Source organism: Quercus lobata, chromosome 8 (assembly GCF_001633185.2).
Source record: "Quercus lobata isolate SW786 chromosome 8, ValleyOak3.0 Primary Assembly, whole genome shotgun sequence".
Lineage (NCBI taxonomy): Eukaryota > Viridiplantae > Streptophyta > Magnoliopsida > Fagales > Fagaceae > Quercus > Quercus lobata.
Window position 1 is genome coordinate 8,864,987 of NC_044911.1, and position 144,179 is coordinate 9,009,165.

The following is a 144,179-nucleotide window of genomic DNA, read 5'->3' on the forward strand; positions in this document are numbered from 1 at the left end:
AATTTTCATTTGTCTTTTTTTGGACAAGTGAAAAACTTTTAATTACACAACCCAATCTCAGTTTAGAAAATCACCAAACTTGTCTTTAGCACTAGAAAAGTTAGTGCTTAGCAGTGGAAGAAAGTAAAATTACTTGAAGAAACTTTGCTTATGTTACATGTGTTGAAGTGTACCCGATATCTAATGGATTGATTGCATTTTAAGAAGTCAAAAAATAAAAAAAATAAAAAAGTCTTTTATTTGAAAGTTGTTGCCTCCCTAAATAAAAGTAGTCAATTGCAATACAAACTCAACTTTAACCAAAGCATTTCAAATCTATTACGCTGTTACAATTATCTAAGACAAAAATAAACACTTGGTCGAACTTTTTATTTCCTACAACATCAATCAAATTTGTTAAATTGAGATTAGGTCACTACAATCATTGTTTCTCAAAAAAAAAAAAAAAAAAAAAAAAAAAAAAAAAAAAATCAAATTTGTTAGTGCAGGTGAAAAATCTAATTTGTTAGTGCAGGTGAAAAATCTAACGTAGTAGACTATTACCAGTTTGTAGCTAGCAGCCTAGCAGGGAGTTGTGTTTCACTTGGATGTGTCTGAAACCCTGTTCCCATGCAAATCGCAAGCCAATACGGATGGAAAAAGTTCAACAATTAGTCTAGCTGTGACACCAATGTTTATGGTATGGAGAAACCAATAATTCAATCACCATGAGAATTTCTTAAAACTCCACCTGCACCCTCGTTCTCTGATGGGCAAGTGTAAATAATGCTATAGACATGATAAGTTCGTACTGATTTTCTGTACGTAGCGGGATGTCTCTTTCATTCGGCCATTTAGACAATTGTCTAAAGCCTCACATCACATGGAAGAAGATCCCATATTAATGGGTTTAGTATCTGCTGACTTCTTCTCACGAAGCTATTACTTGGGCCATGTTAAGACCAGTTTTGAGGCACTTGTTGTGTGCGAAATTTTCTTCTTTTGTTTTGGGCTTTACAGACCTAGATATGGACTAGTAGCCGCTAGTCACTTCTTTTGGCAGGTGTCCAGTTCTGCTAGTCATTCAAAATTTTGGTCACTTTTGGGCTTTCTGCCTGTCTTCAATTTCCCAACAAGTGACCTGACACTGACCAAAATGACAATAACCTGAAAAAGATCGCCAAACTCACTCCACTTCAATTCTTTCAGTCTGGCACTACCAGTTAAATTATTCCTCAAGATTTCTGCTGAGCCGGAAGTACTTATCTCCTGAACCAAGAAATAACACAGTACTGCTTGTACAGTTGAGGAACAATGTACGTATCTCCATCCCGCAGTGTTCAAAATGGACTGATAGGTATTTTGTTAACAATCCAATGTCCAATCTCATTTGCATTACAGAAAATTCAAGGTTGCAACTCAGATATGCCCAATGTGAGTTAGTGCTCAGGCAACAGTTTCAATCCAGCATAAGACATTTTTGGAGATACTCAAACAAAGCCAGAAGCCAGTCTAAGTAATATGTCGCATCTTGACAATGTAAAAAATGCATCCCACAGTTGTATAGCTTGATATTTTCAAAATTCCATACATGCGCGGTTACAAAAGTAATAGAGATCTTTTCAAATGTACTTGAATAACGAAGGTAGAAGTAGAAAGCAAGAGTTAGACAGTGAAACAACATACATCAAAGTAAACTATGATAAATAATTAAAGACAGTTCTTGTAATGAGATCTGCTTCATTTTAGCTGGGCTGCTGCAGGAAGTAGAACCCCTCCATCCTTTATTGTTATAGTTAGAAACTACAAATGCATCCTTTGCAGTGCCTGTGACTAGACCTCTAATCTCAAATTCAATGGCAGAATTACACAGCACAGGATTGGCCACACAAGTAGCATTTAAAACAGCAATTTTGTACACTGGGATGTATATTTGAAGTGATTCCAAGACTCAAGCTTTATAATACCTTCTCTAATTTTATTGGAAATAGTATCTTCAACTGCAGATGCTATTTTCCCTTCAAAGCATCCACTTCCCGGAGTAAAAGTAAAAGAATCAGGTGCATAAGTAGTTAATATTTTTCAAATACTAAGATGCATTAGACTATGGAATGCAGACTCAGACAAATAGAATAGTTGAGATTAATATGCCATAAAAAAATAAAATTTGATGTGTATTATCATATAACTGATCTGTTTTGAAGTTAGTATGATTCAATTGAGAAAGGATCTTAACATGTCCTTAAAACTTAAAGTAAGCTCCCTTCACAGAAACTGCAATTACCCCCACTTCCATAACTTCACCCTTCACAGAAATAGCTCTGCTTAATGAGAAAGTGAAGTTCAAGTTAAAAGTTACGGAACACTTTTTGCTAAGAATAATGTATTTTTGCAAGTTTCATTTCATGTCAACCACTAAACAGATTTGTTTTAATGATTCACATTTACATATCATGTTATTTCCTTTTATCTTTGAAATCATCTCCTCATTCACATTTAAGAATTTTATTTCACCTTTACATATCTTGTTATCTGATTGTTATAGATGCTTGTTTAAGATTAACTTCTGTTATATGACTTAACTTTAATTTGTTCTAAATCAAGCTATTTATTTTGTGACAGTAAGACTTCCATGAACAGACAAGATAGCATAATAAGATTAATTGCAGATTATTGATCATCTCACCCTTTCATCACCTATATTTTTGGTAACTTGCACAACCACCACCATATTTCCAAATTTGGAGACAAAACACTCAAATTACAGCATATACTCTGAGAGTAACAGGTAGAAATATAAGGGGTATGTTGAAGACATTGCTTGGTTGAACTTTTTGCAGATTTTTTCATTAAATTTTAAGATACATTTGGCATGGAATTTGTATAAGATATTGTGGCTGCCTGCTGTTGCTAACAAGAACTATGGGTATCTGTCTCACATTGTAGAGCAACATATGTTACAAATGGAGACTGTTAAATCTTTTATCTTATGGGGCGAGTCTATTTTAACTTGCCAAAGACTAGCATTCATGTGCACAATATTCACATCTTGTTTCAAGTAATTCTCTAAGCATTTATTACATGATAATTTCACATAAGTAATACATTTGTTTCAAAATGAAAATACAACATGCCCATGCATCATGTGTCATCACTTATTTGTACAAATGGGAAACAAAAATTTCAACTATAGGCGAAATTGATTACATGGAGAGAGTAGTTGGACATGGGGGAACTGGTACTTCAGTAATACCTTCTAACATCAAGACGACACTCTTCATAGAGGGGCGAAGAGCTGGTTCTTCTTGAATGCACCACAGTCCCACCTTCACCATTTTCTCCAAGCTCATCATATCTACCTCTTCACCAATCACAAGCTTGTATACATCTCTAGCAGCAAAGCACTTATAGGCCCAAGAAGAAAGGACAATCTCCTCTGCAGTGGATGCGTTAACATCTATGTTCTTTCTGCAACATACAATTTCCAAGAGCACAATCCCGTAACTGTAAACATCTGCCTTCACTGATATAGGGATGTTCTTATGCCATTCTGGTGCCACATACCCTCTTGTTCCTCTGACCCCAGTGAAGGTCCTTGTCTGATCTGGCATTAAGAACTTGGCCAGCCCAAAGTCAGAGATTTTAGCATTCTAACAATCATCCATCAAATTTGGCGGAGCCACACACAAGGGTGGGGGGGCCAAGGCCCCCCCAAGTTTTAAAAAATTATTTTATAGTATTTATATTATTTACATTTAAAAAAATGTAACATGTAAAAATTGAAATTGGTCCCCCTAAATTTTGAGTCATTTCAATGTTGCTCTTAAAAGAAAGAGAAATTATATTAAAATCATATAATTTAAGAGGTTTAACAAATTGAACTATGTAAAAAATGATAAATTTTTGTATACGTCTAATAGAAGAAATACATGACTTTTGTATGCTCATTAAAATTTAGAAGATGATAAATTCTCTTAGTAAATTAATTTTTATATATGTGTGTAGAGGTTTGTCTTGATTAACAAATATATTAACATCACAACTTGGTCTCCCCAAACCAAAATTTCTGGCTCCGCCCCTGCATCAAAATGTTTTGAGGCTTTATATCACAATGAATGATAGGGGCCTCACACTCTTCATGTAGATAGAGAACTCCTCTTGAAACATCCATTGCAATTCTCAACCTCTCATTCCAATCTGGACGCCACATAGCCCCGAACAGAAGGTCAGCAAGGGAGCCATTGCTCATATATTCATAAACTAGAAGCCTTTTAGACTCCTCAGCGCAGAAACCCAGCAACCGAACCAAGTTCCTGTGATGGGTTCTTCCAATTGCTCGCATCTCCGCGTGAAACTCTCTTTCACCTTCTTCAACTAATTTCTCTAGTCTCTTCACTGCAACTAGTTTTTTACCTTTGTTTAGAGCACCTTTGTAAACTGCTCCAAAAGAACCTTTACCCAACTCTTCCTTAAAACCATTTGTTGCTCTTTTGAGCTCAGCATACGTGAACAATCTTAAGGTTACCTCCTCAGGCAGGCCCAAAATTCCATTCCTTAACACCCTTTTGTAAGTTAAAACTCTAATTTTGAGAATGAAACGGCCAAAGGTTGCAAGAGATAAACATGACAATATAGTAAAACCCAAAGTTAGAAGAACAATTTGTAACTTCGCTATTTTGCTTGTGATTATGACCGTGTTGGAAACAACGGGTGGCAGTGGTTTAATTGGGTTGAGACCCACCTTCAAGAACGCCGGGTACCCGGCATTTATATCTCTACTAACATATTTCAGTGGAAACTGTTGTTTCTGGCAAAGATTATTCTTGAATAGTGCCGCCCCACAATTGCAGTCTTCCAAACATGAGCTGCTGCATTCTTCCATTGTCATTTTTGCAGAAAAATACGGGGTGTTTCCCCACACCATGTTATCCATAGTACTCATGTTATAAGAAACTGCATTTTCTTTCCCACCTCTACACCCCACTTCTGAAAAGTGTCTCTCACAGCCAAGAGTCCTTCGATTGGGGTCTACAAAATCGTGCCCTGGAAGGCAATCACAGTTGCCTTGGTCGTCATATAGTGTACAAAAGCTGTTGAAGCCACAGAAACCCTTTACGTCACATGGACTATTTAATGCTGACCACAAACGAGATACTCTGTAGTTTCTTCTCTCATCGTAGGTGTGAGAATACAATCGAAAAATTCCATCAGCATCAAGTGTTGCACTGTATATGGTATTGTTGTTGTTGTCGAGGTTGATGCTGCTAGTGCTGGACGAATCTGGATCAGGATAAATGGTACGGACGGTTTCTGAATTGGACTCGTTGACGATGATCAAACTGCCGGAAGAATTAAGATAAAGGTGAAAATTGACTCCATTTCTATAATAAGTGTTAGTACTCCAATACGCATCTGGCTCGGCTTCTTCACTGTTTGCTGGGTATGAAACAAGGTTTCCATCAAACTGCATCACGAGATGAAACCGTCCAGTTAATTGGTCACTCTCACTCGAACTGGAGAGCAGTTGACCTCCAGTGAACAGAGCCTGATCTCCTAAAATGGTATCAGTAGGATAATCAAAACTCTGCCAGATGTAGTTGGAATCCTTGTCATAGAGCACAAAATTTCCAGAATCAAGCATGGCGGCATGAGAAACTGAGTTTGTTGCACTACTAGCAATAAGGTGTTTCTGTCCTTCCTCTGTTATTAACAGAAGCTTACCATCCTTGGTAAATTCCAGCTTTGCCTTTGAAGTGACTGGTGGATTGTCACGATTTGCTGTCCACACAACTGTTTTGTTGTTCATACCAACCAACCAAATTCCAACAGAAAAGCCATTGCCTTGCTGATAGAATCCAAATGCAAATAGGTTAGTAGGCGAAAGCCATGAAGTAGGGTGAGTTGTGGGGAAATTGAAGAGCCTATGGTTATTGGGTTAGATTGCTTTGCTTGAGCTCTTTCAACTGCAAAGGTTATGGATAGGACTAAGAGAACGAAGGATATGGAAGCCATGGGAGGCGATGAAAGAAAAAATATACTTGTATTCGGTTCTCTAACTGTTAGGTAAGTAAGAGAGACAAAAGGAAGCTAGCTTCTTAATGCTTCACAATCGTGAAATAGATTTTCAAACATAATTTTCTTCATTAATTGTCTATGGACACTGTTAAAATAGAAAGTAGAAAATAGAGCACGAAATCAAAAGGATTAACATATATACATTAATTAATTCATAGTAATCTTGGCTAAGTGGGATTTTTTTTTTCTGAGTAAAGGCTAAGTGGTTCTTAAACTCTCGTGATATCCATGAGAACTTGGGTTAGAAAATCTTGGTTTGCATCTTGGGGCTACCCCCGAGGGATTCATCCTGTAATTACATGGTGTGTGTGAGATAGAGGGATTGCATACTCCTGAGGGCAATGACAGAGCAAAGATTTAACTTCAGGGGGACAAAATTTATATACACTATGAACATTCATTAGGACATGTATATGTATATTACTTAATAATAAAAAAAAAAAAAAAAAAACAATACGCATATACTTTAGTGATATTTTAATGTAATAAGACCAACATAATTTAAAATAAAAGAATAGAATAATACTATTACTTCTTAAAAAATAGAGTATATTATTAGAACAGTATATCATAGCCTACCTGTTAACCGATATTAATACCCTAAGAGACTAAGACACGTTGCACTAAACGAAAAAAAGAAGAACGAAGACATGTAATGCTAGGAGAATATAGCTCAGTTTTCAAAGAATTTAATACCAGTAGTCACAAGAGTGTTGGTCTCATTCCAGGAGTCAGATTAAGTTCTCTTCATGTACTCTATACATTTAGGACTGAAGAAAACAAAAAAATGAAACCATCACCAGGCAAAATTAGGATATAAGTACTTTTTTTTTTGGCAGGCTAGAGGGGGCAAGTGCCCCCCTCAACCCCCCCGGCTTTGCCCCTACCCGAGGGAATAGTCAGATACTTGAAGGGGGTGTTTGGTTTGGTTCGCTATGATGTGTCATTAATGTAATGCATATTATGATGATATGACATTAAGATTTTTTGTTTATTTTATTTTTTCTAACATTACCATAATCTAAAATTACAAAATATATCGCATTACCTTAATCTCATTACCTACCTAAACAATTTAATGTTGTATTATTGTAATAAGATTACATTAATGTAAAATTACAATAATGTAATATTATGGTGTAATGTAAAATCATGATGAATCAAACGCCCCCAAAGAGGTTTGGATACATTTGTTTATCAAAAACAAAAAACAAATAGTTTATTTGATTTAGTGAGATAACCCTAAAATCAAGCTAATGTATGGTTTTGTGCAAAATCACGGTTTACATATTATATTTATGTTAATATTATAATAGATTCTAATGTCCCTTCTCAAAATTATGGCTTACATTTTTGAAGATGACCACAAGATTGTTGTTGATGGGACTGACGACATTAACAACAGACGAGCTCAATAAGACAGACGAAACCATTCTCTGAGAGGAGCCTAAATAGGTGCCCACGTCATTGACGAGGGTAGCAGGATCATTCAATGCCGCCAATAATGCCCTGGATGGTTACAAAACTAGCTGTACAGATCGTTGGGAGCATATTAAAGCCCCATTACTAAGTAGGAGACGTTACCAAGGAAGGCATTAACATCACAATATCAACCACAACGGCTAGAATCCAAGGCAACATATATAAAGCCCTCACATTGCCAACACAAGGTACATAGACACTCTGAGAGACACTTACTGTTATTCTGCTATTCTGTTTTATTTTACAAAGCACTTCCCTGTTCTGACTTTGGCATCAGAGGCATTGTGGCAGGCACCACATCGGTGACCACCTTGAAGGAGCTGTCTTTTCATTTACGTAATCATTTAGACAAGAGCTTGAATCCATCTAGACACATTCAACTTAACTGACGAAGTCATGCTTCATCAGTTTGGCGCCGTCTGTGGTGAACGACATTTTCATACTTAAGGTCGAAAGCGTAGTTTCCAATCAACTTCCACATTCAGATGGAATCCAACCAATATTCTGCAGCTCTGGCTCAGCAAGTTCAGGTTCTCGCGGCCATTGTCGAGGAGCTCACTAGACAACTCAAGAGATGAAACTATGGCTTTAGCAGGAGGAAAACCGGTTTGGAGCCAATCAAGAGGACGAAGGAGATAGCCTTAGAAGAAGTGACCGTTGAGGGCTGACTACCCTGGATGAACCCCACTCAGACCTTTTCCAGGAAATGAGAAAAGAGATGGATGAGCTGAGGAAGGCCATTAAAGGGCAAGCAGATCGGAGTTTGGATAGGATGGTTAGGACAACAGATTCACCGTTCACCACAGTAGTCTTGGAGTGCCCTGTGCCGTCTAAATTTCGATTACCTTAACTTGAGTCGTTTGACAGGCTTAAGGACCCTCTAGACCACATCAACACTTTCAAGACAACTCTAGGCCTCCAACAGCCTCCTGATGAGATACTGTGCCGTTGCTTCCCCACAACTCTAAAGGGAGCTGCAAGGGAGTGGTTCACGAAATTACCAAAATCGTCTGTCAGCAGTTTTGAGCAATTAAGCAATGCTTTTTTGCACCAGTTCGTCGGAGGACAACGCTCGAAGAGACCAGCTGATCATTTACTCACTATCAGACAAGAGGAAAAAGAAACCCTGAGGTCGTACGTGAAATGATTTACCCGGGAGACTCTGGAGGTAAAGAAGCTAACAACATGGTGCAACTGACGACCTTTAAAGCAAGGTTGAAGTCTAGAGATTTTGTGGTTTCACTTGCAAAGAATCCGCCTAAGACAATGGTGGAGATGTTTCTGAAGGCACAGAAGTATATGAACGCTGAGGATGCTTTAGCTGCCATAAAGGATGTAGAAAAGTCGGGAGATAAGGGAAGAAAGGAGGATGATCGTAGAGGACAAAAAAGGGAGCATCCAGACCGACGGATCAATGACGGAGGTAAAAAGAAAGACGAGAAAACTCCCAAAACGGTAAAATTCACTCCTCTAGTTATGCCTATTGATAAAATTTTGGCATAGATTAAGGATGAACACTACCTCAAGTGACCAAGGCCGTTGCATTCATCCCTCAACGTCCGTGACAAAAACAAGTATTTCCAGTTCCACAAAGATCATGGCTATTACACAGAGGATTGCCGGACCTAAAAGAACAGATAAAGGAGTTGATACGTAAAGGAAAATTTGAAAAGTATGTGAAGAATGGGGAGCCCAGCAAGTTCAAAGACGGCAATAAAATCCAACATGAGTCCTCGTCCAGGGATGAGGATCACCCGTTCCAGCCCCCACAGAATGTGATTAGGGAAATAATGACGATCGCAATGGGGGCATTCACAGGAGGGTCATTCAAATCTCTCAAGAAAGCATGCCAGAGGCAGGTGAACAACATCCATATGATACCCCCGTTCAAGTAGAGACAAACGAACCAAGATATGTCTTTCAACGAGGAAAACGCAAGGGGGTGAAGCAGCCTCATAATGACCCCTTGGTCATAACACTCACGATTGAAGGATTCAATACCAAGAGGATCCTCGTGGACAATGGCAGCTCCGTAGACATCATCTACATACCCACTTTTCAGCATCTGAAGCTAGATCCTAGAAAACTGCGCCCATTTGACTCCCTCCTCTTCAGCTTCAATGGAGATAGGGTATACCCCAACGACATAGTGACTTGATGGTGAAAGTGGGGACCTACTCGAAGCAGTTGACCCATCAGTTAGACTTCTTGGTGGTGGACTGCCCCTCATCATACAATGTAATCATTGGAAGGCCCATACTCAACAAATGGAAATCAGCCACGTCCACCTATTGCCTGAAGGTGAAGTTTCCAACAGAGAACGGTGTAGGTGAGGTAAGAGGAGATCAAGTCCTAGCTAGAGAATGCTACCAGGCCGTATTGGTTGTGAAGGAGAATCATACGTGGATGATCGAGGAAAAGGAAGAAGATAAAGTAGGAGCCCTGGAGGAAGTGGAGATGGTAGACGGAAAGACAACAAAAACAACAAGGATAAGGATGACATTGAGTCCCAAGATGAGGTTAATGCTAGTTCAGTTCCTTAAGGAAAACCTTGATGTCTTTGCCTGGAGCCACGAGGACATGCCTGGCATATTGCTGAAAGTTATCGAGCACAAGTTAAACGTGAATCCCAAAAGAAGCCCATCCAGTAGAAACGACGGGTCTTTGCCCCAAAACGGAACTAGGCCATTGCAAACAAGGTTAGCAAATTACTGACAGTAGGCTTCATACGCGAAGTGTATTATCTAGAATGGCTTGCGAATGTCGTCTTAGTGAAGAAGGCAAACGGGAAATGGAGAATGTGCATGAACTTCACGGACTTGAAGAAAGCTTGCCCAAAGGACAGTTTTCCCTTACCAAGGATAGACCAGCTAGTAGACTCTACAGCCGAGCATAAACTACTGACGTTCATGGACGCTTTCTCAAGGTATAACCAAATAAAGATGGCTGAAGAAGACTAGAAGAAAACTACTTTCATCACAAGTCAAGGGCTTTATTGCTATAAAGTAATGCCATTTAAATTAAAAAATGTAGGGGCAACCTACCAGAGGCTAGTGAATAAAATGTTTAGCGAACAAATTAGAAGGAACATGGAAGTATATGTGGATGACATGTTCATCAAGAGCAAGGAAGAACTGACACATCTAGATGATCTGAAGGAGATGTTTGCCATGCTTAGACAATACCAAATGAAGTTGAACCCCAATAAGTGTGCTTTTGGTGTAGCCTCGAGAAAGTTTTTGGGATTTATGGTGTCCTAGAGAGGAATAGAAGCAAACCCAAAAAAGGTGCAAGCCATCCTTGACATGACATCACCCAAGATCGTCAAAGAAGTCTAGAAGCTCACAAGGAGGATTGCAGCACTTAATAGGTTCGTCTCTAAAGCGACGGACAAATGTCTGCCCTTCTTTAAAATGTTGAAACAGGCTTTCGCCTGGATTGACGAATACGAGGCAATGTTTCAGGAACTCAAACGTTATTTTAGCAATCCACTCCTCCTGAGTTCATCCAAGCAAGGAGAAGACTTATATCTGTATCTGGCAATATCAGCTACGATCGTGAGTGCAGCCCTAGACCGAGAAGAAGATAAGAAGCAGCTTTCAGTTTACTACGTTAGTCAGGCTTTCCAAGGGGCTGAGGATAAGTACCCAAGGATTGAAAAGATCGCATTAGCATTAGTAGTAGCCTCGCACAAATTGCAACCGTACTTTTAGGCGAACCTCATCCTAGTAATGACAAATCAACCCATCAAAAAGTCCATGAACAAACCCGAGGTAGTAGGGAGAATGGTCCAATAGGCAATTGAACTCAGCCAGTTCGATATCGAGTACCACCCAAGAATAGCCATCAAGGTACAAGCTCTAGTGGACTTCATTGTCAAGTTCACCCCCTAGAAGATGACAACCCCACCAATGAGATAGAACGGTGGACGATCCAAACTAATGGTTTCGTTAGCTCAAAAGAGAGGGGGAGTAGGGATCATCATAGTCACCCCCGACGGAGAAATGCTCAGGTATGAAGTTTAATTAAAGTTCCCAGCCACCAATAATGAGGACGAATATGAAGGAATATTGACGGGGTTGAGACTCGGGAAGGCACTCGGGGCTAAGAACCTGCTCATCTAAAGCGATTCGAAATTAGTAATAGGGCAGATCAAAGAAGAGTATGTAGCAAAGGAGGAAAGGATGTAGAAATACCTTAAGCTGACAAAACATCTAGCCTAGGAGTTTGATAAATTGGAATTCGTGCAAATCCTAAGAGGCCAGAACATGGCAGCAGACAAGATCGCAAAAATGGCCTCGTTAGAGGAAGGGTCAACGAGCATGGAGTTAGACATGGAGGTCCAAAAGCACCCCAACATCGAAGAAGTCCTAACATTTGCAATCCAGAGCACAAACAGCTGGATGACACCAATCGTATCTTTCCTCCAAGACAAGCGCCTCCCTCAAGACACCGAGGAGGCCAAGAAGATCAAGAAGAGGGCAGCTAGATTTACGATCCTAAATGACACCTTATACAAGAGAGGCTTCTCCATGCCTTACTTGAAGTGTGTCAACGAAGAGGAAACCAAATACATCTTGGAAGAAATCCACGAAGGAGTTTGCGAGGACCACACTAGCCCTAGATCCCTGATAAGCAAGGTCATTAATATCACAATATCAACCACAACGACTAGAATCCAAGGCAACATATATAAAGCCCTCACATTGCCAACATAAGGTGCATAGACACTCTGAGAGACACTTACTGTTATTCTGCTATTATGTTTTATTTTACAAAGCACTTCCCTGTTCTGACTTTGGCATTAGAGACGTTGTGGCAAGCACCACACTGGTGACCACCTTGAAGGAGCTGTATTTTCATTTACGTAATCATCTAGACGAGAGTTTGGATCCATCTGGACACATTCAAATCAACTGACGAAGTCACACTTCATCAATTATCATTGCACTTCGCAATGGAAATATGCTCAACGTTTCTTTTGGTCACTTCGTAAAAGATATATATATATATATTTTTTTTTTTGCTTGCTTTCTTTGGAGCTACTATTTCTCTCATACATTTAGGCAAGACAATGCAGTTGCACTTCCTTTAGATAGGAGAACAAAGTTTTCTTTTCCTTAATTTTTAAATCTGGATAGAGGTTGATCCCTTGACATTAATAGTACTAGTAAATTGCTCATGCGATGCACAGATAATATTGTAATGTTTATTTAAATTTTTTTGGAGAATGTTGTATATATATTATAATATATTTGTTAAAAAAACATTGTTGGTAATGAGTTCATTCTAAGAAGTAACAATTATAAATTGCACATACATATTCATTATAATTATTTGTTCAAGTAATGAGCAATAAAAAAAAAAAAAAAAACTATTTTGGAGTAATATTTTATAATAAAAGTTGATAAAACATGTTAATTCATTCCATATTATTGATCTTTATTATGTAATGTAATAAAGAGCTTCATTGCGAAATCTTGTTTGTTTGTGTTTGTGTTTGTGGGTGTGTGTGTGTGTGTGTGCTTTTTTTTTTTTTTTTTTTTTTTTTTTGCGATATGGCGATGCTTGTAAAGCTTATCAAGTGGTATGTTATCACTATTTATTTCTTCATCTTTAACGTTTGAAGTTTGGCCCATCCCTATTTGTTCATATTTTGAGCTTTCATCATTTTTTTTCTTTTGTTGCATCATTTGTGTTGATCACTAGTAAATTGGCACTGGAAGATTCTTAATTGGATCTTACAAAATTTGGACTTGTGGATTTGTTGTCGCTAAGATTTTGTGTAGGTATCTATATATATATATATATATTAAATTTCAGCATGTTATTTACATCAATCTAAATGTGAAGTGATTTTTTTTTTTTTTTTGGTTGTAAATGTTAATATATATATATATATATATATTTGTTACTTGAGGAATAGTGTAGCAAAATAATTAATATAGCATATTGGATTGTGTATATTTTTTTCCATACATTTTTGTGATTTGAAGGTGCATAAAAAATCTTAGCAACTATGTAATTTTCAAATCATCCTTTAAATTGAAGTAGGAAAAAGTATTTTCTTCCTTCAGATCATGTGAGATTCCTTCTCCAATACCAATCTGCATATGAGAAATTTAATATATATTATGATCAATAGTTTTACAAAATAATTTAATCATTTAAATAAGTTGTACCTTAAGTTTTTTTTTTAAAAATATTTTTTTAGCAAGATATCTTGTAGATTTATTCAAGATTTTCTTAGCATCTTGATCAAATATCACAAAAATTGTTTTATTAGTTGCATCAAAAACTTCAATTTGAATCTTGTATTTGAAGTAGATTGCAATTGTTTATATAGTAGTTATAGTGAGATGAATATGTTATAAATATTTGAAAAGTATGTAGTTAATGTGAGTGTCTCTAATCTTGGGATGGGGAGATTTATTTTTGTTTCACATTTTGCACAACAAAATGATCCTAATTGTGATTTGACATTCCTTTTACAAAGCACCGCATGAAATGTAATACCAACCCATCATTGTATCAATGTTGCTTACTATTGCAATACAGTAGTAGTTCACATCTTGCAATGAACTTTGAAATTGACATGTATCATTTTTTTAATGTAAATGATGAGTATGATGTATTATTATTTTTTTCATGTAAATAGTGAGTATAATTTGAAATGATTTAAAAATTTGTTTCGTAGGATCCCATTCAGTGCATTTGATCTTTGTTATTGTCTTCATATTGTTTAAAGATAAATCCTCCTATAAAAATTATTTTGCATGCATTTTTGATATTTCTTGTATAGAATCATGTTTTTGACCATTCCTATCATTGAATTTTTTTTAAAGAAAATATTATGTAAATGGTATTTTGTGAGATAGTATATGCTATTTATTAGACTTGTTTTGTTATTAATAAATTTAGAAATATGCACTTGTCAATTATTTTAGAAACCTCAGGAATCTCAAGAATTATATATACTTTTATTGCACTAGTTGATGATAAAGAAAATTTGCATGCATAAATCTCAAGATTTATATAGATTTTTATTGCATTGGTTGATGAAAAAGAAAATTTGCATGCATAAATTGCATAGAAAATTAATAATAATAATAATAAAAAAGCATATTGAATTGAAATTGAGAAAAAGGAAAATATATTTTCATGAGAATGAGATTTTCCAGAAGTACCATTTACCCGTGGGGGAGGAGGAAGAGAGTTTGTAAGTGGGTAAGAGTTTTAACTTTGATCTACATGTGGGAAGGGTCAGACTTGGGTTATAATATGTAAGGTAATACCTGGGCTTAAGCTTTTCATAAGGTTTGGTCTATTTTTAAAAGGTGGTCCATTTTGTAAAGATTAACATTCTGTCTAATAGTCATGAGCAGCCCATATTTTAAATAACGGTACAAAAAAAGTTACTATGATCTATTGGGTAACCGTTAAAAAAACTTAATCAAAAGAGGTCAAAAATGCTAAATGCAAAATTAGAGTGTCACATGGCAGGTGCTCATGCACCCTCGCATGAAGTCAGGTGCTCATGCACCCTCGCATGAAGTCTATTCTCTTTTTTATATATATATATATATATAGATTTTTTTTTTTCTGATTTATTTGCTATGAAATAAAGGCCATATGGAGCCATATCTTAATAAATAAATAAATAAAGAAAAAAGACAAGTCAAGGTGAAATTTTGAAGACTATTTTGAGTTTTTTTTTTTTTTTTTTTCCTCAGATAAGATAGATAGAAAACATATGAGAAGGGAAAGGAGGGAGTGAGAAGACAAGACTTACAACACTAGGACTTACAAAAAGGTCTAACATTTGTAAGTACAAGTGAGGTTTATAAACCGAAAACTCACTCACTAACTGACTGATATGGTACTTTAGACCACTTATCTATTTTTTTTAGATAATATAGATAGAAGACATAGAGAATGAGGAAGGAGGAAGTGGGAAGACAAGACTATTTTGAGTTTGGTACATAAATTTGTGAATAAAATCGTGGCCATAAATGATTGTATTAGATATATAGGCTATTATAAAGTATGCGTTACAATAAATTTAATAAAAATGACACAGTATTGTATAGAAATATTACTGTAAATACTTCCACTATGATTCTATCTGATTTTATAGAAAATTTTCTGTATAGACTTTTGAGGGGGGTTTGCCAAAATGATCTTGTTTTAGTAATTTTTAGGTCTTTTACTCCTCATGCAAAAGTACAGGACAGGAATAGGCCTCTTTTATTTATTTTTATCTAATTTATTTATAAAAACAGCTAGCTATTCTATTCTCGATTTCATGGAATTGTTTTTGTTTTGACTTTTTTAGAAACCAGCTTATGCTATTGACGATTTCATGTATTTCTAATTTTTTTAAATGAATTTTAATATTTGAATTGTAGGGTCACGTTTTTCAGGCCAGGCCCAAAATGACTGGGACCTTAGACCTGTGAGCCCAGTACAATGAATTTTGTAGAGAATGGGCTAAAGAGCTAGGTTTTAGCGTATGTACAACTGTCATCATGATGCTCTTTACAATCAGATTGAGGCGGACCGGATTCGTCAGAGAGGATTGGTCCTCGCCATGGTCTGGGGAGCCTTTTTTGATGGCTCTGGTGTGTTAGGGGGTCTCCGCCCTGTCCCCTTTGTCTCTCTTTACTCCCTTTTTATAGTAGTTTTCTTTTTCCTGTATGGGGTCCCTAGGGTAGGTACTTGTCCCATCCGCCCCTCCCTCCAGTTGTTAGGAGTGGTTGTAAGGACAGAGAAGTATGACCGTGTTAGGTACAAGGCATTGAGTGCAATAATGGCAGCCTTTCCTTTTAACCACTATCGTTGTCCTTTTCTGCTTTAGTACTTTTCCCGCTTCGTGGGATAATAGGGAATGCCACTACTGGTGGCAGGTTACCTCCTCCATCCTCGGCTACACTATGCCAAGGAGGGCTCTCCTCATGGCCGAGGAAGGGCTTTTTACCCCGAGCTGGGCCTTTGGCCTAATATAGACATCGACGTAGGCCTACTGGTCTTTTACCCCCCCACAATAGCCTCTCAAAATCCTGCTCCCTGGCTTCTTGGTGGAGAGGAGGGTTTTGGAGATATCGGGCTTCTATCTTGGCTTGCCATGTCAGGCCCTCCACTAAAGGCCCGAGCCTCCTCATTTGCCTAAGGCGTGTTTCTGGCTATAAGACATTCTTTTAATCTACCCAAGCCACGTCCCTGTCGGTTCGGTATACGGGGCGTGCTTTAATAAGGGTCCCTTTACGAGGTGACATAAATTCAACGGTTGAAAATCACTTTGGAAGTTGAGCAAGATTTATTTCTCCTGTAATTCCTTTTTAGAGATTTTGGTGAACTGAGTGTCCTCAGGTTTGCCTCCTATATAAAAAGCACGGTGGGGGATCATTCCCTTTATTTGCAGACCCTTTGAGCTTTTCAGATTCCTAACTCTCCAATTGTTCCCGAAATCCCCATAACTAGTGTGACTGAGCCTTAGGAGGTGAAATGGTAAAGGCTGGGGTGAGGGTGAAGGAGCCACACCCTCTTCAGAAGCCTTGGATATCTTCGAGATTCAGAATGGCCCGATTAGGGCAGGGGAGACAAAGGCTCAAGACATTTCTTCTCCTTGATAAGGCAAGAAAGGAGCCTCTTCTACCTTTAGCCAAAATCCGAAGCAGGTGGAGGTTACATTAGATTTTTGGTGCAACAGCATTGGGACTTCCATCCGGTGCTGTCCGTGCTTGCTCGATTGTTGCTAGCATGATACTTGCTCGATTGCTGCTAGAGCAGGTATGGGGATTTGGCATCCCCCCTTCTTCCTCTCTTCCGTCACTGGTGCCATCTAGGCTTGCCTAGTCGCTGCTAGAGCAATGTTATGGACCAGACGCCTCTACCTCTTCTTCTCTTCCATCAATGGCGCCATCTAGGCTTGCTTAGTTGCTACTAGAGTAAGGTTGTGGACCAGGCGCCTCTGCTTCTTCCTCTCTTCCATCACTGGTGCCATCCAGGCTTGCTTAGTCGCTGCTAGAGCAAAATTGAAGGATCTATCATTCTCGTGTACCCCTTTTTTTTTTTATGGTTAGCTTATGACATAGGCTTGTCTAAGCCCTTTTATGTATGTTGTACTATCTCTTTATCTAATAAAAGATGATTTTATTGTATTTTATGTATCTTTTCTTTTCTGCAACAATTAGTTTGTGAATGAATATGTTGGTGTCTTTTCTTTCGAATTGCACTTAGAACCGATGCTCTTGTCAGTAAGGAACTGTTACTTTGAACTTATCAAAACCCACGAGCACAACAATGCGGACTTTAAATCGGTTAACTATATAAGACTAACCGGGATAATAGCTGCACATTCTGTATTGCGAATGGGGAGACTGCCCGAGGACGCGTAATCTAAAATAGACCGTCCGAGGGGATCATCGGGTACTAGGGTTCTTTTCCGATGATATTCGTAGCTTTAACTTGTTTATGGTGTTTGGTCCAAGGATTGGGCTATGACTGTACCTGGTCTAAACACTCAGAAAGGCACCATTGATTGTTAGTTCCCATAAGGCTGGGGTCCCGAGGACTATACAAGACCTTCGTTCCACCCAGGGCTTAGGCCTTTCCTGAAGTTGCTAGTTTCCCGTAGGTTTGAGTGTGAGGACCATGCAAGACCTTGGTTCTGTCTAGCACTTGGGCCTTTGGAGTGTCTAGTTTCCCTATAGGTTTGAGTCTGAGGACCATGCAAGACCTTGGTTCTGTCTAGCATTTGGGCCTTTGGAGTGCCTAGTTTCCCCATAGGTTTGAGTTCGAGGACCATGCAAGAACTTGGTTCTATCTAGCACTTGGGCCTTTGGAGTGTCTAATTTCCCCATAGGTTTGAGTCTGAGGACCATGTAAAACCTTGGTTCTGTCTAGCACTTGGGCCTTTGGAGTGCCTAGTTTCCCCATAGGTTTGAGTCCGAGGACCATGCAAGACCTTGGTTCTGTCTAGCACCTGGGCTTTTGGAGTGCTAGTTTCCCTATAGGTTTGAGTCCGAGGACCATGCAAGACCTTGGTTCTATCTAGCACCTGGGCCTTTGGAGTGTCTAGTTTCCCTATAGGTTTGAGTCTGAAGACCATGCAAGACCTTGGTTCTGTCTAATTTCCCTATAGGTTTGAGTTCGAGGACCATGCAAGACCTTGGTTCTGTCTAGCACTTGGGCCTTTGGAGTGCCTAGTTTCCCCATAGATTTGAGTCCGAGGACCATGCAAAAGTTTGGTTCTGTCTAGTACTTGAGCCTTGGAGTGCCTAGTTTCCCCATAGGTTTGAGTCTAAGGACCATATAAGACCTTAGTTCTGTCTAGCACCTGGATCTTTGGAGTGACTAATTTCCCCATAGGTTTGAGTTCGAGGACCATGCAAGAGCTTGGTTCTGTCTAGCACTTGGGCCTTTGAAATGTCTAGTTTCCCTATAGGTTTGAGTCCGAGGACCATGCAAGACCTTGGTTCTATCTAGCACCTAGGCCTTTGGAGTGTCTAGTTTTCCTATAGGTTTGAGTATGAAGACCATGCAAGACCTTGGTTCTGTCTAACACCTAGGCCTTTGGAATGTCTAGTTTCCCCATAAGTTTGAGTATGAGGACCATGCAAGTCCTTGGTTCTGTCTAGCACTTGGGCCTTTGGAGTGTCTAGTTTCCCCATAGGTTTGAGTCCGAGGACCATGCAAGACCTTGGTTTTCTTTAACACTTAGGCCTTTGGAGTGTCTAGTTTCCCCGTAGGTTTGAGTCCGAAGACCATGCAAGACCTTGGTTTGAGTCCAAGGACCATGCAAGACCTTAGTTCTGTCTAGCACTTGGGCCTTTGGAGTGTCTAGTTTCCTCATAGGGTTGAGTCTGAGGACCATGCAAGACCTTGGTTTTGTCTAGTACTTTATGAGATTCCAGTTTAGCCCTCAGCTCCCCTGTCCGTAGGGGATTCAACGGACAGGAATATTAGGGGTCTCAAGAGTTAGCCCCTTGACAGGTGCATGGGGGTGCATATCTAATGTCCAAAGCCCCTTGAACTGCGCTGTCTAGCGATCCCCTCTCGTAATGAACATTTCGAAGCGTGGCCCAAAACGAAGGCTGAACTATGATAATGGCGGCATGTTCTTGGAAATGATGGGGGGGGGGCTTTTGCACAGCTCTTACCACTGCCAAAATGGTCCTCCCGAGGGACTCTTGTTGATAGGAGCTTGACCGTGACTAACTGTCATATTTGCCAATGCACAAACCCTTCCTATAGACGGCGTCAATGGTAGGGTCACGTTTTTCAGGCCATGTCCAAAATGATTGGGACCTTAGACCTGTGAGCCCAGTACAATGAATTTTGTAGAGAACGGGCCAAAGAGCTAGGTTTTAGCGTATGTATAATGGTCATCATGGTGCTCTTTATGATCAGATTGAGGCGGACCGGATTCGTCAGAGAGGATTTGTCCTCACCATGGTCTGGGAGCCATTTTTGATGGCTCTGGTGTGTTAAGGGGTCTCCGCCCCGCCCTCTCTGTCTTCCTTTACTCCCTTTTTATAGTGGTTTTCTTTTTCCTATATGGGGTCTCTAAGGTAGGTACTTGTCCCATCTGCCCCTCCCTCCAGTTGTTGGGAGTGGTTGTAAGAACAAAGAAATATGGCCGTTTCAGGTACAAGGCACTGAGTGCAATAGTGGCAGCCTTTCCTTTTAACCACTTTCGTTGTCTTTTTCTGTTTTAGTACTTTTCCCGCTTCATGGGATGATAGGGAATGCCACTATCGGTGGCAGGTTACCTCCTCCATCCTCAGCTACACTTCGCCAAGGAGGGCTCTCCTTGTGGCCAAGGAAAGGCTTTTTCCCTCGTGCTGGGCCTTTGTCCCAATATAGACATTGACGTGGACCTACTGATCTTTTACCCCCCACATGAATCATGTTCTTGTTTTATTCTATTTTATTGAATCAACTGTTGCCAATATCATGTTTATTTTTTGGGTGGTTTATTTTTAAGAATAGTCTATATTTGAATTGTAATATTTGATTTTTTTCTTTTTTTTTTTTTTTTTTTTTTTTTTTTTTTTTTTTTTTTTTTTACATTGAAATCGACTCTTGCATAGAGTCTATTTTTACAAATATTTATTGAAGAATGCTACATCGATAATATTTTCACAACAAGTGGGTTTTTGTTAGCTTAACTATTAAAGTTTATGATGATTGAATAAGAGATTTGGGGTTCATTCCCTACTTACACCAAAAATTGATTGGTGTCTTGATCTAATGTTAAAGAGCTATTATCAGGAGCGAACGCCACAGGTTGAAACTCTCTAAAGAAAAAAGAAATTTTACAACAAGCCTTTGGTGACAATATGTTAGTGATTCTTATTTGATCTCATCACATAAATAAAATTTTCATTTATTTTCATTGACCACTAACTATTTGTTACATATAATAAAGAAAATAAGAAAATATTTTTTTAATTTAATTAAAATTAAATAATAAAATAGATAATTAAAATAAAGTAAGTTGTTGGTTATATAATGAATGCATGCTGTGTAAGTTAAGTTTATATATATATATATATATATATAAATAAAAATACTAAGTAACTAATATAAACGGAGACACCAAAAAATATAAAGGGAGTTTGCATAATAATATATTAAGTTCTAGAGCTTATGTTTTATACCTAAATTACTAAACATTAAAAAAAAAAAAAAAGTAGAGAGACTTACATGAAAAAAAGAAGAAAAAAAAAAAGTAGAGATACTTACATGAGATTGATTTTTTTTAAGTGTGGGAGGAGGCACCGAATTTCACTCTATCAAATATGTGAGTATAATGAAATAGAAAAGAAGAAAAAGAAATGATAGAGTTAAATAACTTTGGAGAGGAAAAGAAAAATTTATAGGCATCATTAAAAAGTATCATTTAGTTGGAAATATTTATATATATATATATATATATATTTTTTTTTTTTCCAACTGGTTTTACTATTAAGAGATAGTAGAGTTTCAAGTTAAACTCTAATATAAAATCTCATCAAATTATTTCCCTATCATCTAATCTCAAGTTGTAGATATACTTGAAGATAAATATGAAAATAAAAAACTGTTGATAACCTTATTTTTAGATAAGGATAGGTATAATTGATACAGATTTTTGCATAAGCAAACAGTGTGATAGATGAGACCAAATTGATATCTACGTGTAGAATTATATATATATATATATATATACATTTTTTTTTAATTTGCTATTTTCTTTTTTAGTGTAGTTATATATATATATATATATATATATTTTTTTTAAAATCATATAAACGTGTACTATGTTATTGGTTTTCTTTAAAATTATGATTTTTATCGACTTAGAAATTATAGGAGAAGAAAAATCATATTTATCTTTTAGAAAAATCTAAAATTTTTTTTGCAATTTGGTGAAGTTACTTGGCGCAACTACGACTTTTAAGCCCAACTTTTATTATATAGTATATAATAAAATTCTGATTAGTGATTTAATTTTTTTTTTAGAAGAATTTAAATTATGTTTTTTTTATATATAATTGGCTATGTTATTGTTTGACTATATGATGGTTATGTATAAAAAATTAATTGACCAAGTTCACAAAATGTGATACTTTTTTTTTTTTTTGATAAAACATAATGTGGTACCTTGGTTAGGAAATAGGGAAACCAACATTAATGTGTGAAAAAATAAAAATGTTAGCTCTATATATTGTCCAAACGACCTTTTAATCCATTCCTTCTCAATTAGTTTGGAAAAATTGGGGGTAGTCAACTTTTTATTTCCAAAAATTTGGAGCCACATGGTGCGCTACGTAGGTAAGCCTTTTTTTTTTTTTTTTTTGGAATAGGAAACTTTCATTCAATTATAATAATGAAGCATCATGAAACAAGGCCGCCAAGGCAGGTGGAGAAGAATCCTCAATCCAAACTAAATCCTCATCTAAATTTCTAGCAAATTGGGCAAAAACATGTGCCACTGTATTCCCTCCCCTCCTAATCTGATTAGTCCAAGCCCAATATAACCCATGTATCAAATGGTGAATATCATCCACCACACAACCAAGAATGGAATTGTTAGGCAGAGATGAAGAAATGGCTTGAATGACATTAGCATGATCACCCTCAATTATCAAACTTGAAAACCTAGCATCCACGGCAAACTCCAAGGATCTTCTGCAAGCCATCAACTCAACTTCTTCACTGTTTTCTACACCTGGTCTGATAGCAGACATTGCAACCATAACCTCTCCCTTATCATTTCAAATAATAGTCCCTATACCTGTTCTGTTTAGCCCCAAAAACACAGCAGCATCAAAGTTTAGCTTGTATACATCCAGCGGTGGAGGTTGCCACTGGTCAGAATTAATTTGTTCAGTCTGAAGACCCTGAACCACTGTCAACTGCACTTGGGCTTGTTGAAATTCCAGAACAAAGTCCTCTGCTCGCTTGTTAAGGCATTTAGGATCCTTTAATTGACCTCCATGCACAACACAGTTTCGCTGGTTCCAAATAATCCACGCTTGCACCCAGAACAACTCCAACTCTTCAACTGTTAATATGTCCACTAGAAACTCCATTAGTTGAAGTGTATCATGAAAAATAGAGGGTCCCTTCTGCAATTTTGAAATGCTACCAGCCCATACGTCTTGCACTGCAGCACATTCCCACAATGCGTGAGTTGTTGTCTCCACCTCTCTGTTACAAAGTTGACATTTATCTTCAGTTATGATCCTCCGGTGTGACAGATTGTAGGATGTTGGTAAAATATCATGGCAAGCTCTCCATCCAAATATTTTGACTTTATTTGGAATTTTAAGCTTCCACAATACTGGCCAAATTATTTTCCTAGTACAGCCACTTGAAGTATCGGCCCTATCTCCATGAAGTTGAATTTGTCTAGCAAGCTTATATGCGGACTTAATAGAAAATTTACCGCTCCTGTTGTGCAGCCAAAGAATTGAATTTGGAACAAATCTTTGACTGAGGGGGATTCTACAAATAGCTTTGGCATCTACTCTATGAAACATTCCCATAATAATGTCTCTTCTCCATTTATGTAACTCTGGATCAATCAAATCTAATATTGCTAAATCTTCAACCAGCTCATGTCTTGGGTACATAATTTTATTTGTGGGATGGTTAGGAAGCCACCTATCCCCTACAACACTTATGGAAGACCCATTACCAACCCTCCAACAAGAACCCAATCTAAGAATAGGCAAGGTAGCCAATATACTTCTCCCCACATAGGAATAACCAAGTGATTCTTTGGCCTCTAGAAAAGAAGACCGAGGGAAATATCTTGCATTGAAACACATGTATAGCAAAGAGTCATTCCCTTGGATCAATCTCCAACCTTGTTTAGCCAACATGGCTAAATTAAAATCTCTCGAATCTCGAAAACCCATACCATCCTCCTTCTTTGAAATTGACAACTTATCCCACCTCTTCCAATAGATTTTCCTTTCATCACCTACTTGACCCCACCAAAATCTAGCACACATGCTATTCAGTTCATCACATAGTTTCATAGGAAGCTGGAACACATTCATTGTGTAAGTGGGGATAGATTAAGCCACCGCCTTTATCAAAATTTCCTTTCCGGCTCTTGATAACAACATATCTTTCCAACCTTACAGCTTCTTCCAAATTTGGTCTTTTAAATAAGAAAAAGTATGATACTTAGCTCCTCCAATCAATGATGGCAGCCCTAGATAAGATTCAAATCTCTCCACCTCCTTTACCCCTAGCATCTGTAGCAATTGTTGCCTTTGACTGCCTGTGGTATTACTGCTGAAATAAACTGAAGATTTCTCCAAATTCACACACTGCCCTGAAGCCTGTGTTTGAAGAATTTCCATTACAGCTTGCCCTTCATTCTATATAGCTTGACAAAACAATAGAGAATCATCAGCAAATAGTAAGTTGGTAATTCTGGGTGCCCTTCTACATATGGAAACCCCGTTAATCCTCCCTTCAATTTCTACTTTTGCCAACAGAGCTGTAAAGACTTCTGCACATAAGAGAAACATATATGGTGATAATGGATCACCTTGTCGTATTTCTCTTGATGGATGTATCATACCATAAGGTTTACCATTTACCAGAATAGAGAAAGTTGGAGTAGTGACACAATTCATCACCCTTTTTATCCACAATGCTGGGAAACCCATCTTTTCCATAATCCCCTTAAGAAATTGCCACTCCACACGATCATAGGCTTTGCTAACATCCAATTTCAATGCCAAATACCCTTTCTTCCCGTTCTTCCTAGCATGCATTGTATGTAGTGTTTCATATGCCACCAAGACATTATCTGTAATCAATCTCTCTCGTACAAAGGCACTCTGGGTGGGTGAGACTAGATATGGAAGCACCTGTTTCAATCTGTTTGCTAAAATTTTTGACATAATCTTCTAAATCACATTACATAAACTTATAGGTCTAAAATCAGACATTTTTTTTCAGGATTTTTCACTTTCGAAATAAGAACTATGTTTGTGTGATTTATCTTAGGTAGCATGTGACCATTATTTAAAAAATCCAAAACAGCCATAACAACATCATCATCCACTATGTGCTAGAATTTTTGAAAGAAAAGGGCATTTATACCATCAGGTCCAAGAGCTTTTCTGAAATAAGGCCACTCTCACTTCTTCTGTAGTAAACTCCCCAGACAAAGCCTCCTGCATTTCTTCAGTCACCATCTGTGGAACAACATCCAGGCACTCCTCCATCAGGTCACATGCTCTTGCTTGAAATAGGTTTTCAAAATAATCAGAGGCAACTGCCACCACCTCCTCTAATTCTTCCACCCATTTCCCTTGGCTATTTTTGATACCTCAAATATGATTTTTTCTCCTCCTTTATGAAGCTTTGGAGTGAAAGAACTTAGTATTTTTATCACCATGCTGCAACCATGAAATTCTAAACCTTTGGGCCCAATAAATTTCCTGTTTTTGGAGAAGCTCATCCATCTTTTAGTTCAACTCTAGATATTCATCCTTGCTATCAGAGGTCATCTTCTCTTCATTTAATTTGTCCAGCCTCTTCTGAATCTGTTTGATCGCCTCTTCATCTGGAGTTGTTCTTGCCGAGCCCCACTTCATTAATTTTGAACCACAAACTTGTATCTTCTTCAAGGTTGAAGCCAATCCTTGCTCAATAACCAGCTCACTATCCCAAGCCTTCTTTACTGTAGCCTCACAGTCCTCCATGAATAGCCAAGACTCCTCAAATTTAAATCCTTTCTCCCTTCTTTGTGGAACAAAAGATTGAACCTGCAAAAGAATTGGTAAATGATCTAAAGCATGAGTTGAAAGGTGCAGAACTTTGCTCATTTGAAATTTCCCAATCTAGTCCTTATTGGCCACGACACTATCTAATCTGATTTTAGTATTTGCCTCACTCGGTCTCCTATTATTCCATGTAAAAGGATATCCTTTATAGCCTAAATCCTAAAGCTGACAAGACTCCAAAGTAGCCCTAAATGCATTAACTTGTGAATGTTGTGGTGGTCTTTTACTTTTCTTATCAGAGGCATGTAAAAAGGTGTTAAAATCCCCTACAACCAGCCAAGGTCCTTCCACAAATGTCTTCAAATATTCCAACAATCTCCAAGACTTTTCCTTTTGTTGAGCCTCCGGCCATCCATAGAAACAAGTCAAAAACAATTTAAAGCCATCTTCCTCTGTAACTACAGCCAAAACATGGTTCACAGTGTAGTTAATGACCTCTAATGTGATAGAATTTTTCCACAAAAGTGCCAACCCTCCTCCCGAATTAGGATGCTTCACAATAACTTTATTTTGATACAACAAATTACCATATAAACTTTCAAAACCATCTTTATCCAATTTAGTCTCCATCAGAAAACAGACTGTGGGAGCTTCTTCCCTCACAATCTTGCGAAGGCTACGACCTGTCCAAGGGTTCCCAAGCCCTTAACAATTCCAGCTTAACAACCTCATTGCTTTCGGCAAGGGTGGCTATCCACCCCTGCTGATAAATCTTCTGAAACTCCATCCTCATTGACTACCTTCCCTTTCTTATGTTCATTCTCATCAACTTGCTTACCAATATCATCTCTCATGTCTCTCTTCCCAAGTGTTGGGAGTGTGATTGCACGGGCTAATCCACCAAGCCCAAACTCCATTCTATTAAACTGGGTCCATGTAGATTTGGGCTTAAAATTAGACAGCCTAGCTCCATCCATAGATTGCTGATTATTGTGTGGCACGTGTTCAAGAAACTCCTCTGACCTGGACATTACTTGCACCTCATTCCTATTAGTACTTATAACTTCCTTCTCAGTCCACGTATTCAAATCAACCATGCCATTTAATAATAGCTGAATATCCAGTTTTGAAATTATTGCCCCAGAATTATGCTTCTCCACATCAGCTCGGTTTGCACCCAACATGGCATCAGCTTGCATGGAATCCGTAATTGGTCCTAAATTCTCAGCTTCAACTTCATCAACTACCTTAGGGTTTTTGTTACCTACTTCAACCATCGTCTACATAGAAACAACCATTGGAACTTGTACGTTACCACTACCTGCACCCTTCTCCGTAAAGGATTTAGGATTGGAATAATGATGAACTATGTCTCTGCTATCTCCAGTGACGGCATCATGACTGACCTGCCAAGACCATTCCTTTCACGATCCAACTCCACTTTGACCTCTTCCCTTTCATACTTCCTGCGAGGAGGTGATCAAGTCCAACCCCCCATGGCTTTAAGCTAGTCCCCATATTGACAAATAACCTCCCCGTCGTTTTTGGTTGCTGCAAAATAAGGAGCACAATGCTTTAAGTCATGGCCGAGTAAACCACAAAAATGACAAAACAGAGGGAGGCGCTCATATTTGAACATGACCCAGTGACTCTTGCCATCAAAACCAGCCAAGAAAGCCCCTCACCGAATCAGCTTTGCTACTGGAATAGCAACCTTGACTCTCATAAAGTAACTTTGTCCCTTAAACTTCTGTTTTTTCTCAACCTCAACCACTGAACCTAGTCTACTTCCCACTATTTCTGCAATTTTAGGCGACACCAAGTCAAAGGGGGTGCCCTAGATTTGCACCCAAAGGGCAACCGAATCAAACCTAACATTATCCGCCGTCATCCTTGCTTTCCAATGAGTCAATAGCAAAATCCGATTATCAAAAGACCACGGCCCTCCCTTAAGCACCCGATCCATCTCAGACTCAGTTTGAAACTTGAGTTGAAAAAGATTTGTTCCCACTTTTATCATCTGAACACCTTCCTCCAAATCCCATGCCCTTTTCAGCGTAGTTATGGTTGCCTTCCTATTGAACGGTCGACAAGTAAGATAACTTCCCAATCAGACAAAGTGCACAACTCTCCATCCTTTCTTTACTCCCTTCCTCCGGAGTCTTGATGACCTCTTCCTCCTCCAAAGTCAACTTCATCTTTTCCAATATACTCGTAACATCGTCTGCCATGGTAGCCGGATTAAGAAAATAAAAAGCAAACCCTTAAGAAACCCTAAGGGAGAAATATCTTGTAGAAACAAGAGAGAGAGCTCCTACGAACGAGGAGGATTGTTGGCTAGCAAAACCTAAGAATTATTTTAACTTGTAGGTAAGCTTTTCAAAAGGCCATCAAATATATTTAGTTGACTTGTTCCTCAAACTTTATTAACATTCATTTGAATTTTTGTGTTCCCAGTTCTCACATGCTATGGAAAAAATGGAAAAAAGGGGGTGAGAAGTGAAATCGGTTCCCACTAAGACCGATTGGAAATAGCGTAGACTATTTCTTTGTCAGCTTAGCAACAATTTTTCTTATTTTCCTTTGCATCAGGATTCAGGTTTAAGAATCAAGAAGTTATTAGAGATTATTTTGCCAAACCCTCCTAGATTGAAGTTTTTCTCTAGAATAAAACATCCACACATGACAGGTAATTTATTTTGTCACAATTTTATTTTATTTTGTTTTATATAGGAAAAATTCTGCTACACATACGCTACTACACACACAAAATGAGTTCAAAACATGACTTAAAGTCAAATATTTCTAAATTGAAAATCATGACTCATTTTTTATATGTGTGTAAGAGTGTGTGTATTAGGGAGTGTGTAACAAACACTAATATTTTATATATAGGATCTATATTATCACTTGACAATTCTTTTTGCTAAAGAGAGCAGGGCTGTAAATAAGTTGAGCTTTTACGAGTAATACATGTTTGAGCTTGGCTTGATAATAAATGTTTAGTGTTCAAGCTTGAGTCAAGCCTAAAACCAATGTTCAAGCTTGAACTCGTTAGAAAGCCAAAAAGCTTGAACTTGGCTTGGCTCGGCGCAGATCGGCTTGATTCGTTAGTCAAGTCAAACTCGAGTTCGATATCAAGCTCAAAATTCGAGCTCAAAATCAAGTTCAATATCCACTATCCAACACAATACATGGTCAAATGCTTAAATTTTCAAAAATCAACTAAACAAAAACAACATTTTGTTCAAATTACAAAGCTAAGCTACTATAAAAACAAATGTAACCAGCATGATGTTTATAAGTTATATAGAAATTTCAAGAAAGTTAAACAAAAAATGAGGTTAGATAGATTTTCTCAAACAAATCATCCAACCTACAAATCATGACAAACTAGCATGAGGCGTCGATCCAAAGGAAATCTCCACAAACCATCACAACAAATCAATCAACTCTGATATGTGATCTCCAAGACATCTCTCGTGGCCACCGTGTGCTCCACCGCCTCGTACTAACCAGGTTGAAGCTCCACCACCTCCACGCTCCAAATTGAAGCACCTTGCACCACCACCATACTGCCACACCTCTAATTTGATTGGTTCTTAAGAGAGAGAGGTAGCTAAATAGAGACAGAGAGTGAGATGGGGACAAGGAGAAGAAATAGAGATAGAGAGGGAGGGGCTCTGTTTTGAATGGGAAAGGACCACACGTGGCTCACTTGGATTAAAAAATTTGTAATGAAAGTGGTGCTTAGTTAGTTTAGAGTGAAGGGAAAATTTAATGTAAAGGGTAGTGGTTTCATGTGGGATATGTATATGTGTAATGTATTTATTTATCACTAGTAAGTTACCCATGCGATGCACAGATGATGTTGTAATATTTTATGTAAGATGGTTTTAAAAAATGTTGTACATTTATTATAGCATACTTGTTATAGAACTTTATTAGTAATGAGTTCATCATAAAAAACAACAATTATAAATTACACACATATCCATTATAATTATTCAATTTAAAAAAAAAAAAAAAAACTTTTGAGGAATATTGTAGAATAAAAGTTGATATAAAATTCGTTTTTCTCTTTCTCCTTAATTCTAAAACAAAATACACATTCCAAACACTCACAATCAATCACATTATTTACAAAAAACATAAATCTACAACGTTCAACCTTAATATCAAAATCATAATTGTCGTTATCACCCAATATAAAAAGCAAGCACCCCTTCCTTGGAAGTAGCCAGCTCATACGAATTAGGATTAGATGAGACAATAATAATAGAGCCAGGTACGTGTCGTCGAAAGATTGAAGGTAAATAACATTATTTTTGGTCTGTTTGTATTTGACATTGGATTGCCTGAAGGGCTATGGATAGGTATATATAAAAGGGTAGAAGTGCAAGAGGTAAAAATTGTGAATTAAAGTGCAAAGAGTTTTGTGTGTATGCATAAGGGATGAAAAGTCTTGAAACGTTGAACCAAAGGATACAAAGAATATTTATATTTTAATTAGAAAATTCTCGAAATATTGAACCAAATGAAACAAAAACTCAATATTTAATTTGTTCTTATCTCTAATGTGATATTTGACGATATTTTAATTTTCTTTGCCATAGAATGCCTCACTTGGCAGAATCTTATACTTTTTCACATGAGGTTTCTACTTTTATATATATATATATATATATATATTGATTATTAAACACATATCAAGATTGTTATTAAGTCTATATATGATCTTAAGCTTTGCTTGATTTATATCGAGTCCTATTGCTCACGAGCTTGGTCATGAACAATTTATTTTTCCCTTAGGCTTGGCTCTTTTATCAAACAAGCTTAAAACTATGGCTTAAGTTTGACTTGTTTATAAATAAATGAATATAAATGAGATTTTTATCGAACCAAACTTGAATGGCTTGATTCATTTATAGCTCTAAAAGATACATACAAAAGCACATAAGATAAAAAAAAGATCACTAAACCAATTAGGAGGCCCGATCCTTACTATTAGCCAAGACAATGTTGATTGATACGCCTCATCTAAGTTTTTCTTTTTTTGGGTGAGAAAGACACATCATTTAAGGTTGATAAGTTAACTTCACTATTCTGTTCATCTAAAAAAAAAAAAATTTACTAGTTTGTTCAAAACAATATAATTATAGACACATAAAAATAAGAGTATTATTACGTACTCATAAATTTTCATTCATTTTTTAACAGTTGATATAGTAAGTTGTGATTGAAATAATATAATATAATATACCTCCGGTAACCAATCACAACATATTACACAGCAATTGTGATTTGTGAAAATTTTATGTCTAACTTAGAGAAAAACAGAGGGACAAAAACAAATTCGAGTATGCATACATACCCAAATGTATGTATACATATACATATACTAATACCCACGATTACCACCTCTAGGATACATCAACTAGATTACACATATCAATGAACAACAATGGAATGAACTGGCGATGGAGGAACTGGAATTTCTATTGTTCCCTCCAACATCAAGATTACATTCTTAATGGAAGGGCGCAAAGCTGGATCTTCTTGAACACACCACAAGCCCACCTTCACCATTCTTTCCAATGTCATGGTGTCTACATTTTCATCTCTCACAAGCTTGGCCAACTCTCCTGCAGCAAAGCAGTTATATACCCAGTTCGAAAGAATTATCTCATCTGCGGCCGAAACATTTACTTCAATGCTTCTTCTACAACAGACAATCTCCAAAAGCACAATTCCAAAGCTGTATATATCGGTTTGTAAAGATATTAAGGGATTCCTTTCCCATTCAGGTGCTAGGTATGCACTTGTCCCTTCCGCACCCATTGTGGCTTTTGATTGATTTGACATAAGTAGTTTTGCAAAACCAAAATCGGAAATCTTTGCTATCCAATTATCATCCATGAGTATGTTTTGAGGCTTTATGTTGCAATGGATAATACGGACTTCGCTCTCTTCATGCAGATAGAGAAGACCTCTGGCCACATCTAGTGCAATTCTTATTCTTTCTTTCCAAACTGGGGGCCTCTGAGAATTGAAGATCAGATCTGCAAGTGAGCCATTGTTCATGTACTCATAAACTAAAAGCTTCCTGGGTCCCTCAATACAAAAACCAAGGACTCGAACCAAGTTTTTATGATGAGTTCGTGCAATTGCAGTAATTTCAGCCCGAAATTCCCGTTCCCCTTCTTCCACAGCATTCTCAAGTCTCTTTACAGAAATAATTTTGTCACCCTTAGATATAGTCCCTCTATAAACTGCTCCAAATGAACCCCTACCTAACTCTTCCTTGAAGCTATCTGTAGCAATCTCAAGCTCGTTGTAAGAAAATGGCTGCAAAGTAAACTCCTCAGCTAATCCCAAGTTCACGTTTTCTGACAGTTTTCTGTACCTGTCAAATTTGTGCCTGTACACCAAGATGGTAGAGGTTGCCAAAACAAAGCACAAGCATAAAACTAAACCCAAAATTATAGAAAGTATCAAAATCAGACTTCTCTTGCTTTCAATTAAGACTTTATGGACTTGACGGGGACAGTCTAAAATTTCTGTATTTCCATTACTTACCCTGAAGAAAGCCATAGTTGATTTGTTTGCATTTTTTATTCTACCATATCTAAGCGGAAGCTTATATTTGCTGCATTTAGCACCCGCATACAATACTGCTCCACAATTGCAATCTTCCAGGCAAGACTTGCCACAACCTTCTTCTTCCATTGGTATAACTGAATAAGGATGATCGCTCCACCACACATTCTGTAAAGAAGTGATATTGCATAGCATTGATGGATCTTCACTGCGTATGCAATCATCTTCATTGCAGCTCTGGTGGCAGCCCAGGAACTTGTTGCTGGTGTTGATGAAATCAAATCCAGGATAGCAGTTACAGTTAGCTTTGCTACCCATGCCTGAGCGGTAACTGTTAAGTCCACAGAAACCGCTGACTTCACATTGATTATGCAGAGCCGACCACTTCATTAACATACTTGAGCTATTATCGCTCTTAAAGTGGTGTAAATACAATCTAAAAATCCCATCTGCATCAAGTGTTGCGCGGTAGATTGTAATTCCATTCTTGTCAGGATATGAGCTATTTGCCAAAATTCGCCCTCCAAACCTCCCGGAAAGGAATAGAACGCCTAACCGAGTTAGAGTGAGCTGGCCATAGTAATCTTCATTATTAGCACCTGAAGACCAATATGCATCATTCGAGTCATCTGAGCTGTATACGGGGTAGGCTACGAGGTTTCCGTCACTCTGCATATTAAGGGAATAGCTTCCACTCGAGTGGTCTGATATAGACACACTCGAAACCAAGTTATAGCCACTAGAGATATTCTGACCCCCTGTTATGGTGTCAGTTGGAAAATCAAAGCTATCCCAGATAATTACATTGGAATGATTGTAGAGCACAAAATTACCAGAATCAAGCATAGCAGCTGAAGTTGCAGGTCGGTCTTCCTGATCCACATCAATAATCGAAAGTTCTCTGCCTTGCTCTGTTATAAGCAGCAGTTTACCATCAATAGTTAAGTTCAGTGTAGCATTGGAGGAGACAGGTGGGTCATCTCGATTTGCGGTCCAGATGATTGTCTTCTCAGTTTGATTAACCAGCCATATACCGATAGCAAAGCCATCATTTTGTGCAGCGGCGACTTCAGGAATATTTTTTAGGGTATTCCTGGGTGGGCTTCCTCTGTTACAATTTTTTTTCTTTAGATTTTCTATTACAATTTTTTCTTTTTTAGATTTAGTTCAATTTTTTTTTTTAGCTTTTTCATTTTGCTTGAAAGCAATGTTATGAATACTGTTTTGGACACTGTTTCGATTTGTTTAGTGGAACGAAATATTTTGATACTGATCTATTTCGACGTACCATTTCAGGGTATTTCAGGGTTTCTAAAAAAATTAAAAAATATATATATATTTATATTTATACTTTCTTATACAACATAAAATTATTGAACCAAATAAGTAAACCTCAAATAAAACAAATCGTTTAGTTTTTATTTTTTGACACTCAGATCATTTAGTTATTACATAACAATTACTGTTTTATAATATTAAAACATAAATATGTAATTAAATAATAAAAAACAACAACCAAAAATAGTATAATAAGAAGAGGAAGAAAAGGAAGAAGAAGAAGTAGGGGCAACCTTTGCGATGGCTGAATTTCTTTTTTAGGCATTTGACGTAGGTAATGACATGCTGTGCTGACGAGTTTGTCCATTTAGGGATTTTTCTTTTTTTCTTCTAAAAACTGGTACCGGCCGAAATGTAACAAATAATCCACCAAAATTTAATTTTGAAAAATGATATGTCCATGGTATTTTCACAATATTTTTACAACAAATCCTAAGTAGTAGATTGTTACTGGTTATTATTGTTGTCATAAAAAAGTAATCTTAGTGCTAGGTTCAAATTTGAACTAATAATAACTAACTACCTGTGATTTGTTATGAAAATATTGTAAAAATGTTGTGGACATAGCATCTTTCTTTAATTTTATTGGCATAAAAAAATTTTAAGAGTGTTCCTAATTTTTTTTTAGGGTGTTCCTATTTTTTTTTTCAAGGGTAGATAAATAGAAAATATTTAATTATTACATATAATTTTTTTTTTTTCGGGTCAGGGTGGTCCTGGGACCACCCTGACCTCTATGTGGCGCCGCCACAGATCTTGTGGGTAGAAACCAAATGCAAAAAGACCAGAAGGTGAGAGCCAAGAAGTACGGTTTGCATTGGGAGAAAGTGAAGAACCTAAAAGTATTATATTGGAACTGGACTGGTTTCGTTGAGCGTTTGCATGAACAGGAAGTAGGAAAACCAACAGTAAGGGCAGAACTGGTATGGAAGCCATGAGAGTCTGAGACAGAAGAGTGAGATTAGAGGGTTGAGACTTGAGACTTGAGACTTGAGAGATTACATTAAAGAGAATACCGTCCAAATAGGCTAATAATAATGATAATATAAAAAAATATTGGCGTTTCCTTGAATTAAATGGGTTTAGATATTGAATAGCTGAAGCGAATGGAAAGTAAAATCAATGGTCGTTAAGGTTGTCTATATTAACCGTACTATTTTTAATGTAATTGTTTTATATAAACAATTCTCTCTGTGGGAGTTTGTTTATTGTTAAGGTTGTGACTTTAGAACAACAATTGGTGGTGTGAAAGTTCATGACATGGCAGAACTTGGGATGTTATAATACTCGTAAATTTTAATTTTGAGTACGAATTTAGTAAGAATGGAGTGTAAAACATGATTGTCACAATAGTCTTTTACTTAATACATCATACTACATCTAATAACACTGTATCAACATTTTATTTAAAACCTAAAATACGGTGTTTATTTAGATATTATCATATGTAATCAAATGTATTTATATTTTAGTAATACTAGTGGTTGTAGTACTTCTTAAGTTTCCAAGGCAAAGTGGCAAACCCTAACATTTTAAATTTCCCTTCCTTAACTATTGAATTATAAAAAATAAAATAAAAAGGTGTTTGTCAGGTAAGATGGGAATCTCAGCAATATCAAGTAACAAAAAAAAAGAAGGAAAAATAGATTTTTATTTTTTATTTTTAAACTATCTAGCCAAACAGCCATTTTTTCCAAGTATTTATCAAGATATTTCTGTTTTGGAACTCGATATTGCTAATATCGAGTTTTACCTAGAACTCGACATTAATAATGCTGTGTTCTATGAATATTTTTAAGTAGAACTTGCGATATTAGCAATGTCAAGTTTTATGAAATATTTTCAAAAAAATAAATAAAAATTAAGTGGCAAAATATACAAAGAACTTGATATTGCTGATGTCGAGTTCTACCTAGAACTCGATATCAACAATATCGAATTTTAAAGGCATTGCACAGATATTTTGTTAAATACTTTGAAAAGATAGATGTTTTGCTACATACCTTAAAAATAAAGGATATATAACAATTTTCCCCCCGTAAAAAGCTGATTGTTGAACATAAAATTAATAAATATCTGAGATTTTAAATTTGGATACGTGAATTTCTAATGTTTGTCATTGAAATTTCTTCTTCTTTTTTTTTTTTTTTTTTTTTTTTTTTTTTTTTGGTTTAATCATGTTTGTGTGCCTTTTAATTGAAGACACCGATAGCAACCATCGTCCTATTAAAAAACTGAAGGGCTCTATCTATTCAACTGGAAGCTTTTATTCGGACAAAATTGCCTTATGTCCTCTTCACCCATATTACATAGCCCTATGCTCTCATTTCCAAATTAATTAGGAAAATGCCTCTCTTTTAAAACTCAACTTTCTCAAAATCGAGTTAAGTCCTATAGTGACATTTTTAAGGACCTATAGTGACGTTTTTAATGACCTATAAACTCGATTTCATGGAGATCGAGTTACAAAATGTCACTATAGGTCCTTAAAAATGTCACTATAGGGCTCCATTTTTTTTTTAACTTGATTTTGAGAAAATCGAGTTACAAAAGAGGGGCATTTCTCTATATATTTAGTTTGGAAATGGAGGCATAAGGCTATATATATAATTTGGGTGAAAAGGGCATAAGGCCATTTTGTCCGCTTTTATCCTCTAGTTTTTTTTGCTTTTCGCTTCATATTTTGTCAAATGAAAAACAACTATTTTTCTAAAAAACAAGTTAATATCTTTTTATTACCACACCTTTAGCAAATAAGCTATTGAAAACCCACTCACTGCTAACACTCTCTCCCTAGTCACATGTATATATATCATATCCATGGCCAAAATGGGCTTTTACCCATTTCTCACAAATTTTCTAGCAAAATGCCCTCTTTTTGAAATTATTAAGGGAAATGTCCCTGTTTTGAAACTCGATTTTCTAAAAATTGAGTTTTGAATGTAAAACTCGATTTTTGAACAATCGAATTATAGAAAATTTGGACTTAGAATTTTATTTTATTTTATTTTATTTTTTTATTTAAAACTCAAGTTACACAAATTTTTTTCACGGAACTCGAGTTCTTTGTTTGGAACTCGAGTTGCCTGAAACTTGATTGTCCAAAAATCAAGTTTTAAATTGAAACTCGATTTTTAGAAAATCGAGTTTCAAAATAGAAGTATTTTCCTAAATAGTTTCAGACAATGAGGCATTTTGTTAGAAAGTTTTGGTGAAAGGGGCAAATGTCCATTTTGGCCCATATCCGTAGTCATATAAAGATTGTTAAGAATATGAATTAAATTACATATGTTAACAGTTTCAAGTCTAATAAAAATTTCCATATTTTGGAACTCATTGTAAATTATAGTTCTTGATATTTGTGTAAATCCTTAAGAATTTTGTCAGTTTTTCAATTGAATGAAGATACAAATTCTAAGCCAACGAAATTTTATCCTATGTACAATATTATATATGTGTGTAATTGGGATTATGGTTTCTTTTGAGTTATCAAGCTCCCCTCTTTTTCCCCTTTTAGTTACAAATGATGAAGTATAGCAAGTTTTGGAGCTTCTTTTGAGATTGCGTGTACGTATGAGAAAATTTTAGGAAGTTTAGAGTAAGATCGGACTTTTACGTGTGTATGAGAGGAATTTTTGGAGTATGATCAGACTTCTAATAATTAGTAATTTTTGTTGTTTGCGCACATGAGGTTTGGATTTTTGTTGGGTTGGGGGGCGTGATAGTAAGTATAAGCGTGGTGGTTGAATCCAAAAATTTTCAATGGTCCAATGCATAGAGTTCCTACCCCGTTGTATCAATATTTGGATATTTTCTCCTTTTTTGATTGAGAAAACAGAAGATGCTTTCCGCATGAAGAAAAGCCAAAATCAGTGATCGTTTTCTCAAACCTGTATTTCTCTTTCCCGTTAATGATGAAAATTGATTGACGGAGACACATTCAAGTCGACGCTTGTCGTTGAATCCATTTTTTCAATGGTCATGTGCATAGAGTTGCAATTTTTCAAAGTAAAATGAGAAAAACTATCTTGTTTTTATTTTCCCGTGTATCATTATCTATGGACTCAACGTCATTGTCGACAATCATCCATTAATTATGCTAGGAATTTTCATGGATCTTTAATTTTTTTTTTTTGGGCTGGGAAAATGGGAAATGCTTTCAAGGTGAAGAACACGCAAAATCAATGATCAATTGATTCATTGCCAATTGTTAAAGCTATATATGATATGCTTATATACGTTCCTGGATATTTTTTTTCGTTTTATTTATTTATTTATTTACTGAGAAAATGGATGATGTCCTCGTGAAGAGCAGACAAAATCAATGGACATTGTTTCAAAGTTCAAACACCTATTTCTCATTCCCGTTAACAATGAAATTGTTTAACAGAGACACATCCATATAGAGGCCTTGTCATTGAATGCATTTTTTCAATGGTCATGTTTATAGGGTTGCAATTTTTCAAATACAAAGGAAAAAAGCTTCCTCAGTTCCTCATTTCCTTTTCCGATTTATCATCATCTATGAACTCAATATCCTCTATTTATTATGCTTGGAATTTTATGTTCATGGATCTTTAATTTTTTTTTTTTTTTTCTTGACTGAGGAAATGGAAAGAACTCAATGTCATCTATTTATTATGCTTGGAATTTTACTTTCATTAATCTTTAATCAATGATCATTGGCCAGCTAAACGTATTTTAGGATTAAAGAGGACAACTTTAGGTGAGGCCTTTCCCTATATTAACTTTTTTTTTTTTTTCCTTTTCAGATTGTACGTTCTTTAGTTCTTTTTCCTTTTATGTCTCAACAAACTTTTCTAATTGATCAAAATATCTCTCATATATGTTAACATTAAACCTGATAAGAAAACTTTACATACCTTTTGTTTTGAAAGCCCTCCAAGAACCAAAATCAATGCAAGAGACACTACAACAAAGTGGTGTTGGAAGAATAACCCAAAAAAACTATTTAAAATATAATATAAGAATGGAAAGCCAAGTTAAAATTGTAACCAATAATCCCTAAAAGAGAATTACTTATAATATAATATAAGGTTAGAAAAAATATTTATAATATAATATAAGGTTATAGATTCCTAATCAAATTTGGTTAAGGTTATGGATTCCTAATCAAATTTAGTTATATCATTTTTTTTAAAGGATGAATATGATGGTAGAGTCCATTTGATATAAAATTTAAATCCTATTGAAATTAAAGAAAATGATATATATATATATATATATATATATTTCTTGAGTCTCATTTGATATAATTATAGAGTTTAAAATCCTATTGAAATTATAATTTCTAATCAACGTTAATATAAAAAAAATGAAAAAAAAAATAAGAGAAAGAAAACGTAATTGATAGATATAAGGAAATATGATAGAATTTTTTTTTTTAAATGTCATCAACATAGAAATTGTCAAACTAATGGAGATATATTCCATTTTTTAAGATTATATAGTTTGTTAAGTTATCTTAAAATTTCCTGATTAGGTGATAATTTAGATCTCCTTTAAATATAATGGTTGTATGGCACCAAACAACTAAATTTGATTTAAAAAAAAAAAAAGAAATTTAATAAATTTTCTACAATTTGATGCTATAAAATCGAAAGAATTAAATCAAATTAAAAAATGTTGTTGTGAAAAATTGTGGAGAGATCAACCAAAAGTTAGAAAATTCAGTTTATATATATATATAGTGGTGCTTTTTCTTACTGTCGGAGTATTTTTCGCTTTGTTTGTTTATTACCTAGCAAAGCATAATTCCGTCGTGCATGGAAGCTAAACCAAGGGAGTGCATGAAATCCTGCACATTCATCACTCAAATGCACTATGGGAGGATATTTGGAGTTTAAAAAAATAAATGGAAAATATTGCAGCAAATTAAGGCTTAACTATGATTATCTTTAACAAGTGAAAACTGTTGTGGCTACTATGGAAATTCATACCTTCGTTAGGGAGCAAGCAGCTAAGATATTCAATTCCAATAATCAAGCAATGATGATACTCAGCCAAAAGTAGATAAATAAATAAATAAATAAAGAAAATAATAAGAATACAACAATGATGATTTACTAACTCCTATGCAATGGCAAAGCTAAGATTTGAGTCGAGGAGGGGCAAAATTTATATATTATACATGTATAAATATTTGAGACCAATTTGAAAAATTAAATACTATTCATCTGAATATTATGTGATATTTTAATGTAGTTATGTAAACAACTTCACAGAAAGAAAAAACATATTTATTAAAGGGGCCGTACTATACAGGAAAATTTTGTTGTTTTTGATTCTCCCCCCTCCGTTGATATGTATATATTGTTTAACTCAGATAAAAATGGGTTGTCTCATTATAGGCATGTTGCCAATACACTGGCCTCTGTAGGCAGGTTGTAATGTTTTGTTGCTTGTTATTAATATAATATCTACCCTATTAACCAAAAAAAAAAAAAAAAAGCATATTTATTATATTATATTTCAAAAAGGATAGGCTTTAACCCAGTGGCGGCTCTAGAAATGTTTTTTAGGGGGGTCATTTAGAAAGTTAAATTAAACAAAATTTAATAAAAAGAAAACTTAAATATATTTAGTTATCGACCAAAAAAAATAGTTGCAAATACTTAAAATGTTACAATATCCTTTTATGAGTTTTTATATTTTGAAATCATTATATGATAATTTATTATCAATTGTTATTATATATTGTTAATGTGGGTAGATATGGTCATTTTATTTTATTGAGTTTGTATAACATTTTTATTTTTATGTAATTGTCACTATCTATTTGTATTGTTTTTATAAAAATATTTTAAACTAAATGGCAAAACTCATCCCACTTGCACAATATGAATTATTGATTCACACAACCACACACATCCATACGTCAATAATACACTAAGGGTCTACTTAACTAATTAAATGCTTGAATCTTTCTCATGAATCTCATTTCATCTCTTTTCTCTATTTGACTATCTCGATATCTCTGATTTTAAGAGTAAAGAGTGAGTGTCTCTTAGTTGTGTGTATGTGTCTGATATGTGCATTATTATTATTATTATTTTGTTATAAAGTAATTTGTGTGAATTGTGATGTGCGTGAATATGTGCATGTATAGTGTAATATTTAATATAACTTAATATAATTTAATAATCAGGAAAGACAGAGGGTTTGATACATGTATGTGTTTTGTTATCATTTTATAATAGTTTTTTACTATAAAGTTAGTGATTTGAGGAAAAAATGAGTAAAATTAATATGTGATCAGAGTGTGCAAGATTTAAGCCACGGTGTGCAAAAATATTTTTAATGATAGATTAAACAGGTAAAAAAATATTTAATATATATATATATGTAAATATTTTTTTAATAAAAAGTCAAGGGGTTCATTTGAGCCCCCTGAAATACATCTAGTGTTGCCCATGCTTTAACCCAAGCGCTTGCCCAAGAGCTAGTATAACCTAACTAACCCCTATTTTTCAACCCAAAAAAAAAAAAAAAAAAAACGTTAATTAATAAACTTGAAGGTCATGAGTCACAACAACTTATGCCGCTTTTTTGATATTCTTAGTGTGTGTTTGGCTACCAATTAAAAAACCAGCTTATTTTACTATTTAGTTTGTTTTTGCTACTATTTATGAGCCCCACTGCACTTTTTGCTACTATTCATGAGTCTCATTGTACCATTTTAGCTAACTTTTACCTTTATCTATAGTACTTTCAGTAAAATGTTTTCGATTTCAATAAATAAATGGATTCCAAACAGACCCTTAGAGTTACTTTTTCTAAGGGTTAAAAGATTTTTTATATTTTCTTGAGATAGAAGGTTAATTAAAAATTAAAAAACTTGAAGGTCACCGTCATGGGACTCACAACAGCACAAATATAATATTGACAAAATTTTTTTTTTTTTGAGTAAATAGTAATACTTATTAAAACACATACGAAAATAATAATACTAGTGTTTTAAATCGGATTTATAATGACTAGAGTACAACTATAAAAGGGCCTAACTTTTGTAGTTGTAGACTGGGGTTATAAACAACAGACACTAGACACACACAACCAATGTGGGATAAATATCATTTTTTTAATAAACAGTATTACTTATTAGAACTCAAACGAAAATAGTAATACTAGTGTTTTAAATCGGGTTTATAATACATTACATAACCAAAGTACAATTACAAAAGGGTCTAACCTTTATAGTTGTAGACTAGGGTTATAAACAATGGATACTGTAGGGGTAAAGTCCCAAGATCATACAATGGGCCTTGGGCCCCATATAAAATTCGACCACGTTCGAGGAGAAGGTGTAGGTACCGAAAGGGCTCCCGGCCCGATTCTTATGGGCCCAAAATTGTTTAAAAGGAAGTCCAAGGAGAAATGTCTCCTTAAACGTACCAAATGTATCTCAAACATGCACTTTGCTAGTTATAAGGATTCACTCCAATGAGTATTAATAGCAGGGATGAGTCTTACAAGCCCATAAGAGGGAAGAAAGTGTAGAATGCCAAGGAAGAGGCTACAACTACCACATTAAATGCATGGTAGCTACTTTTTGACCGCATTAATGTGGAGAGGACTTGCGAAAAATGTTACCTTGGCTACTACAACTTACAGAAAGATGGAGGAGATGTCTGATAGGACGAGCACTCAAGTGAAGGTCCAGATGATCAACAAGTGTAAGGTCCTGATGACTTCAAGGGGGCTATATAAGAGAGGGGAGTCCCCATGAAGAAGGGGATGGAAAAAAGAGAGACTTAAAACAAAAGAATAGGGTGAGAACCATAGCCTTTGAGCAGGGACAGAGATACATCCCCCACATCTCCTCGGACCGTATATTTAATGGACATGAAGGAGATTTTTCTTATTTTTAATTGTTGTATGGCCCAATGTTAACTAGTATGCACTTCGTTAGGACCTAGTTCTGTAATCCACTCTCTATAAATTCATTGTTTCGGGCGCCTTGGGCCAGAACCCCATACCTGTTGGGCCTGGACCCTGAAATGTGACCCCATAATTGGCGCCATCTGTGGGAAGAACTTATGCCTTAGTAAGTGAGACCGTTAGAGATGGAAGGATCAGGTTCGTGCCAAATGGGACACGCAGACTCCAAGCAGCAGGACAACTTTTTGAGCCTCGAACAAGAGAGAGATCAAGACAAACGACGAGGGGGTAGTGTAAATACCTCCCACACGAGCAGAAGTTGCTCAAAAGGAAAAGGTCATGCATCCCAAAAGCAAAACGATCATAGGGCTCTACAACAAGAAATCGATGACTTGAAGAAGAAGTTATGTCGAGCGTAGCGAAGGCGTCCTTCCCCTAGTCCGGACACTAGCGATAAGGAGGACAATGAGTACAGGCGGAGATCGAGAACCCCACCAAGTGAAACCTTCTCCTATGAGGAAGAGCAATCTCATAAACGCGGCCCAAAAGCCCATCTCTCCAGGGCCTAGCAAACAACGGCATGGGTAAGGCCCTGGACTGCATCTCCTAGTCACCCTTCACACGTAGGATAGAGGGGGCTGAGCTTCCTCAGCGGTTCCACCAACCCGTTTTTGCTATATATAATGGTTGGACAAACCCAGTAGAGCACGTAAGCCAGTTTAAGCAGAGGATGGCCATCCATTCCAAGGATAATGTGTTGATGTGCAAAGTGTTTCCGTCCAATTTGGGACCTATGGCGATGAGATGGTTCGATGGCCTCAAGCCAAACTCCATAAAATCTTTTAAGCAGTTAACACAGGCTTTCTGTTCTCGCTTCATAACTAGCAGCAGGGTCCCTCGGCCCCTAGACTCCCTCCTGTCCTTGTCCATGCAAGAAAGAGAGACCCTGAAGGCCTACTCAGACAGATATTGGGAAATGTATAATGAGATAGAGAGAAATTATGATGACGTCGCCATTAGCACATTCAAGAGGGGCCTGCCAACAGAGCATGGTTTACGAAAGTCCCTTACTAGGAAACCGGTCACTAGCATGCGCTAACTCCTGGACAGAATTGACAAGTACAAGAGAGTTGAAAGAGACCAACAAATGGGAAAGGGCAAAGCGAAGGTTGTCCCTCAGGAGAGGATGGACTTCAGGCTGGACCGCTTTAACAACAGTAATCAGTCGAGAAGGGATTACTCAAAGCAATCTGGATCCATAGGGGCACAGGCAGTCCATGTTGTGTTCCGAGAACCATTACATAAGATCCTAGAGAAAGTGAAGAATGAACCGTTCTTTCAATGGCCAAGCGGGATGGCAGGCGACCCCATTAAACGTAACCAGAATCTGCATTGCGAGTATCACCAAGAGCCGGGCCACACCACCGATGATTGCAGGAATCTGAAAAACCACTTGGACTGGCTGGTCTGAGAGGGAAAGTTGAGACACCTCTTGCATTATCCTGTTGGATGGCAGGAGTATTCGAACGTCAAAACAAGGCAAAGCACATTAAGACCACCCATTAGCATGATAAATGTCATTCTTGCCGTACTAGGAAGAACCGGTTCCCATCCTTTCAGAGTGATGTCGGTGGGCTGACTCCCCATTGAAGCTGACGACTGGGAGTCCAAAAGGGCTAGAGGGATAGCCACGCCCCTAATCAGATTCTCGGATGAGGAAAAACTGGGAATCCTCTAGCCCCACTACGATGCTCTAGTCATCATGCTCAAGATTGGGGGATATGACGTGAAGAAGGTGCTAGTCGATCAGGGCAGCACCGTAGAAGTGATGTACCCCAACTTGTACAAGGGGCTGAAGCTGAACCCAGAGGACTTGACAGCATACGACTCCCCTTTAGTGAGTTTCGAGGGGAAAACCGTCACTTCGAAAGGCCTGATTAGGCTACCTATAGAAATAGGCTCGGACGTAGTGAAGGTGGATTTCATAGTGGTAGACGCTTACTCCCCCTACATTGCCATTGTAGCCAAACCGTGGTTTCATGTCCTAGGGGCTGTGTCATTAACCTTACATCAAAACGTAAAATATCCATCGGAGGGTTGAGTGAAAGAAGTAATAGGGGACCAAACCATGGCCCGGTAATGCATGGTGTCCGCCATCTCGGGACGACTGAGTACTGAGCCCTCCACCTCAGCCGAGAATGGCTTATAGCAATTAACAACCCCAGCCCTAGCCTCGTGTAATAAGGGACCTGCCAAGGGTGCGAGTTGTGAGGATTTGGAGAAAGTTCTTGTGGGCTCCAACCTAGAAAGATTTTTTCAGGTCGGCTCAGAACTGCTGCCCCAAGAGAAGGAAACATTGATTGACTTTCTCAAACGAAATGTGGACGTGTTTGCATGGGACACTTACAAGGCTTCGGTGGTCCATCCAGATTTCATTTGCTACCACCTTAATGTTAGCTCGGCTGTAACACCTAAGAAGCAACCTCCTCGGAGATCGTCGAGAGAGCATGCAGATGCGGTGAGAGAGGAGGTTATGAAATTAAAGAAAGCAAGGGCTATCAAGGAGGTATTTTACCCCGAGTGGCTGGCCAACACAGTCGTGGTGAAGAAGAAGAGTGGGAAATGGTGGGTCTGCGTGGACTTCACAGATCTGAATAAGGCATACCCAAAGGATCCTTTCCCTATGCCTCGAATAGACCAATCAGTGGATTCGACTGTGGGACACCCTCGAATGAGTTTTTTGGATGCCTTCCAAGGCTATCATCAGATACCCCTGACTGTCGAGGACCAAGAAAAAATGGCTTTTGTCACCCCCATTGGAAATTACCACTATAAGGTAAATGCCCTTTGGCTTGAAGAATGCCGGGTCAACCTACCAGAAGATGATGATCAGGATGTTTGAACTACAAATGGGTAGGAGCGTCGAAGTCTATATAGACGACATCGTAGTGAAGAGCAAGTTAGTGTAAAACCACGTCAGAGACCTTAATGATGCCTTTGGAATTCTGAGAAAGTACAGGCTGTGCCTGAACGCGTTCAAGTGTTCATTCGGAGTGGGATTAGGGAAATTCTTAGGTTACATGGTGACCTATAGAGGTATTGAAATTAGCCCCGACCAAATTAAAGATATCCATAGCTTGTAGCCTTCTCGGAACCCCAAAGAGGTCCAAAAACTCACCGGCATGATTGCCGCCTTAAACCGTTTTATCTCCTGCTCGGCGGACAGGTGCAAGCCTTTCTTCCTCTTATTAAACAAGTGGAAAGGCTTCGAATGGACTGAAGAATGTACCTTAGCTTTTTAGCAGCTTAAGGAATACCTGTCTCGGCCACCAATCATGTCCAGTCCTGAAGCCGACAAGGTGCTATTTGCCTATATTATGGTAGCCCTTCACGTAGTGAGTCTAGTGCTAATTTAGGAGGACAATGGCACAGAACGGCCCGTCTACTACGTAAGCAAATCGTTACACGAGGCAGAGATCCATTACCTCCCCCTTGAAAAGGCTATCTTGGCAATCGTACAAGCCACACAAAAGCTCCCCCACTACTTCTAGGCACATACCGTTGTTGTACTAATCCAACTCCTGCTCAGATCAATACTCCGGAGTGCCGACTACACGGGCAGAATAGCAAAGTGGGGGACCATTTTGGACACCTTTGACATTAGGTACATGCCTCACACCGCTGTAAAGGGTTAGGTTCTCGCAAATCTGGTAGTTGAGTTTGCCGAACCCACATCAGAAGGAGGTGGAGGGCCATTAAACCCAGACGAAAAACTGATCAGTATAGTCTCTCAACAAAAGCCCACTTGTTGGAAAGCATACGTCAACGGCACGGCCAACCAAAGGGGCTCAGTAGTGGGGCTCGTCCTGGTTTCCCCCGAGGGGATTACCATCGAAAAATCGTTAAGGCTGGGCTTCTCTGCCACGAATAATGAAGCAGAATATGAGACATTGTTGGAGGAATGTCAATGATCCAGAAACTGGGTAGGAAATCCATAAACATGTTCTCGGACTCAAGACTTGTTGTGGGACAAGTAAATGGAGAATTGGAGGCGAGGGATGAAAGAATACAAGAGTACCTAGTCCAAGTCAAGCGCTTGCAGGCGCATTTCAATCATTTCAGCCTAATGCACGTATCCAGGAGCGAGAACACCCATGCTGACTCCCTTGCAATGCTCGCCACCTCCTCGGGTCAACCATTCCCTCGGGTCATACTCGTAAAAGATCTATACAGGCCAACGATGGCGAGAATCGACTTGGTACGGGTCCATAGCGTCAAGGCAGGGCCTAGCTGGATGGATCCTCTAGTACTATTTTTAAAGAACAACACCTTACCAAAAGACAAGAACAAGGCAAACAAGATTAGAAGAAAAGCTTCTCGATTCTGGCTATTCGAGGACTCCAAACTGTATAAGCGCTCATTCTCAGTACCATACTTGCTATGCGTGCACCCAGATGCCACTGAGCTTATCCTACAGGAATTGCACGAAGGAATTTGTGGGAGCGATACGGGGGGTAGGTCCTTGTCCCATAGGGCCATAACACAAGGTTATTGGTGGCCAAGCATACAAAAAGAGGCGCAGGAATATGTGAAGAAGTGCAATCAATGCCAAAGGTTCGCCACGAATATACATCAACCAGGCAGAACCCTTAATCCGCGGTCCAGCTCTTGGCCATTCACGCAATGGGGCCTAGACATCCTAGGACCATTTCCTAAAGCAGTGGGGAACAGAAGATTTCGAACAAAAGATTTCTTCTTGTCGGCACGGATTATTTCAGAAAATGGGTTGAAATTGAGTCACAGGCAAACATTAGAGACGTTGATGCTAAGAAATTTTTTTGGAAAAATATCATCACCAGGTTTGGAGTCCCTCACACCCTAATCTCGGACAACGGTCTTCAATTTGATAGTAAAGCTTTCAGAAGGTATTGCAGTGAGTTGGAAATTGCCAATAGGTATTCCACACTGGCTTATCCATAGGGGAATAGGCAGGCTAAAACCATCAATAAATTCATAGTAAATGAGTTGAAAAAGAGGTTAGATGACGCGAAAAGGAGGTGGGTAGAAGAACTGCCCCATATCTTGTGGACGTATCGCACCACGCCACGCAGGTCCACAGGGGAAACCCCATTTTCAATGACCTATGGAGCTGAGGTAATTATTCCTCTAGAGAAAAATTTCCCAACACTGAAGGCCAGCACATTCTACCCCAATGCTAACAACAGACTGCTGGAAAAAAGTTTAGACCTCATTGAGGAAAGAAGGGAGAGAGCAATGATCCAACTCGCCTACCATCAGCAGAAGCTTAAGCAAGGTTACGATGCCAAGGTGAAGCTAAGGCCTCTGGCACTCAGGGATCTGGTATTAAGGAAGGTCATTGGCACGAAAAGAAATCTCGCGTGGGGAAAACTCGAACCGAATTGGGAAGGCCCATATCATATCACCTCGGTGGCCGTCATAGGGGCCTACTTTTTAGAAGATTTGGACGAACATGTAGTGTCACGCCCTTGGAATGTAAATAACCTGAAAAGGTACTATTATTAATGAAAGTTTGTAATTCTTGGCGCCACACTATTGTGCAATTTTATCTAAGCGTTAAACAGAACCTAAGTCTTGCCTGACTCCTCGGATCACAAACTTAGGGGAAATTAACTATTGTGCAATTTTATCTAAGCGTTAAACAGAACCCAAGTCCTGCCTGGCTCTTCGGACCACAGGTTTGGGGAAAATTAACCATTATGCAATTTTATCCAAGTGTTAAAAAGAACCCAAGTCCTGCCTGGCTCCTCGGACCACAAGCTTAGGGGAAATTAACCATTGTGCAATTTTATCCAAGTGTTAAACAGAACTTGAGTCCTGCCTAACTCCTCGGACTATAGGCTTGGGGGAAACTAACCATTGTACAATTTTATCCAAGTGTTAAACAGAGCCTGAGTCCTGCCTGGCTCCTCAGACCACAGACTTAGGGGAAATTAACTACTATGCAGTCCTATCTAAGCGTTAAACAGAACCCAAGTCCTGCCTAGTTCCTTGGACCACAGGTTTGGGGGAAATTAATCATTGTGCAATTTTATCCAAGTGTTAAACAGAACTCAAGTCTTGCCTGGTCCTCGAACACAAGCTTGGGGGAAATTAACCATTGTGCAATTTTATCCAAGTGTTAAACAGAACCCGAGTCTTGCCTGGCTCCGCGGACCACAGGTTTGGTTGAAATTAACTACTATGCGGTCCTATCTAAGTGTTAAACAGAACCTGAGTCCTGCCTGGTTCCTTGGACCACAGGTTTGGGGGAAATTAACCACAGTGCAGTTTTGTCTAAGTGTTAAACAGAACCCAAGTCCCGCGTGACTCCTTGGAACAAAAGTTTGGGGGAAATTAACCACAGTGCAGTTTCATCTAAGTGTTAAATAAAATCCAAGTCCTACCTGGTTCCTCGCACCACAGGCTTGGGGGAATTAACCATGATATAGGTCTATCTAGGTGTTAAACAGAACCCAAATCCTGTGTGACCCCTCGGACCACAGGCTTAGGGGAAATTAAACTTGATGCGGTTTTATCTAAACGTTAACTATCATTTTTTCATCCTTTCATTCATGCTTAGTCATATTGCTTAAATTTCGAGTAACGTTTGGCTCTCAACAATTAGTAGCATAATCGTAATTTATTCATAACAAAGGCAGAAAAGGAAGCAGTGAAACAAGATTCAAAGAAGAAATCATATCATTCATTAGGCTCCAAAATGTGTTCTCTTACAAACATTGGCAAAATAAGGAGATAAAAGATAAAAGAAGACAACTACAAGAAAAGTCCTACACTAATGTCCTAGGCTTTATCTTGGGCAGAACTCTTTGTAGGGACCTCTGCCTCAGGGAGATCGTCTCCTGCCTTGGGCTCAGGTACGGCCTCCTTGGCTTGCACGACAACGTCCCTTATAGTGAGGGTGTCCTCAAGTGACTTGTCCTTTGCAAGTGGCTGCACCTCCTCGGCTTCAGGTATGAGGGAATCCGAAGTAGTGACCCTAGCAGAGAGAGGCTCCTCAGGAGGAACCAAGCCCGGAATCTCGCGAATATCTTCAGGAAATAAGATATTCTCAATCTTCCTAAGGTCGGAGTCCGCGGGAACTTCCACCCGGTCCAAGGCCACCCCCCAGGACATAGTAATGTAGTCCCTACAAATCGTAGCCACCTCCTCGGTTAGTCTAGCCTCGGTATCCACCACTTCGCATTCGTAGGAGGCTGCCACCGCAGCCTCAGCCGCCTCCCTGGCTAAGCGAGCTACCTCTTTTGTCTTTGATAGCTTTGCCTTGAGGTCTAAGACCATCTGCTTCTCGGTCGCGAGGTTTATTTCGGACTAATGAAGCTGTTGGCGCATATCCTCAACCTGTTTAGTGGTAGTCTTAAGTCCGACCTTAGCACTGTCACAGGCTTTCAACGCCTCCTTTATTTCCTTATTCAGGCAATCCTATTCCAGCCTGAGGACTCCGGTAGCCTTCTCCGCGGCAAGGCGGGACTGAACCTCAGTGTTCAGATCTTCATGAGATTTCTTGGCCCACTCCTCAGCTACAAAGATTTGTTGAGTAACCTGCGTGGGAGTAATGAAAGATTGATTAAAAGAAAATAACAAATAGACAGGTGCGGAATAAAGAAATTGAACAAGGAAAAGTCTTCGTTTACCATGGCCATATCTCTCTTCAGCGACATGAAGAGATCCGGTTGTCAAGTAGCCTAGAGCCTCTCCATGTCACGAGGCAGGAGAAGGGGCTGCTGCAAGGCCTCAGCAAGGTAAGACGCCTATCCTCCTTGGGACTCCCACAAAGTCTCGTCCCACAAGATAGGGGCGCTGTCCAGCTCTAGGCGTGGGGACCAAGTCCGCTGCTCCCTTCTTTTAGCTGCCTCGTCTCGGCTATCAACAAACCTTGTCCTTTTTTTCGTGGGCTCTTTACCCTTCTTCTGTTGCTTAGCCTTTTCAAGGCTGACCTCGCCCTCTTCCAACTCTTCCACTGGTCTCTTCTGCCTCAAATTAGGAAGAAATTATAGCACTGGGTTAGTTGAAGGGGGAAGAAGAGGAGGAAGCTTGGCTATAGCCTGCTCCTTGGGGGCATCCCTGAAAGACTGCCCCTTGTTTCTATTGGACAAGAGGCCCTTGAAACCAAACCTTGGCTTCAAATCCATGTCCACTTCTTCAATCTCTTGGCTAGTATCAACCTGAGCAATTACCAAGCCAAGAGTGGGAGCCGCCGAGGAACGGTCTATGTCCAAGCCGGAGTCTAAAAGCTCTACAGGCCTAGTTGATACCTTTCCCTCCTCGGCGAAGCAGAATTTGTCAATTTAAGCCTTAAGAGATGAGTGCAAGGAATCAGTTCCTTCTCCTGGGACAACTACCTCTGGAAGAAAGCGCTGAACAGGCAATTGGATGGGAGGTAGGTCTCTCCGAGCAAGAAAGCCTGGTTTAGAAACATCGATGCGAGCTAATTGGGGACTTCCAGCCCTGATGGCTTGACCGGTGTCCACGAAAGCACATGAAAGGGGCTCGTAGTCCAAGATAAGAGGAACGGCACGCAGTTGCCCGTCCTCACACATAAAGATTTCGGACCTTAGGAGGAAGTTGAGGGCTTGGACGTTGACCAAACTTATCCACGGAGTTGTTTGTTCTTTGTCTACAAAAACCCAACGGAAGGATTATATTAGTCCAAAGAGGCAAATAATCAAAACTAAAATCGATATAAGGGAGAGAAAAACTCGAAACTAAGATCCTTTCCAAGGGATCTGACACTGCAGTGCCCCACTTGGTGTTCCCGCCCTAACTGGGTAGTGAAGACCGTCGTGCCATGCTCCGGAAACGATCAAAAGGTTGTCCTTCAAGCCTTTGTTGGACTTGGGAAAGCAGGATATCAGCCTCACCTCGTCGGACCTGGATTTTAGGTAATATGACTCGTTGAGGCAATGACATTCATATAGGTGAACAACATCGTGCCATGAGAGGCCGAGGTTCATCTGTTCGTTCAGAGTGTCTATGCACCCCAGGATTCGAAACATGTTCGCGGCGCATTGGTGGGGGGTCAGCCTATGACCACGCAAATAATCCCTAGTTATTCTCCCCATTAGGATCGTCATTCCTCCTTCTATGAAAGCTATCATTGGAATGACGACCTACCCCATCTTTCTCTTGGTTAAGATTTAGTTCGAGGAGAAATATTCTAGACCTACTCCCGACGGGATATGGTATTTGGCCTTGAAACCTTCCATACTGGCTGGAGAGTCTACCAATTTCTCAAACTTACCCATCCCACTAACCTTAGGTAACACGAAGAAGGTTTACTTAAGGAAGGAAGTCGAGAAAGGCAACGGAGGGAAAAGGCTAAGTAATACGGGAAATGAGCACTTACGAGAGCGAAAATCCTAAACCTTTCGAGCTTGTGAAGAACTCGTCGGGAATCTTCAAGGGAGTGTCTGTGGAGTTTTGAATGCTTTGCAAAAGGAAGTACTGGAGTGCTCTGGGGCGCTTGAGTGTTTTTTCAAAAAATGGAAATAATTCCCCTTGGAAATCTTATATAGTGGGGAGAAACAGAACAGGCTTACTCCCGCCCAAAGAATTGGGGAAATATCAACCGTTGATCAGGCGCCCCATCGTTGGATTCGAGGAACATAAAGCTGCCTAGCGCAATAATTAGTGCCTTGTGGGTTACGAAACACAGATAACAGTAATAAGGCATGTAAGGCTGTACCTCTACACGCGTAAAACAAGGATTTACAACAAGTAAGCCCATAAGTGTCAAAATCCCGCCTTTTCTCCTCGGATAAGAGGGAAAGAAGGTAAAGTCCCAAGATCATACAATGGGCCTTGAATCCCATATAAAATTCAACCACGTCCGAGGAGAAGGTGTGGGTACTAAAAGGGCTCTCGGCCTAATTCTTATGGGCCCAAAATTGTTTAAAAGGTGGTTCGAGGAGGAATGTCTCCTCAAACGTACCAAATGTGGCTCAAACATGCACTCTGCCAGCTATAAGGATTCACTCCAATGAGTATTAGTAGCAGGGATGAGTCCCACTAGCCCGTAAAAGGGAAGAAAGTGAAGGATGCCAAGGGAAAGGCCACAGCTGCCACATTAAATGCATGACAGCTACTTTTCTGGCTGCATTAATGTGGAGAGGACTTGCGAATAGTGTTATCTTGGCTATTACAACTCATAGAAAGATGGGGGAGATGTCCATGGGACGGGCACTCAAGTGAAGGTCCAGATGATCAACAAGTGTAAGGTCCTGATAACTTCAAAGGGGCTATATAAGAGAGGGGAGTCCCCATGAAGAAGGGGACAGAAAAAAGAGAGACTTAGAACAGAAGAACAGGGTGAGAACCATAGCCTTTGAGTAGGGATAGAGATACCTCGGATCGTATATCTAATGGACATGAAAGAGATTTTTCTCATTTTCAATTGTTGTATGGCCCAATGTTAACTAGTATGCACTTCGTTCGGGCCTAGTTCTGTAACCCACTATCTATACATTCATTGTTTTGGGCTCCTTGGGCCAGAACCCCATACCTGTTGGGTCTGGACCTCGAATTGTGACCCCACAGACACTAAACACATACAACCAATGTGAGATAAACATTCCTTTTTTTTTTTTTTGACAAATTTAATTAATAAACTTGAAGGTCATAAGTCACGACAATTTGTGTTGCTTTTTTGATATTCTTAGAGTTACTTTTTCTACTTTTTTTTTTTTTTTTTTTAATATAGAAGGGTTAATTAAAATTAAAAAACTTGAAGGTCACCCTCACAAGATTTTTTTACTTTTCTTATGTTTTTACTTTTACTTTTTTTACTTTTATTCATTTTTTATATTTAATGGTTGAGATTTAAAGTTGCAAAAAGTAACTTTAAATCACAGCCATTCATACTAATTGCATTAGGTACAATACCCTATGTATTGCACCTAATCTCAATCCCGTTTTGTGTAGTATCCATAATGAACCATTTACTTTTTAGAAAAAGGAAAAAGTTAACGGATGTAATAAGGACATTGATTTATGAAATATTTTTAAAAACTTTTTATGTGGGGAAAAAAAAAAACTATTGATTATTTTGACATCTTTTTATATTTTCTATAAAAGTAGTATTAAAATTTTCCTTAAATAATTTATTAACAAATGCCCTAAAGACACCTATTAACAAAACCCTTAAAATAACAATTATTATCATAAAAATTTGAGTCCTTTTATAATTAGGGTGTGGCGTTTTTTTTATGAAGGGGTGAGAGTGGGTGCCTTTGTCCTGAGTCCTAACCTAAGTGGCCTAGGGCCTACCCTTGGGCAGCCTTGGGATATACAATAAGATCGAATTTGAATCCAGTTCAATAGTTAGGCTTATTATACATGAAATTACTTCATAATGTGTGAGAGAGAAATTAAAAGTGTGAAAAAGTGAAAGATTAAGAAATGAAGTATTGAAGTTTAGCAAAAAAAGAAATGAAGTATTGAAATCAAAAGTAAACTTTTTAAAGTTTTAAACCTTATCCCTCTGCACTGCGCAATAGCCCAAATTTCATTCCCATAAGATTCATCATCTTGTCAACTATAGAAGTGTGCTTAAAGAATTCATCATCCCACAAGGTTCATCATCTTGACTAGTATTTGAATTTCCAAAAAGATAATATATGAAAGAAGTGTGCTTAAAGAATTCATCATCCCATAAGGTTCATCATCTTGACTAGTATTTGAATTTCCAAAAAGATAATATATGAAAGTTAATTGATAAACCCACTTCTGGGTGGAAATGTGCCTAGTGCTTACTACTAACAATATTCCACAAGGCATCTTTACCTTTAGCTTTAAGTCATTTAAAAAAAAAAAAAAATTTATGGAAACCTTTAACTCATCTAATTAACACATATAGAAGGTGTAACTTCAAGAAGATGAGAGACATCATTTTAGCTACACAAAACCACAGGAAGTGTGCTTAGTGCTTATTGCTACTAACAATATTCCACAAGGTTTTAATGCTAGCAATAAGATTGGACTGAGTCATGTATAGCAAAACCAATAAGTTCATAACAATCACCCTCTTGATGTGAGACTCAATATATATCCACATGTTATCTTGAACTCTATGTCTCTACTAACGATATTACACAAGGTTTCAATGCCAACAACAAGATTGGACTAAGTCATGTATAGCAAAACCAATAAGTTCATAACAATTGCCCTCTTGATGTGAGACTCAGCATTCACCAATTATCTTGACCTCTATGTCTTTAAACTTTGAGAGACGTAACTCAAGAATATGAAAGATATCGTACTAGCCACGCAAAACCATAGGAATTGAACTTTAGAGTCTAAATCAGCCCTATTCTTTTCTTTTCTATAGGCATCTTCGAGAATCCAAAATGAGTAATACTGAAGTTGATAGAGTAACAAAACAAAGACTTTAAATGCACCGATGAAAAATTATCATTATCATTATATTAATTAATTAAAGTGGGATATATAGTGTGTGTCTGTGTATAGAAAAAACCAATAAGTTTATAACAATCACACTCTTGATGTGAGACTCAACATCCACCTATTACCTTAACCCTCTAAGTCTTCAAACTCTGAAAGATGTAACTCGAAGATGAGAGAGAAAAAAATTCTAGCCATACAATAAAGCATGAACTGAATCCTATAGTCCATGGGAGACTTATACTCAAGAGCATGGCTAGGAATATTTTCTTGAAGGCCAAGGTAAAACTATCATATTTGATTTTGCAATTCAGAAAAACACTCAAAGTATGTACATGTCTTGTGCATTAGTTTAAAAAAATTAATATTAAATTCAAAGTAAGTCTTAACTATATATATAGCACAAGATTGTTGTTAGAATTTTTTTTTTTTTTTTTTTTTTATCAAAGTAATTCTTTTTAGCACTCAAAATACTAACGAGTTAATTGACCAATTGTGCATCTTATGTGTTTTTTTTCCATGAGTATCTCCTATTCTTTTGAAAAATCATAAGTCCATAACATTCATAGAAATCAAATAATATAAGTATATAACAAAACCACATCTGAGAAAAAAATGCTAGACTACATTTACAATAAATAATATTCATAGAAATTAAATAAACAATATTACTATAAAGTAGATATTGTAATAGTTTTGGGAAAGTGCAAAATTTAAGTACAGTACTTTAAGTGTAATACATTAGGTTATTCAATTAAATTCAAACACATGTTTAACACAAGTAATAAAACAAACTACGTTATTATTTTTAAAGAAAATTAAATTCAATACAAATTTATTCTCAAAGAAAAAATTAGGAAATTTAATGTACTACACCTTAGTTTTATCATTTCAAAAAAAAAAAAAAAAAAAGAATGATTAAAACAAAAAAGCTATGGCTAAAATGTGGTACAGTGGGGTAAAACTGTAAGAGTTGGTAAAGAATATAGGATATGGTCTCAAAAAAAAAAAAAATATATATATATATATATATATATATATATGAGTAGAAAAGGCAAAAGGAGTAAATTTTTATGACAGTAAAGTTGAAATCTGGGATAGGGGAATTTAATGACTGACATGCTGGAGGAGAGGCCAAGTTTTTTATCTTGAGGGGAGGAGGAGGAAGGCGAAGGGAAGTGGGAGCTCTATGAACTCAAAATGAATGAGGCCTAGTTTTGTCTACCATTAGAGAGGTTTTACATATTGGGTAAATTACGTATTTGATCCCTATCCTTTACACCATATTTCAATTTGATACCTAATCTTTTAATTGTATTAATTCGGTTCCTAACCTTTCAGTGCTATGTCAATTTATTCCTTGTCGTTATTTTTTGGATGGAAATCGTCAACGTGGCTAACAGCCAAAATAAAAAATTAGTTTCCGATGATATGACAATAAACTAATTTTTTGTTTTGGCCATTTGCAATGTCATCAATTCCCATCCAAAAGATAACATCATGGACTAAATTGGCACGACACTGAAAGGTTAGAAGCCAAATTGACGCAATTGAAAGATTAGAGATCAAATTGAAATATGGTATAAAGGATAGGGACCAAATACGTAGTTTACCCTTAAATATATTTTAAAGCTTAGTGCTTACTACTAACAATATTCCACAAGGCATCTTTACCTTTAGCTTTAAGTCATCTTTTTTTTTTTTTGATGGAAACCTTTAAGTCATTTTAATTAACACATATAGAAGGTGTAACTTCAAGAAGATGAGAGACATCATTCTAGCTACGCAAAACCACAGGAAGTGTGCCAGCGATAAGATTAGACTGAGTCATGTATAGCAAAACCAAAAAGTTCATAACAATCGCCCTCTTGGTGTGAGACTCAATACTCACCTGCTATCTTGACCTCTATGTCTCTACTAATGATATTTCACAAGGTTTCAATGCCAACAACAAGATTGGACTAAGTCATGTATAGCAAAACCAATAAGTTCATAACAATTGCCCTCTTGATGTGAGACTCAACATTCACCAACTATCTTGACCTCTATGTCTTTAAAGTTTGAGAGACGTAACTCAAGAATATGAAAGATATCGTACTAGCCACGCAAAACCACAGGAATTGAACTTTAGAGTCTAAATCAGCCCTATTCTTTTCTTTTCTATAGGCATCTTCGAGAATCCAAAATGAGTAATACTGAAGTTGACAGAGTAACAAAACAAAGGCTTTAAATGCACCGATGAAAAATTATCATTATCATTATATTAATTAATTAAAGTGGGATACATATATAGTGTGTGTGTGTGTATAGAAAAAACCAATAAGTTTATAACAATTGCACTCTTGATGTGAGACTCAACATCCACCTATTACCTTGACCCTCTAAGTCTTTAAACTCTGAAAGATGTAACTCGAAGATGAGAGAGAGAAAAATTCTAGCCATACAATAAAGCATGAACTGAATCCTATAGTCCATGGGAGACTTATGCTCAAGAGCGTGACTAGGAATTTTTTCTTGGAGGCCAAGGTAAAACTATCATATTTGATTTTGCAATTTAGAAAAACACTCAAAGTATGGCATACCTACATACATGTCTTGTGCATTAGTTTAAAAAAATTAATATTAAATTCAAAGTAAGTCTTAACAATATATATAGCACAAGATTGTTGTTAGATTTTTTTTTTTTTTTTAATCAAAGTAATTCTTTTTAGCACTCAAAATACTAAGAAGTTAATTGACCAATTATGCATCTTATGTGTTTTTTTTCCTTGAGTTTCTCCTATTCTTTTGGAAAATCATAAGCCCATAACATTCATAGAAATCAAATAATATAAGTATATAACAAAACCACATCTGAGAAAAAAATGCTAGACTACATTTACAATAAATAATATTCATAGAAATTAAATAAACAATATCACTATAAAGCAGATATTGTAATAGTTTTGAGAAGGTGCAAAATTTAAGTACAGTACTTTAAGTGTAATACATTAGGTTATTCAATTAAATTCAAACACATGTTTAACACAAGTAATAAAACAAACTAGGTTATTATTTTTAAAGAAAATTAAATTCAATACAAATTTATTCTCAAAGAAAAAATTAGGAAATTTAATGTACTACACCTTAGTTTTATCATTTCAAAAAAAAAAAAAAATTGAATGATTAAAACGAAAAAGTTATGGCTAAAATGTGGTACAGTGGGGTAAAACTGTAAGAGTTGGTAAAGAATATAGGATATGGTCTCAAAAAAAAAAAAAAAAAAAAAATATATATATATATATATATATATATGAGTAGAAAAGGCAAAAGGAGTAAATTTTTATGGCAATAAAGTTGAAATCTGGCGTGGGGGAATTTTATGACTGACATGCTGGAGGAGAGGCCAAGTTTTTTATCTTGAGGGGAGGAGGAGGAAGGCGAAGGGAAGTGGGGGCTCTGTGAACTCAAAATGAATGAGGCCTAGTTTTGTCTACCATTAGAGAGGTTTTACATATTGGGTAAATTACGTATTTGATCTCTATCCTTTAAACCATATTTCAATTTGATACCTAATCTTTTAATTGTATCAATTTGGTTCCTAACCTTTCAGTGCTATGTCAATTTATTCCTTGTCGTTATTTTTTGGATGGAAATCGTCAACGTGGCTAACAGCCAAAATAAAATTTTAGTTTTCGATGATATGGCAATAAACTAATTTTTTGTTTTGGCCATTTGCAATGTCATCAATTCCCTTCCAAAAGATAACATCATGGACTAAATTGGCATGACACTGAATGGTTAACAACCAAATTAACGCAATTGAAAGATTAGAGATCAAATTGAAATATGGTATAAAGGATAGGGACCAAATACGTAGTTTACCCTTAAATATATTTTAAAGCTTAGTGCTTACTACTAACAATATTCCACAAGGCATCTTTACCTTTAGCTTTAAGTCATCTTTTTTTTTTTTTGATGGAAACCTTTAAGTCATTTTAATTAACACATATAGAAGGTGTAACTTCAAGAGGATGAGAGACATCATTCTAGCTACGCAAAACCACAGGAAGTGTGCTTAGTGCTTACTACTACTAACAATATTCCACAAGGTTTCAATGCCAGCGATAAGATTAGACTGAGTCATGTATAGTAAAACCAAAAAGTTCATAACAATCGCCCTCTTGGTGTGAGACTCAATACTCACCTGCTATCTTGACCTCTATGTCTCTGCTAATGATATTTCACAAGGTTTCAATGCCAACAACAAGATTGGACTAAGTCATGTATAGCAAAACCAATAAGTTCATAACAATTGCCCTCTTGATGTGAGACTCAACATTCACCAACTATCTTGACCTCTATGTCTTTAAAGTTTGAGAGACGTAACTCAAGAATATGAAAAATATCGTACTAGCCATGCAAAACCACAGGAATTGAACTTTAGAGTCTAAATCAGCCCTATTCTTTTCTTTTCTATAGGCATCTTTGAGAATCAAAAATGAGTAATACTGAAGTTGATAGAGTAACAAAACAAAGACTTTAAATGCACCGATGAAAAATTATTGTTATCATTATATTAATTAATTAAAGTGGGATACATATATAGTGTGTGTGTGTATAGAAAAAACCAATAAGTTTATAACAATTGCACTCTTGATGTGAGACTCAACATCCACCTATTACCTTGACCCTCTAAGTCTTTAAACTCTGAAAGATGTAACTCGAAGATGAGAGAGAAAAAAATTCTAGCCATACAATAAAGCATGAACTAAATCCTATAGTCCATGGGAGACTTATGCTCAAGAGCATGGCTAGGAATTTTTTCTTGGAGGCTGAGGTAATACTATCATATTTGATTTTGCAATTCAGAAAAACACTCAAAGTATGTACATGTCTTGTGCATTAGTTTAAAAAAATTAATATTAAATTCAAAGTAAGTCTTAACTATATATATAGCACAAGATTGTTGCTAGAATTTTTTTTTTTTTTTTTTTTTTTTTTATCAAAGTAATTCTTTTTATCACTCAAAATACTAAGAAGTTAATTGACCAATTATGCATCTTATGTGCTTTTTTTCCTTGAGTTTCTCCTATTCTTTTGAAAAATCATAAGTCCATAACATTCATAGAAATCAAATAATATAATTATATAACAAAACCACATCTGAGAAAAAAAAAATGCTAGACTACATTTACAATAAATAATATTCGTAGAAATTAAATAAACAATATCACTATAAAGCAGATATTGTAATAGTTTTGGGAAAGTGCAAAACTTAAGTACAGTACTTTAAGTGTAATACATTAGGTTATTTAATTAAATTCAAACACATGTTTAACACAAGTAATAAAACAAACAATGTTATTATTTTTAAAGAAAATTAAATTCAATACAAATTTATTCTCGAAGAGAAAATTAGGAAATTTAATGTACTACACCTTAGTTTTATAATTTCAAAAAAAAAAAAAAAAAAAAAATGAATGATTAAAACAAAAAAGTTATGGCTAAAATGTTGTATAGTGGGGTAAAACTGTAAGAGTTGGTAAAAGAATATAGGATATGGTCTCAAAAAAAAAAAAATATATATATATATATATATATATCTATATATGAGTAGAAAAGGCAAAAGGAGTAAATTTTTTTGACAGTAAAGTTGACATCTAGGGTGGAGGAATTTTATGACTGACATGCTGGAGGGGAGGCCAAGTTTTTTATCTTGAGGGGAGGAGGAGGAAGGCAAAGGGAAGTGGGAGCTCTATGAACTCAAAATGAATGAAGCCTAGTTTTGTCTACAATTAGAGAGGTTTTACATATTGGGTAAATTACATATTTGATTCCTATCCTTTACACCATATTTCAATTTGATACCTAATCTTTTAATTGTATCAATTTGGTTCCTAACCTTTCGGTGCTATGTCAATTTATTCCTTGTCGTTATTTTTTGGATGGAAATCGTGAACGTGGCTAACAGCCAAAATAAAAAATTAGTTTCCGATGATATGACAATAAACTAATTTTTTGTTTTGGCCATTTGCAATGCCATCAATTCCCATCCAAAAGATAACATCATGAACTAAATTGGCACGACACTAAAAGGTTAGGAACCAAATTGACACAATTGAAAGATTAGAGATTAAATTGAAATATGATATAAAGGATAGGGACCAAATACGTAGTTTACCCTTAAATATATTTTAAAGCTTAGTGCTTACTACTAACAATATTCCACAAGGCATCTTTACCTTTAGCTTTAAGTCATCATTTTTTTTTTTTTTTTTTTGATGGAAACCTGTAAGTCATTTTAATTAACACATATAGAAGGTGTAACTTCAAGAAGATGAGAGACATCATTCTAGCTACGCAAAACCACTGGAAGTGTGCTTAGTGCTTACTACTACTAACAATATTCCACAAGGTTTCAATGCTAGCAATAAGATTAGACTGAGTCATGTATAGCAAAACCAATAAGTTCATAACAATCGCCCTCTTGATGTGAGACTCAATACTCACCTGCTATCTTGACCTCTATGTCTCTACTAATGATATTCCACAAGGTTTCAATGTCAACAACAAGATTGGACTAAGTCATGTATAGCAAAACCAATAAGTTCATAACAATCGCCCTCTTGATGTGAGATTCAATATCCACCTATTATCTTGACCTCTGTGTCTCTACTAACGATATTCCACAAGGTTTCAATGCCAACAACAAGATTGGACTAAGTCATTTATAGCAAAACCAATAAGTTCATAAGAATCGCCCTCTTGAATTGAGACTCAACATTCTCCAGTTATCTTGACCTCTATGTCTTTAAACTTCGAGAGACATAACTCAAAGATGAGAGAAAAAAATTCTAGCCCTGCAAAAAAAGCTTGAATTGAATCCTAGAGTCCATAGGAGACTTATGCTTGTATGCTTGAAGCCAAGATTTCATTTTAGGGAGGAAAAACCAAATATTACCTAATAAATAATTTTAATAATTAATGATTATATATTTTAATTATCATTCTTTCTATTTGGCGAAAATCAATTTCCTTTTTATTTTTTAATTTAATTCAAAAATATCAAATCGGCATTTTTTTTATATATACTTTTCGGAGCATTTAATTAATGGGGTGAACAAAATAACTAAATCGAAAAAGATAAAAATTAAAAGACTGAATTAAACATAGCAAAAGTTACAAGATTGAATTTAATTTTAGACAAAGTTACTATATGTTTTCTCATTATTTTTTTCCAAAAAAAAAAAAAAAAACTTTTATTTAAAGAAGAAAAATAAATACATAATTTTGATAGTACCCTTTTTTTATGGGAGATTGCACCTTTGTATTAGAACCTTATTTCATTTCTCCTGTGTGTATTTGCTTATTTCTCAAAAAAAAAAAAAAAAATTGATTCACCGTCATACCACAAATTTGATTATATTTAGAAATAACTTTAACAAAGTGTGAATAAAAAAAAGTAACAATAAGTATAATCTTGAAACAAAATGTTATTAATCCACAAACTTACAAATCAAATACAAGTGATTTAATGATATGAAATGTTTGAAAATAAAATGTTATTTCATATAAGTGATTAGTCAAATGGAAAAAATAATTACCATTACAATCATAAAAATATAGTCCACACAACACCAAAAGATCAAACGATAAACTTATTATAAAATCCAGCCTTGGTCCAGGAGGCTTGTACTTGTAGTGTACTCCAGAGCCCATGTATAGATTATAGATGGACCCACATCGAGTAACCCGACCATGCTTCATTGAGTTCCATCAGTGGAGGCATCCCCTAGGAATAGAAAACTAGACTTCGGATATAGTTGGACTATTACTATCGGGGTATTTAAGATGAAGCCCAAATGGACAAGCATGCCATTACCCATATTACCATTCAAAGGGGCCAATGATGTCCCCTCGTTTCCACTCGTCTTGCAAGATGTTGTGGTTGGCAGTAGGGATGACCATATCGATTGGGTAATGGATATCCTACCCTACCCCATTCAAATGTTTTGGGTAATATCCGGTTCTTCATGGGTAGTATCTAAATGGGTAGGGTATGGATATTACACGAACAGTTCGGGTAAGGTATGGATATCATCCATACCCGACCCGTGTAAAAAAAAAAAAAAAAAAGTCTCTCACTTTGACTAACACAGTCACAGACTCTCTCTCTCTCACCTGAGCCTCCATCCTCACCATCACTCTCTGTTTCTCTCACCCGAGCCTCCATGGCCCAGTACCTTGAACTCATCACTCCGATCACCAGCACCACCACTATGGTGGTCTTCTCTATCTTTAAACCCCCTTGCACACCCAGCCTTTGAAGTCGAATTCTACATCAAAGACAACGACGCGTTCAGCGATGATTTAATCGGTGTCGCCACTGTCTCTGCTTAACGGATCCTCTTCGACGAAACCATTAGTAAATGGCTACTGATGCTCAACTCACTCGGCAAGCCTCTAAAACTGGACACATCGCTCCTACTCGAAATGAGGTTCATGAAATGCGAGGAAAATTAGATATACTGGTGTGGCATCACGACCGATCCTAACCATTTCGGAGTCCGAAACTCCTCCTTCTCTGTTCGAAAAGGCAGGTCGGTCAAGCTTTACCAAGACGCACACATGTCGGAGTCACTGTTGCCGGAGTCGCTTCTGGTTAGTTTTTAAGTTTTTTTTTTTTTTTTTGAAAAATGTAGAGTTTTTAAGTTAAAATGTTTTTAGATTTTAAAAAGAAACAATTAAAGGGGTTTCGGGTAGGGTATGGATATCCATGGATAATAAATTCGGGTAAGAATTAGGTATGGATAATAATGGATATTGGTATTTGGGTATCCATGGGCAAACATTTCGGGTAAGGTATGGATATACCCGATCCATACCCTACCCATGGCCATCCCTAGTTGGCACTATCACTATAAGGTGTGTCCTTATACCTATGATGAGTTTGGATATGTTAATGGATCAATTTGCTCCATTTTTATGATGAAACAATGGCCCTTTGCCTGTGGAGGACACATCCACACTCAGTGTATCAGAGAACTAGCCTATAGGTTGATCCAAATGCATGTGTTTGTTCATTGTTTATTCTTTCTTTTTTGGTAAATAAACAAATATAAAAGAAAACATAAAATAAATTGACATAAATGGCCTGTTTGGAAGGTTCAAAAATGAGGGAGAGTAGAGTAAAGGGAGGGAGAGTAATTCAATTACCTTGTTTGGAAGTTTTTTAAGGAAGGAGGAGGAAGAGTTTGGAGGGGTTTCAACCTCCTCTAACCCCTCATTTTTAATTCCCTCAAATTGGAGAGATTTGGAGGGAGAGTAGAGTAGATAAATTGTTGATTAGATAAATTTCTCAATTTACCCTTTCTAAATTAATAATAGACTAATGTTGTAAGTTTATTTTCAAATAGAGATAAATTTGTCTATTTTAATCATTTTCTCTCCTCTCCATCCTAATTTTTAAAACATCCAAACAAGGGGAAGGACTAATTACTCCCTTCTCCCTTACTAATTTTAAAAACATCCAAACAAGGTGGAGGGGAATCATTCCTCTCCACTCTCCTCCCTTCTACTCCCCTTTACTCTCCTCCCTCTCTAAACTTCCAAACAGGCCAAAGGAGACCATAAGGCCTAATGTGCCCAATGACAGTGAGTGGTACAATGATGATTAAAACCTTGTGGTTAAGCTACAAAGGGAACATGGGCTTTGTATAGTATCCATAATTAACTATATGAGCATTTGATATGAGCCTTAGAAATTTTAATAACCGATAATAAAGAGTCATAAAGAGATGAGTGATGAGGTGAGCGACTTTTGTAATTGGATTTTAACCCTACAAAAGAAAACAAAAAAAAGAAAGAATAGACAAAGTGAGTCCAAATGAGGGAAGGGAATCATTAAGTGAGATGTGAGACTTTGTAAATTTACTTACCTTAAAAGATGAAGAGAATTGATTGAGGGTACATTCGGTACACTGAATGAGGATTAAAACATAAATGAAAACCTTTATTACTGAAAGTAAAATGTATTATACTAGAATAACTAAACATATTCATAAGCTTGGTAGTGAGTTGTAATATATATATATATATATATATATATATATACAAAGCGTATGAGTAATGTCAAGCATAAAAATTTCTTGGCCAAATGACTAGAAAGTCAATTCACAGCTTTTGATGTTTTTAATGTAGACATTCATAATTTAAATTTTGAATTTTATTTTAAATGTTCGTAAAAAAATCATAATTTGTATATTGTTAATTTTAGAATCAAGGGTTGACATATCTACTATAGTGCTCCCGCCCTCAACTTTTTAACTTGTTATGATAAATTAATACTTTTTTAATGAGCGAATTTTGGCCCAAAGGAAAGCCGAAGTAAGAAATTTGGACAAATAATCTTTGTCCTATGAGGCAAGATTTTCAAATTGATGATGCTTTCTTTTAAAGTTGGTTAGATATAGCATCCCAGCAACTCGAATCCAAATCCTTTCCAAACCCTAAGCACTTAGTGTCAAGGGAGGTACCAACCCGCCTACAATTGACGATGTTGTTAAGGAGACAATCACTCAAAATTTGAATTTTGATATTGCTAAGGAGACAATCACTCAAACTCATCTATATATATATATATAACCGAAACTTTTGACTTTTGGTTGACCTCTCTACAATTTTTCACATCAGCATTTTTTATTTATATTTTTTAATTTGATTTAATTCTTTCAATTTTACAGCACCAAATTACAGAAAATTTATTAAATTTCTTTTAAAAAAAATTTAATTTAATTGTTTGGTACCATACACCCACTATACTTAAAGGAGACCTAAATAATCACCTAATCAAGGAATTTTTAACTAACAAACTATATAATAACTGCATTAATATAAATCTATCCAAAAAATGGAATATATCTCCATTTAACGGAATAATTGATTTTTTTTTTTCTAGAGCTGACCAATTCTATGCATCTTACCTAGCTGGAACCGAACTCTTAACAGACGCGGCCAAGGTTTATGAAAATAATAATATGATTTGAGATTTGTACTTCGTTGTTTTTGTATGTGAGTTATGTTTGCTTTAAATTGATATTGCACAGATCTTTGATCTGATATGGTTTTATTTATTTATTGGTGTTTATATTTGAGTTTGTGAATTTTTGGTAGTTATATAAAGCTGCACTTGGCAATGGCAAGTGCTTTGAAGGAAAAGAATGGGGTCTAATTGAGTATTGCATCATGGCGAAACGCTTTGAGCATCAAGGGAAATCACCTTCCGCATACCATGCAGTAAGCACTGGAATCTGCTTATCGCATAGACATGGTTTTGGCATCTCTATGATAGGAATTCGGTCAGTTTTGTTTGTTTATAAAAGCTGATTAACGGGCAAGATCCATTATTGGGGCTATGTTATAATTTCAATAGGATTTGAACTCTATAATTATATCAAACTAGTAAGTTACTCGTGCGATGCAGGGATAATGTTTTGATCTTTTGTGTAATATTCTTTTTGGAGCATGTTGTACATATATTATAGCATAATTGTTATAAACTTAATTAGATATGATTTCATCATAAGAAGAAACACCCTGCCCTCTTGACAACATATTGAGAATTTAGGATTCTTTGTGTTTTTGGAATTATGATTTCTATCTTCGTACCATAATATTGCATTACAATATTGAGACAGCTTGGTGGGCCAAAGTTCCACAGCACTATAAATTTCCCTAGAAGATAGGGAAAAATGAAGCATAATTAGATGAAGTTTTGTGATGGAAATATATAATATACAAAAACATGTGTCAAAAATTAATATTACTTTAGATTCAGTAACAACCCAATAAAATGGAAAATTACAATGAATATAAAATTCCTAATAGAATGACAAAAATGAAAAATTACGATGAATATAAAATTCCTTATAGTAGTTTTTATACTTAATTAATTTGTGTGTTGTTTGGCCTTTTACTCAGGTCTTGGTCATTGGCTTTTCTATACCGCATTTCCAAACTTAAAATATAAAAGATGATATATTCAACTTATTAACATACAATAATCCAATTTACTATAGATATATATTTCTGTTATCAATTTACAAAAACTTACTATAATCTCCATTTCGTTTAATTTGTACAACACTTATATATATATATATATCGTTTATTGTGGTATCAATTTACAATGCTACATCAGTAAAAACGTAAACATAAAATGTTCAGTGACTTCAGTGAGTAGTGTTGCATGGACACAAAGCTAATCCTAACTCTTCAAGAGAATGAAAAAAGCACATGAGAATTGACAATTGTAAAATCTTTTCTCTAATTGCAGATGGTAGTTAATCAGGGAAAATTTATAGCTGGTGGTTCAGCCAAATCCCACAAATCAAATGATTGACCAATTATGGTACTTCTATGTTTCTGAAAGTGGCTTTCTCTGATTGAATAACTTTATGGACCTACTATACATAGTTAGTAATCTCCAGAGACCAAGAACAGCCCATTCCCAGAGTTGCAGAACTCTATAATCACTATGAATAGCAATGAAGTAAGAACTAATACTATACAATCATATTTAACTACACACCGTAACTATCACACAAAAAAAACCCCAAGTGTCAAGCTTCTACTATGTATGGCTACAGTAGGTGAGGTTAAGTAATGTATACAAATGCAAATCTCAACAGCGATAGTACAACTATTAATAAAATTTCCTATTTAATTACCATTGAACATAAATTTCAAGACATGAACCTATTCAAAGTACTTACAGAAATGGGCAAAAAAGAAAAGTAAATTGATAGAGTCAGAGTAAAGCAAAGTAAATTAAGAAGGTACATTCTAAATTAAGACAATTAAACAATGTTTCTAATTAAAAGTAACAATAACATGAATTTTCTGAATATCCAAAACTTCAAATTCTCCATCTCTAACAGTAAACTGTATGAAGGACAATCCAAGGCATGAATAATAATAGACCAAAATATTTGACAGCTATAAAAGCTATTCAAATTACATTTTACTGCGTTTTGGATAATTTCATCACTATTTAATATAAAATACATATCAATCCTTTATCATTTAAACAAAAATGGCAAGCAATAACAGTCAACATTATCAAGGACAATCCATGGCATGAATAATAGACCACCATGTGAGCTGGTTCTATAATGGGTAGCAAGCCATTTTGAATGGCCATTGCAGTGAACCCTATAACATGGTTGCATTTTATTTTACGAATACTTGGTTTGTTTTTGGGTTAACAACTTAGTTTGTTTTTGGGTTAACAACTTTTTTTAATTTTTTTTCATATTGACTTATAAACAGCTTTCAGGGATAGCTAAACTAAATACTTCAAACAAACATAATATTTTAGAATTCAACAAACAAATCAATATTTTTCGGGGGTTAACGACTATTTTTAGTTTATTTTTTGCTTGTTGAATTATAAATTTTTTAAAAGAGACAGCTAAACTAAATACTTCCAACAAACATAATATTTTGGGATTCAATAACAAATCAAATTTGGGATTCAATATAAAATAAAAAACAAACTATTTAAGAGGAACGTGAAATTTTGAATATGAACGTACCTATTTGAAAGTGAAAAGTAAATATTGGGAGAGAAATTATAGAAGCATAACAGATTTGAGTACATGCAAAGAAAACATTGCAGTATAAATCAGGTGGAAGTTACCTGGTGTAAAGTGCATAGAATTGGCTGCAACTGGAAGTGATTGCATTGAAGCCCAAAAGTCCAAATGCTGAAATCTCTCAAGCTTCTGCATTTACGGCTTCAAATAATCACTGAATTTGTAGTGCATCTTTTTTTTATTTGGTCTTGGGCTTGGGCTTGGGCTTGTCATGATACTTGGTCTAATTGTCAACAGCGTAGACCATCTTTTTTTATAACAGTAAAAATTAATAGTTAATGTACTCCTTGAGTAGCAGTTAAAAATCCTTAATGAAAAAAGGGTAAAAAAAAATTTAAATGCAAAATTAGAAAGCCATATGACCACATGAGGTTTCTGATTTTATATATATTATTGAGACTCAATAAATATATATCATTTTTAATTTCAATAGGATTTAAATTTTATATCAAATGGAATCTACCAACATATTCATCATTAAAAAAAAAAAAAAAAATTATATAACCAAATTTGATTAGGAGTCCGTAACTCTAATCAAACTAGATGATGTCCTGAGTGATATGCAGAGTGCTTTATAATTTAATTTGAAATCATTTTTATGTATATTAAGACCTACGCATAATAGTTAATTTGTTGTATAATATTTATGTTTGCCTACAATATTGTTGAATACTTTAAAATTTGATTTTCTTATTTCATATTTTATTAAAAAATATTGTATAACACTATAAGACTATAACATATTATAATATTTACCATTAAAAATAGATTTAATTTTATAAATTGATTAAATGATTTTGAAATATATAAATAAGAATTTAAAGCATAAAATACTTGTACATCCTAAAATTACATAAATTTAAGCAATCTTCCAAACATTTCCTCAACCACTTTATTCTCACAACCAAATATGGGGACCTCAATTGCAAACACCCAATTCATTATCTCAATGAAATTAAGGAAATTATTTGTAAGTATTGACATAAAGGAAGCGTGATTAACTAATGAGAAATTGTAAAAACACATCCATTTATCATTGAATTTTATTTTTATTACTATGGCTTGTGCTACACAAAGTAGCAGTAAAAAAACTTACAAAGAAACCTACGAATTATGAGTTTTAACACAAAGTAAATATATATATATATATATATATATATAAAAAGCTAACTTCATAAATAATCAATTAGAATTTTTCTTTTTATTTTTCTTTAAATCTAAAACAAAATACATTTATGATCTTCCCAAACCAAAATCCTAAACACCTAAAGACTTAAAGCGAATTAGAACCTTCACAAAATCCACAACGTTCGACTTCAACATCAAAACCGCGTAAGTAACCGTCATTGAATAAAAAATGCAAGTCCCCTTCCTTGGTTATAGTCTACTCATACAGGTTAGGATCAAATGGTACCACAATGTTGAGTTATGTAGGTGTCATTGAAAGGTTGAAGATAATTGACATTGCTTTTTTTTTTTTTTTTTTTTTTTTTTATTTATTTATTTATTGTATTTGAGATGGAATGTCATGAAGAGCTGTAGGCATGTGTATATAAAAGAGTAAAAGTGAAAATGGTGGATGGAAATGCAAAGAGTTTTTTGTGTGTGGGAGAGAGAAGAAGTTTTGAAACATTGAACCAAATTAAATAAATAGTAGTCTTAAAACATTGAATAAAAAATTTAACAAAAAATAGTTTTGAAACATTGAACCAAAGGAAATAAAGAGCCCATATTTTTAAATTTTAAGAGTATTTCAATTCTCTTCATAAAATATGCCACATGGCAGTCTCATACTCTCTCATATGAAGTTTCTGCTTTTATATATATATTGATTGATTTGATTAGGAATCCATAACCCTATATTACGTTATAAATAGGTTTTTTTTTAGGGATTATTTGTTACAATTTCAACTTGGCTTTTCAATCCTATATTATATTTTAAATAGCTTTTTTTTGGGATTATTCTTCCAATACCACTCTGTTGTACAGTCTCTTACATTGATTTTGTTCTTAGAGCGCCTTCAAAACAAAATTATGTAAAGTTTTCTTATCAAGTTTAATATTAACATATATGAGAGATATTTTGGTCAATTAGAAAAAGTTTGATGAAACATAAAAGGTAAAAGAACTAAAGAATGCAACATCTTAAAAATTAAAAAAAAAAAAAATAGTGACTATATTAGGTGGAAGCTTTTGCAGATTGTTGTTTTTATTTTTGAAATTTTTTATGTTCACGTGTATGTATGTATTGGGTTTAATTGAATTGGAATTATCTTTGAAACTTTGGTTTCGATTAAATAATGAAAATGACAGGAGAAGTATGTTTCAATATTTGGAGTCTTCTATATATGTGTTGTTGTAGTTTAAACTTGGTATTTGAATTGTTAAATTGTTAATTCATAGTTTCATTGTTCATCTATTAATTATGAATAATAATATTACTATTTGCAACCATCATGATATGGTATCAATGATGTGATCATTCCAAATACTTTCCTTTAGAGTTTAGATAGAGTCTATTTTATGATTAAAAAAATTTACAATTAAAAGACTTTTGAAATTACTTTTTTTTTTATAATTATTGGATACGTTGAATCTTAAATGACTTTTATTAAACTCCATCCTTTACATCATTAAAAAGAAAAATCATATAAATAGGTATTATTTAGAACTATCTTAATAAACTAACATATTACACATGGTACGGATCTGACTGTAACATCCTATTTTATAAAATAAAAATTGGGCCAATGGTTACCTTCTCTTTGCAAAAAATGGTTAAATTCTCATTAATTGTGATAGTTCACTTTTAGGTAAAATTAGGGGTGGCAAATGGGTGGGTTGGGTCATAAATGGGTTGGATGTGTAATTAACCATTTATCCATTTATGACCTGTTTGTATATAAATTAATTATCAATGACCCGCCCAACCCATTTAATTAGTAACCCATCCATTTAACCCGATAAGACCCAGATAAATAAATAACTTGTTATTAGATTTTCCTATTAAGTTAGCAACTACAAAATTTATCATAAACCAAACAAGACCCTTGAAAATCGGATTAAAATCTTTTAGCTTTATAACAACATCAACCACTTCATTTTCATATATTTTCCCAAACTTTCTCACAAACCAAACAGAACTTCTCCTCACCCAGAACAATTCCTAGCTAATCAAACAATCTTTTAAGCAAACAAACAAATACTCATAGAACTAACTTGAACTTTAGTCTAGACTCTGAAATACAGGTTTTCCCTAATTTTCTCAAAAATTTCACAGCAACCAAACAGAAAAACTCAAAAAAATGAAAAGTAAAAAAAATAATAATAATAACTCATGTGCCTCATGTTCGACCCTCCATTCTTGAACTCTTCGTGCAAATCCTGATCTTCTTCTTAGTCGTTCTCAACGTCAAGCCCTTCGTCGTCATTGTCGTCGTTTTCGTCGCTATTGGAGTAATTGACTCGAGGCTCAACCGAAGTACCTTTCTCCATGGTGTCCATGCGCTTGAAATGGACCCAGGAGGAGATAAACCTCGAAACGGGCATGGATCTCGCTCTCTGCAGCTCCGTGCGGTACCGTTTCCTCAGCTTCTCCATCTTGTGACGGCACTGCAAGGCTGTCTTAGGAGGAGCAACAACAAGCGACCGAATCTGCCACCTCCTGCCAATGGGTCACCTTCAGATTCTTGCACTGGAGCGAGTACCATTTCTCGCGATAGGAGTCAATCAGAGCGACGGTCTTGTCGTGGGACCAACACGGCAGCGGCAGGCACTACTAGGCAATGGAGGGCTGGGGTTGAGTTTAAGGCTGGGTATGGATTGGAGTCTGGGTCGAGGTTTGGGGTTGGGCCTGGAAAATCTGAGAAAATCTGAGAAAAAATGTTTGAGCTTATAAAATCTAGAGGTTAAAGTGTTTGGGAAAGTGTTTGGCTACTGAGAAAATCTAAGAGAGAGTAAGACTGAGGGCTTTGGGCTTAGAAATATAGAGGATATTCTGTTTATTGAAGTTTTTAGATTTTAGAAGGGTTTAGTGAGTTTATTTAATTTTAAATTTTAAATGGGTTTAGTGGGTGTTAGTGGATTTATCCATTTAGACCCATCTAATTAAATAACCAAATGAGTCTTTATCCATTTAATCCAAATACTTAAATGGGTTGGATTAAGACTTATCCAAATAAGGCGAGTAATTGGCAGGTTTATGGATATGAATAAAAATTGCCATCCCTAGGTAAAATAAAAAATCTATTGACTAAATTTTAAGAAATTCAAAATTCTATTTCAAAAAATTTCCAAAACATTATATTTTATTTTAATGATTTTAATAATTTTATATGGTTAAAGAATAAAATTTATACATTACATACAATTATTACTTCAGTTATCTTCAAAATGATAGAAGATATGAGAATGCAATTTGTAAATCTACTATCAAAATAACATAGATTAGATAGGTAGTATATAGTAGATTTAATTGCAGCTGAGTATTTTGTGAAGTTATCACCATAGAATAGCTCACACCGGTATGTGTTATATGGAACCAATGATATGAAAGATTTTTTTTGTTTTTTTGTTTTTTTTTTTCTAAACCATTATATTGAACAAAAAATTTACTTATTTTCATTTATTTTCAAGTTATACATTTTTTAAAGTCAAGTCATAGACTTTTAAGCAAAATAAATATTAATAATTTTTATTTAACTATCCCATATATTGTACAGGTTAGCGATTAGTATTGAATTAATTTTCCTAACCTAGTGCTCTCTATAGTATGTATTTTGCAAAATGTTACAACATACAAAACAACATTTCTATTTGTTTTTTTGTTTTTTGTTTTTTGTTTTTTTTTTTTTTAATAAATAAGGTTAGTTACAAAAATAAACCCTGAACCATAGGGCATTTGCAATATATAGCCGAAGCTTCAAGATTTTGCAATCAACACGCTAATTCAATGTTAATTTGCAATATCCACTCTAACGTACAAATAAGTATATAAAAAAAATATATATGGTAGGTAACTATCTTGTCTAAATTCTGAGAACATTAAAAATATTCAACATAAATTGTGAAAGCATATGTAAAGTGCACCCAAACCATAAGAGCATTTATAATGTCCAACTTTAATTTGGATTCTAATTTGGGTGGTGGATATTCTTTTTGAATTAAGGTGTTAATAGCTAAAATTTGAAGTTTAGGAATGAGTTATGGCCCTTTGTCACACATTAGGTTTTTGTTAGGCATGAAGATGACTCATTAACAAAGTAATAGGCTAATTTAAGAATATTGTGAAATTGTTGCAATTTTATTATTATTATTATTATGATAGAAATAATAGAATTTGAGTTTCCCATATCAATACTTATCAAATTTACCCGTATGATAGAAATTACAAAATTTGATCTCTCTCTCTCTCTCTCTCTCTCTCTCTCGGTGAGAAACATAACAAGAAAATAAATGGTCTTAATTTTTTTTCTTTTTTTGACAGTTTTATAATTACAATAAAATCTCACAATATTTTTAAAATAAACTAAGGTCTCAACCTACCATAAATCAAAATAAAATAAATGTACACTGAACCCAACTACCACAACTTAAAATAAGGTTGTTATGAAAATGCTGTCAACCTTTTTCAACTTTTTCTTTTGAACATGCACAATAATCATGGTACAACCAAAATGTAAATTTTTTCTTTATTATCCAAACCAAAGTATAAAACGTTTGACTATAAATATAGGGAAAAGGGAATAAAAGTTGAATATGGCTACTCCTCATCTCTAAGACATTTCATGCAAATTCTATGATGCAATTTGTAATTCTCAAGAAAAAAAAAAAAAAAAAAAAGATGTAATTTGTAATTGAAGAGATGAATTTTGGCTGGGGGCCTTTTTGTTTTCGATCTCACATAGGCCTGGGTTTACTCTAGGAAGTTCCACGTGTTTCTAAACGCTAGGGACACATGTATGGAGAAAACTCAAGCTCAATGGACCTTCATGTAGTGACGCTTCGGGCCCTCGTTAAGTCAAGGAATACTAATTAACAAAATTGACCCTCAAAAGTAATCTTTATCTATTCAAATTTTTATTTTTATTTATTTTTGATAATTACATGGTTATAAGGGAGTCCTAATGATTTGAATCATAAAAGTTTTTGTTAAAAATATCAAGAAAGCACCAATCAAGCTACCCTTAACCACATTGGTCTCAACGAAAGATTTGTAAATAATTTTCATTTGTCTTTTTTTGGACAAGTGAAAAACTTTTAATTACACAACCCAATCTCAGTTTAGAAAATCACCAAACTTGTCTTTAGCACTAGAAAAGTTAGTGCTTAGCAGTGGAAGAAAGTAAAATTACTTGAAGAAACTTTGCTTATGTTACATGTGTTGAAGTGTACCCGATATCTAATGGATTGATTGCATTTTAAGAAGTCAAAAAATAAAAAAAATAAAAAAGTCTTTTATTTGAAAGTTGTTGCCTCCCTAAATAAAAGTAGTCAATTGCAATACAAACTCAACTTTAACCAAAGCATTTCAAATCTATTACGCTGTTACAATTATCTAAGACAAAAATAAACACTTGGTCGAACTTTTTATTTCCTACAACATCAATCAAATTTGTTAAATTGAGATTAGGTCACTACAATCATTGTTTCTCAAAAAAAAAAAAAAAAAAAAAAGAAAAAAAAAAAGGAAAAAGTAACTACAATCATCAATCAAATTTGTTAGTGCAGGTGAAAAATCTAATGTAGTAGACTATTACCAGTTTGTAGCTAGCAACCTAGCAGGGAGTTGTTTTTCACTTGGATGTGTCTGAAACCCTGTTCCCATGCAAATCGCAAGCCAATACGGATGGCCCAAAGTTCAACTATTAGTCTAGCTGTGAGATCAATGTTTATGGTATGGAGAAACCAATAATTCAATCACCATGAGAATTTCTTAAAACTCCACCTGCACCCTGGGTCTCTGATGGGCAAGTGTAAATAATGCTATAGACATGATAAGTTTGTACTGATTTTCTGTACGTAGCGGGATGTCTCTTTCATTCGGCCATTTAGACAATTGTCTAAAGCCTCACATCACATGGAAGAATATCCCATATTAATAGGTTTAGTATCAGCTGACTTCTTCTCACGAAGCTATTACTTGGGCCATTTTAAGACCAGTTTTTGGGCACTTGTTGTGTGTGAAATTAACTTCTTTTGTTTTGGGCTTTGGGCTGTTTCCAATTTACAGACCTAGATATGGACTAGTAGCCGCTAGTCATTTCTTTTGGCAGGTGTCCAGTTCTGCTAGTCATTCAAAATTTTGGTCACTTTTGGGCTTTCTACCTGTCTTCAATTTCCCAACAAGTGACCTGAGGTTGACACTGACCGAAATGACAATAACCTGAAAAAGATCGTCGAACTCACTCCACTTCAATTCTTTCAACCTGACACTACCAGTTAAATTATTCCTCAAGATTTCTGCTGAGCTGGAAGTACTTATCTCCTGAACCAACAAATAACACAGTACTGCTTGTACAGTTGAGGAACAATGTACGTATCTCCATCCAGCAGTGTTCAAAATGGACTGATAGGTATTTTGTCAACAATCCAATGTCCAATCTCATTTGCATTACAGAAAATTCAAGGTTGCAACTCAGATATGCCCAATGTGAGTTAGGGCTCAGGCAACAGTTTCAATCCAGCATAAGACACTTTTGGAGATACTCAAACAAAGCCAGAAGCCAGTCTAAGTAACATGTCCCATCTTGACAATGTAAAAAATGCATCACACAGTTGTATAGCTTGATATTTTTAAAATTCCATACATGCGCTATTACAAAAGTAAAAGAGATCTTTTCAACTGTACTTGAATAATGAAGCTAGAAGTAGAAAGCAAGAGTTAGACAGTGAAACAACATACATCAAAGTAAATTATGATACATAATTAAAGACAGTTTCTAGTATTGCGATCTGATTCATCTTAGCTGGACTGCTGCAGGAAGTAGAACCCCTCCATCCTTTATGGCTATAGTTTGAAACTACAAATGCATCCTTTGCAGTGCCTGTGACTAGACCTTTAATCTCAGATTCAATGGAAGAATTACACAGCACAGGATTGCCCACACAAGTGGCATTTAAAACAGCAATGCTGTATACTCGGATGAATTTCAGACAAATAGAATAACAGAGATTAATATTCCATCAAAAAATAAAATATGATGTAAGATTCAAGTGAGAAAGGATCTTGACATGTCCTCAAAACTTAAAGTAAGCTCTCTTTGGGGGTGGGGGGTGGGGGAAGGTTGTTAGCAGTTTGAAAATGTAAGCTCTCTTAATACAACTATTAATTGCCGGTAACACTGAAACTAATTTAGGGAAAAGATTTTTCACTAAATAGAGATTGATAATTTATAAATTTTACAGTTACATATGTAACAAGGTAGGAATTCACATGACATCCAAATTTATTACAGAAAGATTGATATTTCCTTCTTAGTTCTTTGGAGCTGCAATTACCCCCACTTCTATAACTTCACCCTTAACAGAAGTAGCACTGCTTAGTGAGAAAGTAAAGTTCAACTTAAAAGTCCCTAAACTGTTTTTGCTAAGAACAATTCATGTCATGTCAACCACTGAAGGGGATAAAATATGGCCTGACGGGCCTGATTTAATGGGCTTGATGGATCCGGGTCCATGGGTTGATGGAGTGCTAGCCCAACTTGCACCAAGGCCCATCATGGATAGATATAGCAAAAACCTTGAATGAAAAGTACTTGCTACCTACACCTGAATCATCCTAGAATCCCAAAGAAAATAGGAATCCTAGCGTAAAAGGAATTTCGGAAGATACGCATGCCGAAGGAAGATCTTCTCTACAAGGAAAGATCTTGCTCACCACGTTTGGAACTATTCAAGTAGAGTCCTATACGGAAAAGACTTCAACGCCAAGGAAGAGGTGCTAGCCTTCTACTACTATAAAATCCCCCAATGCTCTCACAAATTAAGGTACGCATAATTTACCATCTTTAGCACTCTAGAGTTGTGAGAATAGTTCTAACTTAACCTTCGGAGGGTATTTGGCCGGCACCACACCGGTGCCCTCTGCTAGGTCTTCTCTTTTTTGTTGCGCAGGTGCTACTTCGAGCGCGTGAGTATTGTGTGACTTATTGGTGATTTTTTCGGCATCATTAGTTGGCGCCGTCTGTGAGAAACGCGTTTCACGAATTGTAAGCCATATTATCGCTTCCCGGACAAAAGAATTGCATGGTGCTCACTTGCTCAAGGGCAACCACTAATGACGTTCAAGAAGAAGAATCACCCACGACCGCACTCAAGAGATAGGTTAAAACTCTCGCCGCTGCCGTGGAGCACCTCACCAAACAAAATCACGACCTAGAAGAGCAGCTGCACTAGAAAAATGCAGCACCGGATAACCAAGGAGCAAACTAAGAAGGAACCAGCACTGAAAGAAGGATTAAGAGGGACCACAGGCCAGTAATGCCCCAAGCAGACCGGAGTGACAAAACGTGAGCCTTCCCTCCCTCACGGATATGGCTCTGCCACCTATTATTGCGGAGATGCAGGCAATGAAGGAATAGATGGAAGTTATGATGAACGCTCTCAAGAGACAAGTGTCCAGTGATCTTGATGACCTTGTTAACCGAACTGACTCGCCATTCACCGCTTCCGTCAACTCCTTCCCCCTGCCAAGTAAGTTCCGCATGCTACAGATGGATAGTTATGATGACGTCAAGGACCCTCTAGATCATCTAGAGACTTTTAAGACCTTGATGCACCTTTAAGGAGTAGCAGATGCAATCATGTGTAGGGCCTTCCCTACAGCGCTGAAGGGTGCGGCAAGAGTTTGGTTCGGCAAGAGTTTGGTTCAGCAGGTTGACACCCAACTCCATCAGCACCTTTAAGAAGCTAAGAGCTCAATTTACTGCGCACTTCATTGGGGGATATAGGTCCAAGAAGTCTATGGCTTGCTTGATGAGCATCAAATAGCGAGAGGAGGATATGTTGAGATCCTTTATATCCCGCTTCAATAAGGAGCCATTCTCGATTGACAAAGCCAACGACAAGATACTTATAACGGCATTCACTAATGGGTCGAAGAAGGGTAAGTTTTTGTTCTCCTTGTACAAAAACAACACGAAGACCATGTCAGAAGTGCTTTACAAGGCCACGAAATATATGAATGCTGAAGACGTGCTATTGGCCCGAGAAGAAAGACCTAAGAAAAGAGAGAGGCAAGAAGACACACGGTAGGACTAAGGCCAGAAGAAGGCAAGGACAGGAGACTGAAGGGATGAAAAACGCCCTAAGCCCCTGGGAGGAAGATTCACAAGCTTCACCCCATTGACCGCCCCAGTAGATCAAGTCCCGATTACCCCCAACAGATCATCAAGGACATAACATTCCTAGTGGTCGATTGCTTGTCTGCCTACAACACTATCCTCAGATGACCCACGCTCAATTCATGGAAGGCTATAACTTCAACCTACCACCTAATGATTAAGTTCCCTACCGACTATGGAGTGGGAGAGATGCGCGGAAGTCAGGTGGCCGCACGTGAATGCTATATAGCCATGATGGAAATGGAGGATCAGGTCTAAGCCATGAATATAGAAGAGCACCGGATGGTGACAAAGCCAGCAGAGAAACTTAAAGAGATACCCCTTGACCATTCCGATCCTGACCAAACTACCAAAATTGGAACCCTTGCTAATCCCGCAATCTGCCAAGAGCTATAACTTTTCTCAGGAGCAATCGAGATGTATTCACCTGGAGCCATGATGACATGCTAGAAATAGACCCTTCGGTCATGGTACACCAGTTGAATGTATTGCCCTCCTTTCCACCCGTTCGACAGAAGAAGCGAGTGTTCGCCCCCAACCAAGATCAGGCCATAGTAGAAGAAGTCCACAAACTACAGGAGGTGAGCTTCATTAAGGAGGTTTATTACCTCGACTGGCTGGCAAACGTGGTGATGGTTAAGAAAACTAGCGGGAAGTGGAGAATGTGCGTGGATTTCACTGACCTGAACAAAGCCTACCCCAAAGACAGCTATCCTTTCCCACGGGTCGACGTTCTTGTGGACTCTACGGCTCAGCATCAGCTGTTAAGCTTTATGGACGCTTTCTCAAGTTACAACCAAATCCAAATGCAAGAAGATGATCAGGAGAAAACTTCGTTCGTAACCAGCCAAGGCTTCTTCTGTTATAAGGTGATGCCATTCGACCTAAAAAATGCAGGTGCAACGTATCAGAGGCTTATAAACAAGATGTTCGCGCAACAAATCGGGAGAAATGTCCAAGTATATTTTGATGACATGTTAATAAAAAGCCGAAGGGAGGAAGATCACTTGGAAGACCTCAGAGTAAGATTCAACACCCTTCGCTCCTACAACATGAAGCTTAATCCTGGAAAGTGTGCCTTCGGAGTGATGGCTGGAAAATTCCTAGGGTTTATGGTGTCTCAAAGGGTCCTCGAGACCAACCTAGACAAGATCCGGGCCATAATGGAGATGGCGCCCCCAAGAAATGTGAAGGAGGTACAAAGCCTCAACGACAAAATAGCAACATTGAATAGATTTGTGTCAAGAGCAACAGACAAGTGTTTACCCTTCTTTCGCACATTGAAAAAATCTTTCTAGTGGACTGCCAAGTGTTAGCAAGCATTTGGGGAGTTAAAAGCTTATCTATCTTCCCCATCGCTACTAAGTCCCTCACAGCTAAGTGAAAAGCTTTTTCTCTACATGACTGTCTCCCCCGCTGCCGTCAGCGCTGCCTTGATTAGAGAAGAGGATAGGGTGTAGAAGCCCATATACTACGCGAGCCGGGCGCTTCGCGGAGCCGAAGAAAGATACCCGCCCATGGAAAAACTCTCTTTCGCATTAGTCACGGCAGCCCGAAAGCCTAAACCATACTTTCAAGCCCATACAGTGATTTTCTTGACCGACAAGCCCTTGAAACGAGCAATGAGTAGTCCTGAAACCGCTGGTCAATTGGCACTATGGGCCATAGAGCTGAGCGAGTTTGACATCCAGTATCGACCATGAATCACTATCAAAGGACAGATCATCGCGAACTTTATAGCAAAATTTACGAGCGACGAGGGCAAGGGGGCAGATTAGGTTCCCAAGTGGAGAATACATACAAACGAATCATCCAATAGATAGGTCGGAGGGGTTGACATCGTACTACTATCACCCGAGGGGGACATGGTTGAGTGTATCGTCCGTCTCGACTTCCCCACTACCAATAATGAGGTGGAATACGAAGCACTCGTGGCGGGGCTTGATCTTGCCAAAGCAACAAGGGCCGAAAGCGTTGTCATTTATTATGACTCTTAGGTCATTACTAATCAAGTGAAAGGAGACTACAAGTACAAGAACGAAAGGATGAGGAGGTATCTTGATCAAGTAAGAAAAAGAGTAAGTGACTTGAAAGCCAAAGTCATCTAGATCCCCAGAGGAGAAAATGAGCAAGCCGACCGCCTTGCCAAAGCCGCTTCAGGAGAACATATGATCACCCCCAGTAATGTACTCTCTTTTGTTCAATTCTATCCATTAATAGATCCCGATGATGTATAGGAGATTGGCTCCTAGAGTAACTGGACCATACCGTTGGTTTCATACTTAAAAAACGGCGTCCTGCCAGATGAGAAGGAAGCCGTAAGAAAACTAAAGGTCCAGGCAACAAGATTCGTCTTGATAAAAGATGTCCTATATAAAAGAGGTTTCTCCCGTCCATATCTAAGATGCTTAAGTACAGAAGAAGCAAACTACGCCATGAGAGAAATCCACAAGTTTATCTGCGAAAACCACTCAAGGGCACGGTCGTTAGTACACAAGTTAATCTGAGCGGGATACTACTGGCCTACAATGCTAAAGGACGCACAAGCTTATGTCAAGTCTTGTGACAAGTGTCAGAGGTTCAGCAACTTCATGACTAATGGTATACCCAATTGGACTTGTTCTGTAGTGACAATTTCTCCTTTCGATGCACGGCTCCCAAGTACATGACTAACCAATTACATGGATCCCAGTACGCAACTTCAATCACCAACTAGAGAAGATTGTTGGCGGCAAAATTCTTAAGTTCATCCCAACGATGAAGATCAAGAAGATACTTAGTCACAAAACCCTACGGTACACATACACAACAACTTCTTCAAGAACGATGAACTAAGAGCAAATTCTGTCTCTGGTCACAATTTTGCTTGAACAAACTTTGCTCAACACTTGTGCAACTTGTGAACCCTTCGATGGCCCTTAGAATAATCCTTTTATATGTCTAGGGTTAGAAGAAAAGAAGGTCCAAAGACACATTCACGGATTCCAAGAAAAATATATCAGAATTTCTGTTTCTTTCTTAAACCTCGACAGATAGGAGGTGTCGAGCAACTGTTGAGCACACGGGCTAAAACAGCTTTCTTAAGCTCGATAGATACAACTATAGAACTTTAATGAATTTGCACTATTTAGCTTGTTTCTTGGACAGACTTGAATGACTTCAATACTTGATCTTGAAACCTAGTTTCTTAAAGTATTAAAAACACCTAGATCTACCCAATTATAAGTTAAAAGCGTTTTGTCAAAGGATTAGCTAATTATATAAAATAGTGACATATATTCCTAACAAGTGAATTACATATGTCCTAACAGAATATAGCATTAATGGCCTTACTATTTGCATTAGCTAATGCAAGAACTACCTTGTCCGATTCGGACTTGGCTGTTATGGGTTTAACATACCCATTCTCAATGGAATCCCATACGGACTCATTTATAGCACACAAGAAAGCCCTCATATAGACCTTCCAAAAGGCATAATTGCCTCCATCAAAGAATGGTGGGGCATTAAGAGATTGTGACCGGTTCGTCATAAAGGGTCAAGGATCACACTTAGGTAATTAAACCATAGCGAGTGTACCTGCTCTGATACCAATTGAATGCTTGAAAATGTGTGAAAACACAAGAGCTATTTAGTCCCCCAAATTAAAGTTATGACTTGATTGATTTTACTCTAACTTAATATTAAGTGCGGAATAGAGTAAATGCGAGCGGATAAACAAACAAGCTACTCTAACCCATAATCATTATAATACAGCAGTAAAATGAAAGGTAAAATAGTAGGGAAGAAAAATGCAAACACAAGATAACACGCCGATGTGTTATCGAATAAGAAAACAAAGAACTCGACAAAAAACCCCTTCGCCGCCCTTCAAGCGGTAATCGATCCACTAGATAATCAGTTGGGATACATGGGTTAGCAAGAGACCCTCCAAGCCTAATCTACTCGATGTACCTAAGCCATCCAAGCTCCTACTCCAATAAGGCTTCTCGGAACTGTGTCTTGTTTAGCTCTCTGGATCCTGCAATACGCCTGATTGCATCCGCTAAAGCCTAGCATCTTCCAATACTTCCCAACAACACCAAAACCTCACTTGACACTTTGAAAGGGTGTGGTAAGTGTTTGGGCTATCAACCTCTCAATGGTATGGAAATTGAGAGGTAGGAGTTGAGGAAAATCCACAATTGTAAAGAAATGTGGATATAACAATCTCTAACTCTCAAGGTTTATGGCTAGGTTTTCCTCTCTGAAGCACTCCTCAACATCTATGAGTAGTGTGGGTATATATAGTGTGGGTATAGAAAGTGTGTATCAGATAGGACAATCTGGCAAAACAGAATGTTTCGCGAGTGTCTCGCTGGGAGGCCTTACTTGCGAGCTACTCACAAAACACAGTTGTCTCCATCTTATCTTAACTCTTCGCATTCCAGTCATGTGTAGGGCACATGCATCATTTCACGGGATGCATAGTCACTAGCTACCCGTGAAAACTCTTCAGTCTTCAATTTACTTGAGTCTTCACATTTTCTCTCTCTCACAAACAACCCTTAAAATTAAATCCCACATTAAATACAGGGTACAAAAGATTGAACTTAATTACAACCAAATTTGGCACGAAATTAAAGCCAACAAAACATATAGTTGTAAATTACAACTTTACAAGTACCTTAAGTGTAATACATTAGGATATTCAATTAAATTCAAACACATGTTTAACACAAGTAATAAAACAAACAATGTTATTATTTTTAAGGAAATTAAATTCAATACAAATTTATTCTCAAAGAAAAAAATCAAGAAATTTAATGTATTACACCTCAGATTACTGCTAACAGTATTCCACAAGGCATCTTGACCCTTAAGTCATCTCATTTTTTTTTTTTAGAAACCTTTAAGTCATCTTCTTTTATTTATTTATTTATTTATTTTTAAATTTATGGAAACCCTTAAGTCATCTAATTGACACATATAGAAGGTGTAACTTCAAGAAGATGAGAGATATCGTTCTAGCCACGCAAAACCACAAGAATTGAAATTTAGAGTCTAAATCAGCACTATTCTTTTCTTTTCTGTAGGCATCTTCGAGAATTCAAAATGAGAATAATACTAAAGTTGACTGAGGGAAAAAGAAAAAAAAAAACTTTAAATGCACCAATGAAAAATTATCGTTATCATTATATTAATTAATTGGAGTGGGATATATGTCAATATATATATATATATGTCAATATATATATATATGTATGTATGTATGTATGTGTATATATATATATATATATATGATAATCTATATATATGATAATCTTATCTCACCTTCAATGCCAACAATAAGATTGGACTGAGGTCATGTATAGAAAAAACCAATAAGTTTATAACAATCACCCCCCTGATGTGAGACGCAACGTCCATCAGTTACCTTGACCCTCTAAGTCTTTAAACTCTAGAAGACGTAACTCAAAGATGAGAGAGAAAAAAATTCTAGCCATGCAATAAAGCATGAACTGAATCCTACAGTCCATGGGAGACTTATGCTGAGGAGCATGGTTAGGAATATTTTCTTGGAGGCCGAGGTAAAACTATCATATTTGATTTTGCAATTCAAAAAAAACGCTCAAAGTATGGCATAACTACATACATGTCTTGGTGCATTAGTTTAAAAATTTTAATATTAAATTCAAAGTAAGTCTAGACTACATTTACAATAAATAATATTCATAAAAATTAAACAAACAATATCACTATAAAGCAGATATTGTAATAGTTTTGGGAAAGTGTAAAATTTAAGTATAGTATCTTAAGAGTACGTTTGGTACACTATAATGATTATTACATAGGAATAGGAATAAGTATTACAAGGAATACATTAAGTTGGAATGTAATAAGTATTACTATTCATTAATTTGGTGACTATTTAGGAATAGAATTTTGAAAATACATTTACAATTTAGTAGAGTATAAAAAGAAGGTGTAATTAAATCATTTTAAAGGAAAATTTCCTAAAATACACTTATTTTAGGGTGTTCAAAATAGAGCTAATAATTAACAATAAGGAAAATTTATTTTCTTTCCTTTTGAAGATGTGGCAACTAAGACTTTTTAGGAAATTTAAAAAAAAAAAGTTATTACATAAAGTGAAGGAATAGATATTCGGTACTTTTGATAAGGAATAGTTATTCCTCATTTTGAAGAATAACTATTCATAAGTGATAGGCCAAAAACGAATTGACCCCTTGTGATGAATTAACCAATTAATTTAGCCAAGTGAATTAATTAAGTTAATTAATCATGCAAACACATGGTAGTACAAATAAATTACCAATAAACTGATTATGCAACGGAAAATAAATGACATGGTGATTTGTTTACGAATGGGGAAAACCTAATGGCAAAAACCTCATCGGGTGATTTTCAGGTCACCACTCTCGAAATTACTATAAGTAGTTACAAGTAAAGGAATCCCAGTACCTTATACCAACCTACAATTGAACTCTTACCCTAATACCCAATTGGACTTGTTTTGTAATGACAATTTCCCTTTTCGATGCACGGCTCCCAAGTACGTGACTAACCAATTGCGTGGATCCCAGTACGCGACTTCAATCACCAACTAGAGAAGGTTGTTGGCTGTAGAGTTCTTCAGTTCATCCCAACAATGAAGATCAAGAAAATGCTTGGTCACAAAACCCTACAGTGTACATACACAGCAACTTCTTCACAAGAATGATGAATTAAGGCAAAACTTTGTCTCCGATTACAAATTACTTAAACAAACTTTGCTCAACATTTATGCAACTTGTGTACCCTTTGACAGCCCTTAAAATAATCATTTTATATGTCAGGGTTAGAAGAAAAGAAGGCCCAGACACATAATCACGGATTAGAGTCAAAACAGAACTGGAATTTTTTTTTTTTCCATAAAACTCGATAGATAGCTGTTTGTCGAGGTGCTGTTGAACAGCTGTCGAGCCACAGGGCTGGAATAGCTTCTTAAGCTCGATGGATAGCTAGCTGTCGAACTTTAATGAACAACACTTCTTCAGCTTGAATCTTGGATAGACTTGCATGTCTTCAACACTTGATCTTGAAACACAGTTTCTTGAAGTATTAAACACATCCTAGATCTACCTAAATACAAGTAAAGTGTGTTTTGTCAAATGATAAGTCAATTACATAAAATAATGACATATGTTCCTAATAAGTGAATCACATATGTCCTAACAATAAGGAATAACTATTCATTGTAATAAAAACATAACCAAATAACCGAATAGTTATGCCATAGGAATATCTATTACATTACTGTGTCTATTACAGTCTACCAAACGTGCTATAAGTGTAATACATTAAGTTATTCAATTAAATTCAAACACATGTTTAACGCAAGTAATAAAACAAACAATGTTATTATTGTTAAGGAAATTAAATTCAATACAAATTTATTCTCAAAGGAAAAAATCAGGAAATTTAATGTATTACACCTCAGTTTACTGCTAACAATATTCCGCAAGCCATCTTGACCCTTAAGTCATCTCCTTTTTTTTTTTTTTTTTTTAGAAACATTTAAGTCATCTTCTTTTATTTATTTATTTATTTTAAATTTATGGAAACCTTTAAGTCATCTAATTGACACATATAGAAGGTGTAACTTCAAGAAGGTGAGAGATATCGTTCTTGCCACACAAAACCACAGGAATTAAACTTTAGAGTCTAAATCAACCCTACTCTTTTCTTTTCTGTAGGCATCTTCAAGAATCCAAAATGAGAATAATACTGAAGTTGACCGAGGGAAAAGGCAAAAAAACTTTAAATGCACCAATGAAAAATTATCGTTACCATTATATTAATTAATTGAAGTGGGATATATGTAAATATATATATATATATATATATATATATATGATAATCTTATCTCACCTTCAAGGCCAACAATAAGATTGGGATGAGGTCATGTATAGAAAAAACCAATAAGTTTATAACAATCGCCCTCCTGATGTGAGACTCAACATCCATTAGTTACCTTGACCCTAAGTCTTTAAACTCTAAAAGACGTAACTCGAAGGTTAGAGAGAAAAAAAAAATTCTAGCCACACAATAAAGCATGAACTGAATCCTACAGTCCATGGGGACTTATGCTTAGGAGCATGGCTAGGAATTTTTTCTTGGAGGCCGAGGTAAAACTATCATATTTGATTTTGCAATTCAAAAAAACACTCAAAGTATGACATACCTACATACATGTCTTGGTGCATTAGTTTAAAAAGTTAATATTAAATTCTGAGTAAGTCTTATCTATATATATAGCACAAGATTATTGTTAGAATTTTTTTATCAAAGTAATTCTTATTAGCACTCAAAATACTAACAAGTTAATTGACCAATTGTGCATCTTATCTGTTTTTTTTTTTCCTTGACTTTCTTCTATTCTTTTGAAAAATCATAAGTCCATAACATTCATAGAAATCAAATATAAGTATACAACAAAACTACATCTAAGAAAAATAATACTAGACTACATTTACAATAAATAATATTCAAAGAAATTAAATAAACAATATCACTATAAAGCAGATATTGTAATAGTTTTAGGAAAGTGGAAAATTTAAGTAGAGTAACTTAAGTGTAATACATTAGGTTATTCAATTAAATTCAAACATGTTTAATGCAATTAATATAACAAACAATGTTATTATTTTTAAGGAAATTAAATTCAATACAAATTTATTCTCAAAGAAAAAATCAAGAAATTTAATGTATTACACCTCAGTTTACTGCTAACAATATTCCACAAGCCATCTTGACCCTTACGTCATCTCCTTTTTTTTTTTTTTTTTTAAGTAACCTTTAAGTCATCTTCTTTTATTTATTTATTTATTTTTTAAATTTATGGAAACCTTTAAGTCATCTAATTGACACGTATGGAAGGTGTAACTTCAAGAAGATGAGAGATATCGTTCTAGCCATGCAAAACCACAGGAATTAAACTTTAGAGTCTAAATCAACCCTATTCTTTTCTTTTATGTAGGCATCTTCGAGAATCCAAAATGAGAATAATACTGAAGTTGATTGAGGGAAAAAGCAAAAAAACTTTAAATGCACCGATGAAAAATTATCGTTATCATTATATTAATTAATTGAAGTGGGATATATGTAATATATATATATATATATATATATATATATTTATATTTATATGATAATCTTATCCCACCTTCAAGGCCAACAATAAGATTGGGTTGAGGTCATGTATAGAAAAAACCATTAAGTTTATAACAATCACCCTCTTGATGTGAGACTCAACATCCATCAGTTACCTTGACCCTCTAAGTCTTTAAACTCAAAAAGACGTAACTTGAAGGTGAGAGAGAAAAAAATTCTAGCCACGCAATAAAGCATGAGTTGAATCCTACAGTCCATAGGGACTTATGCTTAGGAGCATGGCTAGGAATTTTTTCTTGGAGGTCGAGGTAAAACTATCATATTTGTTTTGGCAATTCAAAAAAACACTCAAATTATGGCATACCTACATACATGTCTTGGTGCATTAGTTTAAAAAGTTAATATTAAATTCCAAGTAAGTCTTATCTATATATATAGCACAAGATTATTGTTAGAATTTTTTTATCAAAGTAATTCTTATTAGCACTCAAAATACTAACAAGTTAATTGACCAACTGTGCATCTTATGTGTTTTTTTTTTCCCTTGACTTTCTTCTATTCTTTTGAAAAATCATAAGTCCATAACATTCATAGAAATCAAATATAAGTATATAACAAAACTACATCTAAGAAAAATAATACTAGACTACATTTACAATAAATAATATTCATAGAAATTAAATAAACAATATCACTATAAAGCAGATATTGTATTAGTTTTGGGTAAGTGTAAAATTTAAGTAGAGTACCTTAAGTGTAATACATTAGCTTATTCAATTAAATTCAAACACATGTTTAACGCAAGTAATAAAACAAACAATGTTATTATTTTTAAGGAGAATAAATTCAATACAAATTTATTCTCAAAGAAAAAAATCAAGAAATTTAATGTATTACACCTCAGTTTACTACTAACAATATTCCACAAGGCATCTTGACCCTTAAGTCATCTCCTTTTTTTTTTTTTTTTTTAGAAACCTTTAAGTCATCTTCTTTTCTTTATTTTTTTTTTATTTTTTTTATAAATTTATGGAAACCCTTATGTCATCTAATTGACACATATAGAAGGTGTATCTTCAAGAAGATGAGAGATATCATTCTAGCCACGCAAAACCACAGGAATTGAACTTTAGAGTCTAAATCAGCCCTACTCTTTTCTTTTCTGTAGGAATCTTCGAGAATCCAAAATGAGAATAATATTGAAGTTGACTGAGGGAAAAAGAAAAAAAAATTTAAATGCACTGATGAAAAATTATCGTTATCATTATATTAATTAATTGAAGTGGGATATATGTAAATATATATATATATATATATATATATATATATATATATGTATATGATAATCTTATCTCACCTTCAATGACAACAATAAGATTGGACTGAGATCATGTATAGAAAAAACCAGTAAGTTTATAACAATCGCCCTCCTGATGTATGTCATATAAGTGATTAGTCAAATGGAAAAAATAATTACCATTAAAATCATAAATATATACTCCACTCAACACCAAAAGATCAAACGATAAACTTATTATAGAATCCAGCCTTGGTCCATGAGGCTTGTAGTGTAGTCCCGAACCCATGTATAGATTATAGAATGGACCCACATTGAGCAACCCCACCTTGCTTCATTGAGTTCCATCAGTGGAGGCATCCACTAGGAATAAAAAACTAGACTTCAGATATAGTAGGACTATTACTATCGGGGCATTTAAGATGAAGCCCAAATGGACAAGCACACCATTACCCATTATTACCCTTCAAAGGTGCGAATCACGTCCCCTCGTTTCCACTCGTCTCGCAAACCGTTGTGGTTGGCTCTATCACTATAAGGTCTGTGTCCTTATACGTATGATGAGTTTGGATATGTTAATGGATCAATTTGCTCCATTTTTATGATGAAACAATGGCCCCTTGCCTGTGGAGGACCCACCCACACTCAGTGTATCATAGAACTAGCCCATAGGTCTATCCAAATGCATGTGTTTGTTCGTTGTTCATTCTTTCTTTCCTGGTAAATAAACAAATAAAAACGAAAACATAAAATAAATTGACACAAAGAGACCATAAGGCCTAATGTGCCCAATGAAAGTGAATGGCACAATGATGATTAAAACCTTGAGGTTAAGCTACAAATGGATCGTGGGCTTTGTATGGTATCCATAGTGAACCATATGAGCATTTGACATGAGCCTTAGAAATTTTAATAGCCGATTATAAAGAGTCATAAAGAGATGAGCGATGAGGTGAGTGACTTCTGTAATTGAATTTTAACCCTACAAAAGAAAACAAAGAAAGAAAGAAAAGACAACATAGACTATGTCCAAACGAGGGAAGGGAATCATAAGTGAGATGTGAGACTTTGTAAAAGTGCTTACCTTAAAAAATGAAGAAAATTGATTAAGGGTACATTCAGTACACTGAATGAGGATTAAAACAGGAATGAAAATCTTTATTACTGGAAGTAAAATGTATTATATTGGAATAACTAAATATATTCATAAGTTTGGTAGTGAGTTGTAATATACAAATATAAATATAAATAAATATATATATATATATATATATATATATATAGACAAAGCGTATAAGTAATGTCAAGCAACAAAATTTTTGGGCCAAATGACTAGTAAGTTAATTCACATCTTTTGATGTTTTCAATGTAGACATTTAGAATTTAAATTTTGAATTATATTTTAAATGTCCGAAAAAAATCATAATTTGTATATTGTTAATTTTATAATCAAGACTTGACATATCTACTATAGTGTTCCCGCCCTCAACTTTTTAACTTGTTATGATAAATTAATACTTTTTTAATGAGTGGATTTTGGCCCTAAGGAGAGCCGAAGTAAGAAATTTGGACAAATAATCTTTGTCATATCAGGCATAATTTTCAAATTGATGATGCTTTCTTTTAAAGATGGTTAGATATACTATCCCGACAACTCGAATCCAAAACCTTTCCAAACCCTAAGCACTTAGTGTCAGGGGAGGTACCAACCCTCCTAAAATTGTGGTGGTGAATCTGGTGATGATGCTATCCCTTGGACTTTCAACTAATGGTTTATTATTTCTTAAAATTTACTTTTTGTTCCATGTTAGTTATTGTAAAACTCACAACTCAACCTCTTAAAAAGCTTCCAAACTTAAGGTCTTGGCCAATTGACGATGTTGTTAAGGAGACAATCACTCAAAATTTGAATTTTGATATTGTTAAGGAGACAATCACTAAAACTTATCTATATATATCATATCATATTATATTATATATTATAAAAGTTGGGCTTAGACGCCGTGGTTGCGCCAAGTGGCTTCACCAAATTGCAGAAATTTTAATAAGTTTTTAGATTTTAAGAATAGATATATACATATTTTTTGGATAAATATGACAAATCAAGTAATGAAATAAAGTAATATTTGATTTACAACTATAACAGTTGTGTTTATTTAAAATGTTATCAACAAAGTCTAAAATCAATAGACTCTTCATCTAATCCTTTTTTTTTAATTTAAATTATATTATCACGTGTAACAAAAAAACAAAATACGTACATAGTACATGTTAAAGTTGAAAAAATAATCTTAATTAAAAAAAAAAAAAAAAAAACCAACAACATAGTACATGTTTCTATGATATTAAAAAAAAAAAAAAAAAAAAAACAGATATAACCACACTTAAAAAGAAAATAGCAAAAAATAATAATCATAATAATAATACTACACGTAAAAAGAACCTTACTTTTTATAAAAACAAAAACCAACAACATAGTACACATTTATATGATTTTAACTTCTCCTATAATTTCTAAGTTGATAAAAATCATAATTTGATTACAATCCAAATTCTATTATAATTTGATTACAATCCAAATTCTATCTTAATTTGATTACAATCCAAATTCTTCATCTAATCCTTTATAAAAAAATTCTTAATTAAAAAAAAGGTAAAATCTAAGTTGATAAAAATCATAATTTAATTACAGTCAAAATTTTATCTTTATTTGATTTCAATCTAAATTCTTTATCTAATCCTTTATAAAAATAAAAATAAAAATTTACTTAAAAAAAACCTGCAACATAGCACACGTTTGAGTTGAAAAAAAAAAAATCTTATAAAAAAAAAAGTTGAAAAACAAATCTTAATTAAAAAAAAAAAAAAAAAAAAAAAAGCAACATAGAGCACGTTTTTGTGATTTTTTTAAAAAAAATCGATATAGCTACACTTAAAAAGAAAACAACCAATAAAAAAAACATATAATAATACACGTAAAAAGAAAATAGCTCTACCAATTAAGTTTGAATCCAAGAGAAATTGAGTTGAACTAAAACTCTTGAATCCAAGAGAAATTGAGTTGAACTAAAACTCTACTTAACCTACTCCACTCTACTATTTAAGAATGCTAAAATCAATACATAAAAAACCAAAATTAATTAAGTGAAGAACTACTAAATGAAGGATTTGGCTCCTTCAATGAGAATAGCTATCTTCTTTTTAATTTTTACATTTTACATTTTTCTATTAATGTAGTTCAATTATTGCTTAAATTCTATGCTTTTTTAAAAATATTTTACATAATGCAATTCATCTTAATTATTGATGTATTTTTTTGATTTAGTGTTCTTAATTGATTGTGCAGATTATTTCCTCACTTATAGCAATATCAAGATGGCTAGATACAAATGACAACATCAAAATAATTAGACACGAGTAATATATATGTAAACTTTTACACATTTACATTGCAATACAATTTTTCTTTTTCTTTATGTACTTTCATTTATCTATTTTTTAAATTATTTTGATTGTGATACTCTAGCTAGAAGGTCAAGATACTTATATATTTTTTTTTTTTTGTAATTTATGGAATATTTGTTTCGGTCAAAATATTATCACTGAATCTATTTGGGATGGAGCTCATCTACAATATGAAATTATGAGATTTATGTGAGAAGAGCTATCTTCTTTTTTTTTTTAGTTGCTATTTTTCTATTAAAGTAGTTCAATTATTGCTTAAATTATATGATTTAAAAAAAATAGATAATGCAATTTATCTTAATTATTGATACTATTTTTTTTATTTGGTGTTCTTAATTGATTATACAGATTATCTCCTCCCTTATGGAAACATTAAAGTGGTTATGATTGGTAATTTATAGATAAAATTTTACATTTATATTGTAGTCTAAATACTTACATTTTTTGTAATTTATGGATTTTTTTTTTGGTAGTTTATGGATTTTTTTTTTGGCCATATATGCAAGAAATTTATCTATAATTAGAATGGAAATATTTTTAAGTGCCACACACACACACACATAATCAAATTACAATTTTAATACTAAGATCTTTTAAAAATTTAAAACTTGCCATAATTTTTTAAAAATATTTTATAATATCTTTTTTAGCAAAAAAAAAATATTACATAATATACATTTTCCATGTACTTAATTTTAAAAATATTTTTACCATTTTATTTGTTATTAAATTTGATTATATTATCAAAAATAATAATAATTTATATATAAGTTTTTTTACTAAACCATGCATCGCACGGGCATAATACTAGTATAAATATATATCTAAAACCTTTGACTTTTAGTTGACCTTTCTACAATTTTCCACATTAGCATTTTTTATTTATATTTTTTAATTTGATTTAATTTGATTTAACTCTTTCAATTTTATAGCACCAAATTACAGAAAATTTATTAAATTTCTTTATAAAAAAAAAATAATAAATTCGGTTGTTTGGTGCCATACAACCACTATAGTTAAAGGAGACCTAAATTATCACCTAATCAGGAAATTTTTAAATAATCATAACAAACTATATAATAACTCCATTAATATAAATCTATCCAAAAAACAGAATATATCTCCATTAAATGGAATAATTGATTTTTTTTTCTAGAGCTGAACAATTCTTTGCATCTTACCTAGCTGGAACCGAACTCTTAATAGACACGGACAAGGTTTATGAAAATAATGATATGATTTGAGATTTGTACTTTGTTGTTTTTGTATGTGAGCTATGGTTGTTTCAAATTGATAGTGCACTGATCTTTGATCTGATATGGTTTTATTTATTTATTGGTCGTTATATTTGAGTTTGTAATTTTTTGGTAGTTATATAAAGCTGCGCTCGGCAATTGCTTTGAAGCAAAAGAGTGGGGTCTGATTGAGTATTGCATCATGGCGAAACACTTTGAGCATCAAGGGAAATCACTTACGCATACCATGCAGTAAGCACTGGATCGAATCTGCTTATCGCATAGACATGGTTTTTGCATCTCTATGATAGGAATTCAGTCAATTTTGTTTGTTTATAAAAACTGATTAACGGGCAAGATCCATTATTGGAGCTAAGTTATAATTTCAATAGGATTTGAACTTTATAATTATATCAAACTAGTAAGTTGGCCATGCGATGTACAGATAATATTTTAATTTTTTGTGTAATATTCTTTTTGGAGAATGTTGTACATATATTATAGCATAATTTTTATAAAATTAATTAGATATGATTTCATCATAAGAAGAAACACCCTACCCTAGAATTTAGGATTCTTTATGTTTTTGGATTTATGATTTCTCTCTTGGTACCTGATAGGCCACAAACTAAATGATCCCTTGTGATAGAAATTAATTAATTAATTAGCCAAGTTATTAATTAATCAATTTAACATGCAAACGTGTGGTAGCACAAACAAATCACCAATAAACTAATAATGCAGCGGAAAATAAATAACACGATGACTTGTTTATGAATTGGGAAAACCTACCGACAAAAACCCCAGTGGGAGATTTTCAGGTCACCACTCCTGAAACTCTACTACTATCACAACAAGCGGTTACAAGTAAAGGAATCCAAGTACCTTACCACCCTACAGTTGAACCCTTACCCCAATATCCAATTGGACTTGTTTTGTAGTGACAGTTCTCCTTTCAGATGCATGACTCCTAGTACGTAACTAACCAATTGCGTGGATCCCAGTACGCAACTTCAATCACCAACTAAGAAGGTTGTTGGTTGCAAAGTTCTTCAGTTCATCCACGCGATGAAAATCAAGAAGATGCTTGGTCATAAAACCCTATGGTGCACATACACAGCAACTTCTTCAAGAGAAAGAGATGAACTAGGGCAAGAACTTCGTCTCCGGTCACAATTTGCTTGAACAGAATTTGCTCAAAACTTGTGCAACTTATGAACTTTTTGACGACCCTTAAACTGATCTTTTTATATGTTTAGGATTAGGAGAAAAGAAATCCCAAAGACACATTCACGGATCCCAAGAAAATCATATTGGAATTCTGAAAATCTTAAACCTCGACAGATAACAGGTGTTGAGCAGCTATCAAGCATGTGTCGAGCACACCGAATGTAGAACAGATTCCTTAAACTCGATAGATGTAGCTGTCGAGCTTTAATGACTTTGCACTCTGAACTTGTTTTCTTGAACAGACTTGAAGGTTTCAATACTTGATCTTGAAACAAGATTTCTTGAAGTATTTAACGACATCTTAAATCTGCCCAAATACAAATAAAGTGCATTTTGTCAAAAGATAAGCCAATTACATAAAATCATGACATATGTTCTTAACATGTGAAACACATATGTCCTAACAGTACCATAATAGTGCACTACAATATTGACACACAACTTGGTGGGCCAAAGTTCCATGGCACTATAAATTTTCCTAGAAGATAGGGAAAAATGAAGCATAATTAGATGAAGTTTCGTAATGGAAATATATAATATACAAAAACATGTGTCAAAAATTAATATTACTTTAAATTTAGTAACAACCCAATAAAATGGAAAATTACAATGAATACAAAATTTCTAATAGAATGACAAAAATGAAAAATTACGATGAATATAAAATTCCAAATAGTAATTTTTATACCTAAGGGTCCGTTTAGATACAATTTACTTTTACTGAAACTGAAAACTGAAAATATTATAGTAAAATAATTTTTAAATGTGTGAATAGTGCCGTGGGTCCCATTTTTAATATTTTTTTCTGAATAAAGTGGTTGTGGGTCCCATGAACAGTGCGTGAACAGTGATAAACAGTGCATGAATAGCAAAATTTGTCTCTAAAAGCTGAAAAGTGTGAAAAAAAGAAAAAAGAAAAAAAAAAAAAAAGGAAGCAAAACGCAAACGCCACGCAATAATAATTCCTATCCAAACACTCACTTAATTTGTGTGTTGTTTGGCCTTTTACCTTTTTTTTTTTGAGAAACCACCCTCAAAGAAAGAGGGGGGGGGGGGGGATCATTTTATAACTTCAGAAACATACGCGTCTATGATTCCTGGAGGAACATCCTCCATCCAGGAATGGAAATTTGCAAATTTACAAGCCATTCTAGCAAGCCTATGGGCAACTAAGTTGCCTTGTCTACGAGTATGTTTGAAGAGAACACCTCCAAGCGAAGAGGAGACCGATTTGATATCCTGCAAAATGTGGCCAAAGCTGGAAGCAGAGAGACCATTACTATTAATGGCTTTAATAATAATCTCAGAGTCACCTTCCACAATTACCAAGTTGAAGCCGAGATCCTTTGCAAAGCAGAGGGCACCCCGGGCTGCCAATACTTCCACCATCTCTACGGATGTAGGCAGTGGAATGTGTTGGGTAAAAGCAGCCATAACTAGACCCATGTCATTGCGAATAATTGCTCCCAAACCAGCAAAGTTAGAATCGATGAAAGTAGCTCCGTAGAAGTTAACTTTAACCCAGTTCGGGGGAGGAGGCAGCCATTTCGTGACCTTTGGATGGGAGGGAGATTTTGGATGGTTAAGGGAGGATTGTTGGAATTCTAGAAGGCTGGTAGACGCCAACTGGTTGAGCAGAGCAAGCGGAGTGACTGCCTCACCCACACGGAGTTTGTTGCGCCTAGTCCAAATCAGTGAAACAATCATGGCAAATAAATCCATATGGTGACTCTTATCAAACCCCACTTGCAGAACATCAAGAAAGCAAGAAGCCTCACCCACTTCTTTAATAAGCTCAGCAAAGTGAACCTTCCAAACCTGTATTAGTGAAGCGCAAGACCAGATTGCATGGAGCAAAGATTCTACTTCCAGGCCACATGTTGAGCAAGTAGTATCTATTGGAATTTTTCTTTTCCTGAGATTGGATTTCGAAGGCAGTGAGTCAGACCCCGCTCTCCACATTAAGTTCTTCACTCTATTTGGAACTTTTAAATTCCAAATACCTTTCCACAGCCGTCTAGCATTGGAGGGGTCAGAGGCCCTGGGGAGCTCATCACTTTCCGAATTTACCAACAAATGATACCCGGACTTGACGGAGTAAATACCATCTCTGTTAAGCGGCCAGAACCTAGCATCTGAGCAATTGCCAAAGCTGAGAGGAATGGCCTTGATTATGGCTGCTTCGAAGGGGAAGAAGTTCGTGTCTATTAACTCCTGTGACCAGCACTGCCTCTCATTATCGATAAGACTAGATACCAATTCCCGGCTGTCCAACAAGAGAGGTTTTGAGATGATCTTCTTGAGGCTCGGATCAGGCAGCCAATTATCATGGTAGATCTGGATTGATGCACCGTTGCCCACCCTCCACAGCATGCCTTGATGGATAATTCCTCTGCCCTTGAGGATGCTTTTCCAAGCGAATGACCCATTCCCTTCTTTTGCCTCAAGAATGGTACCCGTAGGGAAGAATTTGGCTTTGAAAAATCTGTAGAAAAGGGAGTCCTCGCATGCTAGCAGGCGCCACACTTGTTTCGCTAGCATCGCATCGTTAAACTTTTGAAGATCCCTAAAACCCATGCCACCTAAACTCTTTGGTTTACAAAGCGAGCTCCACTTGGCCCAGTGGATTTTCCTCTGCTCACCACGCTGCCCCCACCAGAATTTTTTAATCAGGGATTCTATTTCATTGCAAAGGGTGATTGGTAGCTTGAAACAACTCATGGCATAAGTTGGTATAGCTTGGATGACTGCCTTGAGAAGCACTTCCCGACCAGCTTAAGAGAGGAGCTGTTCTTTCCAGCCTTGAAGCTTCGCCCAAACCCTTTCCTTAATGTATCTGAAACTTGCCTTCTTGTTTTTTCCTATTAAGGTTGGTAAACCTAGGTATTTCTCGCATTGTTTCACTTCTTGGGCTCCAAGAGAAGCCTTAATTTGGTTAAGGGTGTCCAGGGGGGTAGACTTACTAAAGAATAAACTCGTTTTGTGCATATTAAGGAGCTGCCCCGAAGCTTTCTCGTAGCAAGAGAGGAGAGACTGAATTTTTTGGCATTCAAGCATGGAGGCTCGGCAGAAAATCAGGCTATCGTCGGCAAAAAACAGGTGGGTGAGCCTCAGGCCTTTTTTGCAAATGGATATTCCGTGGATATGCCCCATAGCTTCTGCTTGATGTAAAAGGCTGTGGAGACCCTCAGTGCACAATAGAAACAGATACGGGGAGAGAGGGTCCCCTTGTCTGATGCCTCTCGATGGACGGATCACGGAAGAAGGTTCTCCATTTATAAGAATGGAGTAACTTACCGTAGTAACGCATTCCATCATTAAAGCTACCCATTTCTCAGCAAATCCCATCTTTCTCATGATCTTCTCAAGATAAAGCCATTCAACACGGTCGTAGGCCTTACTCATATCCAACTTCAAAGCCATGAAACCCGTCTTGCCGGATTGGTGATTTTTCATGAAGTGAAGGGTTTCAACGGCCATGAGAACGTTATCTGTGATGACTCTCCCAGCCTGGAAAGCGCTTTGATTTTCTGAAACTACAGCAGGTAAGATCACCTTAAGTCTATTAGCTAGGACTTTGGAAGCTAGTTTATAGACTACATTACAAAGGCTGATTGGCCTGAATTCGGTAATGTTCTCTGGAGATTTCACTTTTGGAATCAATGTAATATTTGTATGATTAATCACAACAGGGATTTTGCAATTATTTAAACAATCTAGGACAGCAGAGCATATCTCATCACCAATGATAGACCAAAAAGATTGATAGAATAGAGGGGGCATACTGTCTGGGCCAGGGGCAGTGGCAGGTTCCATCTGATTCATGGCAGCCTCAATTTCGTCCCGAGAGAAGGGTCGAAGGAGTTGGTCATTCATCACCTGTGTAACTGATGGATGAATGGCCTCTAGAATACTATTAAAGTCTGTGGGTTGTGAGGAGGAGAACAGAGTATGGTAGTATTGGGTTGCAATCTCCTTAATTTGGGAGTCCTCCGAACACCAGGTATTTGCCTCATTTCTTAAACCCAAGATCCTGTTTCTGCGAAATCTCTGTGAGGTTTTGCTGTGGAAATATTTAGCATTACGGTCACCCTCCTTCAAAAACAGAATTCTTGACCGTTGGTGCCACATTTGACTTTCTTTGTCAAGCAAGTTGTTCAGCTCCGTTTTCAAAGACCAAATTAAATTTGCATCACCCCTACCTTCAGCAGCTGCTATTTCGGCTCTGTTAAGCTTCTTCGAATTCAACTCAATCGATCTCTTAATGTTACCGAAAGAGAGGCGACTCCAAGCGAGTAATTTATCACCACAATTTTTTAATTTACCTGCAATCAAGGCCATTGAAGCATCTGGAGAGGAGGGGCCCCAGGCATCCTTCACAGTCCGGCTACAGCCCCCGTCACTTAGCCACATTTTTTCGAATTTGAAAGGCCTATTCAAATTCGGGATTATACCATCCGGGAAGATAACAATTGGTTTATGGTCTGAGGAGTGGGTATTAAGATGGTGAATCACTGAGCCCGGGTTTAGGAAGAACCACTGGTTGTTGGCTACTGCCTTGTCGAGCCTTTCAAACACCATACCACCCTGTCTTCTACCCTTCCAGGTGAATTTATCTCCCCGATATCCCAGGTCCTTCAGCCCACATTCGTCAAGTGTATCGCGGAAAGCCTTCATACAGCCTTCATTTCTTGGACCGAGACCCAATTTTTCATGCGACCACAAGATTTCATTGAAATCCCCTGCGCATAGCCAGGGAAGGGAAACAGAAAGATGTAAGGACCTGATCAAGGACCAAGTTTCTGGTTTTCTAGCTGCTTCCGCAAACCCATACATACCAGTAAAACGCCACTGATTTTCAAGGATACTACCAACTATTGTATCAATATGATTGGGGGAGGAAGAAATTACCTCAATGTGGACCGATTTTTTCCAAAAAAGAGCTAAACAACCGGTTTTGTTAACCTGAGGAACAATCCAAAAATGATCAAAGAGGAGCTCCCTACATAGCCGTTTCAAACGTTCTTCTCCTGCCCAAGTCTCGGCTAAGAAGAGAGCAGTGGGATCTTGTCTTCGAACCATGGATCCGAGTTCACGAACGGTGCGCTGGTTCCCAAGCCCGCGCACGTTCCAGCACAGCCAACTCATTTGGCTCGGCGAGGCTGGAGAGCAGCCGCCGCCATTGGTGAGAAGTTGACATTTTTGCCACTGGATGGAGAGTTTCTGCGTTTCGCTGGAGAGAGATCGTCAAAGGATGGAAGGAGAAGACGCTTGCCCAGAGAAGTGTTTAGAGATTGATCTTCAGAGAGGAAGGAGGGCCTTTGTATACGGGACCATTTTTTCTCTTCATGGGCCTGAGGGTTGGGTTGGGGATAGTTTGTAATGTCTTGGAGGGGCTTTGCATTAATGGGTTGGTGTAATGGGGAGAGAATGTCTGGGCCTGGGACCGGATTAGAGAGAGGCCCATTGCTATCCGTTTGGTAGGCCTCCGCATGGTCAAAACACGAAATCTCTTGGTCTATTTCGCTAATTAGCTCTTCAAAGTCTTTAGTGGGGGGAGATTTCAGGCTGGTGTCAAAATTTGAATTTGACTTGGTCTGCAGAGCCCCTGATTTTTCGGGATTGGACATCTTGAAGTCAGTTGCATTAAAAGTTGACAGAGGAGGAGGGGTGGGTACCGAGGCCAATCCAGAGGTCGTTGGGGGTGGTTGAGTGGGCGGATCCGGTGATAGAGGGCCTGAGTTTTCCATGTTTTTCTTTGCAAAAAAACCTGGGACATTTATTACATTTTTTCTTGAAGCTTGAAAAGGCGGGGCCCTTAGCCAGGGGCCATATTGTTGATCTTTTGGTTGGAGAGAACCTTCACTGTCAATCCATTTATTGCAGTCTTTATCACCATGGGTAAGGAGCCCACACCAATAGCACAAGTTGGGTAGACGCTCATATTTAAATGAAATGCAGTGTTCTCTGCCATTCTCCAGCGTGATGAGTCTGCCCCTGCATAGAGGTAGAGAGATATCAACTAAAATTCTAACTCTGATGAAGCTGCCACCGTCACTATCAGGGACATCTGAGGGGTGGATGATGGTTCCTATGGCTTCACAAATCTGCTCTGCAACTTCTCTGTTTCGGAACCTAACAGGTATATCAAAAACTTGAACCCAGAAAGCTGCCCTCTTCATTTCCATGGGGTTGAGGGTTGTATCTTTATCATATTGGGTTAATACCACTAAATGTTTGTCAAAGGACCAAGGTTCTAACTTGATGATCCTATCAATGTCTCCCCTGTTACCGAAGGAGAAAAGCATCAGATGATTACCTAGATTTTTTATTTTAAAACCTGACTTGGATCTCCATAGAGGAGTGAATGTGTTGGCTATGGCTTCAATATTAAGAGGACGCTTTGTGAGGAACCTAGCTGCAATGGCGAACTCCTCCACAGCTTGCTCCTTTCGCAGACGGAGACCGGATCCTTCTTTTTCAGAGAGGGAAAGCGAGCTCCAGTGCTTTGTAATGTCCTCCATTGATGGTGTTCCAGAGATTAAAGAACTATCCTAGGTGTTTCCCAGACCCCTGAAGAAAAACCCACAAGCCTTGGGATAACGTAGTTATCTCAAGGGACTAAACTCACCTTCGCTGGGAAGGGACGACAATGTCACTGGCTAGGCGAAGTTTCCAGAGGGAGACTTTCCTAGCAACAGGACAACTGGCCTTTTACCTAGGTCTTGGTCATTGGCTTTTCTATACCGCATTTCCAAACTTAAAATATAAAAGATGATATGTTCAACTTATTAACATACAATAATCCAATTTACTATAGATATATATTTCTGTTATCAATTTACAAAAACTTACTATAATCTCCACTTTGGCTAATTTGTACAACACTGATGGAACTTTCTATATATATATATATATATATATATATATTTTTTTTTTTTTTTTGTTTATTGTGGTATCAATTTACAATGCCACATCAGTAAAAACGTAAAAATAAATGTTCAGTGAGTAGTGTTGCATGGACATAAAGCTAATCCTAACTCTTCAAGAGAATGAAGAAGAACATGAAAATTGACAATTGTAAAATCTTTTCTCTAATTGCAGATGGTAGTTAATCAGGGAAAATTTATAGCTGGTAGTTCAGCCAAATCCCACAAATCAAATGATTGACTAATTATGATACCTCCATGTTTCTGAAAGTGGCTTTCTCTAATAGAATACCTTTATGGACCTACTATACATAGAAATCTCCAGAGACCAAGAACAGCCTATTTCTAGAGTTGCAGAACTCTATAATCACTATGGATAGCAATGAAGTAAGAACTAATACTGTACAATCATATATAACTACACACCATAATTATCACACACAAAAACCCCAAGTTAAGTGTCAAGCTTCTATTATGTATGGCTACAGTAGGTGAGGTTAAGTAATGTATGCAAATGCAGATCTCAACAGCGATGGTACAACTATTAATAAAATTTCCTATTTAATTACCATTGAACCCAAATTTCAAGACATGAACCTATTCAAAGTACTTACAGAAATGGGCAAAAAAGAAAAGTAAATTGATAGAGTCAGAGTAAAGCAAAGTAAATTAAAATAGTACATTCTAAATTAAGACAATTAAACAATGTTTCTAATTAAAAGTAACAATAACATGAATTTTCTGAAAATCTAAAACTTCAAATTCTCCATCACTAACAGTAAACAGTATGAAGGACAATCCAAGGCATGAATAATAATAGACCAAAATATTTGACAGCTATAAAAGCTGTTCAAATTACATTTCACTGCGTTTTGGATAATTTCATCACTATTTAATATAAAATGCATATCAATCCTTTATCAGTTAAACAAAAATGGTAAGCAATAACAGTCAACATTATCAAGGGCAATCCATGGCATGAATAATAGACCACCATGTGAGCTGGTTCTATGATGGGTAGCAAGCCATTCTGAATGGCCGTTGCAGTGAACCCTATAACATGGCTGCATTTTATTTTAGTGAGACCCTATTAAATCACAAAATAATTTAGGCCATTTACATTGAGACACAAAATGATCAGATCTAGAATACTATTAATCATGCAACCAGAATCCTAAGCGAAGATTCAATACTCTTCTAGGCAAGTTGGAGCCATACATATACTCTAACCAAGCTAATTATTGAATTAGTACAATCATAAACAATTATTAATATAGTACCTAAGCTCAGTGGTAGGCAAATACTCATCCAAGGCACTGACATTTGTAGGCAGATGTCTCCCAACTTCTTACACATTAGACATAGTAGCAACATCAGCATTAAGCCCAACAACCGAGTGAGAAAAAACATAAGTGAAGGGATTGATCGCCATAAACATTGAGCATTTGAACTACTTTCCCGAGTAAGGTTAAGTACCATTCACCTATTAAGTATGGCTCTCTTACAACTACCTATTTCATGGGTCATTGATATGTCATCAGGCTTTTTACTCCTATGACTTCCACCTCCAAATTTCTTTGACGACTCTATGTTTGTGGAGTACATCTTTGCCATCCTTTTCTTGTACATGATCATAAGCCTTCTTTGGTGTCCAAACCTTGCAGCCTCCATTCCTTCACCCCCCCCCCCCCCCCCCCAATTTCCCTAATCAAAACTATTAGAGAAACCACATGGTTATTGCAAAGATGGTGGAAATACACTACGAATACTTGCTTTGTTTTTGGGTTAACAACTTTTTTTTTAAATTTTTTTTTCTTATTGACTTATAAACAGCTTTCAGGGATAACTAAACTAAATACTTCAAACAAACATAATATTTTAGAATTCAACAAACAAATCAATATTTTTCTGGGGTTAACGACTATTTTTAATTTATTTTTTGCTTGTTGAATTATAATTTTTTTAAAAGAGACAGCTAAACTAAATACTTCCAACAAACATAATATTTTGGGATTCAATAAAAAATCAAATTTGGGATTCAATATAAAATAAAAAACAAACTATTTAAGAGGAACGTGAAATTTTGAATATGAACGTACCTATTTGAAAGTGAAAAGTAAATATTGGGAGAGAAATTATAGAAGCATAATAGATTTGAGAACATGCAAAGAAAACATTGTAGTTGTAGGGACAAAGTTTGGAGCCCAAGCTCGAACTGTATGGATCCTGGTCCAAAAAGCCCAATACAATAAATTTTGTAGAGTATAGGTCAAAGAACTAGGTTTAGGTGAGTTAAGCAATGGCTTGCATGGGGTTAAGAAGCAATCAGACATGAATAAAAGCTGTTATAATCAAAGGACCTTCCGTCCGAGGAGACTAGAATTTTACTTATAAATACAGATCACCACATTAGGGTTCTTTTATATGCTACAGTATTCTCTTCTTCTTTTTTGCTACCCCCTCTTCGTGGGAGCTTTTCCACATTATATAGGCTCTTCCTAATCATCTGGACTTTACACCTGTTGATCACCTGGATCTCCTTTTGAGTACCCATCCCATCAAACACCCTTTTCAGTCCTCTGTGAGTTGCAGCAGCCAAGGCAGCACTGTTCAGGGGTCTTCTCCACATTAATGCGGTCAAAAAAGCAACTGCAGTGCATTTAATGTGGCAGTGACAGCTTTTCCTTAGATATTTTGAGTCTTCTTCCCTTTCATGTGTTCAGGGGGCGTACTTTAACTGCTTGAGTATACACTTGGACTAGTTCTGCCGTGTCCAAGAAGAAGTTCCTCCTCAGACTTTCTTCTCTTTATCTCCCACTGATGAGGCTTGTAACGTAGATCATCTAAGTCATGTTTCTCTCCTCGGACTTGTTAGCGTCCTCAGACAAGGCCCAAGGCCCAATACATTATTTTGGGTCATAGTCCCCATAATAGCCCCTCAAAACTCTGATTTTTCTCTCCATCCGAGGAGAAAAGCGGGGTTTTGATTTTTTAAGAGATAAGACCAATTAATTTTTGGTTCACACGTGCGGGAGTGGTTGCTTCTGATGCGTTGTAGATTACAAGGCGCTATTAATTGCTCCAGGAGGCTTTGTGTTCCCCACATCCAATGGCGAAGCGCAAATCTAACGGCTGGCATTCCTCCTAGAATTTTGAGCGGGAGCAATCTTTTCCCTCCTCTCCTACTATATAAAGCCTTGAAGAAACTCTTTTTGCCTTTCTTTTTTATGAACATCCAAGAACTTTGGAGAACTTCAGCGCCCAGTCTTCCTAAAACGCACCAGACTTTTGAATTCCCGTAGTCATTCTTGTGAGAAGTTTTTCTTTGAACAGATCTCTAAAAGCTTCAGAGATTATTGTACGAATACCCGTAAGTTCCCATTCCTTTACATTACCTTATTTTCATCTCGGCCTTCCTCCTCGGCCCTTCAGTTCATCTAGATGGGTAAATTCAAGCGTTTAGTAGATACACCAGCTGCTATGGAGGCTTTTAGAGCTAGGTACCACATTCCACAAGGGGTGGTTTTGGAATATTGTCCTCTGGACTGAGTACTAACAGATAGAGATATGGGTGAAGTCGTCATTCCCATGATTGTTTTCATAGAGGGATGAATGACGCTTCCCATGCATAGGATTACTCGGGATTATTTGCAATTATTTGCTTAACCATAGGTTGACACCTTATCAGTGCGTCCCCAACCTATTTAGGGTTTTGGGCTGCATAGATGCCCTAAACGAGCAGAAGGGCTTAGGTCTCACATGGCACGACATGGTTCACATGTACGAGTGCCACCATTTTCCAGCATGGGGTACTACCTTAAATCTCGGTCTGAGGTCGTTAGGCTAATATCCTATCTTCCTAAGTCCAATAAGGGTATGAAGGATGACTACTTGATTGCCTCGGGGGAATGGAGTGACGGTCTTCATTGTCCAACTTGGGCTGGAGATCTAGGTGGGGTACCTTTAGGATCAATCCCTTGGGAAGGGGATTTAACCCTTTAGTTTTATTCCTTTTGCTTGGAAATTCAAACTTTTTTTTTTAAAAAGATATCTTTTTAGTGATCTAACTATAATTCCCTTCTTGGCTGTTTTGTAGATAGAGCCCACGTTGCTCCTCGGCTCATCCATACCAATGTTCAAGCCCTTAACTACCTCCTAAGGTCAGAGATCTTTGTTCACGAGGACAGAAAATTGCGTGCTGCTCACTTAATCTTGGGTTACAAACCCTTATCCCGCGCTTTCTTGGACGTCGGCCAATCAATAAAAGCTGGTAGTTCGAGGTTATCTCGGATTGATGTGTCAAAGCCGAGATTCTTGGCTTGAATGGACCTTTCGCCGGTTATCTTGCCTATTCTTCAGAATCCTCCACTAGCTGCACAGCTACCTCCACAAGACCATCCCAGAGCTGCAGCATCTATTGAAGAAGAGACTGAGTCATCTTGCCTTTCACTAGAGGAGGAGATAGACGAGTTTTATTTTAAGGAGGATAACCCAAAAGCTCCCCTAATTGAACTCTCGGACACCGAGGGCAAGCCGAACAAAAACTTCACAATTTGCATTCCTCCTCTTGTTATTGCTTGCCCAGACGATTCCTCCGACGAAAAGGTAGGCAACATGGTTTCAAACAAAGGCAATAAAAGTTTACGGGAGCTTATGGTTGCTCGGGGCAAAGGGACAACCTTGAAGGCGCCCACTAAGTCCCAGGCTCCTTCCAACCTTCCTCCTACTCCTCTATAGGTCCCCGCCAACCTCGGCCTAAAAGTTAATCCCGACTTGAAGAAGAAAAGGCCGGTCGAGTCACTTGAGGAAGGCAAGGTGGGTCCTCGCCATGGCACGAAACAACAAAAGGTGACCTGAGAGCCTCGGGACAAAAGTATTGTATAGGTGGAGAGTCGAAACGAGCTGGAGAGGTTGAAGTGCTCGTGCCATAGCGTACTTGGAGCTCTCGGCTCGAGGTGGACGAAGCACCAATTCCCTATAATGTCTCAGTCCGGGAATACCAAAGGGGCCAAGCAGGGTACATCGTTGAAGCCTTGGAGCAGCCCATGCTCCTTCCTAGGGACATGGACGCTTACAGGCACTTCTCACAGAATGAACTCTTCTTGTCCCTGAAGAAGGACCTTGCGATGGTAAGGCAACTTATCCTCCTACAGGCATAATTGTTGAATCATACTCTATTCTAACTCATGTCATTTTTTGATTTTTGGGCAAATTACTCAGCAGGTCTTTGTGGCCGAGGAGTGGTGTTGCGAGACTCACAAGATGGTCGACGCTGAAGCCCTCTCTTGTGCCGAGATAAAGAAGACACTAAGGGCCTTCAAGCAAGAGCAGTATAAGTTGATTGAGAAATTTAAGAAGGTAGAGTCAGGCAATAAGAGTGCTGAGGTTGGCCTAAAAAATGCTGAGAAGCAAGCTGAGGACCAGAGCCAACAACTGCACGTGACTAAGATCAACCTTGCCACCAAGAAGCAAGCCATTCTAGATCTCAAAGCGGCGTTGTAGAAGGCTAAGGAAGAGGTCCAACTAGCCAAGGAAGCAACCGAGGCTGAGAAGGGGGCTGCTTATCAGCTTGGAGTGGAGAAGACGAAAGTAAGGCTTACCGAGGAACTGTCAGAAGTATGTAAGGACTACTATAGCATTACATGGGATAAGGCTCTCAATGCTACGGATGTCCCTGTAGATTTTGTTTGGAGGTTGCTCGAAAACATCTTCTATCCTCCAGAGATCCAGGAGGTCCTTGCCGATGCCCCTGAAGTTTTTGAGCAGCCAGCAGCTATCCCTGATGCCATCCCAGTAGCCAAAATTACTAAGGGCTCTAGCCAGATCATCGTCTAAAGTGAGGATGTTAAGGGGGAGAAGGGCAAAGGCAAGGGTAAAGGGGAAAAACCCTCTTCCAAATCCAAGGATCCCTCTAAGGAGAAATTTACTAAGGCCGAGGGTCATGGGGTTAACCTAAAAGCCAAGAATGTTCCTCCTCCTCAGCTAGAGGAAAAAGAAGATCCCCCTACTGAGGCTTAGCACCTAGGATTTTTCTCTTTTTTCTTTTTGTATCATTTTGAAGAGGAGTTGTATTACATTTTTTATTTCAAAGACTTCTCATCTGATTGTTTTATCTTTGTTTCTTAATATGAATGCTCTTTCTCTTACTCTTTGTTCTTCTGCTTGATGTTGATTGGATCTTATTGCATTGTTCCGAGTCAATGTGACTGTGCCTTCAGTTGAAGTTTACAATAACATCTTGCCAATATAACCAAGTGTTAAGAGTAGGACTGTGCAATGAATTTTAGGTAGTAAAGGCTACCGTGTAGGACTTATGTTCTGTTTAAAACTTGGATAAATATCATAAGTTATTAATTTCCCCTAAGCCTGTGGTCCGATGAGCCATGCAGGACTTAGGTTTTATTTAAAATTTGGATAGATGCCATAAGTTATTAATTTCCCCTAAACCTGTGGTCCGAGAAGCCATGCAGGACTTAGGTTCTGTTTAAAACATGGATAGATATCATAAGTTATTAATTTCCCTAAACTTGTGATCTGAGGAGCCATGCAGGACTTAGGATCTGTTTAAAACTGGAATAGATGCCATAAGTTATTAATTTCCCCTAAGCCTGTGGTCCGAGGAGCCATGCAAGACTTAGGTTCTATTTAAAACTTGGATAGATGCCATAAGTTATTAATTTCCCTTAAGCCTGTGGTCCGAGGAGCCATGCAGGACTTAGGTTTTGTTTAAAACTTGGATAGATGTCATAAGTTATTAATTTCCCCTAAGCCCGAGGTCCGAGAAGCCATGCAGGATTTAGGTTCTGTTTAAAACATGGATAGATATCATAAGTTATTAATTTCCCTAAGCTTGTGATCTGAGGAGCCATGCAGGATTTAGGATCTATTTAAAACTTAAATAGATGCCATAAGTTATTAATTTCCCCTAAGCCTGTGGTCCGAGGAGCCATGCAAGACTTCGGTTTTGTTTAAAACTTGAATAGATGCCATAAGTTATTAATTTCCCTTAAGCCTGTGGTTCGAGGAGCCATGCAGGACTTAGATTTTGTTTAAAATTTGGATAGATGTCATCATAAGTTATTAATTTCCCCTAAGCCCGTGGCCCGAGGAGCCATGCAGGACTTAGGTTCTGTTTAAAACATGGATAGATATCATAAGTTATTAATTTCCCTAAGCTTGTGATCTGAGGAGCCATGCAGGACTTAGGATCTGTTTAAAACTTGAATAGATGCCATAAGTTATTAATTTCCCCTAAGCCTGTGGTCCGAGGAGCCATGCAAGACTTAAGTTCTGTTTAAAACTTGGATAGATGCCATAAGTTATTAATTTCCCTTAAGCCTGTGGTCCGAGGAGTCATGCAGGACTTAGGTTTTGTTTAAAACTTGGATAGATGTCATAAGTTATTAATTTCCCCTAAGCCCGTGGTCCGAGGAGCCATGCAGGACTTAGGTTCTATTTAAAACTTGGATAGATATCATAACTCATTAATTTTCCCTAAGTCTGTGATACGAGGAGCCATGCAAGACTTAGATTTTGTTTAAAACTTGGATAAATGCCATAAGTTATTAATTTCCCCTAAGCTTATGGTTCAAGGAGCTTTGCAGGATTTAGGTTCTGTTTAAAACTTGGATAGTGGTGAACCGGAAGATGCACAGTTACCATGAAATATAGTGTAGGCAAAACTACTTTTATTAATAATAATACCTTCTTAGATTATTTACATTCCATAGGTGGGGTACAGCTCTCTCATCTAAGTCTTCTAAATAATATGCACCTATTCCTGCTACAGAAGTGATGCGCTACGGGCTTTCCCAGTTAGGTCCCAACTTTCCCCAGGAAGGGTTCTTGGCATTACCCAAAATTTTTCTCAGCACTAGGTCTTTTGGCCCTAGTTGCCATAGTTTTACATTGGCATCATACCTCTGCTTGAGCTTTTGGTGGTAATAGACCAGTTGGATTATTGCCTTTTCTCTTTTCTCCTCGATTAAATCCAAACTTCTTTCTTGCAGTTCGTCGTTGTTGCTCGGGGTGAAGGTGCCTGTTTTCAATGTTGGAAAGCTAGTTTCTAGGGGGAGTACAACTTCGGCCCCGTAAGTCATAGAAAAAGAAGTTTCTCCCGTTGACCATCGTGGCTTAGTTCGATAGGTCCATAGGACGTGTGGCAATTCTTTCACCCATCTTCCCCTTGCATCATCCAATCTCTTCTTTAACCCATTAACTATGACCTTATTTACTACCTCGGCTTGCCCGTTTCCTTGAGGATAGGCCGGAGTGGAATATCGGTTCGTAATTCCCAGGTTGCAGTGGTATCTCCTAAAGGTCTTACTATGAAATTGAAGGCCATTGTTCAAGATGAGGGTATGAGGAATTCTGAAACGTGAAATGATGTTCCTTCAGATGAATTTCTTTGCATCCACGTTCCTGATGTTGGACAGGGACTCGGCTTCGACCCATTTGGTGAAGTAGTCTGTGCTGACAATCAAGTATTGCTTGTTTCCTGTTGCTTTTGGGAAAGGGCCTACAATATCCAGACCCCATTGATCGAACGGCCAAGGACTGGAGAGGGGATTAAGGACCCCTCCCGGTTGGTGGATATTTGGGGCAAACCTTTGGCATTGGTCGCACTTCTTGACATATTCTAGGTTTTCTTTTTGCATGCCCGACCATCAGTACCCTTGAGTGAGGGCTTTGTGTGCTAGCGATCTTCCTCCTGTGTGACTCCTACGAACTCCCTCATGCAATTCTTCGAGTAACAACTCTGATGCTTCGGGGTGCACGCGTAATAGGTATGGCCTAGAATAGGAGCGTTTGTACAGCTTGTGATCCTCTGACAGCCAGAACTGAGGAGATTTTCTTCATATTATCTCGGCTTTAGGTTTCTCTTCGGGCAGTACATCATCCTTGAGAAAACTCACTATGGGATCCATTCAACTCAGACTCACTCTGACTTGATGGATTTGAACTGTGTCCTTTTTGATTACATCTACCTTGTACAAATCCTCAACAAGGATGATTCAAGGTAAACCCTACTCTGAGGACATGCCAAGAGTGGCTAATGAATCTGCATGTGTATTCCCACTTCTAGAGACGTGCGTCAAGTTGAAGAATTCAAAGTCCGACTGCAAAAGGTATTCCTCCATTCTTACATCTCTGGCTTCCAACTCACCCCTCAGCTAGCCTACAACCAATCTGGAATCTGAGAACACTTCTAATGCCTTTCCTCCCATTTTCTGCACCATGGCCATTCCTTACAATAAAGCTTCATACTCGGCTTCGTCGTTTGTAGCCGAGAATGCTAGTCTCAATAACTTCTCTATGGTAATCTTTTCAGGGGATATTAGAACCGGTCCTACCCCAGATCACCTTTGGTTTGCCGCACCATCAACATACACTTTCCACTATGAGGCTCCTTGTGCAAAGATTATGCCAACCAATTTTCTATCCATGTTTTCCTCCTCTGCTACTGCTTCTATTAGGGGTTCAATAAATTCGACTATTAAACCAATGAGAACTTGGCCCTTAACGGAGGTTCGAGGCATGTATTTAATATCGAAAGCCCCCAGAAGCGTGCTCTACATGGCAATTCTTCCTGTGTAATCAGCACTTTGAAGTATCGACCTGAGGGGAAGTTGAGTTAGAACAACGACCATGTGTGCCTAGAAGTAGTGGAGGAGTTTCCGTGTAGCATGCACTACTGCCAGAATTGCCTTATCCAATGGTAAGTAACACACCTCGGCCTCATATAATGATTTACTCACATAGTAAACTGGCCATTGTACGCCGTCGTCAACCCGTATTAACACCAAGCTCACAGTGTGAGGGGCCACTGTGATGTAGGCGAACAGAACTTCGTCAGCCTCAGGGCTAGACATGATGGGTGGCCGTGACAGGTACCCTTTAAGTTGCTGGAAGGCTAAGGCACAGTCCTCGAACCACTCAAATCCTTCCCACTTCTTCATCAGGAGGTAGAAAGGATGGCACTAGTCTGTAGATCGAGAAATAAATCGATTCAATGTTGCGATCATTCCAGTGAGTTTCTGGACTTCTTTTGGGTTCTGAGGAGCTTGTAAATTGTGAATTTCTTTGATCTGATCTCAGCTCACCTCAATTCCCCTATGAGTTACCATATAGCCCAAAAATTTGTCAGACTCGACACCGAATGAGCACTTAGAGGCATTGAGATGCAGTTTGTGTTTTCTTAAGATGCCAAAGATGACTTCGAGATCTCTTATATGCTCAGATACCACTTTAATCTTTACTACCATGTCGTCTATGTAGACTTCAATACTCTTGCCTAATTGCGGTTCAAACATTCTGGTTATCATCCTTTGGTAGGTAGACCCTGCATTCTTTAAACCGAAAGGCATCACTTTGTAGTAGTAGTTTCCGATAGAAGTCATGAATGTTGTTTTCTCTTGATCTCCCGAGGCTAGTGGTATTTGATGATAACCCTAGAAGGCATCCAAAAAGCTCATTCGAGGGTGGCCTATATAGTTGCATCTACCAACTGGTCTATCTGAGGCATTGGGAACGGGTCTTTTGGGCACGCCCTATTCTAGTCTGTGAAATCTATGCAGACTCGCCACTTCCCACTCTTCTTTTTTATCACCACTATATTCACCAACCATTTGGGGTAAAAGACTTCTTTGATAGGCCCTACCTTTTTTAGATTTGTTACTTCATGGGTGGTTGCTTTTTGGGAATAGAGGATGGGTTAACGTTTAGGTAGTGGCAAATGAGATTCGGATTAACCTCTGGGGCATTGTAGGCGTCCCATGCAAACATGTCAACATTTTCTCTTAGAAACCTAATCAATTCTTCTTTCTCTCGGAGGGGTAGTTCTGAGCCAAGTTGAAAGAATTTCTCTGGGTCGTCATCAATAGTAACCCTTTATAGACTTTTGCATTTTACCTCCTCGACTGGCTCATCAACGGGTATTGCCGAGGTGGTTGATTGCTATAAGTCCTTTCTTATAGAGGCCGAGGATTTTGCATTAGATTGGCATGAGATGGCAGCCACCATGCATTGTCTAGCCATGACTTGATTTCCTATAATCTCCTTTACTTGGCCCTCTGACGGGTATTTCACCTTTTGATGAAGTGTAGAAGAAACAGCTCCTAGGGCGTGGAGCCAAGGTCTGGCCACTATGACTGTGTACAGTGAGTAGGCGTCGACCACAATGAAATCTATCTCCACCATGTCTGAACTAGTTTGTATAGGCAGTCTGATCTGTCCCTTTGGTGTAACAGTCTTCCATTTGAAACTTACCAAAAGGGAATCATATGCCGTTAGGTCCTCGAGCTTTAGGTTTAGCCCCTTGTATAGATCAGGGTACATTACTTCTACAGCACTGCCTTCGTCTACTAGTACTCTCTTCACATCAAACCCCCCAAACCTAAGTGTAACTACCAAAGCATCGTCATGTGGTTGGATGGTTCCAATCTTATCCTTGTCCGATAATCCCAGCATAGGTGAGGCTTCCTTCTCAGACCTTTTGGATTCCTGATCGTTGTCCTTGGTGGAGAGCTGAGCCACAGACATTACCCTGGAGGGAAAAGAGTCGATTCTTCTCGGAGCAGCAAGGATGATATTTATCGTACCCATAGGAGGTCTTAAAGATATGTCTCTCTGGGGTTCTTGGTTTGCTTGACCTAGATGACCACTGGAAGGATGTAAAGGGTGCCACAATTTTCCTTCTCGGACCAACTAATCTAGATGGTCCCATAGGTTCCTACAGTCCTCGGTGGTATGTCCATGGTCTTCGTGGTGCTGACAATACAAACTCTGGTTGTGTTTTAAGGAGTCTCCGGCCCTTTTATTCGGCCACTTGAAGAATGGCTCATTCTTGACTTTCTCCAAAACCTGTTGTACCAGTTCTCTGAATACAACGTTAACCGTTTATGTGTTGGCTGATACAGATTGCCCTACAAAATCTCTTCTCAAATGGTTCTTGTTGTATCGTTCCGACCTGAAATTATTCCTCTTGTTAGGGATGATCTTCTCCTTTCCTTTCCCTTGTAGTTGGTTCTCTTCCACCCTTTTGTATTTGTCCGTCTGATCCATAAGTTAAGGAACTCTGGTAACAGGTTTACCAGTTAGGGATTTCCTCAAACAGTGCTTGGTGGGGAGACTGCTTTTAAATGTGCTGATGGCGACGTCGTCGTAGTTACCATTCATCTCGTTGTACATTTCTCAATATCTGTCCGAGTATGCTTTTAAAGTTTCCCTTTCGCATATGGATAATGACAACAATGAACTCAGAGGCCGAGGAGCCCTGCTATTCGTAATGAAACGAGAGCTAAAGGCTTGGGTGAGCTGCTTGTAGGAATCTATGGAATTCGTTTTCAAGCTGTTGAACCACCTCATTGCCACAAGTCCTAGACTTGAAGAGAAAACTTTGCACATTAAAGCCTCGTTTTGAGAATGGATGGCAATTCTTTGGTTAAACTGGCTCACATGCTCCACAAGGTCCGTTCAGCCATTATAAATGGTAAACGTAGGTTAGTGAAAACGCCAAGGTAGTCTAGCTTCTTCTATCCTGTGCGTGAAAGGTAACTTAGAGTTCTGATCCAGAGCTTTATTCATGGCATCATTACCCAAGCCTTTATCAGATGGGCTCTTATGTCTCCGTCCATAACGCTGCTCTTTTTCATAAAAGAAGGTTTCGTTTGGGGAAGTTCTTGATCTCCACATGTAACTGACGTCCTCCTCCTCATTAGAGGATATGTCAGAGCTAGAAGGGGACCGCCTTTGCTGTGCATGGCGCAATCTCTTTTTCAAGTCATCTATCTCTCGCTGCATGGATTGACGATTGTTTTTTCTTTGGGATATGCGACTACCTACTTGGGAATGGCTTTGTCTAGTCTAAGTAGTATGCACACTCCCCTCTCAATTCCTTTCATTGCCTCGATTTTGCTCAGAGTCAGGAGGATTACTTTACTACTTAGGCCCAATGGGTTCTGTCCGCTGGGGATCAATTTTGCGTGGGTTTTTCTTGGTGTGGACCTGACCCTACCATGTTTAACCATTGCACTCACTAACACACAAGTTCTTTCCCACAGACGGAGCCAATTGTAGGGACAAAGTTTGAAGCCCAAGCCCAAACTGTATGGAATCCTGGTCCAAAAAATCTAATACAATAAATTTTGTAGAGTATGAGTCAAAGAACTAGGTTTAGATGAGTTGAGCAACGGCTTGCATGGGGTTAAGAAGCAATCAAATACGAATAAAAGTTGTTATGATCAAAGGACCTTCCGTCCGAGGAGACTCGAATTTTACTTATAAATACAGATCATCACATTAGGGTTCTTTTACATGCTACAATATTCTCTTCTTTTTTGCTGCCCCCTCTTCGTGGGAGCTTTTCCACATTATATAGGCTCTTTCTAATCATTTGGATCTTACACTTGTTGATCACCTGGACCCCCACTTGAGCACCCATCCCATCAGACACCCCTTTCAATCCTCTGTGAGTTGCAACAGCCAAGGTAGCACTGTTCAAGAGTCTTCTCCACATTAATGCGGTCAAAAAAGCAGCTACAGTGCATTTAATGTGGTAGTGACAGCTTTTCCTTAGATATTTTGAGTTTTCTTCCCTTTCACGTGTTCAGAGGGCATACTTTAACTGCTTGAGTATACACTTGGACTAGTTCTGCTGTGTCCGAGGAGAAGTTCCTCCTCGGACTTTCTTCTCTTTGTCTCCCACTAATGAGGCTTGTAACATAGATCATCTAAGTCATGTTTCTCTCCTCGGATTTGTTCGTGTCCTCGGATAAGGCCCAAGGCCCAATACATTATTTTGGGCCATAGCCCCCACAGTAGTATAAATCAGGTGGAAGTTACCTGGTGTAAAGTGCATAGAATTGGCTGGAACTGCAAGTGATTGCATTGAAGCCCAAAAGTCCAAATGTTGAAATCTCTCAAGCTTCTACATTTATGGCTTCAAATAATCATTGAATTTGTAGTGCATCTTTTTTTATTTGGTCTTGGGCTTGGGCTTTTTATAATACTTGGTCTAATTATCAATAGCATAGACCGTCTTTTTTATAACAGTAAAAATTAGTTAATGTACTCTTTGAGTAACAGTTAAAAATCCTTAATGAAAAAAAGGTAAAAAAAATTTAAATGCAAAATTAGAAAGCCATATGGCTTCATTAGTTTCCTGATTTTATATGTATTATTGAGACTTAATAAATATATATCATTTTTTATTTTAATAGGATTTAAATTTTATATCAAATGGACCCTACCAACATATTCATCATTTAAAAAAAAAAAAAAATTATATAACCAAATTTGATTAGGAATCCATAACTCTAATCAAACTAGATGATGTCCCGCGCGATGAGTAGAGTACTTTACAATTTAATTTGAAATCATTTTTATGTATATTAAGACCTACATATAATAGTTAATTTGTTGTATAATATTTATGTTTGCCCACAATATTGTTGAATACTTTGAAATTTTATTTTCTTATTTCATATTTTATTAAAAAATATTATATAGCACTATAAGACTATAACATATTATAATATTTACCGTTAAAAATAGATTAAATTTTTTAAATTGATTAAATGATTTTGAAATATATAAATAAGAATTTAAAGCATAAAATTCTTGTACATCCTAAAATTACATAAATTTAAGCAATCTTCCAAACATTTCCTCAACCACTTTATTCTCACAACCAAATATGGGGACCTCAATTGCAAACACCCAATTCATTATCTCAATGAAATTAAGGAAATTATTTGTAAGTATTGACACAAAGAAAACATGATTAACTAAAGAGAAATTGGTTAAAAACACATCCATTTATCATTGAATTTTATTTTTATTACCATGGCTTGTACTACACAAACTAGCAGTATAAAAACTTACAAAGAAACCTACGAATTATGAGTTCTAACACAAAATAAATAAATAAATAAATATATATATATATATATAAAAGGATAACTTCATAAATAATCAATTAGAATGTTTCTTTTTATTTTTCTTTAATTCTAAAACAAAATACATTTATAATCTTCCCAAACCAAAATCCTAAACACCTAAAGACTTAAAGCGAATTAGAACCTTCACAAAATCCACAACGTTTGACTTCAACATCAAAACCGTAAGTTACCGTCATTGAATAAAAAATGCAAGTCCCTTCCTTGGTTATAGTCTACTCATACAGGTTAGGATCAAATGGTACCACAATGTTGAGTTATGTAGGTGTCATTGAAAGGTTGAAGGCAATTGACATCGCTTTTTTTTTTTTTTTTTAATTATTGTATTTGAGATGGAATGTCATGAAGAGCTGTAGGCATGTGTATATAAAAGAGTAAAAGTGAAAATGGTGGATGGAAATGCAAAGAGTTTTTTGTGTGTGGGAGAGAGAAGAAGTTTTGAAACATTGAACCAAATTAAATAAATAGTAGTCTTAAAACATTGAATAAAAAATTTAACAAAAAATAGTTTTGAAACATTGAACCAAAGGAAATAAAGAGCCCATATTATTAAATTTGTTCTTATCTTTAATGTAGTTTAAGAGTATTTCAATTCTCTTCATAGAATGCGCCACATGGCAAAGCCTCATGTTCTCTCATATGAGGTTTCTGCTTAAATATATATATATATATATATATATTGATTAATTTGATTAGGAATCCATAACCCTATATTACGTTATAAATAGTTTTTTTTTTAGGGATTATTTGTTACAATTTCAACTTGGCTTTTCAATTCTATATTATATTTTAAATATCTTTTTTTTTTTTTAGGATTATTCTTCCAATACCACTCTGTTGTCTAGTCTCTTACATTGATTTTGGTTCTTAGAGTGCCTTCAAAACAAAATTATGTAAAGTTTTCTTATCAGGTTTAATATTAACATATATGAGAGATATTTTGGTTAATTAGAAAAAGTTTGATGAAACATAAAAGGTAAAAGAACTAAAGAATGTAACATCTGAAAAAATAAAATAAAATAAATAGTGACTATATTAGGCAGAAGCTTTTGCAGATTGTTGTTATTATTTTTGAAATTTTTTATGTTCATGTGTATGTATGTATTGGGTTTAATTGAATTGGAATTATCTTTGAAACTTTGGTTTTGATTAAATAATGAAAATGACAAGAGAATTATGTTCCCATATTTGGAGTCTTCTGTATATGTGTTGTTGTAGTTTAAACTTGATATTTGAATTGTTAAAATGTTAATTGACAGTTTCATTATTCATCTATTAATTATGAATAATAATATTACAATTTGCAACCATCATGATATGGTATCAATGATATGATCATTCCAAATACTTTCCTTTAGAGTTTAGATAGAGTCTATTTTATGATTAAAGAAATTTACAATTAAAAGACTTTTGAAATTACAACTTTTTTAAAAAAAATTATTGGATACGTTGGATCTTAAATGACTTTTATTAAACTCCACCCTTTATGGCATCGTTAAAAAGAAAACTCATATAGATAGGTATTAAGATATTATTTAGAAATATCATAATAGACTAACATATTACACATGGTACGGATCTAACTGTAACACCCTATACTATAAAATAAAAATTGGGCCAATGGTTATCTTCTCTTTGCAAAAGATGGTTAAATTCTCATTAATTGTGATAGTTCACTTTTAGGTAAAATAAAAACTCTATTGACTAAATTTTAAGATATTTAAATTTCTATTTCAAAAAATTTCTAGAACATTATATTTTATTTTAATTATTTTAATAATTTTATATTGTAAAAGAATAAAATTTATACATTACATACAATTATTACTTCAATTATTTTCTAAATGATAGAGGATATGACAATTTGTAGATCTACTATCAAAATAACATAGATTAGATTAGTTGTGGATAGTAGATTTAATTGCAGTTGAGTATTTTGGGAAGTTGTCACCATAAAATAGCCCACGCCGTTATGTGCTATTTGCAACCAATGATATGAAAGTTTTTTTTTTTTTTTCTAAACCATTATATTGAACAAAAAATTACTTATTTTCATTCATTTTCAAGTTATACATTTTTTAAAGTCAAGTCATAGACCTTTAAGCAAAATAAATACTTATAATTTTTATTTAACTATCTCATACATTGTACAGATTAGCGACTAGTATTGAATTAATTTTCCTAACCTAGTGCTGTCTATAGTATGTATTTCGCAAAATGTTACAACATACAAAACAACAGTTCTATTTTTTTTGGTTTCTCTTTAAAATAAGGTTAGTTACAAAAATCAACCCTGAACCATAGGCATTTGTAATATATAGCCGAAGCTTCAAGATTTTGCAATCAACACGCTAATTCAATGTTAATTTGCAATATCCACTCTAACGTATAAATAAGTATATAAAAAAAATATATATATGGTAGGTAACTATCTTGTCTAAATTCTGAGGACATTAAAAATATTCAACATAAATTGTGAAAGCATATGTAAAGTGCACCCAAACCATAAGAGCATTTTTAATGTGCACCTTTAATTTGGATTCTAATTTGGGTGGTGGATATTCTTTTTGAATTAAGGTGTTAATAGCTAAAATTTGAAGTTTAGGAATGAGTTATGGCCCCTTGTCACACATTAGGTTTTTGTTAGGCATGAAGATGACTCATTAACAAAGTAATAGGCTAATTTAAGAATATTATGAAATTGTTGCGATTTTTTATTTTTTTTACTTTTTTATTATGATAGAAATAATAGAATTTGAGTTCCCCATATCAATACTTATCAAATTTACCCATATGATAGAAATTACAAAATTTGATATATATATATATATATATATATATCTTTTTTGGTGAGAAACATAACAAGAAAATAAATGGTCTTAATTTTTTCTTTTTTTGACAGTTCTATAATTACAATAAAATCTTATAATATTTTAAAAATAAACTAAGGTCTCAACCTACCATAAATCAAAATAAAATAAATGTACACTGGACCAACCTCCACAACTTAAAATAAGGTTATTATGAAAATGTTGTCAACTTTTTTTCAACCTTTTCTTTTGAACTTGCACAATAATCATGGGACAACCAAAATTTAATTTTTTTTCTTTATTATCCAAACCAAAGTATAAAATGTTTGACTATAAAAATAGGGAAAAGGGAATAAAAGTTGAATATGGCTACTCCTCATCTCTAAGACATTTCATGCAAATTCAATGATGTAATTTGTAATTCTCAGAAAAAAAAAAATGATGTAATTTGTAATTGAAAAGATGAATTTTGGGTGGGGCCTTTTTGTTTTTTATCTCGCATAGGCCCAGGTTTACTCTAGGAAGTTCCACGTATCTCTAAACACTAGGGACACATGTATGGAGAAAACTCAAGCTCAATGGACCTTTATGTGATGACGCTTCGGGCCCTCATTAAGTCAAGGAATACTAATTAACAAAATTGGCCCTCAAAAGTAATCTTTATATATTCATATTTTTATTTTTATTTATTTTTGATAATTACATGGTTATAAGGGAGCCCTAATGATTTGAATCATAAAAGTTTCTGTTAAAAATATAAAGAAAGTACCAATCAAACTACCCTTAACCACATTGGTCTCAACGAAAGATTTATAAATAATTTTCATTTGTCTTTTTTTGGACAAGTGAAAAACTTTTAATTACACAACCCAATCTCAATTTAGAAAATCACCAACCTTGTCTTTAGCACTAGAAAAGTTAGTAATTAGCAGTGGAAGAAAGTCACAACATAACAAAATTACTTGAAGAAACTTTGCTTATGTTACATGTGTTGAAGTGTACCTGATATCTAATGGATTGATTGCACTTTAAGAAGTTAAAAAAAAAAAGTCTTTTATTTGAAAGTTGTTGCCTCCCTAAATAAAAGTATTCAATCGCAATAAAAACTCAACTTTAACCAAAGCATTTCAAATCTATTATGCTGTTACAATTATCTAAGACAAAAATAAACATCAATCAAATTTGTTAAATTGAGATTAGGTAACTACAATCATTGTTTCTTAAAAAAGAAAAAAAAAAGTAACTACAATCATCAATCAAATTTGTTAGTGCAGGTGAAAAATCTAATGAAGTAGACTATTACCAGTTTGTAGCTAGCAGCCTAGCAGGGAGTTGTTTTTCATTTGGATGTGTCTGAAACCCTGTTCCCATGCAAATCGCAAGCCAATAAGGATGGCCCGAAGTTCAACTATTAGTCTATCTGTGACACCAATGTTCATGGCACGGAGAAACCAATAATTCAATCACCATGAGAATTTCTTAAAACTCCACCTGCACCCTGGGTGACTGGGTCTCTGATGGGCAAGTGTAAATAATGCTATAGACATGATAAGTTTGCACTGATTTTCTGTACGTAGCGGGATGTCTCTTTCATTCGGCCATTTAGACAATTGTCTAAAGCCTCACATCACGTGGAAGAAGATCCCATATTAATGGGTTTAGTATCTGCTGACTTCTTCTTTCGAAGCTATTACTTGGGCCATTTTAAGACTAGTTTTGGGGCACTTGTTGTGTGTGAAATTATCTTCTTTTGTTTTGGGCTTTGGGCTGTTTCCCATTTACAGACCTAGAAATGGACTAGTAGCCGCTAATCACTTCTTTTGGCAGGTGTCCAGTTCTGCTAGTCATTCAAAATTTTGATCACTTTTGGGCTTTCTATCTATCTTCAATTTCCCAACAGGTGACCTGACACTGACCAAAATGACAATAAGCAGAAAAGATCGCCAAACTCACTCCACTTCAATTCTTTCAGTCTGACACTACCAGTTAAATTATTCCTCAAGATTTCTGCTAAGCCGGAAGTACTTATCTCCTGAACCAACAAATAACACAGTACTGCTTGTGCAGTTGAGGAACAATGTATGTATCTCCATCCAGCAGTGTTCAAAATGGACTGATAGCTAGATATTTTGTTAACAATCCAATGTCCAATCTCAATTGCATTACAGAAAATTCAAGGTTGCAACTCAGATATGCCTAATGTGAGTTAGTGCTCAGGCAACAGTTTCAATCCAGCATAAGACAATTTTGGAGATACTCAAACAAAGCCAGAAGCCAGTCTAAGAAATATGTCCCATCTTGACAATGTAAAAAATGCATCACACAGTTGTATAGCTTGATATATTCAAAATTCCATACATGCGCTATTACAAAAGTAAAATAGATCTTTTCAACTGTACTTGAATAATGAAGTTAGAAGTAGAAAGCAAGAGCTAGACAGTGAAATAGCATACGTCAAACTAAACTATGATACATAATTAAAGACAGTCTCTTGTAATGCTATCTGATTCATCTTAGCTGGATTGCTGCAGGAAGTAGAACCCCTCCATCCTTTATGGTTATAGTTTGAAACTACAAATGCATCCTTTGCAGTGCCTGTGACTGGACCTTTAATCTCAAATTCAATGGAAGAATGACACAGCACAGGATTGCCCACACAAGTGGCATTTAAAACAGCAATGCTGTATACTGGGATGTATATTTGAAGTGATTCCAAGACTCAAGCTTTATAATACCTTCTCTAATTTTATTGGAAATAGCATCTTCAACTGCAGATGCTATTTACCCTTCAAAGCATCCAATTCCCGGAGTAAAAGTAAAAGAATCAAGTGCATAAGTAGTCAATATTTTCAAATACTAAGATTTCAACTTAAAAGTCACTGAACTCTTTTTGCTAAGAGCAATGTATTTTTGCAAGTTTCATTTCATGTCAACCACTAAACAGATTTGTTTCAATAATTCACGTTTACATAACATGTTATTTCCTTTTATCTTTGATCATATCCTCATTCACCTTTACATATCTTGTTATTTGATTGTTACAGATGCTTGTTTGAGATTAACATCTGTTATATGACATACCCTTTAAATTGTTTTAAATCAAGCTATTTACTTTGTGACAGTAAGACTTCCATGCACAGACAAGATGACAAATTATGATTATTTGCAGATTATTGATCATCTGATCCTTTCATCACTTATATTTTTGGTAACTTGCACAACAACGACCACCTTAGTTCCAAATTTTGGTGACAAAACACTCAAATTACAGCATACACTCTAAGAGCAACAGGTAGAAATATAAGGGGTACGTTGAAGACATTGGTTGGTTGAACCTTTGGAGATTTTTTTCTTTAAATTTTGAGATACATTTGGCATGATTGGTATAAATATTATAGCTGCCTGCTATTGCTAACAACAAGAACCATGGGCAGCTGCCTTGTATTGTAGAGCAACGTATGTTACAAATGGAGACTGTTAAATATTTTAACTTCTGGGGCGAGTCTATTTTACCTTGCCAAAGACAAGCATCCATGATGCACAATATTCACATCTTGTTTCAAGTAATTCTTTGAACATTTATTACTACATGAGAATTACACATAAGCAATATATTTGTTTCAAAATGAAACTATAACATACCCCTGCATCGTGTGTCATCACTTATTTGTACAGATGAGAAACGAAAATTTCAACTATAGGGGAAATTGGTTACATGGAGGGAGTAGTTGGACATGGGGGAACCGGTACTTCAGTAATACCTTCTAACATCAAGACGACACTCTTCATAGAGGGACGAAGAGCTGGTTCTTCTTGAATGCACCACAGTCCCACCTGCACCATTTTCTCCAAGCTCATCTTGTCTACCTCTTCACCAATCACAAGCTTATATAACTCTCTAGCAGCATAGCACCTGAAGGCCCAAGAAGAAAGGACAATCTCCTCTGCTGTGGATGCGTTAACATCTATGTTCTTTCTGCAACATACAATTTCCAAGAGCACTATCCCATAACTGTAAACATCTGCCTTCACTGATATAGGGATGTTCTTATGCCATTCTGGTGCCACATACCCTCTTGTTCCTCTGGCCCCTGTGAAGGTCCGTGTCTGATCTGGCATTAAGAACTTGGCCAGCCCAAAGTCAGAGATTTTAGCATTCCAACAATCATCCATCAAAATGTTTTGAGGCTTTATATCACAATGAATGATAGGGGCCTCACACTCTTCATGTAGATAGAGAATTCCTCTTGCAACATCCAATGCAATTCTCAGTCTCTCAGTCCAATCTGGACGCAATATGGCCCCAAACAGTAGGTTAGCAAGGGAACCATTGCTCATGTATTCATAAACCAGAAGCCTTTTAGAGTCCTCTGCACAGAAACCCAGCAACCGAACCAAGTTCCTGTGATGGGTTCTTCCAATTGCTCGCATCTCTGCGCGGAACTCTCTTTCACCTTCTTCAACTAATTTCTCCAGTCTCTTTACTGCAACAAGTTTTTTACCTTTGTTTAGAGCACCTTTGTAAACTGTTCCAAAAGACCCTTTACCCAACTCTTCCTTGAAACTATTTGTTGCTCTTTTGAGCTCGGTATATGTGAACAATCTCAAGATTACCTGCTCAGGCAGGCCCAAATTTCCATTCTTTAACGTCCTTTTGTAAGTTAAAACTCGAATTTTGAGAATGAAACAGACAAAGATTGCAAGAGCTACGCATGACAATATAGTAAAACCTGAAGTTACAAGAACAATCTGTACCATCGCTATTTTAGAAAGAATGGGTGGCTGTCGCCTCTTTTGGATAAGACCCACCTTCAAGAACGCTGCGTACCCGTAGTCTACTCTTCTAACATATTTCAGTGGAAACTGTTGTTTCTGGCACTGATTATTCACGAAGAGTGCCGCCCCACAATTGCAGTCTTCCAAACATGAGATGCTGCAATCTTCTTTTGACATTTGTTCAGCAATATACGGAGTGTCTCCCCACTCCATATTCTCCATAGTAGTCATGTTATAAAAAGCTGCATTCCCTTTCCCACCTCTACACTCTGCTTCTGAAAAATTTCTGCTACAGCCTAGATTACTTTGATTGTGGTCTACAAAATCATGCCCAGGAAGGCAACGGCAGGTGGTTTGGTTGTCATTTATTGCACAAAAGCTGTTTAAGGCACAGATACCTTTTACCAAACATGAACTGTTTAACGCTGACCACAAACGAGATACTCTGTAGTTTCTACTCTTATCGTAGGTGTGAGAGTACAATCGGAAAACTCCATCAACATCAAGAGTCGCACGATATATAGTATTGTTGTTGTTGTTGTTGAAGTTGAAGGCTGATTCTTCATACAAGGTATCGATGGTTGCTGAATTGGTCTTATTGACAACGGCTAATCCGCCGGTAGCATTAAGATCAAGGGCAAAATAAAAATTTTGCGGGTGGAACCTCCCTGAAGTGCCAGTATGCCAATAGGCATCTAGCGCAGTTTCTTCACTGCTCACTGGGTATGAAACAAGGTTTCCATCAGACTGCATTGCAAGAAAAAACTGTCCGGTTGAGTGATGGCTCTGATTAAAACTGGAGTACAGTCGATTTCCAGCCAACAGATTCTGACCTCCTAAAATGGTATCAGTAGGATGCTCAAAACTCTGCCAGACGGGACTGTCATCCTTGTCATAAAGTACAAAATTGCCAGAATCAAGCATGGCGGCATAGGAAACGGGGACGTTCGCATCAGCAATGACTTGTTCCTATCCTTGTTCTGTTCTTAACAGAAGCTGACCATCCGTGACAAATTCCACCATTGCATTTGAGGTGACCGGTGGATAGTCACGTTTTGCTGTCCACACAATTGTTTTGTTTTCCATACCGTCCAACCAAATTCCCACCGCAAAGCCACTGCCTTGCTGATACAACCCAAATGCAAATCGCTTAGAAGGAGAAGGCCAGGAATCACGGTAGTGAAGTGAATTGCCCCGGCCTATTAGGCTAGCTTGATTTGGTTGAGCAATTCCACCTACAAAGGTTATGGACAGGACTAAGAAAACGCTGGATATGAAAGCCATGGGAGGGGAAGAAAGAAACATAATACTAGAATTGTCTTTAACTAGTAGGAAAGATTTAAGGAGTCACACAAGAAAGACACTTAACGAGCAGCTGTAAAATACCATGGTTTGCTAGTCAATAAACCGTAAAAAGAGGTTTTATAGTCTTTGAAGTCAGAACTACGTTATAATTAATTTAAAATATTACTCCATATAATTACATTATTAGATATATATATATATATATATAATCAAAACCGGTTTGGTTTAGATTTACCTCTCCTGTTAGGACTCTCTTTTATATATATATGTAAAGCATTTACCTCTATTTTCTTTGTACTTTCCTTCGATTTATAAAAACATTTTGCTCTGATGGAAGACAATCGCGTTAGAACAAGTAGACTGATATCGCCGGATTTTTTACGATAAAATCTCCTTTGTGGGGGAGAGCTATTTTGGTTTGGGTATTTTCAAGGTTTGGGTATTTTCTTCTTAGCAGTCTCTTGCATTGATTTTGGTTCTTGGTACGCCTTCGAAACAAAAGGTATGTAAAGAATTTTTTTTTTTTTTTTAATTAGAAAAAGTTTGAGGAAACATAGAAGGAAAAAGAACACGCAATCTATAAAACAGAAAATTTAAAAAAAAAAAAAAATAGTGACTGTATTAGGCAAAAGCTTTTGGAGATTGTTATTTTTGTTTTTAGAATTTTGGAGATTGTTGTTTTTATTTTTGGAATTCTTGAAGTTCATGTGTATGTATGTATTGGGTTTAATAGAATTGGAATTATCTTTGAAATTTTGGTTTTGATTGAATAATGAAAGAAGAAGTATGTTCCAATATTTGGAGTCTTCTGTATATGTGTTGTTGTAGTTTAAACTTGATATTTGAATTGTTAAATTCTTAATTCACAGTTTCATTATTCATTTATTGATCATGAATAATAATATTATTATTTGCAACCATTATGAATAATAATCAATGATGTGATCATTCCGAATGTTTTCCTTTAGAATTTAGATAGAGTCTATTTTATGATTAAAAAATTTACAATTAAAAGACTTTTGAAATTATTTTTTTTTTAATTATTGGATACTTTGGATCTTAAATGACTTCTATTAAACTCCATCCGTTATGACATCATTAAAAAGAAAACTCATATAAATAGGTCTTAGGATATTATTTGGAACTATCATAATAGACTAACGTATTATACATAACATTTGGCTTCTCAAAAAAAAAAAATAAAAAATAAAAAATAACTATAACATCTTATACTATAAAATAAAAATTGGGCCTATTGTGATCTTCACTTTTAGGAAAAATAGAAACTCTATTAACTAAGTTTTAAGAAATTTAAAATTCTATTTCAAAAAATTTCCAGAACGTACATCAGATTTTGTTTTAATTATTTTAATCGTCTATCATAATAATTTTATATTGTAAAACAATAAAATTTATACATTACATACAATCTTTACTCCGGTTACCTTCTAAATGATGGAGGATATGAGAACGCAATTTGTAGATCTATTATCAAGATAACATAGATTAGATTGGTAGTGGATAGTAGATTTAATTGCAGTTAAGTATTGTGTGAAATCATCATCATAGAATAGCCTACGCCAATATGTGTTATTTGGAACCAATGATATGAAAGAAAAATAAGTTTTCTAAACCATCATATTAAATAAAAAAAATTACTTATTTTCATTTATTTTCAAGTTATACATTTTTTTTTATTAGCCAAGTTATAGACCTTTAAGCAAAATAAATACTTTTAGTTTTTATTTAACTATTCCGTGCATCGCGTGGGTTAAAGACTACTTAATTTTATATATATACTAGTCTCGTCATTTGTGTTTTGCATGTTCTATAAAGATTTTTTTTTTTTTTGGGGGGGGGGTCTAGTGTATGTGAGATTAGGAATTAAGGAAATTGGAAATTCAAAAATAAATAAATAAAAGAAACTAGTGAGTCTTGATAAAGTTTCTTTTTAAAAAAAAAAAAAGTTGAAATGTGGTCTTGAAGGAAATATCATAGTAGATTGAAAAGTTTTTTTTTTTTTTTTTGTAATTACAGTAAATATATCTTTAGTTTGACCCGAAATCGATTTGCCTACTTGTGGTTTGAAAAATGTCACTTTACCCACTTAAGATTTGCTCCGTTAAGACTCCATAATCCACCTCCCTTAAAAATAAGAGTAAATACATATTTTTGCTCCACTTTTATGTCTTTCTCCTCCTATAAAATATATATATATATATATTTATATATAAAGATAAGAGAAAACAAGATCAAAAAGTGTTTTTGTTAAAAAAATATTTACTAGATCTATATTAGCTCAAGGTGCGATAATATCGGATCGGCAAAGCCTTTAGATGATTTAAGATACAACGGATTTAGTGATAACCTGAAAAGCTTTACTTCTTCTTATGCATCCTATGTGTACCTTGGCCGGCCAATGGTATATACAATTGTTTTAGTGGTTACTGGTGTGCTGTCAATTGTTTCGGGGTTTGCAACGTGTTTTATCTTTCCTTTGCCATCTGTGCTGGGATATTCTCAGCTAGATTGGCTAAATTTCTTTGGCTATGATTTATGAACCCTTGAATTGGAAATCCATTGGGTTATATTGACATGTTAATCCATGTATTCTTTACTGCTGTGATTTCTTCATATTTTCATTTTCTATCTATTTTCCTATGTTTTTTGATGCTTTACTCTCTATTTTAGCCCATAAATTCCCGCCAAAATGAACCCAAAACCCAAAAAATTATTCTGTAAACCTCAATGAAAAATCACGCCAAAACGCAGAAAATCCCACCATGAACATCAGTCACGTTATTAAATCGGAGGAGAGAGGGGTGGGTCACGGTGGTGCTTGGATTGTTTTTAGGTTTGATTTCAAGGATTGGATCACCGCAGCTGAAGATCCAATTTTTTGGTTTGGGTTTGATTCAATTTTATAGTGTTGCCATTTCTAAATGCTTGATTTTTTGTTTGATTTTGTTACATTCTTGTAATTGTTGTTATGTTGTTAGGTTCCAAATATTAATTTTTACAAAACCCTTCTTCTTCTTCTTCTTCTTCTTTTTATTATTATTATTATCTTGTTTTCTCTTATTTTTATATTATTTTTTTTGTTTTGGGAGAAGAGAGATATAAAATTGGAGTAAAAATACATATTTACCCTTATTTTTAACAGAGGTAGATTACGGAGTCCTAACGGAATGAACCTCAAGCAGATAAAGTGACATTTTTCAAACCGCGAGTAGACAAAGTGATCTTGGGCCAAACCATAAGTTGGTTTACTATAATTACCTTTTTTTTTTTTGGATAAGTTTGTTTTGAAGACGTGGATTAGCAGGAGAGTATCCTATTTCATAAGCATTTTACATAGAGTTAGAGATATATTTTTATCGGATTATCCCCAAGTTTTATCTCTATTAAACGTAGCCTCTAGAGGTATTTCTGAACTACATAAAAGTTTAATCCAAAGAGGGGAATCCTCTTATAAATAGTATAATCTAATCCAAAAAAGGTAATCATCTTATAAATAAGGTGTGTGTGTGTGTGTATATAAAATTAGTACAACTAGAAAAATTAACTAAAATTGTCCAATTAAATATAGAAACATATATTTCTTTATATATTATTGGTCAAAATCCACATAATTTGTTAAGATATTTCAACTAATATATCAATATCAAACTCAAATTTCTACCCAATAATAATAATAATAATAATAAAAGCCACATTTTTTAGAATATTATAATTACGGGTAAAATATGTATTTCATTCTTATCATTTAAACAATATTTCAATTTGGTCCATAATATTTCAATTTTGTCCTTAATATTTTAGTGTCATGTCAATTTAGTTTTTACCACTATTTCTTTGATGAAAATTGCTAATATGGCAAACGGCCAAAATAAAAAATTTGTTTATTATCACGTCAACGGAAACATATTTTTTATTTTGGCCGTTAGCCACGTTAGCAAGTTTTTTATACAAGAGATTGCGGTAAGAATTAAATTAATATGACACTAAAAGATTATAGATCAAATTGACACAATTGAGAAGATAAAAACCATATTAAAATATGATGTAAAGTATAAGGATCAAATACGTAGTTTGCCATATAATTATAATATAAACCTAAAAATAATGGAAAAAAAAGAACATGTTGACAAAAAAAGAAAAAAAGAAAAGAGATAGACATTATTAGAGAATTTGTATTCAGAGTTGTAAAACTTCAAATATACTATATTTTTGTATCAAACCACAAAAATGTATAGCTTTTAAAGCAGAACCCTCACTTCATCTTTGCCTAAAAAGGGGCATGAAGTTTTGATAATGTGTAGAAAAGAAAAATGCACACAAAAATGTTTTAAAAGTAGTTTCCACTTTCCAGAAAGGGGCTTTAAGGACCAATTTGAGGCCTGAATGAGAAAAATGCGCGCACCACTCAAGTTCTCAACATTATGGGTCTGTTTGAATTGAGCTTATTGTTACTGAAACTAAAAACTGAAAACTGAAAACACTGTAACAAAATAATTTTAAATGTGTAAATAGTATCGTGGGACCTATTTTTAATATTTTTTAATGCGTGAACAGTGTCAGTACAGTGCATGAACAGTGTATTTACTGTTCATAACAGTAAAATTTGTCCCCCCAAAGTCAACAAATGCAGGCCAAAAAAAAAAAAAAATGAGAAAACGTGACACTAGAAACGTGGACGCAGGATTCATCTGAATCCAAACGCCCTCTATAGGTACGAAATTAAAAATTAAACAAAAGAGCTCAAGCAGCCAAAAAGCAACCAAACAGGCCCTTGAGCTTACTCTTCCTAGATCATTCACTTTGGTGGATCCATAACTTTAGCAATATGATTCTAATTGAAAAATAATTGAGTGATGACAAGTATGGGACCTACAAATAATTGAAAAATATTGAGTGATGACAAGTGAGTGATGGTGCCAAACAGGGTGAGGTGTTTTAAGTGATGAGTAATAAGTAATAAGTGATGAGTAATGAAACTGAGTGATGAGTGACCATTTTTTTAAACCAAACAAGGTCTAGATGATGAAAACTGAGTGATGAGTGACTATTTTTTTAAACCAAACAAGGCCTAATTTATTTATCTTATTTTCTTACTTTATACTAGTTTTATTTTAACTTTTAATACAGTAAAATAATATAAACAACATAATAAAATAATATATCTATTACAATAAAATAATATATTTACTACAAAATAATGTGAAACCATGAATAAAATAATATATTCACTACAAAGTAGTGTGAACACGTGAATAAAATAATATATTTAATATAAAGTAATGTGAACATGTAATTTAATAATTTTTTTTTACCTATGGCTGGGGAGCCAAAGTCTTTGGCTCCACCAATGTAGCCTTAAATTTGTATTTGGTGGTGCTAAAAATAATAATATAGTTTTTTTAGTATCACCAATACTAATGCTTTAATAAACTATGCTTAATTACCATCAAACTTTTTTTTTTATTGATAAAATCAGTGAAGTTAATTAAGCTTTATTTTTATTCAACCCCTTTAATCTTTGTGTACTTTACTTTTGCAACACCATCTAGGATCCCATCTTGAAAGATGAATTCGAGCCTAAGGGCATTCTTCTCTAACACTTCACTTGTATTTTTACAAATAATAACTTTCCATATGTTCTTAAGATAATCTAGAACGAATTCTTGTACCGTAATCGAAGTAAAAGATAAATGTTATGTGATAGACAAAATTCATGGGTAAAATTTGCATTTTTAATAAGGCACAATTCAACAATTCAGGAGAAAAAAAAAAAAAAAAACAACTGTTTAACGTATGGAAGAATAGATATGAAGCAATCTTCTAATAAGAGTTTTCATAAACGGTCGCCCGTTGCCAACCCTTAACCTTTTCCCTCAAAAAAAAAAGTCGCCAACCCTTAACCTCCATTTATGGCCTGTTTGGAAGTTTAGAGGGAGAGGAGAGTAGAGTGGAGTAAAGGGAAGGAGAGTAGTGGGGAAGAGAGTAGAGGGAAATGGTTTCCCTCTACCTTGTTTGGATGTTTTTAGAATTAGTAAGGGGGAAGGGAGTAATTAACCCTTCCCCTTGTTTGGATATTTTAAAAATTAGGATAGAGAGGAGAGGAAATAATTTAAATAAACAAATTTACCTTTATTTGAAAATAAACTTATAACATTAGTCTAAGATTAATTTGTTAGATTAAATAATTATTTTTTTATATATAGATTAAATAATTATTTAATTAATATTCTCATTCCATTAAATACCACTGATATTCATCAAATATATATATATATATATATATACATATTAAACTACTATTAACTATTATAAAATAATTTTTATTACCTCAAAAAAATAATTATAATAAAAATTAAATTAAATTTTCTATATACCTATGTTGGGTTGAAGAAGAAAGCGTTTAACCAAAAAAAAGAAAAGAAGACAGAGGTTTTCCCAGCAAACCCCAAGGAGAACCCGTCGGAGCTAGCCACCGTCGTGTCGGAGCACGGCGATTGGAGATCGACAGCGATGGTGTGGTGGTTTGGAGCGGCGGCGATGGCGGGGTGGTTTGGAGCAGTGGCGATGGTGGATTCTCTCTCTTTCACTCACTCCGATCCGATTCTCTCTCTCAGATTATATGTGGGTTTTGGTTTGCTTTGAATTTTTGCTGTGGGTCTCTCAGATCGGTGTGGATTGGATATCAAAATCGACAACAGGGACTGAAAATCGGCGGCGACAGCGTGGTGGTTTGGAGATCAGCGGCGATGGCATGGTGGTTTGGAGCGGCGGCGATGGTGGATTCTCTCTCTTTCTCTCATTCCGATCCTCTCTTTCTCTCACTCCGATTATCTCTCTTAGATTGGATGTGGGTTTTGGTTTTGCTTTGAATTTTTTGCAGGTTGAATCCGAATCGTTTTGCTTCCTTTTTTTTTTTTAATAATTTTTGTTTTGCTTTTTTCTTTTTGATTTTGTTGTTAGGGTTTCAATTTCTAATGGAATTTGTATTTCATGGTGAGCTTGAATTTTACTTGTTGGGTTGCCTTATTTGCAAAGTCAGTAACAAAGGTAAATAGTTAGATTCAAATTTTTTTTCCTCATTTTCTCGGGAAACAAACAAAAATTATTTAAATAATCTGTTTGTAATTTTGTTAATTTAAAAAGGTTAAATTAGGAAATTAGTTTGATCAATAATTTATCTACTTCACTCTCCCTCCAAATCTCTCCAATTTGGGGGAATTAAAAATGAGGGGTTAGAGGTAATTGAAACCCCTCCAAATCTCTCCCCCTCCTTCCTTAAAAAACTTTCAAACAAGGTAATTGGATTACTCCCCCTCCATTTTTAAACTCCCAAACAGGCCATTAATTATCTAAGCTCAAGGTAGAATGAACGTATATGCAATTAATTTCTGATATATTGGAAAAACAACTACCCTCATCCCGTCATCCGCTCCCACCCCCTATAGGATTGTGTTGGGAAATAAATTTAACACAGCTATATGGTCACAATGACAGAGTTTGAAAAGAAAAACCCCACGGGTGATTTGAAATTTACAACCAATTTTAATAATTCACTATAATGGAATGAAAGTTAAACAATACAAGAATAACACAATCCAATATTGCTACCTACAATAAGACTTACTAGATGTACCTCTAACCTAGTTGGACTCTTTTATCTTGTGAATCTCTTTAGTGCACAAATACTGATCCGTGTCTAAATCACCACATCATCTCTTTGATGTAGTGGTCTTGGTGCAATGTCTACACTAGAATGTTCCTTGATCTTCAATGAATACTATCTAAGCAGCTTGGTACAAATCCTTGGTGCATTGTCGTCACAACACCTTCGCCAATTTCCATACTATTCTCCTTATGTTTAGGATGACCTAATAAGGTTATAAATACATCCTGGAACCCTTGTGCATGGATTCCAAAGCCTTTGGGTTATCTTAAAACTTAATTAGAAAAATTGAAACCATGAGGCTCAATCAGTCAAGTGGAGTCAAGTTTGCATCGACCTTAATAGCCTGTTTACATGGAGGGGGAGTGGAGGGGAGTAGAGTAGAGTTAACTAAAAATAAGTTAATTTTGTACTAAATCTACTCTACTCTACTCCCCCTCCCTCTCCCTTAATCCAAACAGACTCTAACTGAAGCTATAATCAACCTTCCAATCAAGGCAATAGAACTTTCATTTTAAGCTGTTCTTTTGTACCTTCAATGTAAATTTTCAACCGATATCTAAAAAACTAGAAAATTATAACTCAATAGAAAGAGGTTGTGAATATAGATTTGCCAACACTAATATGATTTGACCCTAACAATATCTCCTTTTGACTATCCATGACAAAACCACACTAACACAGTACAAGAATGATCCTAAGATGCATTCTACAAACCAAAACACAACAGCCTAATCTAAACTTGAACTTCGGAAAATTATTTGGCCAAAGAAAGATACAAAAGCACACAAAATACAAAAAGAAAACGGAACCAATTAAGAGGTCAGATTCCTCATATTATCAACAATAATGTTGAATCGTTGATTCCATATGCCCACAGAAAAAAAACAAAAACAAACAAACAAAAAAACTAGGGTATGCATACGTATACATATGAGTACACATGATTACGTCCCCTAGAATATATACTATCAACGAAAGTGCACATATCATGAAACAACAATGGAAAGATCTGGTGATGGAGGAATAGGAATATTTATTTTTCCTTCCAACATCAAGATTACATTCTTCATTGAAGGGCGCAAAGCTGGATCTTCTTGAACACACCACAAGCCCACCTTCACCACTCTTTCCAACGTCATGAAGTCTACATTTTCATCTTCCACAAGCTTGGCCAACTCTCCTGCAACAAAACATTTAAATACCCAATTTGAAAGAATTATCTCATCTGCAGAAACATTTACTTCAATGCTTCTTCTACAACAGACAATCTCCAAAAGCACAACGCCAAAGCTGTATATATCAGTTTGTAATGATATCAAGGAATTCTTTTCCCATTCAGGAGCTAAATATGCATTTGTCCCTTCCTCACCCATTGTGGCTCTTGATTGATTTGGCATTAGTAGTTTTGCAAAACCAAAATCAGAAATCTTTGCCGTCCAATTATTACCCATGAGTATATTTTGAGGCTTTATGTTGCAGTGGATGATACGGACTTCGCTCTCTTCATGCAGATAGAGAAGCCCTCTGGCCACATCTAGTGCATATCTTATTCTTTCTTTCCAAATTGGGGGCCTCTCAGCCTTGAAGATAAGATCAGCAAGTGAGCCATTAGTCATGTACTCATAAACTAAAAGCTTCTTAGTTCCCTCAATACAAACACCAAGTAGTCGAACCAAATTCTTATGATGAGTTCGTGCAATTGCAGTAATTTCAGCCCGAAATTCACGGTCCCCTTCTTCCACTTCTTTCTCAAGTCTCTTAACAGCAATAGTTTTGCCACCCTCAGAGATTGTCCCTTTGTAAACTGCTCCATATGAGCCCCTACCTAACTCTTCCTTGAAGCCATCCGTAGCACTCTCAAGCTCCTTGTAAGAAAATAACTGCAGACTAAACTCTTCAGCTAATCCCAAGTTCACGTTTTCTGACAGTTTTCTGTATCTGTCAAATTTGTGCCTGTATACCAAGATACTAGAGGTTGCCAAAACAAAGCACAAGCTTAAAACTGAACCCAACATAATAGAAAGCATCAAAATCAGACTTCTTTTGCTTTCAATCAAAACTTTCCGGACTTTACTCACCTTGAAGAAAGCTATAGTTGATTTGTTTGCATATATTATTCTACCATATCTAAGAGGAAGCTTATATTTTTTGCAATAGCCATCAGTATACAGTACTGCTCCACAATTACAATCTTCCACGCAAGATTGGCCACAAGCGTTATTTTCTGTTGGCTTAATGGAATAAATTCCATCCCACGACACATTCTCTAAAGAAGCGACATTGTACAGCATCGCTGGATCTTCACTGCGTCCGCAATCATAATCATCTTCATTGAAGTTTTGGTAGCAGCCTAGGACCTTGTTGTGGGTGTCGATGAAATCAAATCCAGGATAACAGTAACAGTCAGCTTTGCTGCCCTTGCCTGAGCAGTAACTGTTGAGTCCACAGAAACCCTTTACTTCACATTGGTTAGACAGAGCGGACCACTCCATTAACATACTTGAGCTATTGTCGCTCTTAAACTGGTGTAAATACAATCTAAAGATCCCATCTGCATCAAGTGTTGCACGGTAGATGGTAGTTCCACTCTTGTCAGGATATGAGCTATTTGCCAATAGCACGCCTAAACGAGTGAGAACGAGATGTGCAGGGTAGCCACTTTTAGAAGTACCAGAGGGCCAATATGCACTCGCGTCATCCGAGCTGTTTACGGGGTAGGCAACGAGGTTTCCATCTACCTTCATATTAAGTGAATAACGTCCACTCGAATGGTCTGATATAGACACACTTGAAACCAATTTATCGCCCCAAGAGAGATTCTGACCCCCTAATATGGTGTCAGTTGGAAAATCAAAGCTATCCCAGATTACATTGGAATCAGTGCCGTAGAGCACAAAATTACCAGAATCGAGCATAGCAGCTGAATTTGCAGGCCGAGACGCATTATAAACCGATTTTTCTCTGCCTTTCCCTGTTCGAAGCATCAACTTACCATCGATAGTTAATTCCACTGTAGCGTTAGAGGAGACAGGTGGATCATCTCGATTTGCAGTCCAGATGACTGTCTTCTCAGTTTGATTAAGCAGCCATATTCCGACAGCAAATCCATCATTTTGTGGATAGAAACCAAATGCAAAAAGACCAGAGGGTGAGACCCAACAAGTACGGTTTGCATTGGGGGAAAGAGAAGACCCTGAGTGTATCACGTTGGACAGGTTCTGTTGAGCGTTTGCATGAACGGGAACTAGTAAAACCAGCAGTAACGACAGAACTGGTACAGATGCCATGAGACAGAGTGAGATTAGAGGGTCTCAGAACAGCAGTAAAGATCAAACCAGAAACAAGGGAAATGAAAGTAGAATCAACAGCAAGCTTAAAGGAACAAATGTTAAAAAGTGGCAGAAGCTACTGTCGTCTAGTTGCTTCTATTAAACTACTTGTAGTTTTTTAACTCCAAGTTTGTAATACTGTTTAATGAACATGTGCTGTGCACGTGTGAGGCTAGTACAGATGTGTTATGTTTATTGGCTAGATTGTATAACAGAATTTGGCGGGTTAGTTACTTAGTTTTAGTTAGCTTAGTTTTCTGGTTTTGGTGGTTTCTGTCTCTGTTATGGAATATATAAAACAAAGAGCACCACTAGTAATTATTCATTCAATAAGATCAAGTTTTGTCTCAATTCTCTCTCAATTTTGATTAAAACATAATGATAATATAATAAATATTGGTCCTTCCTTGAATTAAAAGGGTTTAATAATTTCGATTGTTGGGAAACGGAGGATGTGAATCTAGAATGTCTTCATTCAAAACGTTAAGTGTCAATCAGTTCAGGGGGGTAGGGTGGTCACAAACCTTGACATAAAAAATATATATATATTACATTTAAACTTTTAAACTTTTACGATTTTTTTTTAACTTAAAAAAATTTTGTGACCACCCAAATTTTTTTTAGGCCTAACATAATTAAACTTTGGACAAAATTTAGCAATAAACTTGGTTGTAGATGCTATTTTAAAAACCAGACCGGCCGGTTCCACTAGCTGAACTAGGAACTGGTTCATTAAATCATAGGAAAACTGACAAAAAACCTGTCAAGAATTGGAAAAATCGGGAACTAGTCTCTTTTCTGATTCTTTGACCATTCCGATTTTTAAAACCATAATTGTATACTCTTATAAAAAATAAAAATAAAAATAAAAATTTGGTTATTGACTAAGACAACAATTTGACTCAATATTTTTTTATTGGATATGAATTTTGACAAATCCACTATTAAATTTATTTTCTTCTTATATTCTCTATGCTTGCAAAATTTTAAGAAAGTTAAAGATCAATAACTATATCATCAATCAAATGTTTAAATTTCAGATTTTTGTAGTCTAAAAGTATACATAAAAAATAAGTTTATGGATCGAATAAAAAATAAAATCCAATTGGCATGAAATTTGACATGTGTTTTAATAACATTAATAACATGCAATTTAACGGTTATATTTTCAAAATATATGTAATCATTTTAAGTTACTTAATGAGAGATGTATCTTTAGGCTACAACTTAGCCAAACTTTGTTAACCTTAACAATATATTAGACCCTTACAAAGAAAAAGAAAAGGCTTACAAACAATGTTTGAGTTTGAGACCGTCAAAAAGTCCAAAAGCTTGGGCTCGGCTTAGGTTGGCATAATTCATTAGTCAAGCTGAGATCAAACTCAATATCAAGTTCAAACTCACGCTCTTGATAAAGATCCAATACAAGTACATTATCAAACTCATATTAAGCATATTCTTATGCCTATTTTGTTTGGACAAATAATATCAAGCTCAACTCTCAATTAATTAAAAACATAGTAAGATATAAGTTTGTTGTTCAATCTTATATCAAACCTATTACCAAGTCCATACACCAACCTAAGGCTAGCTTGTTTTTATTATCAATACCTATTGTTCACAAGGTTTTTCAAAAACATTTTTTTTTTTTTTTTTTACTTGAGTCCAATTTATTTACTAAACAAGCCTAAAATTTAATTCATTTATAAACAAATAAACATGAATTAGCATTTTATCGGACCAAGATGATTCATTTGCAACCCTACAATGGAGAGTATTGTATGCTTTGCTTGTTTATCACAAATATAGATGACAGTAGTAGTATTATAGTAATACTCAACAGGATTCTAGGAAAGATGATAGTAATAATGATATTGCTAACAAAACTAAAGGAGTGTTTGGATACCGTTTATTTTGTCGTGAGACCCATTTTTAATGAAAGTTTTGTTGAACGTTGGACGCAGACGCTATCCAAACGTTACTTAAGCTTTTTTTTTTTCTTTTCTTTTTGAAAGAGAAAAAACTAATATAATTTTTAATTCATTCTTACTTTGGAATCCCTAAATTATACGTTTAGTTTGGTTAAGTTTGTGGTCCATAAAATATAGTTAAAAATTAGATGTGTTTTGGAAGGTTAAAAAGATTTTTTTTTTTTTTTTACAATATAGAATTTCTACTTTAATTTAATTTAAGTGTATCTAGTTTAATTTAAGTGTATATATACGTGAAGATTCTTCATGATTTGATAGTTTCACATTGGATATTCCACAATTTTAACATTTCCCTTTATTATTTTCACATTGGCTCACTCTGCGGATTCTGACGGAGGCGACCATAATATGGCTCCACACTTGACGTTTGAATCATGATTTTTCACCGTATTTGACACTTGGCATGGTATTAAATTTGTCCTTACTGCCTTGCGAAAAATGATGCGAGTATAATTTCAAAAAGTCTCAACTTTGAAGTCATGTTTTAACAGATTTGGGTCTAATGTTCCGCACGATTTTCTCACAGAATAAAGAAAATGATAAAGCTCTTGTAAGTCAAGTCTTTGGTTTTTAAAAACACACCATGTGAAATAAACAATACCAGGAAGAAAATACTGCCTTAAAAGAAATGTCGGCCAACATGCCATGTCGGGTTTACGCGGCAACAATGCCGTGTGGTGTTAGAAAGGAAAAATGATTTTCCTCTCTCTCAAATAAGGTGTCCCTACCATCTCTTTAGAAAGGCTTTAGGCTTAGGGTTCAAGTAATAATTCAGCAACAATAGTGTCATTCGGGATGTTTTATGTTTGTAATTTAAATGTCATCTTTCCCTCAGCTTTTATAGTTTTTATGCCATACACCATATCAATCATACTTAGAGCCTATCCAAAATAGTTTTTATGCCATACACCATATCAATCATACTTTAAGCTTTTGTTCGATTGGATGATAGAAAAGATTTAATTTTACTTTATGTGTGTTTGGTTGGGATGGAAAAATACTAAAGAAATAGAAAATTACTTTGTTTAGCTAAGATCAAAATTGAGAAGATTAAAAATATAGTTTGTATAACTTTACTTTCACGCCCTTATTACATTTTAAAAAATAGTTTAAAAGAAAAAAATATGTTGGGAAATTTAAACACCAGTTGATAGAATTAACCAATTTTAAGTCAAGTGATTAAGTAGGCAAATTATGAATAGTCATTGGTTAAACAAACAAACATTAATATCATGCATAGCAAAATAGTAAATAAGACAAGATATGATGATCTAGAAAACCAAATAAATAAACTAGTTTCATAATATAAAAAAACCTAGAAGGAAACCTTCCCAATAAGCAATCCACTACAGTAAAGAGAAATTCAAGACCTAGTACAAAACATTTGTGCCTAAATTCTACAATATCAATAGATGAACTTACAGTAGAAACTTTCTACCACTTCAAAACTTCTGAACTTTTCAATATATGAATACTCTACAGATGATACACTCACTATTTAACAATGTACAAAGTGTCATATTATTTAAAAAATTTTAAATGATGTGATACTGAATACACCTTTAAATTTATAATATTTAATGTGAATCACAAATGAATCCATTTGAAATGGAAATGATCCTAATACGTTAGTCGATAGTTAGAGAAAAGCACAAGTTAGTGTGAGATCATTCTAATCAAGATATAGAAAAGCACAAGTTAGTGTGAGATCATTCAAATCAAGATATGAGGTGATTTTTATTGAATTTAGTATCATAAAACATAAATGATGAAATGTCACAAAATATGTAAAGAGTTTTGTGGTTTAGTACCACTATTTTCTATTTTAATCAAAATGAATAAGTATTCTTTACTTATATATCTATATAATATTTAAAATATGAAGTATATTATTTATTATTTTTAGTATTCTTTTAAGCCACATTAATGTAGTATTTTGGTCCATTTCGATATAATTTGTGTTAGGGCAAAAATGTATTGACCACTTGCAATTAATTAATCAATTACCCAAGTTAATTAATTAGATCAAATTTCATGCAATAGCGTAGCAGCACAAATAAACCGCCAAATTATCTAAATGCAGCGGAAAATAAATTTGACACAGGTGATTTGTTTACGAATGGGGAAAACCACCAGAGTAAAACCCCACTGGGTGATTTTAAGGTCATCACTCCCAAGAATCCACTATTATCAATCACAAGCGGTTACAAGTATAAGGAACCTTACCAAACCCTTTGGCCTATCCCGAAATACCAACCTATAGTTGAACCTTTACCCCAATATCCAATTGGACTTGTATTGTAATGTCAATCTTTCCCTTGATGCACAAACCATAGTATGTGACTAACAAATGTGCATGGATCCTAATACATGACTAACTCCAGCAACTTGAAGAGGTTGTTAGCTACAAAGTTCTTCAGTTCATCAACGATAAAGATCAGGAAACTCCTTGGTCACAAAACCCTTAGCGTAAAGACACAGTAGTTTCTTAAGAGAGAATAATGAACTAGGTCACTTTTTGCATGTGTTCTCCATGTATAACGGCCTTTAAAATAAGCTTTATATATGTCTATTGTTGTGAGAAAAGAAACCCTACACATACATGTCAACTAGGGCCAAAAATCAAATCTGGAAATTCTGATTTCGTAGATCTCGACAAAAACATCTTGTGTCAAGCTTCTACTTTAAATCTCAATAGAAGTCTTTCTGACGAGATTTAATGAATAGCTTTTCTTCACTTATTTCTTGGTCAGATCTTTATGACTTTAATACTTGACTTAAATAATATGTTTCTTGAAGTCTTAAACCCATCCTAAATTCATCCAATTACAAGTAAAGTGCATTTTGTCAAAAGATTAGCCAATTACACATAATATATCCCTAACAATCTCCCCATTTGGCAATCCGTGACAAAACCACAACAAAACAAATAATCATGAGTGAAGTCTTAAATCACTAAACTCATAACCATTTGTTGTATTACAAAGTAAATTTATCCCTACTACAAACTCTTGAAAAACTTTGCAAAAAAAGAGTTCACGACATGATATACTTTCACAACCTGTCTTTCTGAAACACTTAAACAAAACTAATCAATGCATCATATGTGAAACAGAAATAAGGATTGCGTACATAAAGAAACATGTGTATAAAGATAGAAAAGAAACAACACATATAGAGGTAGGTGAAAAAAAACATACATCATCATCATATATGAAAAATAAAGTACAATGTATGTAATAAAATGGTCACAAGATCGGTATACAAGAGGCGAATGTAAATAAAGAAGAAAGGAAAATACATAAAGTCCTCACTACATCCCTCAATACTATATACACTCCCCCTATCAAAAATATCCTATACTAAATCTCCCCCTAAGTACAAGACTACTCTCAAAACCCAAAACTACTTCCCTTTTTTGTCACGAATGACAAAGGGTAAGTCACTAAGAGGTCGTTATCTCATCATCATTGGGAGAGCCAACATCATCTTCATCATCCTCAAAATGAAAAACTACAGGATGCTCTAGAGAAGGAGAGGGAGAAGGTCCATAGCCGCCGATGTGAGCCTGTCGGCGTGCAATGTGTCCTATCCTAGTGTTCATCTGACACATCTCATCAGTGAGATAGTCAAGACGACAACCAAATTAGCATGCATCCACTGTAGCTGCTCCATGATGGCATCGAGAGTGATACCAGTTGCGGAGGAGGAAGGAGTCGAGGTAGAGGGAGTCGTGGAAGAGGGTGGAACAGCAGAAGCTGTAGGATCGATCGTCTCCACTCATGGCCACTTCGATCGAAGTTGAGCCACACTTCGCTGGACAGAACCAGCGCTGATGGTACCCATGATGGTGAAGAGAGGAGAGAGAGGAATGGAAAAGAAGAAGTGCTAAAGGATTTGCTTAATAGCCGAAGGAAAGATGAGCTTATCAACATCATATAATTAGCTAGTTAAGTGAGTGAGTGTGTGTGTGTGTGTGTGTGTGTGTGTATTTGAGAGTGTCGAAATATGCCTGTTAACGTGTATAGTGTTATGGGCTTTAGGCCCACCTAGATTTCTTGTATAGCACACATACTTGCATTACACTCTTACTTGTATTGCACACATCTACCTCCTATATAAAGGCATTCATATATATTCTTTTACTATGAAATACAATACTATTGAATTTAGTATTTCTAACATGGTATCAGAGCCACTGCTCTAACCTTTTCTTAGCAGTCTTGCCTTTATTGGTGTTACTCCATTCTCAATATCGCTTCCACTGTCTCAGCAACCATCGTAGCCTTTCGCCGTAGAACCTCCGATATCTTCCAGCCATCGTCCTTGGGTTTCGAACTTGCAGCCGCCATCGTTGAGGAGTCTCGCACCACATCGACCATTGCACTTACCCTCTTCGCCATGCATCTTGCTCCGATAAGTATTTTGCAAGTACCACAGTGACCAAGATTTTATCTTTGAAACTTGAAACTTGGAATTTGGAATTAGGAACTTGGGACTTGAAATTGAAAATTGGACATTTGGAATTGAGAGTTTGAAATTTAAAATTGAAAATTGAAATTGAGAGTTGAAACTAGGAATTGAGAATTTGAAATTTGGAATTGAGAGTTGAAATTTTTTCCCTTTAAGAAAAATTGTATCTTTGTCCTTGATTCTTTCCAAGAATTTTTTTCAATGTCACACTAAATTTTTTTTTCTTGAAATTGATATCCCCTATTTAAATAAAATAAAATAAAATCACTCATCCTGCATGATCTTTTCCATGAAAGAAAGAAAGAAAAGAAACGAAGAATTTCCTCCTTCTTTGTCTTTTCCTTTTCTTTTTTTTTTTTCTTTCCTCCTTCATCTTTCTTCCACTATTGTCACTATTCACCTCCTTCTTTCACTTGAATTTTCTCCTTCACTACACCATTTCTTCTCTAAAAAACCACTTTCTAAGCTTTTCCATTTCCCTTCACTCATCCTCCTCAATATTTT

General features: G+C 35.9%; 5 protein-coding genes and 1 pseudogene across 5 annotated transcripts; all 6 read right to left on the bottom strand.

The window, feature by feature from the left end:
- Nucleotides 1-3,130: 3,130 nt before the first annotated feature.
- LOC115956292 (G-type lectin S-receptor-like serine/threonine-protein kinase LECRK3) lies at nucleotides 3,131-8,723 on the bottom strand. The gene is made up of 3 exons (XM_031074715.1): nucleotides 8,689-8,723; nucleotides 4,038-5,900; nucleotides 3,131-3,630 (listed from the first exon to the last, which is right to left on the bottom strand). The coding sequence occupies exons 1-3, from the start codon at nucleotides 8,721-8,723 to the stop codon at nucleotides 3,183-3,185; spliced, it is 2,346 nt and encodes a 781-aa protein (XP_030930575.1). The 3' UTR covers nucleotides 3,131-3,182.
- Nucleotides 8,724-31,190: 22,467 nt separating this feature from the next.
- On the bottom strand, nucleotides 31,191-49,080 carry LOC115956293 (G-type lectin S-receptor-like serine/threonine-protein kinase LECRK1). Its single transcript, XM_031074716.1, has 2 exons — nucleotides 49,043-49,080; nucleotides 31,191-33,486 (listed from the first exon to the last, which is right to left on the bottom strand). Exons 1-2 carry the CDS (start codon nucleotides 49,078-49,080, stop codon nucleotides 31,230-31,232), a joined length of 2,295 nt encoding a protein of 764 aa, XP_030930576.1. The 3' UTR covers nucleotides 31,191-31,229.
- Nucleotides 49,081-50,078: 998 nt separating this feature from the next.
- On the bottom strand, nucleotides 50,079-100,500 carry LOC115956294. Its single transcript, XM_031074717.1, has 7 exons — nucleotides 98,716-100,500; nucleotides 96,503-98,064; nucleotides 76,616-76,823; nucleotides 76,019-76,178; nucleotides 50,999-51,273; nucleotides 50,657-50,917; nucleotides 50,079-50,198 (listed from the first exon to the last, which is right to left on the bottom strand). The coding sequence occupies exons 1-7, from the start codon at nucleotides 100,498-100,500 to the stop codon at nucleotides 50,079-50,081; spliced, it is 4,371 nt and encodes a 1,456-aa protein (XP_030930577.1).
- Nucleotides 100,501-113,303: 12,803 nt separating this feature from the next.
- LOC115956296 lies at nucleotides 113,304-113,888 on the bottom strand. The gene has a single exon (XM_031074718.1). The coding sequence runs from the start codon at nucleotides 113,886-113,888 to the stop codon at nucleotides 113,304-113,306; it is 585 nt and encodes a 194-aa protein (XP_030930578.1).
- A 9,933-nt stretch (nucleotides 113,889-123,821) lies between these two features.
- On the bottom strand, nucleotides 123,822-126,174 carry LOC115956297 (annotated as a pseudogene).
- Nucleotides 126,175-134,848: 8,674 nt separating this feature from the next.
- Nucleotides 134,849-137,169, bottom strand: LOC115956298 (G-type lectin S-receptor-like serine/threonine-protein kinase LECRK1). The gene has a single exon (XM_031074719.1). It carries the CDS (start codon nucleotides 137,167-137,169, stop codon nucleotides 134,869-134,871), a length of 2,301 nt encoding a protein of 766 aa, XP_030930579.1. The 3' UTR covers nucleotides 134,849-134,868.
- Between the last annotated feature and the right edge of the window lie 7,010 nt (nucleotides 137,170-144,179).

What these genes read in the sequence shown, in the direction of transcription:
- LOC115956292 (XM_031074715.1), bottom strand. Translation starts at nt 8,723, where the DNA reads ATGTTGTTAGCTTCTTTACCTCCAGAGTCTCCCGG. An exon ending in TTACCTCCAGAGTCTCCCGG is followed by an intron (nt 5,901 to 8,688) that starts GTAAATCATTTC and finishes CAATAACCATAG; the next exon opens with GCTCTTCAATTTCCCCACAA. An exon ending in GGGCGGAGCCAGAAATTTTG is followed by an intron (nt 3,631 to 4,037) that starts GTTTGGGGAGAC and finishes GGATGATTGTTA; the next exon opens with GAATGCTAAAATCTCTGACT.
- LOC115956293 (XM_031074716.1), bottom strand. Translation starts at nt 49,080, where the DNA reads ATGGTTAATTCCCCCAAGCCTGTGGTGCGAGGAACCAG. An exon ending in CCTGTGGTGCGAGGAACCAG is followed by an intron (nt 33,487 to 49,042) that starts GTAGGACTTGGA and finishes AAATTGTAACAG; the next exon opens with AGGAAGCCCACCCAGGAATA.
- LOC115956294 (XM_031074717.1), bottom strand. Translation starts at nt 100,500, where the DNA reads ATGGTTCGAAGACAAGATCCCACTGCTCTCTTCTTAGCCGAGACTTGG. An exon ending in CCTCCAGGAATCATAGACGC is followed by an intron (nt 76,824 to 96,502) that starts GTATGTTTCTGA and finishes CCGAGTATACAG; the next exon opens with CATTGCTGTTTTAAATGCCA. An exon ending in TTCAGCGCTTTCTTCCAGAG is followed by an intron (nt 50,918 to 50,998) that starts GTAGTTGTCCCA and finishes TTCGCCGAGGAG; the next exon opens with GGAAAGGTATCAACTAGGCC.
- LOC115956296 (XM_031074718.1), bottom strand. Translation starts at nt 113,888, where the DNA reads ATGTCTGTGGCTCAGCTCTCCACCAAGGACAACGATCAGGAATCCAAA.
- LOC115956298 (XM_031074719.1), bottom strand. Translation starts at nt 137,169, where the DNA reads ATGGCATCTGTACCAGTTCTGTCGTTACTGCTGGTTTTACTAGTTCCC.